At 39.0% G+C, this 144,179-nt stretch overlaps 8 protein-coding genes and 1 long non-coding RNA gene across 15 annotated transcripts; 2 read left to right on the top strand and 7 right to left on the bottom strand.

Moving 5' to 3' along the window:
• The first annotated feature begins 2,219 nt into the window (after positions 1 to 2,219).
• LOC100331609 (uncharacterized) lies at positions 2,220 to 28,432 on the top strand. Its single transcript, XM_073943721.1, has 6 exons — positions 2,220 to 2,308; positions 2,841 to 3,013; positions 3,175 to 3,234; positions 11,348 to 12,733; positions 26,864 to 27,103; positions 27,199 to 28,432. The coding sequence occupies exons 2-6, from the start codon at positions 2,992 to 2,994 to the stop codon at positions 27,915 to 27,917; spliced, it is 2,427 nt and encodes an 808-aa protein (XP_073799822.1). The 5' UTR covers positions 2,220 to 2,308; positions 2,841 to 2,991; the 3' UTR covers positions 27,918 to 28,432.
• LOC141381081 (uncharacterized) lies at positions 4,070 to 9,128 on the bottom strand. Of its 2 annotated transcripts, XR_012400688.1 has the most exons (3): positions 8,971 to 9,128; positions 4,483 to 6,387; positions 4,070 to 4,352 (listed from the first exon to the last, which is right to left on the bottom strand). It is a non-coding gene; the product is annotated as an uncharacterized lncRNA (long non-coding RNA). The 2 variants fall into 2 exon arrangements; XR_012400687.1 differs by lacking the exon at positions 8,971 to 9,128 and having other exon boundaries at positions 4,483 to 6,538.
• A 2,295-nt stretch (positions 28,433 to 30,727) lies between the features above and the next one.
• On the top strand, positions 30,728 to 45,786 carry LOC100151285 (uncharacterized). Its single transcript, XM_073943711.1, has 7 exons — positions 30,728 to 30,841; positions 33,369 to 33,521; positions 34,375 to 34,434; positions 35,253 to 36,479; positions 41,472 to 43,337; positions 43,983 to 44,558; positions 44,710 to 45,786. Exons 4-7 carry the CDS (start codon positions 35,948 to 35,950, stop codon positions 45,651 to 45,653), a joined length of 3,918 nt encoding a protein of 1,305 aa, XP_073799812.1. The 5' UTR covers positions 30,728 to 30,841; positions 33,369 to 33,521; positions 34,375 to 34,434; positions 35,253 to 35,947; the 3' UTR covers positions 45,654 to 45,786.
• A 5,569-nt stretch (positions 45,787 to 51,355) lies between these two features.
• On the bottom strand, positions 51,356 to 68,435 carry micall1b.2 (MICAL like 1b, duplicate 2). 2 transcript variants are annotated; one of them, XM_073943726.1, is made up of 14 exons: positions 67,764 to 68,435; positions 65,272 to 65,320; positions 64,923 to 65,017; positions 64,724 to 64,779; positions 63,015 to 63,136; positions 62,285 to 62,907; positions 61,518 to 61,669; positions 59,640 to 59,753; positions 58,275 to 58,401; positions 55,928 to 56,006; positions 55,552 to 55,625; positions 52,981 to 53,095; positions 52,852 to 52,898; positions 51,356 to 52,713 (listed from the first exon to the last, which is right to left on the bottom strand). In XM_073943726.1, the coding sequence occupies exons 2-14, from the start codon at positions 65,292 to 65,294 to the stop codon at positions 52,613 to 52,615; spliced, it is 1,728 nt and encodes a 575-aa protein (XP_073799827.1). In that variant the 5' UTR covers positions 65,295 to 65,320; positions 67,764 to 68,435; the 3' UTR covers positions 51,356 to 52,612. The 2 variants fall into 2 exon arrangements, with proteins under 2 accessions (XP_073799827.1, XP_002664919.4); XM_002664873.8 differs by having other exon boundaries at positions 64,879 to 65,017.
• A 522-nt stretch (positions 68,436 to 68,957) lies between these two features.
• On the bottom strand, positions 68,958 to 84,217 carry LOC100005864 (GTPase IMAP family member 8). 3 transcript variants are annotated; one of them, XR_012400666.1, is made up of 5 exons: positions 84,080 to 84,217; positions 82,949 to 82,998; positions 76,761 to 77,360; positions 72,917 to 74,246; positions 68,958 to 70,103 (listed from the first exon to the last, which is right to left on the bottom strand). XR_012400666.1 is itself a non-coding variant. In XM_073943730.1 (5 exons), exons 4-5 carry the CDS (start codon positions 77,128 to 77,130, stop codon positions 73,147 to 73,149), a joined length of 1,470 nt encoding a protein of 489 aa, XP_073799831.1. In that variant the 5' UTR covers positions 77,131 to 77,147; positions 77,238 to 77,360; positions 82,949 to 82,998; positions 84,080 to 84,217; the 3' UTR covers positions 72,532 to 73,146. The 3 variants fall into 3 exon arrangements, 2 of the variants coding, with proteins under 2 accessions (XP_073799831.1, XP_073799830.1); XM_073943730.1 differs by lacking the exon at positions 68,958 to 70,103 and having other exon boundaries at positions 72,532 to 74,246; positions 76,761 to 77,147; positions 77,238 to 77,360; XM_073943729.1 differs by lacking the exon at positions 68,958 to 70,103 and having other exon boundaries at positions 72,532 to 74,246.
• A 617-nt stretch (positions 84,218 to 84,834) lies between these two features.
• LOC100005907 (GTPase IMAP family member 7-like) lies at positions 84,835 to 86,869 on the bottom strand. 2 transcript variants are annotated; one of them, XM_073943764.1, is made up of 4 exons: positions 86,776 to 86,869; positions 86,226 to 86,261; positions 86,074 to 86,115; positions 84,835 to 85,997 (listed from the first exon to the last, which is right to left on the bottom strand). In XM_073943764.1, exon 4 carries the CDS (start codon positions 85,931 to 85,933, stop codon positions 85,178 to 85,180), a length of 756 nt encoding a protein of 251 aa, XP_073799865.1. In that variant the 5' UTR covers positions 85,934 to 85,997; positions 86,074 to 86,115; positions 86,226 to 86,261; positions 86,776 to 86,869; the 3' UTR covers positions 84,835 to 85,177. The 2 variants fall into 2 exon arrangements, with proteins under 2 accessions (XP_073799865.1, XP_073799864.1); XM_073943763.1 differs by having other exon boundaries at positions 84,835 to 86,115.
• Positions 86,870 to 90,703: 3,834 nt separating this feature from the next.
• Positions 90,704 to 109,338, bottom strand: LOC100007467 (uncharacterized). Its single transcript, XM_017354601.4, has 7 exons — positions 109,277 to 109,338; positions 104,535 to 104,699; positions 104,174 to 104,233; positions 103,456 to 104,031; positions 102,787 to 103,386; positions 94,910 to 97,831; positions 90,704 to 91,530 (listed from the first exon to the last, which is right to left on the bottom strand). Exons 2-7 carry the CDS (start codon positions 104,554 to 104,556, stop codon positions 90,788 to 90,790), a joined length of 4,923 nt encoding a protein of 1,640 aa, XP_017210090.2. The 5' UTR covers positions 104,557 to 104,699; positions 109,277 to 109,338; the 3' UTR covers positions 90,704 to 90,787.
• A 7,129-nt stretch (positions 109,339 to 116,467) lies between these two features.
• si:dkey-30g5.1 lies at positions 116,468 to 117,225 on the bottom strand. Its single transcript, XM_009292537.5, has one exon. It carries the CDS (start codon positions 117,215 to 117,217, stop codon positions 116,468 to 116,470), a length of 750 nt encoding a protein of 249 aa, XP_009290812.3. The 5' UTR covers positions 117,218 to 117,225.
• A 13,210-nt stretch (positions 117,226 to 130,435) lies between these two features.
• zgc:122993 lies at positions 130,436 to 136,926 on the bottom strand. 2 transcript variants are annotated; one of them, XM_073940791.1, is made up of 5 exons: positions 136,896 to 136,926; positions 135,000 to 135,357; positions 132,115 to 132,174; positions 131,962 to 132,007; positions 130,522 to 131,276 (listed from the first exon to the last, which is right to left on the bottom strand). In XM_073940791.1, exons 3-5 carry the CDS (start codon positions 132,115 to 132,117, stop codon positions 130,522 to 130,524), a joined length of 804 nt encoding a protein of 267 aa, XP_073796892.1. In that variant the 5' UTR covers positions 132,118 to 132,174; positions 135,000 to 135,357; positions 136,896 to 136,926. The 2 variants fall into 2 exon arrangements, with proteins under 2 accessions (NP_001032307.2, XP_073796892.1); NM_001037230.2 differs by lacking the exons at positions 135,000 to 135,357; positions 136,896 to 136,926 and having other exon boundaries at positions 130,436 to 131,276; positions 131,962 to 132,122.
• Positions 136,927 to 144,179: the final 7,253 nt, after the last annotated feature.

The following is a 144,179-nucleotide window of genomic DNA, read 5'->3' on the forward strand; positions in this document are numbered from 1 at the left end:
AACCAAAAAGCACAGCTTTTACAGTGTGTCTTCACCCTTACAGCTTTTCTCTCCCATGTGCAGTCAGTGCAGAAAGGGAAGAGATGGAGAGAGAGATAGAACAAAACTCCAAACAATATTAACAAAGTGACAAAGCATACCTGAGAATAATACCCTTACAGCTTTTCTGTTAAAAGTAAAGTGCAATGCATTTAGCATTCACATGCTTCAGTTAGGCTAAAGTCAATCAAAACCTCAATTTAAGTGATGACACAAAAATAGCTTAGCAGACACCCACCTCTCCCATGCGCAGTCAGTGCAGAAAGGGAAGAGGCAGGCGCAAAACAGGAAATTGAACAGCGTGAGCTCCCTTAGAAATTTAAAGGAGAAGACACACACTAACAAACACCTCAGGTACACTTACTAACACATTAGATAAAATACATATTTTGTGTGATTCTATACTTAAAGCGAATAATAATTTTCATACCTGTTACATAGGACTTTCCAGTATGTGTCACTATTGTTTCCATATTTTTAAAGATAGATGTTATTATGCTTTATAATATTTAAAGAACAAATATAAGTATGTATATTTACCATGTTAGTTTAAATGCAGGCACATTTATGTTGTATTTTCAAATTTGTCACAGTTCTGAAATTTGTATTACCGTTTTTAGCCAATAGGTTGTGACTGTGTATAAATTAAGACACTAGAGCAGGGGTCACCAAACTTGTTCCTGGAGGGCCGGTGTTCAGCAGATTTTAGCTTCAACCCTAATCAAACACACCTGAACAAGCTAATCAAGCTCTTACTAGGTGTACTTGAAACATCCAGGCAGGTGTGTTGAGGCAAGTTGGAGCTAAACCCTGCAGGGACACCGGCCCTCCAGGACTGAGGTTGGTGACGCCTGCACTAGAGTAAATTTTTCTTCTCTCTCAGTTAGTTATTGTTGAAGTTTGACAGACTAGTGTAATGTTAACGTCAGTACTCAGGCTACCTAGTTTGAGGATGAACATTGTGTATGTGTACGCAATAAAAGTTGAGGCGTGGCTCGAGTTGTATCCATCGTACTTGCCCTAAAAGCCTTCCAGTGGGGAGTTTGAGGTACAGTGAGTAACTTGATAAAAACTGAACAATGTGTGTATGAATTTACAATTTTCATTTATTTAAAGTTATTTTATTTATCTTTGTTTTTCTTTAAAACTTTGTTCGGGCATCATGGTGGCGCAGTGGGTAGCACAATCGCCTCACAGCAAGAAGGTCACTGGCTCAAGCCTTGGCTGGGTCAGTTGGCATTTCTTTGTGGAGTTTGCATGTTCTCCCTGTGTTCGCGTGGGTTTCCTCCAGGTGCTCCGTTTCCCCCCACAAGTCCAAACACATGTAGAACAGGTGAATTGGGTAGGCTAAATTGTCCATAGAGTATGAGTGTGAATGAATGTGTATAGATGTTTCCCAGAAATGGGTTGCAGCTGGAAGGGCATCTGCTGCGTAAAAACAAATGTTGGATAAGTTGGTGGATCATTCCGCTGTGGCGACCCTAAAGGGACTAAGCCGAAAATGAATGAATGAATGAACTTTGTTCAAAAGTACTACACTACTTGAGTAGAAAAATACTACACTTACATTTATTTGTAAAGTCAAACTCCAGCTGTCATTCTGTGACACCTATTTTCTTGCATTTTAAGACAGAAATTGGTCAACCTTTACACATTAAAAGAAACAAGAAATAATAAAACGGGCAAAAAACAACAACTGCACATTATTTTAAAGCATTAAACTGATTTTGAGTAAATGTTTCGATTTACACCTACATTTAACAATGGATTTGCCATATCTAACTACTCTTTCATTTTTTTATTTATTACTGTAGTCTACTCTTTTTCTTTTAGCTCTTGTATGTAATAATTATCGTTATACAAACTGCAAAAAACTAACAAAAAACAAAAAAACAAAAAAAAAAAAACTTCCCTGCGGCCTGCCTAACATACTGAGGCAAATTATTTCCAAGTTTAGGTGCCACCACTGCAAAGGCATGGTTCCTCCTGGTTTTTAACCTTGTGTGTGGAACAGCCAAAAGTAGCTGATCAGCACATCTAAGTGTCCTTGATGGAGTGTACATGCATTACGAAGGACCCTTGCAAGTAGCCAGTATTGAGCACTTTGGTTTGGAACAATACCTCAATAAGGCAGTCGCTGTTTCCCTCCAGAGGGCGATATATTCCATTTTAAACGCAACGAGGGTGACGTGTGACGTCACAAACTCCGCCCACACACACGTTTCTTCCTGGTGGTTTTACGAAGGAATAGAGAACCTTCAGCATGCAGGTATCACGTTTGCTTTAAATACAAGTTCATTGGCAAAACACACAAATATATGCGTAAATATTGTAATATATTTTCACAGAAAATTATTATGTGTGTTGTATTCAGTGTGTAGTTGTAGAAATTGTGGAAACGGTTTGGTTTCACTTTCATTTACGTCTGACAACCTAAAACAAAAATGGTTCGTTTTATATATTTAAATGTATAAAGCAGTGTTTGATTAAATCACTCAATAGGAGTTGTTTATAATAGCATAAATTCTGGGTAAATCAGTATCATTAGATGTTCAAATTCATCAACACTGAAACATCATTCATTCATTCATTCATTCTTTATTTCATGTTCCTTCGGCTTAGTCCACTATTTATCAGGGGTGAGGGGTCGCCACAGTGGAATGAACCGCCCACTGAAACATTTCTCTTCTTATTAAATACTGGAGGAAACCAACTTATATTTTAATAATCTTTTATTAAACATATTTTGAATACAACAGATCAGTATAATTAATAAAGTAAATCTGTGTGATCTCTGACAGGAGGATGAAGAGACACACATCAGGAGGAGGAGGAAGATGATGAACTGAAGAAAGAGAAGCAGATCAACATGAGCAGCATAATAACATGAAGATCAGCAACATCAGAAATGAACAGAGATGATGATCAGCTGATGAAGAGCAGAAGATCAACATGACCAGCAGAGAGAGCAGAGGTCAGAGTCCATCTGATAAAACATCTTTCCTAAAGTTAAAAACTAAATGAACAGCTGATGACCAGCCTTATGGGTGTTTTAATAAAGATGTCTGAATTATAAATTATTATCTTTACTAATATGATCTGCCCTGACATATGTTCAACTTGAATGTTTTATAGCCGTTGAACGCAGTCCTGCTCTCAAAAGAAGTCGAAGCAAAGAACTAGAGCCTCCTGACTGTAAGTATTTATAAAGATGATGAACACTGATTAACAGCAGGTCATGATGTTTTAGCTGCTTAAAACAAAGCTGTGTTTCTGCTGGTGAAGTTGATGCATTGAAACCTAGTAAACTGATACATTCAGGGCTTTACATTAACTTTTTTAATCACCGGCCACTGTGGCTACCCACATAGCAAAATTTCTCTGGCCCAGCTCTGGCCCACACAATCAGGTTTTGCTTGGCCCACATGCCGCAGTGAATTACGGTACATGACTGGACCAAATCTGGCTTCCAGACAAGGGCCAAACACGGATCATATCTGGGCCAATTCTCAGCCAAAGCAATAACTTATAACTGGGCCTGAACTGGGCCAGATAGGTTGGTGTGTCACGATTGCAATGAAATTGATAAACCCATGGAGTGATGCGCTTTAGGCACACTATGGGCACGCTTTTTCTCAAAGTGACCTGATTGGTAGAATTTTTTTTCTTCACTCAAAAATGATTTTAGTGTATTTTAAATGTGGGTCAAGACTGGCCAAACTCACATGGCCCACTTATCACATTTTTAAATCTGGGCCAAAAACTACTGTTTTTCATCTGGCCCAAATCTTGTGTGCCGCCCTAAAGACGGTGTCACCTCTGCCAAACCCGGGCCATGTTTGGCCCACATGCTGTATGCCAGTGCCGAATGAATGCCTGCTGTGCCAGGTTTATGCCAAATCTGGGCCAGAATTCTTTGCTACTAGGGTAGTAGTTTTCCAATGTTACTAGCCACTCTGCATTTTCACTAGCCACAATTTTGTTTGTTTGACGTTGACATTGTAAGAAAAATTGATGATGACGAAGAAAATCTCAATGAAGATGTTTATTCAGCATAGCAGTCTCAAAATACATGGCAGTACCTTGGGTTCACCGGAGTCAGAATGAACCCTGAACATTCCTAAACTCAAACCTTTATACTGTTTTTGATGTTGCCTTTAGATGTTAATGAAGTTGCTCCTTGGCTGTTGACCCAGCTGTTCTCCCTATCTCTCCATGTTAATGCAGTTTCAACACCATTGATGAGATGGTTCTTTGTGCACCACACCCATCCCCATTCTACAATTGTTACCATTTGGTCGAGATGTAGTCACCTCAAACAATGCAGAGACAAGACCTTGTTGACTTCTCTTTTCTCTCATAAGTCAGCCCTTTTGGGAAATGAGCATCAATTCACCATTTAGACATTCTACAATTGTTACCATTTGGTCGAGATGTAGTCACCTCAAACAATGCAGAGACAAGACCTTGTTGACTTCTCTTTTCTCTCATAAGTCAGCCCTTTTGGGAAATGAGCATCAATTCACCATTTAGAGTGGAAGTTGGGTCGAGGCAGACTCATTTCTTACAGTCCCCTCTCTGATGCTCTTTGGCCCAGAAAGAAGCATCACAACCACTCTTTCACACATTACACCTCCCTTCATGGGCAGGTGCCCAGTGGCGGTAAAGCCCTGGCTTAGGTTGTTCTTGGCTGGGCACCAAAGAATCTTACCCGTCTTGGGGTCATCACCTCATGCACACTGGTTATTGCTCCATCCAATTAGGCAAGTTGTCATAGTCTCTTCTTCAAATTTGGAACTATAAAATATAAATAATTTGTTGGGTTTAGGACAGGAGCACATGAGAACCATGACATCTAATGTTCTAATGTATCAGTCTAAAAAGTACTACAGCCAAAAGCCAAAGGAGCAAGAACATCAATCAATAGAGAAAATTGTGTGTGTGTGTGTGTGTGTGTGTGTGTGTGTGTGTGTGTGTGTGTGTGTGTGAGTGTGTGCATGCGTGCATGCTTGTATGCAAGCATCGTTTCTTCTTGTTAATTTTCTTAGCATGTACATTTTTTTCATATGTACAACCATTGCATAGTATTGTCCATTTTATGCAAGCATTGTTCTTTTTTTTTTTTTTTTTTTTTACTGTGTCTATTTTATCAGCGTACAAATCCTCATTAAAATCCAAGTGAAATCCACATTAAAAATCACACCATAAAAACATTAAACATTGCATTAACTACACCACATGAACATTTACTACACAACAAGTATTTGTGAGTACAAGCATTTCCCTTTTTTTTTTTTTTTATGTGTCGACAGTGTTAACATCCTCATTAAAATCCACATTAAAATCAAACATTAGAATCATTAAACATTCATATTAACTACACCACATTTGCATCCACTAGATAACAAATGTACACTCCCTACACAACAAACATTTGTTCGTGAAAAGTTTCCTTTGTTTTTTTTTTTTTTTTGTTTGTTTGTTTTTAAACACATTGTGTCCACTTTTTTCAGCATGGACATCTTATATCCAAGTGTGCATTCAAGGACAGTAATATATGCTCTACATTACTGTATGCAACCCTTTTTTTTTTTTTTTTTTTTTTTTTTTTTTTTCCAGTGTGGACATCCTGATGACATCCACACTTTTGCATTTGTTGTAAAGCAATATATAATCTATCTGTATGTATGTATGTATGTATGTATGTATGTATGTATGTATGCATGTATGTATTCGTTTCTTCATATGTCAGTCTGTGGCCTTAGGCTTTTAGGCCTTCAATGTGGGTCCGTATTTTTACCATTGTTTTCATTAACTTCCAAGTTTCTAAAAATGGTTTGATCTTCTCTTTCTCTTATCCACTGTTCAGTCTCTTCCATCTGGACAACAAGTCTCACTTGAAAAAGCAGTCACTGGTATTCCATTTGTGCTGTTCCAACTTTTCTGTGTCTCTGGGTTTCTAGAACTTCATCAGCATCCCAACATCTCTTGGTTCTTAATCTCATTGGCATCTCTTGGTTTCTTGGTCATCTTCACCATCTCTGAGTTTCTAGATGTAATCTGGGTCTTGACAATTCTAATTGATGCTGGACCTGGAGCTTTGGATCTCTGTTTGGTTTCTGTGATCAAGGTTTTTTTTTTTTTTTTTTTTTTTTTCTGGCTCTCATCCGGGCTTGAAAGTTCTAATCAATACTGGGCCTGGGGTTCTGGATCTCTCTGTTCTCTTGAAGAACCTTGTTTTTTGCATAATCTCCTCGTGGTCATACTGGCCTGTCTCACCCATGACTGGATCATCTTTCACCACACTTTTCAATCTGGAACGAGAATAAAAAGAAGAGGTTGCCCCCCCTTTCCCACACAAGTATCTTCTCACATTAAAGCATCACACAACAGTAATATTATTTTAAAAAAAGAATTACATTAAAACATGTATCATAAATTACATTTAAACAATCAATATAATTTAAAATAATTTCTTAGAAATTATACAGAATCACCCCCGTTTTGATAGTTAAAATATCTCTATAATATTGTACTATCATGAAACATTTTCTCCAATTCACATCAGCAGCTGCTTGAGACTGAGTTACAGTCATTTTCATGCAGGGATGTGTCTGAAAAGGTGTGAATGGGTCCTTCCTTCATTCCTTTTAACTCTTCCAGCTGGTTTTCTAGTCTGGCTATTTTCTTATGTAAATCTTTATAACTTGTCTTTCTTTTGACTGAAACATGACACTGTATTGCCTTGTGTCCCATAATTCCACATCTGAAACAAACAACTTCCTGGTCTTTCCTCATTTTCTCTAAACAATGTCTTGCTATGTGACCATTTTTTCCACATGCATGACAAGCAATGCTTTGAGATTTTGCACTCTTCTGGCAATGTCTCGCAATGTGACCAGCTTTTCCACATGCATAACAAAGAACAACACCCATTGAGTTCACACTTGTAAATTTCCTTGCTCTGTGATGGAAACCATTGGATGAGCTTGAATATTCTCTGCTTGCAAAGGCAGCAACAGGATATCTCGCATCTTTCATTTGCCTCTGTGAATTTGCATTATTGTTGTAAAACTGTGTCATTTTACCAATAATTTCATTATAATCAGAGAGTGGTGTCACAAGCATTGTCACAGCAGAATGGGTGTGTGGGTCACACTTGTTGATCAAGGCAGACTTGAAACTGACGTCATCATAAGTAATATCAGGATTGCCACTAAATGTTTTAAACATCTCCAACAATCGTTCAGAAAATACTCTTGGGTGTTCCCCTCTCTTCATGTGTGTCTCAGATATTTTATCCCAGTTAACAGACATCACACCCAAGACTTCAAGCAGTGCCTGTTTCCTCTCTGACTTGTTTGCCGTTTTGTCTTTTACTTTCTGACCTAAAGCTCCAGACAAAGTTTCAGGCAGGCACATTCTTAGCAACACACATGCATCACCATCTGTATATTTGTACACCTCTGCATATTCCTCTAACCTCTTTAGGAAATCTAAAGGATCTTGTTCAGTAGGATCAAATTTTCCAATATTTGCAATCACAGCTTCTAGTTCATTTGGGTTAAACCCTCTAACCGTGTTATGGGTCGTTGATTCAACCCCTGCTTCAGTAATATGCATGGTGGTATTAGAGTGAACTGGTGCCATAGGAAATCTAACTGTACACTCTGAGCATTGACTTCTGACTGACTGAGAATCTCTCTCCCATTCCTCATCATCTTCCTGAATGTCTGTCATTTCTGGAACTCTATTTGCGTTTAATGTCTCACTTGTGTTATTCTCTGTTAGGCCATTCTTTATGAAGAAGTTACAAGTAGCCCTTGCTTCTTCCAAATTAATGTAGAATGTTTCTACAGATGATGCCAACAAGTCTTTATGAGTTTTCAGACGTGTTATCTCATTCTGCATTCTGATCTTCTCTTCCTTCCATAATGCTTCACTAGCCTGGTAATATTTTGAAGCATTTATCTCAACACTTAGTCTTTCATTTTCAGCTTCTAACTCCACTACTCTCTTTCTAGTTACCTTGTATGATGCAAGAACAGCTTGAAGTGCATTGGCAATTTTTCCTTTATTGTTCTTTGGCATTTTGGAAAAATTTTCAAATTTAGAGATAGCCCATTCATATGGCTTATCTACGACTTTCTCTATACCATCAAAAATTCCAACTGTGCCATGCTTAGCAATGTATTTAACCATCATATCTTCCATTTTCACAATCTTATTAAGTTCACTTGAGTAATTCAATAGATTTTAGTTCTTTACTGACTAAACATTACCAAGTTATTTAATACTTGATACAATTATTCACTGCTCCTGTGCAAATGAATAATAACAAAAAAAAAAACAAAAAAAACAAGACCATTAAAATGTCTGTACTTCAGTGTCTATTGAACATAGACACTCTCCATCAGGCCTCAAATTCTACTCTCAAAACAATGTTTATCTGTATGTTATCAGATAAAACCAATCTGCATCAGTCCTTTGTGTTGTAATTTAAAAATCAAAACACTGCTACATTACATCAGGCAAAACCTCAAGAAAATGATCTTTAACAGTTCCAGACACCCTACCAAATATATTTTCTGTGACCACACTGCATCAAATCAATTCAGTTACTTTTGAATTTATAAAGAATTATGAAAACTTTATAAACCAGTTTCACTTATGCTAGAAACATATTTTTAGAAATCACTTTAGAAACAACATTTTAATACAATTCTGCTACCACACTACGTCGGGTTAATTCAGTTTAGTTAGAATCTTAAACAAAATTGGCAGAATAGTACAGAATAGACTTAAGAACTCCTTCTGCTAAAACTGAACAATACAAATTCTCTTCTGTCTTAAATTTTCTTTTCTAGATTTTTTTAAAACGAGGGGGATTCCTAACAACAAACATTTAATCAGAAAACCTGCTTTTCTTACCTTTCTCTCCTTTGTTGTTTTGGAAGTCCTCGCTGGATGACTCGCCAGTGTAAGAAAAATTGATGATGACGAAGAAAATCTCAATGAAGATGTTTATTCAGCATAGCAGTCTCAAAATACATGGCAGTACCTTGGGTTCACCGGAGTCAGAATGAACCCTGAACATTCCTAAACTCAAACCTTTATACTGTTTTTGATGTTGCCTTTAGATGTTAATGAAGTTGCTCCTTGGCTGTTGACCCAGCTGTTCTCCCTATCTCTCCATGTTAATGCAGTTTCAACACCATTGATGAGATGGTTCTTTGTGCACCACACCCATCCCCATTCTACAATTGTTACCATTTGGTCGAGATGTAGTCACCTCAAACAATGCAGAGACAAGACCTTGTTGACTTCTCTTTTCTCTCATAAGTCAGCCCTTTTGGGAAATGAGCATCAATTCACCATTTAGAGTGGAAGTTGGGTCGAGGCAGACTCATTTCTTACAACATGCTAAAATTACTTGGTTTAAATTTTGTGTTATCTCCACATGCGTCCTCATTCATTTCACTTTTTGTGTCGTGTATGAGCTTGCTCAATGAGCATGAGCAAATGGATCATGGTGTCATAGTGTTATTTTTTTAGAGCTTAAAATGAACGATTTACCAAATTTATTTCTATAACCACACTAAACAATAATAATTTCTTAGCCACAAATTTTTAATGTGTCAAAACAAGCAAAATATAGCTGTATACTATACTTTTTATTTAACAAAACATTTATTTAAAAAGAAAAAAAAAGCAATTGACTTTAAAAAAATAACTATTGTTAACATGTATCAAAAAATATGCTTGGTAATCTGTCGTGACTAAAGGTCTCTCGGATCAGCAGTTAACTGCACATAAATGGAGAGTTCATCTCCCATTAAAGCAATGTTGTAAAAATAATAATAATAATAATAATTAAACCATTTTAACAAAAATAAAAGCAAATAAAACAGTAAGCAAATGAAAGCAGGTGAAACATACCGTGTGTGATAATGAAAGGAAGAACACATGCTCACGGTTAACTATAGGCTATTTATTATTCTGTTCAAAGTGAAAGCAACCGCTGCTGCATACAAAAAGACACATGTTGAGCTCTTGAAAGCATCAGGACTGTGGAGGCATGTTCATCACTTTTTGTCTAGTCTATTTGAAGGAGAACTGATGACAGTTGCGTTTCCAGAACCTGTTCCAGACACGGTTGCTTCACGATTCGGGAGTGCGCACGCGTTTAAAGAAGTCGCGCGCATCACTTCAGCAGCGAGTGATCATCATCCTCTCATTCATTATTAATTTGCTTTATTCTGCTCACGTGATCACAGTAATTTTACTTCTCGATTTTAAGATCACATTTGCACGCATATTGGGCCATCCTTATATTGTCGAACCCTGCTTTTAGGAAAACTACAATTTAAAAATTATTTTCAACCAGCCAAAGTGGCGCATCTTCAGTGCGAGGATAAAGAACAAGCCTCCTCCATTCAGCCTCTTTACTTTTACTCCTTTACTTTGGTGGAGTGAGGAAACGGTGGAAACTCACTCCACTGAACACATCCATTAGCTCACATATTTAATTTAGTTTGTTTAGCACAAAGATAAGTGTAGTAATCTATTTCTAAACTCAGTTCTAATCTCCAGCAAAGGAATAAATTAACAATAATAATGAAGTGTGGACAAGTTATATCCAGACACACGTCCTGTTCTTATGCCCCATATGTTGATGCAGACGTCTCTGAAACAACACAGGTGGACAAATCTACACTGCTTTTTATTAAAACAAATATAATCTGCAGATAATAAATAATACTGCTAATAATAATAATATACAGATGCAGATTGTCATTAATAAACCAAAAAAAGCCCCCTGAGGTGGAGGCATGGAGGCAGTGGTGTTTATATTGATGTAGAAAAAAATATTTTTCGTAACCTTTTAATCCTTTAGGTCTCTTTGGATCTGCATAGGCGCATAACTAACACACTCTGTGTTGGACTTCAAAGCAGCTTTTAGTTGGTCAATGGTGTAGTTTATTTCAGTTCCTCAAAATAGCGACACCCCAACAATGTGTCTAAACACATTTAGACCAGCACACTGCTGAGTCCACAAAGCGGCGCAAATTGATTTGCTATTTAAACAACGTGGCACAAAGTATGAAAATTACTGTTGCATTGGTTTGAAAATAGCAACAAAATGCACCATACACACCTTGCACCGGGTTTACTTTTTTTTTTTACTAGTTTACTTTTTAAAGAAGCAACACATGATTGTAATGCATGAGTTTTTAAAAGTAACTTTCCTCAACACTGGAGATGTTTGAGTCACAATAAAACATTTAACACATGTTGTGTGTTTCAGTGAGCTCTACTTCTCCTCTGAGGATTCTTCTCCTGGGTAAAAGCGTGTCAGAAAACAGCCGTGTGGGAAACTTGATCTTGGGTCGATCAGCGTTTGACAGTGAAGCTCCTCCAGATGTTGTGGAGAGAGTCGGAGGAAGACTGAAGCACAGACACGTGACGCTCATCAACAGTCCTCAGCTGCTCCACACACACATCTCAGATGATCAGATCACACAGACGGTCAGAGAGTGCGTGAGTCTGTCTGATCCAGGACCTCATGTGGTGCTTCTGCTCCTCCAACATCAGCAGTGTTCAGCAGAAGATCAAGAGCGTGTGGAGAAGCTGCAGGACTCTTTCTCTGAGCGCCTTCTTCAACACACCCTGGTGCTCAGCACACAAGAGCCCACTGAACCCAATCAGATCCTGCAGAAGATCATCCAGAAGTGCTCCAACAGACACGTCAGTCTTCAGACAAGCAGCTCTGCTGATCATCTTCTGCAGGCCTTTGAGGACATCGAGCGGAGCAATGAGGGACGACACCTGATTACACCAGCTCCATCTGGAGAATCACTGAGAGAACAGTTTAATAAGAGACTGAGAGAAGAGAGGGAGAGGATGGAGAGAGAGAAAGAAGATCTTCAGTCTAAACATGAAGCGAAACAAAACAAGATGAAGATCCAGATAGAAGAACTGAACAGAGAAAAAGAAGAACTGATGAAGAAACTCACGCAAGAGAAAGAGAGAACAAAGAAGTTTTGGATGGAGACACAACAAAGCCAGGAGAAAGAAAGAATGAAGATGATGGAGGAACAACAGATTCAGGAGAAAGAGACCATGAAGCTGATTATGGAAGCACATCAGAATCAGCATAAAGGGAGAATAAAGATGATGGAGGAACAACACATTCAGGAGAAAGAGAGCATGAAGCTGATGATGGAAGCACATCAGAATCAGCTTAAAAGGAGAATGAAGATGATGATGGAGGAGGAGGAACGACAGAATCAGAAGAAAAAGAGAATGAAGATGATGGAGGAACAACACATTCAGGAGAAAGAGACCATGAAGATGATGATGGAAGCACAGAATCAGATTAAAGAGAGAATAAAGATGATGGAGGAGGAGGAACGACAGAATCAGAAGAAAAAGAGAATGAAGATGATGGAGGAACAACATATTCAGGAGAAAGAGACCATGAAGATGGAGAAACGACAGAATCCGGTGAAAGTGAGAATGAGAAGAGAAGAAGAGTTCATACAGAGAAAAGAGGGAAACGAAATGCTTGAAATAATGAAATTGGAGGGAATTAAGAAACCGAAACCAGAGGAAAGACTGAAAAGAAGAGAAGAAAAACAGTTATCTGAACTTTACAGGAGACACGAAAGTCCAGTTACTGGATTCACACCAGGTAAAACATGATTTTAGCAAGATAATTAGTCAATGTCATCTGCGTTTGGTTACAACCCCTTTTTATCTAGGGGAGTGGGGTTGCACATTTAACTGAGGAATTGGTTATATGAAAACTCCAAATTGTGTTACAAAGTAAGGATGGACAAGAATAAGTGAAAAAAATAAGTGATTTATTTACAAAAAGTGAGGGTGAATCAGTGAGTGAAATTTACAATATATACAAGGTTAAAGACAATTAACAACGAAATGTTAAAAAGACTGGCTACGGGTGGCGCTAAATAAGAGAACCAAACAAAACCGTCTTAATATTATTCACAACAAATCCCCTCTAATCTAATAAACAACAGATATGAAAAAGAAATCTTCAACATCGATGACGTCCTATCTTATCTACACTGACTAACAATTAAACCAAAATTACACGGGTTGGCACACACCCTCTTACCTGAGGCCTGTTTCAGTAAGGAGGTTCAAACAACTCAGAGTTTAAACTTGAACTTGAAGTTTTCGGTTTCAGAACAGTTGATCTGAGTTAGGTCAATCAACTTTGAGTAGACCAATTCAGAGTTAAGCGCGCGCACCGTGACTATAACAAGACATTATCAGTGGAACCCAGATATTACGAGTGACCATGGCAACATCTTAAAGAGATCACCATTTCTCTCTCCAGCTAATCTTGATATGATCATGCAAAGTTATAGAAAATATGAGTGTATATATTTAAAAAGAAGCAACCATCAGTGAAACAGAGACAGTTAGTGCGGGAAAACAGCTGCTCAAGTTAATGCGTAATTTTATATTTAATGTATTTAAATATTTAAATATAATAAAATAAGTAATGTAATGTGTGACTTTTATAATTTTTTTCTAAACTTTTTTTACACGTTTATCAGTTTTAATAGTTTTAAAGTGCACTTGTGTGTCTGCATTTTTTATTGATCAAGTGATAGAGGTTGATATAGCGGGTAAGCAGTAATAAAATAATTTTTAGAAAGAATAATAATCCCATTAATCTATAACAGTACATGTCGAAGGTCAATGAATTTAAGCTAATTATTTATAAAAAAGGAAAAGCTATTCTCGTATGTGACTTTGTTCTGTGTGTGACTAAAATGTAGGCTATAGCTATGTTTCCATTCAAATTTATTACATAAATGTATGTGCAAAACTGGAATAACGCAATCAAAGATGCGAATAAAGCCGTGTTTCCATCCAACAAGTCAAAGAGAACAAAATCGTCACTTCCTGATTAACTGGCGCCAAATATCAACAGTAAAAACAGAAAACAGAATTTTCTCTGGTAGAAGATGCTGCGTCAATTATTTTTTATTTAATAAATGTACTTGCGCCACAGAACAGAAGACAATTCTGACACACAATGAACACGTGGGGGCGTTTGAAGCCATGAGACGCGGAGACTCTTGACATGCTCCAGACGCTCGGAGGTAGTAATATACACTAATACTGAAACAGTTAAGGCATTTTAGAATGACTAAAACAACATTTAACATGTGTTATAGTGTGCAGGGCCTGCTGGTTTGTTCATCCACACACATTGTCATCATTATATAATCTCTTATAACAAACCTTTTTTATGTACACACAGTAATTTGTTCAATAAAAGTGCTTCCATCGTATGCACTTACAACACTCCGTAGTTTATGCACATTTTCTATCGAATAAAAGTTTATCCTACTTAGTTATGCGTGTTTTTATGCACATTTTAAAAGTTATGTGAATCATTTTTATGCACATCTCCAAAATGAGCATTAAAATAGGTGGTTGGAAACGTAAGGCTAAGGCGAGAAATACCGCTTCATCTTTAATAAAGGGGAGGAGACCGACAGAAACTCTAAGTTTAGAGAATAAACCTGCTCCTGACCAGGTTATATTCACAGAGTAAGTTACCACAGTAACTGACTCTGAGTTAAAGTTTCCTCAATTTTCAGAAACAGGCTTGACTTACCCTGCCTTCTCGAGTTTAACAAACCTGCCATTCTGAAACGAAAAACCCAGAGTTTCTCTCATTTCAGGGTTAAAATACTCTGAGTTTTCACTTAACCTCCTTTCTGAAACAGGCCATGTGTATCAATCAGAGAGTCTGCTCCTGAACCAATAGACTGAAGACCTTTTAAAGGCCAGGTGGCATGCAGGGATTGTTCCGTTCTATCAGCTGAACAGATACAGTGGAAGTAAAGGACTGACGAAGACTGTAAAGCCTTATTTAACCCAATGCTTGAAGTTGTGGACTTGGAGCTGCTGCAAATAAAAGCATCAGATTTGTATCTAATGTATACAACTATATATATTAAGGGTGGAGCCGAATCCGAATACGGTATTCGGAAAGGCACGAATAGCGTGTTTTTACGAATACTTATTTCGAACAAATACTTGAAAAATTATTTGTATTCGGGAGCGAGAAAAACACTATATCAAAAAGCAGCGTTTCCTCATGAGACCACAGTGCATGACCGCGTGAGTGAGTGAGTGAGTGAGTGAGTGAGTGAGTGAGTGAGAGAGAGAGAGAGAGAGAGAGAGAGAAAGAGAGACACGCTCAGTCGGAGGGCGGGGCGGAGGTAAAAGCTGTCTCGCACAAGCTTCTCCACAGCAGCAGACAGAGAAGGCTCGGCTGAGCGAAAAAAATACTACACTGCATTACTATTTTTGTTAAATAGATTTTTGTACCTTAATTGGGTTCCAGATACAGTTTATAAACTTGTAGCGGAGTTTGTTCGGGATTTTACATTACGCTGCATTTTTGAAGTTTGCAATCGGGTGCTCTCTGTTTACGCAACGTTAGCTCTGTTAGCGCGGTAATTTAGACAATAGACTGTTGACAGAGTAACATTAACGTTCGTTTATAAAGGTTAAAACTATGCTTGTGCTGTTGTGTCGAATAGTATGCACTTATGGGAGTTATATGGTACGTCTACATTACTGTCTTTTGCAGACAGCAAGATATATGCTATAGGCTAGTTAACCTTAGCATAGCTTCCCGTCACTTTTTATTAACTTGAAACTCCTCAAATACATTTGGGCACCCGAATAGAAAAAGAGTGAGACTGCTGCTGAGCCATTTCTTGGTCCTCCACCAGTCAAAAAAAAAAAAAAAACATGTTCTTTGTGGAAGAATTTTACAGTCAGTGGTGCTGCAGATAAAACAAACTGATACTGTATAATGTTTACAAAAGTGAAATCAGCATAGGCAGAGATATTAAACATCTGTCAACATCTCCTATGCATAATCATTCATTTCTTTTCAGCTAAGTCCCTTTATCAATGTGGCGTTGCCACAGTGGAATGAACCACCAATTTATCCAGCATATGATTTACGCAGTGGCTGCCTTTCCAGCTGCTACCCAGCACTGGGAAACATCCATACACTCTCTTTCACACACACACAATAGGGACAATTTAGCTTACCCAATTCACCTGTATTGCATTTGTTTGGACTGTGGGGGAAACCGGAGCACCCGGAGGAAACCCACGCCAACATGGGGAGAACCCAGTCAGGGCTCGAACCAGCAACCTTCTTGCTGTGAGGCGACAGTGCTACTCACTGTGCCACCGCGCAACCTTCTATGTAATGTATTATCACATGCACTAAAAGCATCCTCTCCTGATACTGTCTGTGAACCCCCCACAAGCATCAATCCCCTCAATCAGCACAGCTATGTTCTGCTAAATCCTCCACAAGCACCAAACCATCAACACAGCCACCTTCTGCCCCAGCAAGTCAGTTTCAAACATAAAAAAGTAAAAAAAAAAAACTTTGTGTCTGTTTTGTGGCAGGCAGATGACAATAGCAGGGCTGTATCTTTTAGTATTATATAGAATACTTTTGTTCTGTCAGATCTCCCAGGCAGGGTTTTATTTAGATTTATTTAGTTAATTTTAGTTTTTGGAATTCTGTGCATTGGAAAAAAGTTCTTTCAGAAGAAGAACAGTTTTTTGAAGTATTATTTGTTTTTATTCTGTCTATTCAGTGTCCTTCAACAAGAACGGTGGTGGTGGGTTCATAATATTCACAATGGTATTTTATTAGTTGTTGGTTTAACCATGGATGAGATAATGGCTTCTATGTTATTTTCTTTTCAATGACATTTCTTGTCACATGTTCGAAAACAACAACCAATATTGCATGTCTATAATTTATATAATGGGTATTATAAAACTGCTAGAAGGCAGTTTTTGTGACATGGGATATATGATTTTCAACAGTTAGATTGCTGTCTAATATGACACCCAGATCTTTTATAGTAGAGCTAAAGCTAACTTTGTATCTCTCTAATTGTAGATTGAGAACATCTCTAATACACTCAGTTCCCCTTCGGGGGGAACTTCAGCACTATAAGTGGATTTGATGTTCTAAATCCACGTATGGGAGATTTGGTTCAGAAGCCGCTCGTCTGAAAGAGTATTGAACGGGCCAATGAAAGCAATGAATTGGCAGCGCAAGCTTGCGCAGGTGTGCTGCATAGCCAATTAACTCAGCATATAAGCACACCTGGCGCCAGCAAACGCTATCCTTTTCGCTTCAGAGACTTTTCTGATCGAGTTCATGAGGGTTCCTCCTGCTGATCTACATCCACCTCGAGCGAATGAGTGTCTCCCGGTCCAGAGCGAGTCCACACAGCGGCAGGTGGTCGAGCTGGGTTTCTCCCTTGCCTGGCGTCCCTTTGGGTCCGGTCCTCCAGAGCGGTGCGTATTGTTGCAAAGCATCCTAAAAGAGCAACACAGTCGTGCAGCACGTCCTTTTCAGGACGGCGCTCCGACTGTGCGTTTCTGGTTGCGGGGGTTTCCTGGCTCCGGATGATGGGCACGATCACTGCATTACATGTTTGGGGGTCCAGCATGTTAATGTGGTGCTCGGGGGCGGTTCATGTCGTCACTGCGATGCTATGACCGTCGCGCAGTTGAGATCGCGGTTAACTTTCGTGAGAGAGCGAGCCACCCCAGTCAGCTCCTGCTCTGCAGCGGGCGCTCGGGCAGATCTGAGGGTTCCAGCGAAAGATAATCCGCCGCCTAAGGGCTCGCGGACCTCTCGCTCCTCCAAGCGCTCCATCCAAGCTTCGGGTGCTGGGAGTGATCCGTCTAATTAGATGGTAGCTCTCACGCTCGCTGACACCGGAGATCAGATGTCCTCCGCGGCATCGGAGGGTGGGCTTTCATTGTCCGACGATGATCCGGACCCGCTCGCCCCCTTCGGGCAGGTGAGCGCCGTCAAAACGGATACTAAAACGGACGTGTTAGCCGTGCTTTCCCGGGCTGCTTCGGCCGTGGGTTGGAGATGGTTTATCCCCCAGCTCCGCGGCCGGACCGACTAGAGGGGCGTTCCCTTCTTCCTGGCGACGCACAGTAGGCTCACGCGGTCTTAAAGAGCACCTTTTTTCTGCTCGTGCTGCGTGTCCCTCCACCCTCACCACTCTTGGTGGTGGAGCGGCCAGGGGGTATGTGGCGATTCCTCAGGTTGAGTGTGCGATGGTGGTTAATCCGCGAGGCGCCTCTTCTTGGCGGGGTCTGCCTCATCTCCCATCCAAAGCCTATTAGTTTTCGGCTCCCTCGGAGCTAGAGCTTACAAAGCTATGGACCAGGCTGCATCCGCCTTGCATGCGATAGCCACCTACCAGCGTTACCAAGCGCAGGCGCTGGCCGAGCTGCACGAGGGTGGGTCCAACCCAGGCTTATGAGCTTCGCACCGCAGCCGACTAAGCTCTTCGGACTACTAAGTCCGCTGCGTGTGCTTTGGGGAGGACGATGTCCACACTAGTGGTCCAGGAGCCCCACCTCTAACTAGAACTTGGTTGATATGCGCGAAGTTGACAAAGTCCGCTTTCTTGACTCACCCATATCCCAAGCCGGTCGGCGACACAGTCTGCGAATTCACCCAGGAATTCGAGGCAGTGAGAGAGCAGTCTGATGGGTTATGTCCAATTGGCGGCCCCGTAAGCCCGCTCAGCCCGCCGTGCCATCCATACCTGCTCCTCGCCGAAGGCGCCCGCCTATGAGAGCTGCACCGCCCCCGCACTCGCCTCTGACAAAGCGAGCGCGTCGAGCACCTCGGAAGCAGGCAACTTCCCCTGCCCAGAACGCCGCTAAGTCCGGCAACGGATCGCGAAGCGTCCCTGGGACAGGTCATCTGGAGAGGAGGGAACTTGCTCTTTCCCCGCTGGAGGGCGGGGCGCCATTTCCAACGGCACCTTTTACTGCCATGAAATGAAAGGGCACTTTTCCACTTCCCCGGAGGTGACAGCCCGAAATCTGCCAGTTTGAGCTCAGCTCTCTAGCTCGTAGGTTCGGTGCACTCCGCCAGTGGCTCACGAGCACTGCAGGCCCTGCCAGTCTGGGACACGCCGTCTCTCAGCTCGCAGGGTCTGCATGCTCCGCCAGCGGCTCACAGGAGCTGGGGGGACGGTCTCCCTTCTCCCAGCCCCCAAGCCCCCCCTCCGGAGTCAGGGTGCGGAGCCAGAGCGAATCGCTCTCCTCCAGCTCTTCTGTGGGACCCTCGCCTCGACGTCATTAGCGACGTCATTCGCTGCCTTCACAAGCTGTTGTTCAGAATGCTTACGCAGAAGCGCATCCTCCGATGCGTCCGCCCTCAGGATTGGTTTGCAGCCATAGACCTGAAGGACGCGTATTTTCATGTCTCCATTCTTTCACGCCACCGTCAGTTTCTGCGGTTTGCGTTCGAAGGTCGAGCGTGGCAGTACAAGGTCCTCCCCTTCGGGCTCTCTCTGTCTCCGCGGGTCTTCACCAAACTCGCGGAGGGTGCCCTAGCGCCCCTTCGGCTCACGGGCATCCGCGTACTCAATTAACTTGACGATTGGTTGATTTTAGCCCACTCTCGGGAGTAATTGACTGAGCACAGAGACGAGGTGCTCCGGCATCTTCGCCGATTGGGGTTGCTGGTCAACTGGGAAAAGAGCAAACTCGCCCCGGTGCAGAGGATCTCTTTTCTCGGGATGGAGCTGGACTCGGTCACCATGGTAGCGCGCCTCTCCGGAGAGCGCACTCGCCTGCTGCTGAACTGTCTGAGGGAGCTCGAGAGCAATATAGTGGTCCCCCTGAAATATTTTCAGAGGCTCCTGGGGCATATGGCTTCTGCTGCGGCTGTCACGCCGCTCGGATTGCTCCATATGAGACCACTTCAGCACTGGCTTCAAGATCGAGTTCCAAGACGCGCATGGCATGCGGGCACACACCGAGTCTCTGTTACTGCGCTGTGTCGCCGCACCCTCAGCCCCTGGAACGACCCCTCGATCCTGCAGGCCGGTGTGCCTCTGGGACAGGCGTCCAGTCATGTTGTTGTCTCAACAGATGCTTCCAGCACAGGCTGGGGAGCCGTGTGTCGCGGGCATGCAGCTGCGGTAGGTGCCCAGCTGCATTGGCATATCAATCGCTTAGAGCTGTTGGCAGTGTTCCTTGCTCTCCGCCATTTTTTCTCCGGTGCTGGAGCAGCAACATGTGCTGGTCAGGACGGACAGTATGGCGGCGGCAGAGTATATCAACCGCATGGGGGGTATGCGCTCTCGCCGCATGTCTCAGCTCGCCTGCCGTCTGCTCCTCAGGAGTCGCCCGCGGCTGAAGTCGCTGCGCGTCATTCACATCCCAGGTATGCTCAACCGTGCAGAATGGAGACTCCACCCCGAGTCTATCCAGCTGATATGGGTGCGATTCGGGGAGGCCCAGATTGATCTGTTCGCTTACCCTGAGAACGCTCATTGCCAGTTGTTTTATTCCCTGACAGAGGGCTCGCTCGGCATGGATGCACTGGCCCACAGCTGGCCTCGGGGCATACGCAAGTATGCGTTTCCCCCAGTGAGCCTGATCGCGCAGTTACTGTGCAAGGTCAGGGAGGACGAGGAGCAGGTTCTGTTAGTTGCGCCCCTCTGCCCCAACCGGACCTGGATATCAGAGCTCTCCCTCCTCGGCCCTCCCACGGCAGATCCCTTTGAGAGAGGCCTACTTTCTCAGGGACAAGGCACCATCTGGCACCCTCGCCTCGATCTCTGGAACCTCCACGTGTGGTCCATAGACGCGAGGAAGACTTAGGTAACCTGCCACCCCCGGCGGTTGATACCATCACTCAGACTAGAGCCCCCTCCACGAGGCGCGCCTACGCCCTGAAGTGGAGTCTATTCACTGAATGGTGTGTCTCTCGCAGAGAAGACCCCCCGATCTTGCCAGATCAGTGTTGTGCTCTCTTTCCTTCAGAGAAGCTGGATAGCAGGCTGTCGCCTTCCACTCTCAAGGTTTACGTTGCTGCCATCTCCGCTCACCATGACGCGGTGGCTGGCGGCACTGTGGGAAAGCATAACCTCATCATCCGGTTCCTCAGAGGCGCTAGGCAAATTAATCCAACTCGCCCCCCTCGCCCTCGTTCTCACGAGCTTGCGATTTGATCCCTTCGAGCCGCTCGATTCAGTATCCTTAAGATTTTTGTCCCTGAAGACAGCTCTGCTGGTCGCATTGGCCTCCATTAAGAGGGTCGGGGACCTGGAGGCATTTTCGGTCAGTGACTCGTGCCTGGAATTCGGGCCGGATTTTCTCACATTATCCTGAGACCCCACCCGGGTTATGTGCCCAAAGTTCCTACCACTCCCTTTAGAGATCAGGTAGTAACCCTGCAAGCGCTGCCCCTGGAGGAGGCAGACTCAGCCCTTTCTTTACTTGTCCAGTCGCGCCTTGCGCGTTCATGTGGACCGTACTCAGTACTTAGATCTTCTGAGCAGCTCTTTGTCTGTTATGGCGGACGGCAGTAGGGAAGTGCCGTGTCTAAACAACGTTTATGGATTGTGGACGCCATTTCATGTGCTTATTTGAGCAGAGGTCAGCCGCGCCCCCCGGGAGTGAGTGCACTCTACTCGGAGCGTTGCATCCTCTTGGGCGTGTGCGTGTGGCGCTTCTTTAACAGACATTTGTAGAGCTGCGGGCTGGGCGACACCCAACACATTTGCAAGGTTTTACAATCTGCGAGTGGAGCCGGTTTCTTCAAGGGTGTAGGGACCTTTGGTGATTGAGGAAACAACTCGGTGGGTGTTATAGCACGCATGCAGTGCCTTTTTTCCCTAACATGGAGAGATGTGCACCCTCCTCTCTGTCAGTATAGTTCCCCATTCAGTAAGCCCTGCAGATTCCTCCGAGGCCCCCAGCACTGACCCAGCGGAGGAGTCACTCGCAGGCCCACTACGTTAGGTCTGCCTGCTGGTCAGCCCGCGTTTTTGGGTACAGGTGCCTGCTATGGCCGATCCCCGCTGGTGATCCCCATATGCTTTTCCGCCACGGTCAAGTCCCCCCCAACTGGGTGGACCCGTGCTTTCCCTATCCGCTAACCACCTTCTTATGCGCACTCCCCCTTCTCAGGGTTAGTCCATATGTAATTCCATTTGTCTCTCTATTGGGTGCTGATGGTCTCCGCAGCGTCCTCCCTACTGGGATGGCACGCTTCCCAACGTACTGTCGTATATTCCTAGAATTATCTAGACGCTAGCGACTCCCAAAAAAATATACCTATTCCTTAAAGCTTCTTTAGAAGTGGGGATAAGTTAGGGCCAAGGGCACGTTGGAGGACCGCGCCTCCCATATTTGGGTGCGTCACGCTTGCCTGACTGCCCTCTCATGGTGGGTGTTGGTAAGGTGCAGTCATTATGGCGCTTTCAATGGGCTCCCATACGTGGATTTAGAACATCAACTCCACTTATAGTGCTGAAGTTCCCCCCGAAGGGGAATGTTCGAGGTTACTAAAGTAACCCTTCGTTCCCCAAGGAGGGGAACGGAAGCACTATACTCCGTCGCCATATTGACTGTCCCTTAGCTGTTAAAAGTCTCTTCAGCTTAAAAAGGATAGCGTTTGTTAGCGCCAGGTGTGCTTATATGCTCAGTTAATTGGTGATGCAGCACACCTGCGCAAGCTTGCGCTGCCAATTCATTGCTTTCATTGGCCCCTTCAATACTCTTTCAGACGAGTAGCTTCTGAACCGAATCCTCCCATACGTGGATTTAGAACATCAAATCCACTTATAGTGCTGAAGTTCCCCTCCTCGGGGAACGAAGGGTTACTTTATTAACCTCGAATGTTAGTTTAGACAGTTCAGACGTCTCGTCAGGTTTAGTTGAAATATATAATTGAGTATCATCTGCATAGCAGTGAAAGCTGATCCCATGTCTTCTAATAATGTCTCCCAGAGGTAGCATGTAAATTGAAAACAGTAAAGGGCCTAAAACTGATCCTTGAGGCACCCCATACTTTACTGGGCTGACTTGTGAATCATGAGGGGGGTCTCTCCACAGCACCACCAGTGTGCAGTTCCAATTAGATGATGCAACGGCAGCCACAGGACAACGGTGCCTGTGCTTCACCACACACCAGCTATTGGTGGAGTGGAGAGACAGTGATAGAGCCAATTCAGTGGATGGGGATGATTGGGAGGCCATGATGGATAAGGGCCGATAGGGAATAAGGCCAGGACACCAAACTGTAGGGTCCTATGGCTGGAATTGCTAAGTATTTGTAGTATTTGCATTTGTAGCTCCGCCCTTTTCTGGAAAGAGCACAGTCTCATTCAAATTTAAATCGACAGTCACTAAAACAACACAATAAGGATCAAAGTCTAAAAGGATCAGTTTCCGGGGAACCCGGGGGAAAGCCACGTGAGCACGGGGAGAACGTGTAAACTCCACACAGAAACGTCAGATGGCTTGGTAAGGACTAGAACTATGGCTTTACATTAACACCCGCCAACCCGCCAAATGCGGCTAGACTTCGGCGGTGGCGGGTAAGATAGACACTCCCACTAGCCATTTTGGCTGATTAAAAATCATTTTCCCAGATAATAATTCTTAAAAGCAGGGCTCGACAAAAAGGATGGTCCAATATGCATGCACAGGCAATCGAGAAGCAACTCGACTGACAAAAATAATTGAGTTCACAACTTCATGCGAGCAAAGCAGGTGAATACCGAATGAGAGGATAATCCCAACAGCTGAGGTGATGCGCGCAACTGTTTATAATGCGTGCGCACTCGCGTTTCCTTTTGTGAAGCAACTGTATCTAGAAACACAACGTTCGAGGTTACAGAAGTACCCCTTCGTTCCCCGAGGAGGGGAACGGAAGTGCCATAGAGTGGATTGATTGAAATCCACGAATGGGAGGATTCGGTTCAGAAGCCGCTTGTCTGAAAGAGTATTGAACGGGCCAATGAATGCAATGAATTGGCAGCGTAAACTTGCACAGGTGTTCTTCATTGCCAATTATCCCAGCATATAAGCACACCTGGAGCGAGCAAACGCCATCCTTTTAAGCTGAAGAGACTTTCAAACAGCTAGGGGACAGTCATTATGGCGACAAAGTATGGCACTTCCGTTCCCCTCCTCGGGGAACGAAGGGTTACTTCTGTAACCTCGAACGTTCCCCTTCGGTTGGGGAACTTCAGTGCCATAGAGTGGATTGATTGAAATCCACGAATGGGAGAAGTATGGAAAGCGCCATAATGACTGCACCTTACCAACGCCCCGGATGAGGGGATAGTCAAGAAAGCGTGACGCACCCACATCATGGGAGGCGCGGTCCTCCAACGTGTCCCTGGCCCTAATTTATCCTACTTAACCGTGGCGGAATAAGCATATGGGATCGCCTAGTGGGGATCACACATAGCAGGCACCTTTACCCAAAACGCGGGCTGACCAGCGGGCAGACCTACAACGTAGTGGGCCAGCAAGTTACTCCTCCGCTGAGTCAGTGCTGGGGGCCACGGAGGAATCTGCAGGGCTCACCTGACAGGGAACTTTACTGACAGATAAAAAGGCGCACGTACCTCCGTGTTTGGGAGAATAGCGCAGCAAGCGTGTTTCAACACCCTACCGAATTGTTTCCTCAATCACCAAGGGTTACCTAATACCCTTGAGGAAACCGGCTCCACTCGCAGATTGAAAAACCTTGCAAATGTGTTGGGTTTCACCCAGCCCGCAGCTCTACAGATGTCTGTTAGAGAGGCGCCGCGTGCACGCGCTCGAGAAGATGCGGAGCTCCGAGTGGAGTGCGCACGCACTCTCGGGGGACGCGGCTCACCTCGGCTCTGATAGCGAAAGAGAGGCATCCACAATCTAGTGGGAACTTATTTCGGTACGGCACTTCCCTGCTGCCGACCGCTATAACAGACGAAGAGCTGCTCAGATGATCTAAACTCTGAGTGCGGTCCGGATAATACGCAAAACGCGAACTGGACAATAAAGAAGGGCTGGGTCTGCCTCCTCCGAGGGCAGCGCTTGCAGGCTCACTACCTCGTATTAAATTGGAGTGGTAGGAACCTTGGGCACATATCGCGGGCGGGGTCTCAGGACGTGAGAGAAAGCCAGCCCAATTACAGGCACGAGTCACTGACCGAAAAATGCCTCCGGGTCCCCGACCCTCTAATCGATATCAACGCGACCAGCAGAGCTGTCTTCAGGAACAGAAAGATACTGAGTCGAGGACCGAAGGGATCTGACGCGGCTTGTGTAGCGAGGGCGAGATCCTAAGAGGGCATGAGAGGGGGCGAGGTGGATTAATTCGCTTAGCGCTTCCCAACGTACTGTCGTATTTTCCTAGAATTATCTAGATGCTCACGACTTCCCAAAAAATATATCTAAATCCGTAAGACTTCTGTCGATGTAGGATAAATTAGGGCCAGGGACACGTTGGAGGACCGCGCCTCCCATGATGTGGGTGCGTCACGCTTTCTTGACTATCCCCTCATCGGGGGCGTTGGTAAGGTGCAGTCATTATGGTGCTTTCCATACTTCTCCCATTCGTGGATTTCAATCAATCCACTCTATGGCACTGAAGTTCCCCAACCGAAGGGGAACGTTCGAGGTTACAGAAGTAACCCTTCGTGCCATACTCCGTCGCCATAATGACTGTCCCTTAGCTGTTTAAAAGTCTCTTCAGCTTAAAAGGATGGCATTTGCTCGCTCCAGGTGTGCTTATATGCTGGGATAATTGGCAATGAAGCACACCTGTGCAAGTTTACGCTGCCAATTTATTGCATTCATTGGCCCGTTCAATACTCTTCAGACAAGCGGCTTCTGAACCGAATCCTCCCATTCGTGGATTTCAATCAATCCACTCTATGGCACTTCCATTCCCCTCCTCGGGGAACGAAGGGGTACTTCTGTAACCTCGAACGTATTCTGCTATATTTTGCATGTTTTCACACATTTAAAATTTGTGGCTAAGAAATAATGAACTGTTTATTTATGTTGTGGTCAGAGATAAATTGGGTAAATCCTTCATTTTGGGCTCTGAAAATTATGAAAACTAATTGTAATATGTGAAACCCTGACCCATCTGCTCATGATTATTGAGCAAGCTCATACACAACACACAAAAAGTGAAATGAATGAGGAGGCATGTAGAGATAACGCAAACTCTAAACCAAGTAATTTTAGCATGTCAAAGTCATATTTATGTGTATAAAATATATTTTCCTAACAATAAAATTGTGGCTAGTGAAAATGGCGAGTGGCTAGTAATGTTGGAAAACTACTAGCCACAATGGCTGGTGGTCAAAAAAAGTTAATGTTAAGCCCTGACTAGAACCAGTGACGTTCTTGCTGGAAGGGGGGATTCTTCAAAACGAAGATGGCTGTGATATTTATAGTGGCTTAGCAATCGTCTGATTGGTGAATCATAAATTAAATAATGCTGGGACGGCTACAAGCAATCATAAACATGTGATCCTCTCAACATTAGTTTATAAATAAACCTCACATGGTGTAAAAAGTGGCATAATAGATCACCTTTAAAACAAAAATTTTAATTCATAACTGTATTATATTTCATAACTGCTTGCAACAACAAACCCTAAATTTCTTTAATCAAGCGTACCTCACTATGTGCACCAAAGACATGCAAATCACATGTATTAATCATTTTGTTCAAATGCATCAAATCATGTGTGTCAAATTCAATTCAAAGCACAACTCATACAATTCCTGTTTCCTTCTCTCCTCTTCCTTTAAAAAACAATACCATTACAGCATTTTAAAGAGCCCCTTACGTATTATTGTACTGTAATGAAAAATGTTTACAATAGTGAATTGCTCTAAGCATAGCATTAACCTGCTATTTGCATATTTTATTTTTTTCTAGTTTGTATGTTCTCCTTGCTGGGAGAAAGAGGTGCTGGGAAAAGTTCATCTGAAAAAACATTCTTGGGTGGACCAGCATTTGCCTCAAAGAAAAGCTCTACATTCTCACAAGATGCCGCTGTGGAGCCTGGAGATTGGTTTCCAGTCCCTGTTTTTAACACACCAGGATTATCTGGTTCATATATGACAGGAGGGGGTCAGCAGATGAGGAATGAAAGCTTTTCACGTCTTCAAACAATGGGTGAGCTTTTTGTACACACTTTTTTTGTGTATACATGTATTTAGTTTTTTTGTATCACATCAAATGCAATTTATAATTTGTTTTTATCTTTACAGCAAGTAAAGCAGAGCGTCAAAAGCCAGAACACACTCTAGTGTCCAGTCTCTCCTCCACACGGATTGTTCTTGTGGGTAAATCTGGTGTTGGTAAAAGTACAGCTGGAAACACAATCCTGGGACAGAAAGAGTTCTCATGTCAGATAAGGAGCCATTCAGTAACGCGTGTTTGTTCAGCAGCTCAGGCCACAGTTTCAGGCAGATCTGTGTCTGTAGTCGACACTCCGGGATTCTTTCACACGCATATGAACAACAATGAGTTAATGATGGAGATCGCCAGATGTGTGTATATCTCCAGTCCTGGACCTCACGCTTTCCTCATTGTGCTGCGTGCAAATGACAGATTCACTGAACTGGAGCAACAGACTCTTCAGAAGATTGAGCTGATGTTTGGTAAGGATGTGTTGAATTACTGCATCATTCTCTTCACTCATGGGGATCAGCTAAGAGTTAAGAAGCTGATAGAGGAGAACAGTATATTAAGATCTGTAGTCCAGCAGTGTGGAGGCAGATATCATGTGTTCAACAACAGAGATGTCAATAACAGACGGCAGGTGGAGAATCTACTGCAGAAGATTGACTCAATGATACAGCAGAATGGAGGAGGACACTACACTAACCAGATGTTAGAAGACATTCAGAGATTCAGACAAGAGCAGGAAGAGAAAAAGCTAGAGAGCAACTTGAAAGATTGGCAAAGGATTGAGTGGACAAAATGAAAAAAAAAAAAAAAAAAAACGAACAAAAACAACAACAGATATAAACAGTTTTCACACATTTCTTAATCTCTCAGATGAGTACCTGGAAATGTTGCTCAGTTCTCACGCTGTTCATGGCACTCCCATCCTGTTGTATTCATATAAAAATGACTATCTTCACAATTTTTAAATCCATCTTGCATAAATGTACGTACATGTATGACAGTTCTTACATCATTGAAATCTAAACATGAACTTGTATTTTAAACTTGTGATCTGCTTATATTGCTGTATCTGAGATGCATGTGGGATCAGGATCAGCTGCTGCTTTCACTTTTTGGCTCGACGAGGCTGACTCTAGCTCTTTAAATATCAGCTTCATATTTGATGAACTATCCGTTCCACATTAAAATGTTATTTGATTGTAACTCCTCACTGCTCAGTTTTATTGGCTGTATTTCTTAAAGGAACCACTGGACTAATTCCTACAGCTTGTGTCATAACTGTTTTATTTCTTAATAAACAAGGTCAGTCAGTTGGCGTTTCTGTGTGGAGTTTGCATGTTCTCCCTACGTTCGCGTCAGGCACGTGCACACATAGGGCTCAACCTGTGCAGTGCACATGCCCTTTTTAGTCTTGGATAGAAAGTGCCCTTCCAAAATGATCAAAAGTGCCCCCGCGACATTCCATTTTTTACAACACAACAATTCCCAAAGTGCTGAACACAATCAATACTAAATAAAGTAAAACCTACATCACATAAATAACAATTAAAACATAAGGCAAACCCCTCAACATTAAAAAGGCTCAAATGCTAAAGAACAGAGATGCAGTTTCAGAAGCTTTTTAAAAAACTGGATTTGCTTGTTTGTTAAATTTCAGACCACTATCGAAATGAAACCCAAGGCTTCTAACAACAGGTTTTTGATAAGTGGATAGCTCACCAAAACCCAATAAATGCTGAGGGTTAGGATCAACCACACCAGCTCAGTTTTTTCTTCATTGAAATTTTAAAATATTTGACGAGAGCCAGGTCTAAACCTCAACTAGACATCTCATAAAAGAGTTTGTGTTTACAGTAATGATTGGCATGTCAGTGATTTTGCCAGGCCGACTGCTTAATACCAAAAAAAGTCATACTTAAGGTACCATTACTTGACAAAAAATAAGTTTAGTTTGAGTAAGAGTGTCTGTTCTGAACACTACTCAAAATATGAGTAAAAGTAGCCTAAAATTACCAGTAGCAGCTGGGAGGGCATCTGCTGCATAAAAAAATATGCTGAAATAATTGGTGGTTCATTCCACTGTGGTGACCTCTAATAAATAAGAGACTAAGCTGAAGGAAAATTATTGAATGAGCTCCTCTAAACGTCAATATAAAAACAGTTATGCTTATACTCAGGCTACGACCTTTGACCCCTGACTAACAAACTGTAAACGTCCAAAAGGTGGCGCCACAAACCAATCTCCTGCAGCACTGAGAGAACACATGCAGTTTATGTGTGTGCGTAATATACATAACATTGTGTAGTCTAGATCTGATTGGACAGGAATCAGGTACTGATTATTCTCTTTAGCCAATTACCAAGAAAAAAATGAGCAAAGTAGTGACTGCAGGTTCAAGGAGAATAGTGCAGTAAAAGCAGAGATACAGCACTGAAAATGTAGTCAAGTAAAATAACACTGCTTGAAACTGCTTAGGAAAGTACAATACCTGAGAAACGCTACTCAATTACAGTGATCTGAGTATCTGTAATTGTTTATTTTACACCACTGATCATTTCTGTGTTGGTCTTGTTTCCAAACATTTCAACTTGTGGACAGTTCGCCAGTGAGCTTACTGCACATTTATAATGAGCTCTTGCGAGTGAGCCATTCTCTCAATATTTAAAGTGTGTATTTACAGCGGGGAAAATAAGTATTGAACACGTCATGTTTTTTCTTGGAAATTACATCTCTAAAGGAGCTGCTGACATGCAATTGAAGCAGATTTTGCTAAAAGTCCAAACATCAAAACAAAACAAATCTGAAAAAAATGAGTTGTGTGTAATAAGAATGTACTGACAGAATGATAACGACTGAACTGTTTTTAATACTGTATATAATTGTTTAAGAAGCCTCTCATATGGAGAATGAAGTCACGTGCATCGCTCAGGTGTGACTTTCTAACAGTTTTCAACAGAGTGTGTAAATCTTGATGGTTCTGTGGGTCTCGTCTATCAGATCTGAGCTTTATTCTGTATTCTCCATTGGATTGGGGTCAGGTGATTGACTGGGCCATTCTACAGCTTGATTATCTTTCTCTAAAAGCATCTGAGAGTCTCCTCGGCTGTGTTTTGCATCATTGTCTAGCTGAAATGGTTTGATCTTTATCCTCCTGCTAATGTAGATGTTAGACTGAAGCAGCTGAAGAAGGGCAGAGGATTGCTGAAGAACTACAGTGAGGTTTCAGCTGCTGTCTGAGCTTTGCATGTCTTTCTACACCTCCCTTTCTTCATATGTCCAACACTTTCTCCCTGCATTTCATGTCACTACACGTAACTTTATCTGTAATTGAATTAGTTTAGTTTTCTTAGCATATTTAGATTTCTTAGGTTTTTACCAACATCAGGGTAAAATTTCAAGTCAACGGTGAAGTCAAATTTCAAGTCATATGGTGACCTGTTCATTACTTATTTCCCCTGCTGAATGAACAAACAGCGTTCACTGTTTTATCATGTTTGTTGATTAAAGTCTTTTTGAAAGTCTTTATGATCAGCTGCGGTTGTATTTGTCATTAATTCACATTTATTGCCATTCTGTACCTGAACTTTAACCTGCATCTGATATTCAGATAACAGAAGTGACCTTTGATTCATGGCAGACTCCACCTGAACATACAGACTTCATCCTGCTCTGTTAGCGAAAGAAAACACTTACAAGGATATCTAATCATCCACATACAGGTATTACATTTCCTTCAGATGTATATGTTTGTTTGTTTTATGGATGTAGCTTATTCACGATGGCCCCGTCTTTAATTTATGTTCATACTCAGTGAACTGTACTTTGGTGTAACGGCATGCTATTGACTTAAATAGTCTTAAAATAGTACAAAAACAACATTAAAAGTTGTGCGCTTTGATAAAGGTGTTCTCTAGTAGCTTCATGATTTAAATGTATTTCTTAGGACAGCGTTGTTTTCATCTGTGTAAAATACAACATGGCGCCTACACTTAGTTCTGCCTTCATAAATGCGAGCTCATACACAACACTGAATCTTAGTTTGTTTATGAATGTTTTTTCTTTGCCAAGAAATAATATCAGTATCAAATCAGTGTGTAAAAGCCTTTAAGAAACAACATATATATGATGATGTAGTTTAAAGTACAGTATTACCAAGACATGCAGAGAGTATGGTTCAGAATTACTAACGAAATCTCACAGCAACTCACTGTCAACTTTTTGATATAGTTGTTAAATTCATATTAATTTCTGCAATCTCGTTCCTTCATTTTAGTATAATGTGCTCTTCTCCTGATAATGGTTGGGTTTAGGTTAAAACAATCATGTTTATGTGAGTATATTTGCATGAATTAGACACTTTACTGACTATTTAAAAACTATTTCCTCTCGAGATCAGACTGGAATTGCATGCTTTTATTTAAGAGATAAGCTAATGAACTGGTTATTTAGTGAAGTTTCTGATTTACATTAGATATCAGTTCAGATAATCAGGTTTGATTGAATCTGATTAGATTCTTGATCCAATTGATTGAGTATATCAGTGCTGTTGTACTCGTGGTTTTTCTAAAGATGATCAGGGAACTCTTTATTTCAGGTGCATGGATACTTTAAAACAGAAACCATATTTCAGATTGATGGAATAAGTAGTCGTAATATTAAATACAGAAGGGTTTTAAAGTCAATTATTATTATTATAGTCTGTCCCAGTTATTTTATACATTGAAATACACACATTAAATCTCTGCTGACTGACACACACTTAGAAAACTCCTGTAGATTATAGAAAAAAATCAATGCAGACTTTTAACGATTGATATCAAATGAACCGCTATTTGAAATATGATTAAATCAAAAATATATTTTGCACAAACCTGCTATGTAATGGTTTGTGAAGACAGTGGCATAATACAGTGACATCACATTACAAAGTAATATCTAGATTAATGAAATCATTATTTTTAGTTCTAAATTATGATGCTGAGTGACCCAGGATACAACCCGCATGACATATATATTAGATATATTAGATGTCGCCTGGACTATGTGTCAATAAAGCCGCCATCCTGGTACAGGGTAGCCCTCCTTTGAAATGGATGTGGGACCAAGGTTCATTGAAGGACTGGCCATCTGGAGCTATAGATATGTGAACATTTATACATATATCTATGATTGGGAGTTTTCCTGGTGGCCAGTACTCAAACCGGTGGATAAATGACCGCACGGGCATTCCTGACAAAGAGTGTGTGTTTGTGTGCATGGAACTGTATTGACACCCCCTCTCTCCTGCTTTCACTCTCAATCTAATGGAGGGAGTGATTCGTTATGAATGAATCTGAGTTATGAACGACTTGTGAACCATTGATATCCCTGCGCCTCAATGTGCACATCCACTTTTCTGATCTAAATGGTATATAACATCTGTAATCTTCAATAGTTCAGGGTGGACAGTGTGCACATTGAGGACAGGCACTGTTATGTAATCAGGCACCTTTATAAGTTTCTTCCAAACTAGCCGTTACTTCACTTAGCCGACAATAATGCCAGTTTCTGGCATCAGTGTCTTGTTGTCATGTTGAATTTACATTGTTTTCTAGCATATGCTGAGTATTTAGTGCTAGTTGGTGCTGCTTTGCCATATGGTGAATGCAGTGAGTGACTGTATTATCATCAATAACATGACTTGTTGAGATCAAAAGTTCATAACATACAAAAAACAAATGAAATCTAACATATGAATGTTCTGCCTTTGTGCTTTGTTTTCTTTGTTTGCTCGTTACTACACCCGTAGACATCGCTAAAGTCCAGAATCTTCACGTTGGCTTTAGTCTTGACTAGTGTAGTTGAATGACATTTGGCCTGGGAGCCCTGTGTAAATATGGCGGCGCTATTGACGCATGCTCAGGGTCCGTATGCGATATCTAGTGTATATATCTATGCACAAAGGATATCAACCAACCTAAAACTGATTCTCCCAATTCTCAATGGGTAAACTAGGTGCCTAACAGAAATTGAAAAGCTGAAACAATAACCAGCATGAAAATGAAAGCATTATATACACACATTCTGTAGGTAAAATTTATCCCAGTGTTCTTTTTTAGCAGTATGTGACTGTAAATAACACAATGTTAGTAAAGGTCAGTGACTGGGACTATTTTATTGTACATCTGTTAAATGTTTAACCCATGTGGCGGTTTCATTTTTAACATCACAGCACAACTGAACTATAACTGATATGACATATTTCAGAGGAGAAACATATCACCCAGAGTGTCCTGAAGAACACAAACAGCCTGGAGAAATGAAGAGAAACATGTGAGGAGTCGACAGGATGATCAATTCATGACTAAAGAAAATGATAGAGGAGAGAACACAACGTCATGTCTACCACCAACAGCACAGGTAACAACACATGCAAATTATTCATTACAAATGATTGAGTCCATATACAGAAGTCAACCATATATGACAATAACATGCACAAGTCAATCATAATAGTGACCAAACAAGAGCACATGGAGATGTTATGATCATCACAGCTTTTTTATTTATGTTCTCAATTTTCTCAAGAAAAACGTGTTCATGATAAAGGTGCTGATTTTGAGAAATTTGAGCACCATAGCCACAGCCATATCGCCCTGCAGCCCAGGACCGGTTACTCACTGAAGCTAAGCAGGCCTGAGCCTGGTCAGTACCTGGATGGGAGACCACTAGGGAACACTGGGTTGCTGTTGGAAGTGGTGTTAGTGAGGCCAGCAGGGGGCGCTCAACCTGTGGTGTGTGTGAGTCTTAATGCCCCAGTAAAAGTGAAGGGGACACTACACTGTCAGTGGGTGCCGTCTTTCGGATGAGACGTTAAAGCGAGGTCCTGACTCTCTGTGCTCATTAAAAATCCCATGGCACTTCTCGTGAAAGAGCAGGGGTGTAACCCCGGTGTCCTGGCCAAACTCCCTCTATCGGCCCATACGATCATGGCCTCCCAATCATCCCCTTCCACTGAATTGGCTTTATCACTGTCTCTCCACTCCACCAATAGCTGGTGTGTGGTGAAGCACTGGTGCCGTTGTCCTGTGGCTTGATTGTGATTGTGAAGCACTTTGGGTGTATGGCTATACACAATAAATGCTCTATATAAATACACATTACATTACATTACATTACACATTTTCAATATGTTTTTATTGGTGCATCTTGTTATAATTAAAGTAACTCCTATAATAACAGTACAGTAATGTAAGACTTTTGTTTCATGCAGACACTGCTGCCCACAATCCTGCTCCCAAAAGAAAATCCAGCAAATCTGAACCTCCTTATAGTAAGTCTTTATATACAGCAGATGAACAAATATTGATGAAGACTGTGGAAAACTATGAACAGCTTGTTTAAAGCAAAAGACATCAATTCAGAATTCAGAAACATTTATAAACTTCAATCTGTAACACAATATTATAATTAAGATCATGACATGCTATTATAGACAAGAAACACATATGAACACAGTTCAAAAAGAAGATATTCTGAAAAATGTTGATAATCACACAGTTAAAGCAACAGTTAACCTACAAATGCAAAATGAGTCGTTTCCTCATCCTCTACTTGTTTAAAACCTGTTTGAGTTTCTTTATTCTGTTAAACAATGGTAATTTTGTTCTTACTACAGATATCAATGGCATTTTTTCAGCATTGTTCAGTATATCTTGTTTTGTGTTCAACAGAGGAAAGAAACCGCTTGATGTCATTTTAATTTTTGGGTGAATTGTCCCTTTATCTGAGACCATAGATGTGTGTGTAAGGGTCACTTGTTCTTAGTCAAACAACATCAAAAAAGCTAATCGATTTGATGTCAAAACTTAAAGTCTATTTGACATCCACACATTGATGCTTTTTTTATATTATAAAATGAGATAAATTATCATTTTATTCAATTAACAATTACCTATTTACACTGGATTTTGTAAGCCTAAAAATAATCAGAAATCTATTGAAGGGCTAATCTATTTGCATTTTTTTTTCTGCTGAACAGAAGAGAAAATATTATAAAAAACGTTTGAACCCAAACAGTTTATATTTAACTTAGTGGACACAAAATGACACCAAAAACTATTTTAAAGCATTTTATTCCACTCTTTGCAGTGAGGATTCTTCTTCTGGGTAAAAGCGTGTCTGAAAACAGCCGTGTGGGAAACTTGATCTTGGGTCGATCAGCGTTTGACAGTGAAGCTCCTCCAGATGTTGTGGAGAGAGTCGGAGGAAGACTGAAGCACAGACACGTGACGCTCATCAACAGTCCTCAGCTGCTCCACACACACATCTCAGATGATCAGATCACACAGACGGTCAGAGAGTGCGTGAGTCTGTCTGATCCAGGACCTCATGTGGTGCTTCTGCTCCTCCAACATCAGCAGTGTTCAGCAGAAGATCAAGAGCGTGTGGAGAAGCTGCAGGACTCTTTCTCTGAGCGCCTTCTTCAACACACCCTGGTGCTCAGCACACAAGAGCCCACTGAACCCAATCAGATCCTGCAGAAGATCATCCAGAAGTGCTCCAACAGACACGTCAGTCTTCAGACAAGCAGCTCTGCTGATCATCTTCTGCAGGCCTTTGAGGACATCGAGCGGAGCAATGAGGGACGACACCTGATTTCTGGAGACTCACAGTGTTCCACAGTGGAGAAACGGGACACACAGACACGTGAGTGAGAGCATATCTGATGTGTCTGCTGCTGGATGAAGGGTGTTTAATCTTCTTCTTCTCTTTCGGACTCTGAGAAGCTGAATGTGTTGGTGTGCGGGAGCGACGGCTCACTGAAATCCTCCATCTCAGAGCTGATGCTGCAACACACACACAGAAGATCAGAGAGTGTGAGGACAGACGTGATCAATGTGCTGGAGCTTCCAGCTCTGTTCAACACTGGGCTCTCAGAGGAGGAAGTGATGCGTCAGACTCTCCGCTGTGTGTCTCTCTGTCATCCTGGAGTTCATGCTTTCCTCCTCATGATTCCTGACGCTCCACTCAATAATGAAGACAGAGGTGAAATGGAGGAGATCCAGAAGATCTTCAGCTCCAGAATCAACAAACACATCATGATCCTCATCATGCAGAACTCAGAGCATCAGACAGCAGAACTCAATGAAGAAACACAGGCTGTCATTCAGAGTTTTGGAGGAAGACATCATCACTTCAGTCCTGAAACACAAGTGTCCACATTGATGGAGAACATTGAGCAGATGCTGGAGGAAAACAGAGGAGGTGTTTACTCCACAGAGACATTCCTGGAGGCGCAGATGGAAAATCGGATAAAATATGAAGAGATGAAAAATAAGAAAAGTAATTTACTGGAGACACCACTGCTGACACAAGGTGAGGAGAATAAAGCCAGCTTCAGTCACAAACTTAAAACTAGAAAATTATAGATTTAAACTATTGTTGTGTTTTATAAATTTTTTAAATAACAGAACTTGGCTATAGATGTTATCCATTTTCTCTCAAAGTGTAAATCTGCATATGAAGCCATTTATATGTTTATATACAGCTGTTTATATGTATGTGTAAGTGGCACATGTGCAATCACTCATGACACCATCACTAAGGAGTAGGCTCATGGCCAGAATTCAACTGGTAGTTTGGTGTTAAGATCCTAGAGATATATTATCACTCTTCCTTATTCTGAGGGTTACATTTGTAACTGAGACATCTCCTCTCAGTTGGTCTCTCTGCATAAATTTGGTGGCCAACAAGATGGGGATCCCTATGGATAGTGACATAGTGCCAACTAATAATACTGTAAGTTTGGAGTGTTGTAGCTTAGCAAGTATTATGAGCACAAAAACACTTATCAATGGCATTCAGATCTTGGTCACACATAAGCTTCCAAATGCTTCCCAGATTTACCAAATGGGAAATAAATAAGAGCAGGTAGACCTAATGAGTTAGGACCTACTCACACTATGCCATCCGTACCGTGCCCAGGCCCGTTTCCCGGAGTGTTTGAGAAGTGTGAGTGCGCTGAATCTGGCTCAAGCACGGTTCACTTGGCCGACCCTGGCCCAGTTGGAAGAGGTGTGCCTGAGCGTGGTTCACTTGGGCTTTGAAAATGCGCCAAAGCCCGAAACTGAAAGCGAGACGTGACTTTAAAGGGTTGTTTCATATGGATTTATTAATCATTCTTTACTGTTCAGTGAACGCAAACTGCTATAGTTTATTGAAGACGCAAACCCCTCACTGCAGGACAGCTGCGCGGCTTCAGCAGACCTCTTCACTCCTGCAGCACGAGGGCTTTATGATTGTTTATGAGCGTCAAAAGTGGCGGATCTGTTCAGTGAAATATCTGACTGATTGTCACCGCATCCCTAAGGACGGTTTAGTGAAATATTTGACTGCATGTCACTGCATATCAAACAACTAAAATGATGTAGCTAGAGAAATCTCCACTGTGCTGAGTGAGCGCTTCTCACTGAACAGCGCAGCAGCGATGACGTAAGCGTGGCAAGGCCCGATTGTGGTGTGAGTGCAGGCCGTCGGGGGAGACAGGAGGGGGGGTGGGGGTGGGGGGGGGGGGGGGGGTGGGGGTGGGGGGGGGGGGGGGGGGGGGGGGGGTTGGGGGGGGGGGGTGGGGGGTTGGGGGTTGGGGGCAAGCGTGCTTTGGCCCAGTACGAGGCAACAGTACATAGTGTGAGTATGTGAGTATGTACATAGTGGGAGCCTTAGAAACCTTTAATTAGTATGTCAGTAGGTTGGTAAAGTGCTTCAGTCCAAAAGGAGATAGATGAAGAGACCACAATCTTGAAAGATGCTTGTGGCAATAAAACAAATGTTCAGATCCCTAAAATGCTACATATGGACTAAAACATTCTGGAGATAGAAACACTTATAGAATTGCCTGAACTGGGAATTTCATATACAGGCACAAATATAAATATAAGGATTGACAAGAGGACATACAAACAGCCTTTGTTTATCCTCTGCCTGCCTAGAATAATCGTTTACCAACCTGACCGTTCCCGCTAAATTTAAATCTGGTTTCCAAAATCTTCAAATTGATTTAAATTGGGCACTACTAAAAGAAAAAGATAACCGATAAAAGTGTAGGTTGTGCAAGGATTGTAGGCTAATGTTAGTTTTGTTTGCCCATTTGTGATGAGACATGAGTGCAGCCTTAAACCTGAGGTTCCAGTCTTGTGACTGCTAAAGGGTAAAACTTTGGGGTATAATCGCATCACACAGAGTCATTTTTTCCCATAAAAACTCCTGTACATCAGACTTAGCTGATGTGAGTTACGTACCAGTAAACAGACTGTTTCCTAATGCAAGCTGAAGCACAGCACATGTTCGCTTTGCTCTCCCATGTTGGTGAAGCTCGCTCTTCGGACCTTTATACAGATGCAAATTTATTCACACAGACTCTCAGCACTGGTCATGCATTCATCATGTGTAACAGTCATGAGCACTGTCTGTATTGATGCTCAATAAGAATGAGGAAATCACAGATGTGCTGTTCTGAAATAATACTGGGACTAAAGAATGCTATGTTGTTAGCCCACCTGCTCCTGTTTAAATGCAACGAGGACAAAGAGCTGGGTCTACTTTCTCTTGGGGAAATGCTTGCAGGTTCACCATCTGGTCCCGAATCAGAGTTGTGATTAAACTGGGCACACAGCTAGGTGGGGGTCTCAGGATATAGTGAGATCTACTAGGTCCAAACTATAGGCTCAGATTTCCTTCCGTCTTGAACAAAGCCAATGCAACCAGGAGTTCTGTCTTTAAAGACAGGAATGTATGGCCCTTTCCACTGAGGGAATGGTTTAGTACAGTACAGAATGGTATGCAACTGAGGCCCCGTTTACACTAGTGCGTTTTAGTTTGAAAACGCATAAGTTTTGCTACGGTTACGCCATCCGTCCACACTACGCCGGAGTTCTCGAGCGCCGAAAACGGAGCTTTTTGAAAACGCTGGAGAGGCCGTTTTCATTCTAAAACGCAGCTGCTCCGTCTCAGTGTGGATTGAGAAAGACGGAGACATCTGAAAACGGAGGCGGGGCTGCTGACGTTCGCCTATCTGATTGGGGCTTTTCCTCAATATTAAGTAGCCCACACACAGTTCAGTCTCGCATCCTCTTCTTGTAAGTTAAGACTTCGCAAGTTTGATCAAGGCTGCAGTCTCCCCCTTCTCAGTTTGATATGGAAAACATACCGAGGACACGGGTAAATCTTCAAAGGGAACAGTGTACTTTATAACTTCATTCACATCACCCTGGCTACGTTGTTTCACTTTCTCAACAATAAAATGTAAACATGATTTAAGGAACTGCCTATTTTCATTTTAATATTAGCAACTAACAGACAGCAGAAATGTTGAGGCGTCGTGCTGCATATATGAGCGTGGATATTTATAACAAAACGGAGCCAATAACAACTGCCTCCTTTTAATTTAAGTGAAAATACGAAACGCACCCTCTCTTTTGCTGAATATCAGTTTTAATAATCGACAATTATAAAAGTATAGCATACAATAAGTTTATACATTGTAGGAAATAAAGGCAAGCGATCAGTCAATGTACCTGGATTAATCATTAACTTATCTTTGCACTTAACCAAAACATGTTACCCGTGAACAAGTAACTTAATAGATTCCAATGACCAAAGTCAGGGAATTGGCCTATGTCGTTAGATAAAGACAACAACATGAATGAAATATCACGTTTAGCAAATATAGTGAGATTAGATACAGCGGGAGATGCTTGATGAGCAGTCCGACAAGCAGAGCTCTCATCTGGGTAGAATGCTGGAGCGCTTGCCCGAGAGTGTGTGTGTGGTCACGTGATGTGCGTTTTCAGCGTTTTGGTGCGGACGGAGAGCAGTTCAGAAACGCCGGGTAAAACGCGAGTGTGGACGCGGATCGTTTTCATTCTACAACGCCGTTTTCAAACTAAAACGCACTAGTGTAAACGGGGCCTAAGTCCATTTTCACCGCCAATGGAATCAATAAAGTAGGGCTGTAACAGTACACCAATGCCACGGTTTGGCTCAGTTTATGGTATTTGGCCCACAGTAAGCTTTGATTCAAATCCATTGAGTTTGCTGTTGTAAATGGCGTCCTAAATTGAGCTATGGAGTGGAGACATTGGTTCGCTATGAGAGTATTGCGGTTTATACCATAGGGGGAATACCATGTTTTTTTCAGTTCAGTTTGAATATTGTTCACCCGTACGAAATAGCAAACCATACCATATCATTTTCTTCCACTTTTCCCTGTGGAGACCTAGCATTACAGTATGGTACCAAAACCATCCTTTCAATTCAATTCAATTTCAGCTGGAGAGACAAATTCAATTGCATCCTTCACCAGGAAGGCAGAAATCTTCTTGCAAGACAGGGATGGGGTGACTGGGGCCACCAAGACTTAATATACACTTCTGCACATGGTGGCTATTTTTTGCGAACTGAATTGCAGAGCCATGTCAGATTGTTACAATGTGCAAATGAAATGGGCTGGAAAGCGGTAGCAATGCTAATGCATCCTGAAGAAGTTGGAGTGAGAGTGGTGACGCTCTTGCTTGACAATCATGTTCCCACAGAGAAGCTAGCAAAATCTGACTGTGGGTTTGCAGCTGAAGAAGTAATGTGTTGGTCAGTGGCTGCATCTGCAGTGTTAAATGAAGAGGTTGGGTAAACTGCTATTTTATTGATGGTGTGGCAGTTACTGGTGCTGATCAGGAAAAGGCAATGAAGGGCATTGACTTAAGGTACCTATATAAGTTGACGTAAAGCCTATGGTCGGCATGATGTGGCCAGTATTGAGGGGTCTCAGCTAATGTAGGTGGAGCAGGGACTGAAGCCACAGGGAAATGCCTTCAGCCGTAGATGTTTTGGCAGGCTTCTGAGTCCACAGATGAGGTGGACCATGGCACCAGATTGCTCCTTCACTGCTGAGAAATCCTGGGTAAAGTCCCCAACTATGCCACCTTATACACTAGCCTGGTATATAGGCATGCTTTATTATTCCAAGTGATGGCACTCTTGGGCCTTTATTTTGGCCATCATCCTACCCAGGGCCCTGTGGCTACCCAGCTGTTTGGTGATCTTTCATCAACCCTTGGGAAGAGCCACCTTTATACATCTTAGGGCCTCTGCCTGGTAGAGTTGGTAAGTGGCTATAGCCTGCAGGGTGTAGGTGCCCTTGGACACAGCAGTGTAAGATCTAGCATTGAGAGATGAAAAACAAAAACCTACACACCTTGGATGGATTCCCATCATGGGGAGATGATTATTAGAACATTCCAATTCATTATGAAATGTCAAACCATTTCTTACTCTATATTACTACTAATGCTTTTTTATATTTTAATATTCCAGAATTTAGAGTAAACACAGATGATGAAGTGAGGATTGTTCTTCTGGGGAAAACTGGAGTTGGTAAAAGTACAACAGGAAACACAATCTTAGGAAGAAAAGCTTTTACAGCAGAAACATCTCACCAACCAGTGACTAAAGAGAGTCAGAGAGAAACATGTGAAATCAATGGCAGACAGGTCACTGTGGTCGACACTCCAGGAGTGTTTGATACTGAACTCACTGAAGAGGAGATCCAGAGAGAAATCAGACACTGCATCTCCATGATTCTGCCTGGACCACACGTGTTTCTCCTGCTGGTTCCACTGGGACGATTCACTAAAGAGGAGGAAACATCAGTGAAGATCATCCAGGAGACGTTTGGGGAAAACTCTCTAATGTTCACCATGGTGCTTTTCACCAGAGGAGACTTCCTGGGAAACAAATCCATTGAAGAGTTTCTGGGTAAACCTGGATCTCCTCTGATGAACCTGATTGAAGCTTGTGGACACAGATATCATGTGTTCAACAATACCCAGTCTGAAGAGCGAACACAAGTGTCTGATCTACTGGAGAAGATAGACAACATGGTGAAGGCAAACGGAGGAAGCTTCTACTCATGTAAGATGTTCAGAGAGATGGAGAGAGAAAAACAAGAACAACAGATGAAGATCCTGATGGACAGAGTCAGAGAAACTGAAGAAGAGATGAAGAAACTGGAGGAAGAGAAAGACAGAATGAAGATGATGATGGAGGAAGAGCGACAGAAGCAGGAGACAGAGAGAAAGAGGAGAGAAGAAGAACTGAAGAGAGAAATAAGAGAAGGAGAGGAACATCAGAGAGAGATGAAAGAGGAGATGAAGAGAGAACGAGAGACATTTAGACACGAAATAGAGGAAATCAGGAGAGAAAAAGAGAAAATGCAGATCAAACATGAGACAGAAACAGACAGACTGATGAAGAGAATAGAGGAGGAGAAGAAGAAAAGAGAAGAGGAGAATACAGAAAGAGAAGAGAAATATACAAGACAGATCAGGGAGAAAGAGGAGAAAGAGAGAGAGATGAAAGAGGAGATGAAGAGAGAACGAGAGGAAATGATGAAGGAAATAGAGAAACTTCAGCTCAAACATCAGACAGAAACAGAAAGACTGATGAAGAGAATAGAGGATGAACGAGAGAATCACGAAACGGAGAGAAAGAGAAGAGAAGAAGAGTTTAATGAGAGAGAAGAACGATATAAAAGAGAAATGAAAGAGAGAAAAGAGAGAGAGAAAAAAATATGTGAGGAGATGACGAAAGAACAGGAGGAATGGGAGAAACATAGACGAGAAGAAAAGAAAAGAAGAGAAGAAGAGGAGAAAAGAAGGGAGAAAGAGCAGAGAGAATTTAATGAGAAACTGAAAGAAGAGAGAGACAGAATGAAGAGAGAGAAAGAATATCTTCAGTCTAAACATGAAGAAGAAGAAAAGAAGATGAAGATCCAGATAGAGGAACTGAACAGAGAAAGAGAAGAACTGATGAAGAGACATGAGGAAGAAAAGGAGAGAATGAAGATGATGATGGAGGAAGAAAAGAAGAGGAGAGAAGAACTGATGAAGAGTCATGAAGAAGAGAAAGAGAGAATAAAGAAGATGATGATGATGATGATGGAGGAAGAACAACAGAAACAGGAGAAAGAGAGAAAGAGAAGAGAAGAGGAGTTCAGAGAGAGAGAAGAGCGATATAAAAGACTGATTAAAGAGAGAGAGCAGAAGGAGAATGAACTGATAGAACAGATAAAACTGGAGCAAATGCGGAAGCAGGAACTAGAGGAACGACTGAGGAGAGAAAGAGAGAAACAGAAATCTGAACACACGAGACTCCAAAGGCCAGTTAGTGATCAGACAGCAGGTAAGACATGATTTAATAATAATTGTTTGCTCTTCTTCATTTTAGTTGATCTCAGTGTGTGAACATCATCTGTGAACAAATGATGAAAGTAAAGCTTTGCTTATTTTAAACAGATGTTTAAACATGTTCAACATGAGAAACTTCACATCAGATTCCTCCACTTGTGATATAAAAAGCTATGTTAGTTTCTCTGCCCTGTTTTATAAGAAATTGATTGCTGTTTCTCCCAAATTAAACACACGTGACCGAACTGATCTGAGGACTCAAGACCAGACTCTGTTTTAATAGAAACATGTTAATAATGTAATACTGGAGGCTTTCGAACCAGGCCTGAGAAACACAGCATTACATCACAGTGATGAAGAATGAAGAACACAAACTAAACCATTTCTTTACCAAACTATATCTGCAACCATTATTTACAGGATTTTACTCTAAATACACACGGAATAACTGATGATCTGATGATGAACCACTGAATTTCCAGAGAATAATGTGCATTAATCTGCTTATACTCTGGCTCCTGCTGCTGCCTCTGTTCAGATGTTGTATTTCAGATGTTTGTCGGGGGTTATCATGGTGAACTGATCTTTATCTATTATTTGTCTTTATTTAAACATTGGTAATGTTTACATTTATTTCTAGGTCTGAATGTGATCCTGCTGGGAAAAAGAGGAGCAGGGAAAAGTTCATCAGGAAACACAATCCTGGGTCGACAAGCTTTCATCGCAAAGAAAATTCCTAAATCAGTCACACGAGACGTCAATGTGGAGTCTGGAACATTCTGTGAACTACCAGTTACTGTTTACGACACTCCGGGATTGTTTGACACAAAGCTGAGTGATGAAGAGATTCAGCAGATGATCAATGAGAAGGTCCTCCAGAAATGTTCATCAGGTCTGTGTGTGTTTCTGCTGGTCATCAAAGCTGACAGATTCACTGAAGAAGACAGAAAGACTGTGGAGAAGATTGAGAAGATCCTGGGAGAAGAACAACTGAAAAACACCTGGATTCTGTTCACTGGAGGAGACGAACTGGAGGAAGAAAACACGACAATACAGGAGTTCATAGAGAAGACTGAAGAACTGAAGACACTCGTGCAGAAATATGAGCACAGATACCATGTGTTCAACAACAAGAAGAAGATGAAGAAAGATGAGGAGGGACCGGGTGAACAAGTGAAAATACTATTAACAAAAATACTGAAGCCTTACACAATGGGTGAGTACTTTTGTTCAATTCAATACAGATCTTTAGTTCTTTAGTTCTGTTTACTTTCTTTAAACTTTTTAATAAACATTTGTTGCAATAACTGAAGCTTAAAATGGTATTCAGTTTCTGTTTTTTTTTTTTTTCGGTTTCTGTCTCTCAGGTGAAGAGATAAATCCTCTGAAGAGAAAAATACCTGAAAATATTGAACCAGTCTCTCGTGTCTCCAGTCCTCCCTCCAGACGGATTGTGATTGTGGGTAAATCTGGTGTTGGTAAAAGTGCAGCTGGAAACACAATCCTGGGCCAGAGAGACTTTGTATCTGTGATGAGTGTGAATTCAGTAACTCATGAATGTTCAGCAGCTCAGGCCACAGTTTCAGGCAGATCTGTGTCTGTAGTTGACACTCCTCCATTATTCGACACTCAGATCAAGCCTGAAGAGTTAATGATGGAAATCGCCAAAAGTGTGTATATCTCCAGTCCTGGACCTCACGCTTTCCTCATTGTGTTTCCTGTCAACATGAGATTCACTGAACAGGAGCTGCAGATTCTTCAGATGATTGAGCTGATGTTTGGTGAAGAAGTGTTGAAATACTCCATCATTCTCTTCACTCATGGAGATAAGCTGGATGGAGAGTCTGTAGAGAAGCTGATAGAGGAGAACTATAGATTAAGATATCTAGTCCAGCAGTGTGAAGGCAGATATCATGTGTTCAACAACAAAGATGTGAATAACAGAGAGCAGGTGGAGGATCTACTGCAGAAGATTGACTCAATGATACAGCAGAATGGAGGAGGACACTACAGTAATGAGATGTTTGAAGATGCTCAGAGAGCCAGACAAGAGGAAGAAGAGGAGAGAAAACAACAAGAGGAGAAACAAAAGCAAGAGGAGATGGAGAGAGAGATAAAGGAGATTGAGGAGAGAGTCAGAGCAGAAATGAAAGCTGAAAATCTTAAAGTGGAGGGGCCCAGTGAAGAAGAACAGAGAAGACGAGAGAAACAAAAACAAGAGGTGATTGAGAGAGAGATAAAGAAGATTAAGGAGAGAATCAGGAGTGAAGATCAAGGGAGAAAACAAAGTGAAAACTGTGTGTGTAGTTGATCGTCTTTTGATTGTTTGACACAGTGATGGAGTGAATAACAGAGAGCAGGTGACTGAGGAGGACTCGAGGCCTCAGTTTCATCTAACATCAATTAAAACACAACACACATTAATAAATTGAACTCAAACACTGCTCTGTCCTATCACAGTATATTTGTTGTTTTCATATGCACCAGACACTCTCTTATCAATACTTCATCTTTCTGTAAAACAGTGAGATTAACACAAGTGAGTGGACTTGATAAACCACCTGTAGAAGACACACACACTCGCTCCTCTGAGTGTTTATGTATGCATGTGAATAATACAAACTAAACTAATCCTGCTGCTCTCTGCTGATGTGAAGCGCTGCTTTATCTTCATTTGTAAATGGCTTTGAAGAAAGCTTCTGCTAAATGAACAGATGTAAAAATGTAGAATAACTGTTTCTCACTCAAATTATAATCTCTGATATAATAAGGTGAGTTTTACTCAAGTCAGTATTTTGAGCATTTGTTTATTGTGAGGTAAAAAGAGTAAAATAAATGCATCATGTAATGTTGTCCAAGTTTATTCAGTTTATTCAGATTATCAGTCTTTCATTCCCTTTTAAACCTGTTGAAACACTTTATTAATCTGCTTTTAGTCATGTTTATTCTTTATTTTTATCTTGAACTTGTATTTTGTTTCTTTTTTAATCTTGTTTTTGTAAATCACTTTGCATCATCACCGTGTATGAAATGTGCTGAATAAATAAACTTGCCTCTCCTTCCTCATTAAAGGTTAAAGGGTCACGAAACACCAAAACACATGTGTTGAGCTGTTGACAGTGGTATATGTGTCCCACACTGCTAAAAACACTATTAGGACACCTATATTTCACTAAAAAGTGTAAATTGGTTGTTTTTGCGTTATTTCAAGCAAATTCGTACTTCCTGTTTGAAACAAATTTTTGAAGCTGCGTCACGGTCATGACATAATAGCGTGTATTCCAGCGTGCAGACTGGACGTCTGTGCCAGAGTGTGTCTTATTACGTCTTACAGTGTGCTGCATTAATGCATGAGTAAGACTTGGTTCAAACCAATCAGCGCGCTCTATTGTGCAACTTCATTAATATTCATTACTGTCACAGTGTTTAGACAACAGAGACGCCACGTTGTGTTGGCAAAACAAGCGTGAAGTGTTGCTTTTATAGTTTGCTGCAGTGAAGTTTCGTTTCATTTTCTCTCTATGAGAGTGCAGCTGGAGTCACGTGTGGATTAACAGTGTACGCGACGCTCGACAACAATAACTTACGTGTCTAAGGAGGATTATTGTTTACCTGAGAGCTGTTCTTATCTGCAAATGCTGAGATCCGGATTCGCCTGTAGTCTCCTCTTAATAAAGACGCGGCTCTAGTTGCTGGTGATTGTCCTGTTTCTACAGATTTGGTAAGAGAGCGACCAGTGCTCTTTGTTTATTCAGTTCGTATTTTATTTGTATCAAACAAACTATTGCACCGAGTGTAAACAAGTTAGCACTAACAGTTACAACCAAACTATAACCTTGTGTTGGATTCAGTGACCGGCTTTCTGACTCTACCTGCCGTGTGCATCAAAGTTTCCAGGAAATGCAGAGTTTTTTTTCTCTCATTCGCCGTGCGGTATCAAACATTGTATGAAAAATACACGCTTAGAGCAGTTCCCCGAATCAAATATCACGTTTGTCGTGAGGGGCATGAATGAATTCCCTGAATGAAAGAGCCAAACTGCAGTTAAAGTCCACCATTTATTAATTTGGCAAATAATTCCACTACAGATGTCCATGTAAACACAGTCACATTATCCGCTGTGGTTGTGTGTTTTGACTCTGAAATTCAGCGCGCCCAAATAGACACTCCCACACCATGCCTCTTTTCTTCCGACACTCCCCCCTAAACAGTGCTGGACACGCCCACTTTTCTGACTTTTTCCAAAGTAGAGGTGTGAAAACACACTGCTGAAACGAGGGGCTTTCATGGCCATTTAATCATAATAAATCTCAGCGTTTTGTGTAATTGTGGATTATTCTCTGCAGTTCACCAGTAGAGGAGCTCAACACTGCATTAATAACCTAAACAACAGGCACACACACACACACACACACACACACACACACACACACACACATGCATTGGTTTTACTGTATTTAATCTTTTAATGTGTTATTTTTGCATTCCCAGCTGCAGTTTTATGAATGTAATCAGACATGGACGGCCGCAGTGGTTGAGGGTGAGATATTTACTCAAAAATAAATAACATTTAAAATAAAGTATATTTCAGAACACACATTGCAGACGTGTATATTATGGTTTGTTAATATGCCATCTAAATGAGCCAGATTTGCATTTATCTGCTGATATATTTGCTTTACAAAAGAAACAGAGAAACAGAAGGAAATATTATTGGCCAAAGTTCATGTTTTAAAGCTACAACCATAACATAATAACCTCATTTATTTATTTTCAATAATGCAAGGTAGGTTTATTTAGTTAGGATGACTATACATCATAGTCCCGGTTTTTGAGACTTGCAGAGAAACGCAGTCTCAGACTCATGCACTCAAGGGAGCCAGAGACATCACTGTGCAGAAATATATATATAGAGAGAGGTTTCTTGGAAATCACGAGTACATAATTCATCCTTTCCTCCTGCTGTATTTCTGTTATTGATTTTTTCTTCCTTTTTTCCTATTTTATATAATGTCATTTAACCTGCTCTGTTAAGTTACTGTCATTGCTACTGTCACTTTTTGTGTAGGTTCAAATTTGTGTTTTTGATACATCAAGTAAAAATGCTGTTTATTTTTCTGTGTGATATAAGTTATTATTATTATATTTATATTATTATTATTTATATATTTGAAATATATAGAGATTTGACACGGGAAAATATGGTCTTTACAGTAAAAACTTTTTCTCACCAAGGTCAAAAGATTATCTTTTAAATAATAAACAAATCTGATCCTATAAAAGACGTCATGAAAACTTTTAAATCTAATTTGGATGTAAAATTGTTTTGTCCATTTCACACAGAAACTGTCTTTCATTTATTTTGGAAACATTTCGGCTCATTTATTAACAATAATATCCAACAATATGAATCTGTCACTCTTTAAATAATAGTTTTGATTATTATGAATCCTTTTCCACTAAAGAAATGCTTGTTTTGTTATAAATTTATATGATTCGTTCATTTTCTTTTTGGCTTAGTCCCTTTATTAATCTGGGGTTGCCACAGAGGAATGAACCGCCAACTTATCTAGCACATGTTTTTCACAGCGGATGCTCTTCCAGCTGCAACCCATCACTGGGAAACATCCACACACACTCATTTACACACATAAACTATGGGATATTTACCTTACCCAATTCACCTGTACCACGTGATGTGTTTGGACTTTGGGGGAAACTGGAGCACCCAGAGGAAACCCACATCAACACTGGGAGAACATGCAAACTCCACACAAAAACGCCTACTGACCCAGCAACCATCTTGCTGTGAGACGACTGCACTACCTACTGCACCACCACGTAGCCGTAATTTGTTATTCAGTGTAAATTCTATATCCACAAAGATAAATTTACCAATAACAAACCATACTATAATGTTTTTTTAATGATAGCAGTCATTATTTAAATACACTTTCAATATCTAATCAAGTAGCAAGTAGAACTATATCATTGTTTATTGACTTTTATTAATACACTGTAATTATTACTGGGCTTCAGATCATGTGCTTTATTTTTTCTGACTCTTTGTACTTTTTTCATTGACAATTAATGTAATTGCTATGCTGTATATTGCATACAAATATTGTTTACATGTCAACTCTGTATTGCATTTGCATTAATGATTATTTCCACCAGCAGAGGAAGCTGTGAGAGACTCTGAGCCATAGACTGTAAAAGCACTGTCCAGATGCTGATTTTACAACTGTAAACAATCCGAGCATCACCAACCTGTTCCTGGAAGAACATGTCGATCCTGAAACAACAATCCAATCAGCCGGACAGAAGTAAGGGGTACGTTTACCATTTATGTGAAGTTTTAGGCTTATTGTCAGGTACATGCACTCCTAGGATTGTTATCCAGCTATTATTCTCCTCTAATTGGGAATAGTTTACAGTTCTGGTTGGGTTTAGGGGTAGGGAATAGGTATGGATTATATTTTCCAACAGCAATGATGTGCAGAATCAACACAGATGTTAATCCAGGATCACATCATACTTGGCAAAATCAAACAAAATCTAATCAAACCCCTTATATATTTACAGCATCATCATCAGCAGCATGTGTACTATGATGAGGGAAAAGCTCAGGTGCTGCTCCAGACACTGTAAAATACAACAGCATACTCCAATCATGATGCGCATCAAGATATCATCAACATACAGTGATCATCAAACACCAGAAGAGGCAAAGTTCTGGGATAACCACTCCTGTTAAACTAAAGAGATTCTGTGTACAGTGTAGAACAGGACTGAAACTGAGAGAGGGATTGGTCTGCATGAAGATGTAAACATTCTCATTAAAGGGACAGTTCACACTAACATGAACATTTAATCAGTGTTTCAAACCTTTGATTTTTTGTCTTCTGTTGATCACAAAAGAAAATATTTTGAAATCAGATTGACTTCTATAGTAGGAAAACACAGGCTATGAGAGTCAATGATTACAGATATCCAGCATTTCTCAAAGTATCTTCTCTTATATTCAACAGAAAGAAACTCAAACAGGTTCGTAAAGTAAAGCACAACAAACAGTAAAGCAAGAGCAAATGATGAGAGAGTTTTCAGTTTTGGGTAAACTAAGGCTGCGCTCACACTAGACTATCTGAACCATACCTGGGCACATTTCCCACTGACTTTGACAGGTGTGAGTGCTCTGAATTGAGCTCAGGTGTGGTTCAGTTGGCTGACCCTGGCCCAGTTGGAAGAGGTGTGCCAGAGCGCGGTTCACTTGGACTTTAGTGCGGTACACTTGTAGTGTGAGTGCAGAGCCTGAAACTGAAGCAGAGACGTGCTTTTAAGAGACTGTTTGATATGGATTTACTAATCATTCTCACTGTTCAATGAACAAAAACTGTCGTAGATTATTAAAGACACAAACGTGAAACCCTTTTGGCAAGATCTTATTAAAATAATTGACCAAATTTTATTAAAGAAATTCCCGTTGGATCCTAAGATTTTTATCCTGGGTATATTTCCTGTCAGCCCTCTCTTACAAAGCAAAGAGGTCAGATTCATAAACATGTGTATTTTACAAGCTAAACGTATTATTGCTCTTAATTGGAAAAATATAAATGAACCTAGAATAGGAAAGTGGATTAAAGAAATGGCATCTCAAATGTCAATGGAAAAGATCACGTATATTATCAAAAAGAAACAAAATGTGTTTGAAGATACCTGGAGACCTTTTAATAACTTTCTAAAGTACAATGTAAATGTGGAAAGTCTACTACAACTAGAACAGGCTTAGGAATATGGGAAGTATCATGGTCTAAACAGACTACCTGATTTAAACATATCCCCCCCTTTTTTTCTTCTTTTTTTTTCTCTTCCCCCTACTTATTATATTTATTTAATTGTTTATTTATTTTTATTTTACTTATTTACTTATTATTATTTATTTTATTTATTTATTTTTAAGGGAATGGGTTGTTGGGAGGGAGAATGGAGGGTAAAAAGTTTGCTGTGCCTTCATGATTATTGTTCTGTAATTGTGTAATCTGTTGTGATATGCAAATTGAAAAAAGTAATAAATATATTGTACATTAAAGACACAAACCCCTCACTGCATCACAACAAACCTCCTCATTCCTGCAGCACCAGGACTTCATCAACATTCATGATCAACAGTGCTGGATCTGTTCAGCTGTATATATGTGTCACTGCATATCAAACCAATAAACTAATACAAAACAACATGACTAAAGTGATGTCCACTGTGCTGAGCGAGAACACTTCACTACTGTTAAACTGAACAGAGCATCATCGATGAGGAAGAGTGCTCCAGCCCAGAAGGAGAAATACAGAGAGTGCAGGCCGAGGAGGAGAGCGGAGGGAGGACAAACGTGCCTAGTGTGATCATCACAAACACAGTGCAGAAGCTCACACACGTTTATAAACAGTGATGGAGATGATTAGCAGAATGAGAAAGTCCAGTAATGAAGAAGTGTTGTGTCTCTGCTTAATCTTCATCCACAGATAATAACAGTGAAGTCTCAGTGAAGTTTTCAGCCTCATGTGAACCACCGTTTCCTCTGCTGCTGCTCTTCATCATCTGCTGCTCTTCATCTGCTGCTGTCCTTCATCATCTGCTGCTCTTCATCTGTATCTGTCCTTCATCATCTGCTGCTCTTCCCCACATAGCAAAATTTCTCTGGCCCAGCTCTGGCCCACACAATCAGGTTTTGCTTGGCCCACATGCGGCAGTGAATTACGGTACATGACTGGACCAAATCTGGCTTCTAGACAAGGGCCAAACACGGACCATATCTGGGCCAAGTCTCAGCCAAGTTAATAACTCATAACTGGGCCTGAACTGGGCCAGATAGGTTGGTGTGTCACGATTGCAATGAAATTGATAAACCCATGGAGTGCTGCGCTTTAGGCACACTATGGGCACGCTTTTTCTCAAAGTGACCTGATTGGTAGAATTTTTTTTCTTTACTCAAAAATGATTTTAGTGTATTTTAAATGTGGGTCAAGACTGGCCAAACTCACATGGCCCACTTATCAAATGTTTAAATCTGGGCCAAATACTACGTTTTTCATCTGGCCCAAATCTTGTGTGACTAAAAACGAAGTTTAGTTTAGTTTAGAAACTAAAGACGATGCCACCTCTGCCAAACCCGGGCCATGTTTGGCCCACATGCTGTATGCCAGTGCCGGATGAATGCCTGCTGTGCCAGCTTTATGCCAAATCTGGGCCAGAATTCTTTGCTACTAGGGTCTTCATCATCTGCTGCTCTTCTTTCTGCTGGACGTCTGGAAGATCTGCAGCTGTTTGAACCTCCGTCTGCCTTTATGCAGTTGACTGTGTGTGTCTGTCAGCAGCTCTAGACACATATACACACACACAGACACAGAGAGACAGACAGACAGACAGTATTATAGGAAATGATCTGAGAACAGTGAGGATCTGTGTGTGTGTGTGTGTGTGTGTGTGTGTGTGTGTGTGTGTGTGTGTTTCTCACCTCTCCTCTGAATGACGGTGCTCAGCATCTCGTCCTCCTCCTGCTCTCTGATAAAGGAAACAAACACACACACACACCTGTCAGAATCACAGCACACGATCATGTGACCTCCCACCGCTGACCTCTGACCTCTGCCTGTCCAGCTCCAGGCTGCTGATGATGTCACTCCTCTGCTGGATGATTGACAGCAGGCGTGACATCAGCTGCTGCTCCTGACCTCGGTCCTCTTCAGTCCAGTCCAGCTCTACACACATGAGAAGTAGATTCATGAGCAAAACTGCAATATCTGCAGAAAACATGTGCATGTGGTGGCTTCTGAAGATGTGAGACGGGAGCACAGACAGATGCTCAAGAAAATTCTGGAGGGAATAATAATAATACTGAAGCACTGTGATGACGGAGGACTGAGGCCTTTTACACTCAGCACAACAACATCTCACATCTGACACAATGGAGAGCTGCAAACCAACATTAATGCATCCCATCACATTCAGGCCTGTCACAATGTTCAATATCGGCACTGATCACACAACACATGGACATGAGCTCAATCATGCAGTATATATCACCCATAGATAAACACCAAATCTAGCAACATTTGATCTGACTGACACCTCCAATAGAGATAGAGATGTTGCACAGTGTCAGTATGGTTAAAACACTATAGTATATCTGTACTGTAATTTTGGATTGTTGTGCACATGTGTGTCCAGTAGAGGACGCTCTTGGTTAAGTGTTCACAGAATATAGAGTTACTTCAGTTTTCTTCAGGACACAGATTTGAAATGTTATTTACAACATTTACCCCCTGGGTCCCGAGCGGACAGCCCATTTTATCTTTTAAGTGGCTGTTTAAAATACTTGTTTTATTTTTTAAAAAGAATGTTTTATATTTTGTTACAGACATACAGTGTCATCCTGCAACTGTTTTACAGTATATGAAATTTCCCAAACACTATTTTTTACTCTGCAAAATGGGGGGAAATGTTTGATAGTCAAAGCAAGTTTAAAAAGATGTATATGTTAAATATGCATTAAAAACAGTCAGGAAAAAGTGTTTTATGTAAATTGGGACCACGAGTCCACAAATATGGACACCATTTTCCTCTAAAATAACATCAAAACATCAAAAGATGATACTTGGGTTTTATTCTAATAAGGTTCCAATAAGCCCAAATAGCAAAGAGAAATAAAGAATGCATGTAAAACAGATTGGGCCTTAAGAGGTTAATAAAACATAGAAATGGGTTATTATTGCATTTTATGGCAGAATTGTAACTGTTTAACTAGTAATTGCAACTTTTAATCTCAAATTTTGGCTTTGTTATTGTTTCTAACACAGAATTCTGACTTTATTTCTTTAAAAAGTCCACATTGTGATATAAACTCACTTCTGAAAGTGAAGTCAGGATTCAGAGATGTAAAGTTCACAGTTTTCTGACTGTACACTATTCAAGTGATTGAAAGGTGGACTGATGTGCTTATTGACTGTTTGTTTGGATTTTTGCCATATTTATTCATCATTTTAAGGTCTAACAGGGGCAATTAAGAGAAGCAGCAGTAACGTTATTCATTCAATCTGCAGATACAAACAAGACAAGGGGGCAATGACATTTAGATTATTCATATGAAATCCTGGGCCTCACAGCAAGAAGGTTGGTCCCAGCTGGGTCAGTTGTCATTTCTGTGTGGAGTTTGCATGTTCTCCGTGGGTTTCCTCCGGGTGCTCCGGTTTCCCGCACAGTCCAAACACATGCGCTATTGGGGAACTGAACTAAATTGGCTGTAGTGTATGAGTGTGAATGAGTGTGTATGGGTGATTCCCAGTATTGGGTTGCAGCTGGAAGAGTGTCCGCTGCATAAAAAAAAAGGCTGGAATAGTTGGTGGTTCATTCCGCTGTGGTGACAGCTGATAAATAAGGGACTAAAAATAAGGACAATTAGAAAATGTTTAGAAACTGCTTCTTGATTTGAGAGTTTTCAGATATTTGGATTAGAAACAAGACAAACAAATTAAGTAAAGCATTTATTTGCACTGTGGAAACACACAGCTGTAGAGGAAATTGTTTATGTTTCCTAATACATAGTGACATAGTCATCCATATAACAAGGTGTGTTTACTAAGAAACCAGAATGGCATCATTAAACAAGTCTTATTCAATGAGAAACTGATCAGACTGAAGTGACACTGGAGATAAACTTGAAACTAAAGAGAGTTTAAGGATGATTTTAGTCTTTATATTGTATTGTTGTGCACATGTGTGTCCAGTAGAGGACGCTCTTGGCTAATTATTCACAGAATGTAGAGTTCAGTTTTCTTCAGGTCACAGATATGAAAGGTTATTTCCATCACTGAATAAAACATTAAATTATTGCATATTATGGCAGAAGTCTAAATTTTAACTAGTAATTGCAACTTTTAATCTCAGAATTCTGATTTATTTATTGTTTATAACACAGAATTGTGTCTTTATTTTTTAAGAAATGTCAGCAATGTGATATTAGCTTGGTCAGTATCAGACTTGGACACAGAAAAAGTTTTATCAGTTGAGAATGTCAAACTTTAAGGAGTATTTCTATATGACTAACATTCATATTCACACTTCACAGTGCTCATGTTGATGAGTGGAGATGTTTATATGCGCCCTGATTAATCTGAGTGTATGTATGAGATTACTGAAACACACACAGAACACACACCTGGTTTGTTGAAGAGGCGTCTGATCTCCAGCTCCACATCAGCCTGATCATCCTCCAGACGCTGCTGCTTTAGCCTTAACACACACACACATAGACATATTACTCACAGTACACACAAACACACACACACACACACACGCACACGCACATACAAATGCACAATCAATACAAACAATATACAAGTTCTGAATCTTGCGATCCATTGTTGGATCTGTTGTGTGTTTCTCTTCCTTTGTTAGTTGCTTTGGGGGGAAAGCATCAGCTAATGGCTAAATGTGAATGAACGCACACAAACACCATGAACATTTTGGTGCTTTTATGCCCGTAAATGTACAAAAATAAAGTATAAAGGAATTGATCAGTGTGTGTTACTCACATGTACATCAGCTCGCCGTCTCTGCGCACCAACATGCTCTTCTGATGAACCAGAAAGAACCAGTCCACGAGAAGACTCTCTGAAACACACACACACACACACACACACACACACACACACACACACACACACACACACGCACACACACACACGCACACACACACACAATCAAACACAAACTCTTTGCAGCACACTATTAGACTGAATGTCCATCAGAGATGACTGGGTCGTGTGTGTATGATATTATAGCTCAGAAATAAATGAGATGAGGTAGCGAACATGCATTACTATGAGTGTTTTTGCAAGTTGGTTGATCCCCATACACTTATTTCACGTAGCCGCCATTTTAAAACACGCAAGAGAGACTGCGGTGGGAAGAAACCCGGAAGTATAGGATCAGCACTGCAAACATTGCAGCAACATGCCGCCGACTACACACCTCCAGCTGTTGCTGAGATTTCAAGATGCAGAAATGATGTACACATTACCATAACATCAGTCAGTTCTGTTTATTTCAACAATTAACAGCAGATTTGGCATCAAACAACATCACAATCTCTGTAAGAGTGATATGCTCAAGTGTCCTCCTAGGCTTCAGTCCATGGCAGCAGGTAAACACCGTGGGGACGCTTCACTGCTTCAGCCTGTGTAACCCAGTGAGTGATTAAACACTGCAGTCCTCGGTAGCGCACCCTTGTGTTGTCTGTAATAGTGTTGTCCCGGTACTGAAATTTTAAATCCTTCCATTTCCTGCTAATTTCAAGAGCCGCTGAGCACATTCTTAAACACCGCTGATTTGCCATCGTGTTCACCAGTGCTCAACAGAAATGACTGTGATTGGCTGTGGAGGTCATCAGTTAACTACTCTTCACTGAGTGGAAACACAGATACACAGACACTGGAGCGTTTTAAAGCCATGAAGATCAGTCGATTCATCAGCGGATCGCTCTTCTACATCTATGTTTGCACTCGGTAAACATCTTGAAGTGCGCTGGGTGAACTGATGACCTTCATGGGCAATCACAGTCATTTCTGTTGAGCACTGATGGCAAATCAGCACTGTTAAAAAACACACTCAACAGCGCTCAAATGATAGCAGGAAATTTTTTTTTTTTAAGATTCAGTTACACAAGTCAGTATCGTGACAGGTCTAAGGCCCTGTTTACAATTCCGATGTTTTGCTCATATGTGACACAGTTCGCATCTGTTCTATGGCCATGTAAACACGAAAAAAACGCATGCATTGGGATATTCAGAGATGGGTTTCAGGCCTCCTTCATATGTGGAAATAAATCAGATATAGATCAGATATGTGACAATGTGCCTGTCATCTAAACAGGAAGATCAGATTTATTGAGGTGTTCCGTTCTGTGCATCATTAAACTTGCGACAATGTGCTGCTTCTCCACAGTTTAATGACGTAGAAGGAAGAGCGTGTGTGGAGATGCAGACGTGGTGAACAACAACAACTTTGCTGAAGTTAGTGTGTTTGTTAACAGTAGTGTTGAGGTTTAGGTGGAGTTGCTGTACTTGTATGTTTGTCCGTTAGTGTGCTAGCATTAGCGTGTGTGTTGAGATTAAGGTGTATTTGTATTTTTTGTTTTTTTTATTGATCAAACAGGGGTGTAAAGAGTTATAAATAAAACAGTATACAATGGCATTCACAACAAAAATTGTGTTAGCATTAGCGTGTGTGTTGAGGTTTAGGTGGAGTTGATGTAATTGTATGTTTGTCCGTTAGTGTGTTTGTTAGCTTTAGGCGTCATTCACACAGAACCTGTTTCTCCATTCATGTGCACTGCTCCTCCATTGTTTTCTTTCTTCACACAGGCCTTATGGAAATGTGTGGCTGTTATGTTTGCATCTTTTGCAGTTGTTCACATTTTTAAGACATCATGTCAGGTTTGAAGACTTTTTAAATCCCTGAAGCTGGGCATGAGCTGCATTGCAAGCTTCAGTTTACAGTATCCAGTGAGCATGACGACTGTTTAATTTGACTTTAACATTGTTTAACGCATTCCTCAGAGCTGCTTTTAGACACAAAGATGAGTTGTGTGACTGAGCCCTGAGGACTTTATCTCCATCTAGCTTTGACACAACTGCCTGGATGTTTCTAGTACACTAGTAGGAGCTTGATTAGCTGGTTCAGGTGTGTCTAGCAGGGGTTGGAGCTGAACTCTGCAGGACACCGGCCCTCCGGGACTGAGTTTAGGCACTCCTGCTGTAGTGTGTTTGTTAAGCTTCAGGTGTTTCTCTAGAGTAGCTGATACTGTGGCTGTTGTTTAGGTGTGTATGTTTGTGTTTAGGTGTGTGTGTGTGTGTGTGTGTGTGTGTGTGTGATATTTACGGTCTGAGCGTGTCCTCATGTCTCTCTCCAGCTGAACTCCTCTCCTCTCCAGATCCTGCAGACGCTCCTCCAGCTTCTGCTGCTCCACACACACCTGCTGCTCCGATACACGAGTGTCTAAATTAATCTACACACACACACACACACACACACACACACACACACACACACACACACACACACACACACACACACACACACACACAGTCAAACTTATAAGCAATATATTATAGTATATACACTTTTTTTTTGCAGCATAGCATTTCATTACAGTAAGAGCACTGCAAAACACAACAGCAACACAACGGTAAAATAATTCAATATACAGCATTATTGGTAAATAGAGTTAATAAATAAAACATTCGCTAAAGGTTTTATTGAGATGTGTTGTTGTTGTTGTTGTTGGTGATTGGATGGGTTTTGGCCAGATTGAGCATCTTCACATGGACAAAGAGAAATGAAGACCTGTTTAAAATCATTTTAAACCTACAACACAATATTATAGTGCATTTCAGACTTTTTAAAGACTAAAATGTACATTTCTGACACTACAAAGACATTCCGCTGACATAAAATATGCCCAAAAACACAATAAAACCCATTAAACACCAATAAAATCCAATGCAAACCATCATATTTTACCCAATAAACTAATAATAATAATAATTCCTTACATTTATAAAGCGCTTTACTGAACACTCAAAGCACTTTACACATTGGGAGGGATTTCCTCATCCACCACCAGTGTGCAGCATATTGCGCCAGACCGCACACCAGTGAATGATAAAGCTAATTATGATATGGGGAGGGTTAGGAGGCCATGATGGACAGAGGCCAGTGGGCAGATTTGGCCAGGATGCCGGTTAAACCCCTGATCTTTTACGAAGGACATCCTGGGATATTTAATGAGCACAGAGAGTCGGGACCTCGGTTTAACGTCTCATCTGAAAGAAGACGCTCACTGATGCGACACAGAGTCCCTGTCACTATACTGGGGCATTAGGACCCACACAGACCGCAGATTGGGCGCCCCCTGCTGGCCTCACTAACACCACTTCCGGCAGCAACCTAGCTTTCCCATGTGGTCTCCCATCCAGGTACTGACCAGGCGCAGCCCTGCTTAGCTTCACTGGGCGACCATGTGAGAGTTGCAGAGAGCTAGCTGCCGACTAGCTAGTTAAACTAGTACATATTTTAGTGGAAACCATTAAAACTGTAATGGTTACTATTTGTGTGTGTGTGTGTGTGTGTACAATAATTCCACGTTTGAATCTTTTAATTTAATTCTGCAAACTGAAGAGAGATACCATCAACATCATCAGCATCATAATCATCAGCAGAATGAAGCCAGTTTTTGTGTCTCACCTTCCTCTTGATGAGCGGGAAACCGTGAACAGCGGTGGCCTGATGCATGCTGGGAGCTGAACATGAAGTTTGGGGTTTGTGTGAGACTGAGGTTTCACAACTGACAGAGTTTCGCTTAACAAAGACAGAAAACAGGATATAGTTAGTGTGTGTGTTCATTTCACACCGCTTGTGTGAAACTGCAAACACAAAAACAACAGTCAGTATTACTGCAGACACTGACTGATACAGGAGCAGCTGATAATAATGCTGACTCTCATCTCATTTCACTGACAGAACACTGATAAACAACAGACGCTCTCAGATATTCAGGGTGTTCCTCAAGGGTCAGTGTTGGGTCCTCTTTTATTTAGCATTTATATTTGACATCTAAGTCGTATAAAAAGAAGATACACAAACTTATATATCTACAAAACCTACATTCTCTCACTCCCCTTCTGACCTTACTAAACGTCTACAGCAGGGGTTCCCAAACCTTTCACCTCGAGACCCTTAAAATGACAATTCCAGTGATTCGTGAACCCCACTATCCCCGGAGGTGGTTATAAACATACAAACATTTCACACAACAGTGCACACACACCAATAGGAACTATATAAATGAGCTTATTGACAACACTAAAAGTGCAACAGTCTTATAACTATATATATATATATATATATATATATATATATATATATATTTCATAATTATTATTTATTTGTTTAATTTAATATAAACCTGACTTAATGAGAATGGTGAGCGCAGTGTTTACACCACAAGACTGGTCTTGGTTTAATTATGGAGACCACCACTTGGTGATGGTCCTCGATGTTCAGTCGTGGCCTTTATTTTTAATGTATGTGAGTGCCGTAAAGGTGTCAAAGTGTAACATTGTGCTGTAAAATCAATCTGCTGCAACTAACACCATTGCTTTGTCAATAATCTAGTGTAATAACTCCAGGGGTTGCAATCCGATGAGAAAAGAGTTAGAAGTCTGACGGCTTTTTGCATCTTGTTTTTCATGTAACTATTAAATACTATTGATATCTTCTGTAGGATATGGAGAAAAAACGGTAATTCTAATAGTTTAATATCACCCCCCTCATTGTCTCTCGACCCCTGGGACAGGCGTCACCAATCCCGGTCCTGGAGGGCCAGTGTCCCTCCAGGGTTTAGCTCCAACTTGCCTCAACACACCTGCCTGGCTGTTTCAAGTATACATAGTAAGAGTTTGATCAGCTTGTTCAGGTGTGTTTGATTAGGGTTAAAGCTAAAATCTCATGGACACCGGCCCTTTAAGAAAAAGTTTGGTGACCCCTGCCCCAGGGGGTCCCGACCCCCACTTTGGGAACCAGTAGTCTACAGGACATTAATATATGAATGATTAATAAACTCTTAAAGTTAAATGTCAGTAAATATGAAGGTCTTCTGGTTGGCTCTAGGTCAGTTTTATCCAAAGCTTAATCCTTTACCCTGTTCATTGATAACTCCCCAGACAATTTATCAACCCATGTCCAAAGTCTAGGGGTTATACTGGATGCTATGCTCTCGTTGGCTCTCGTATTAGTAATATCTCACGTTCTGCCTTTTTTTCTATTTGCGTAACATTGCAAGACTTCACTCTTCATGTTTCCCGCTACTGCAGCTGGAAGGGCATCCACTGCATAAAGCATATGCTGGAATAGTTCATTCCACTGTGGCTACCTCTGCAATAAAGACTAAGCTGAAGGCAAATGAATGAATGAATTTCCAGCAGCTGTGTGATCTTGAATATACTGCAGTATTGTCTTTTACAGAACTGAGTCTCCAGGTTAATGAGGATCTGAAACGTCTCATGATGTCTGTTCCTGATTTGACAGTGTTATGAAGAGCTGACTCTGTGCTGCTTTCAGTACCTGTTTATCCTCCTCCTCCACCTCCTGGAAGGGGTTAAAGGTCGGGGGTCGGTGGCGGGAATAAACTGGAACTGGAGGAAGATGATACCAGGGGCCCGGATTAACCAGCTTTAACCAGGGATGATCCTTTGGCACGGCTCTCTGAGGCAGAACTGACACCAGAAACACACAGCAGAAATAAAACATGCATTATCACCAGAGCCAGAGGGAATATGAGGACAGTTTCTGCTATTATTGTGCAGAATTTAGTTGATTTAGAAATGATAGAAACTAAAAACTTATAATGTTTAATAAATTATATATATATATATATATATATATATATATATATATATATATATAATGACGCTAAGAACACTTCTGAAACTTAAATAACACTGTTATTCAATGGCCCAGCCAGATCCTGATTCAAACCCAATTGAGCATCTATGGAGAGACCTAAAAATGGCTGTGCACCAATGTTTACATCCAACCTGACAGAACTGGAGAGGATCTGCAAGGAGGAATGGCAGAGGATCCCCAAATCCAGCTGTGGAAAACTTGTTGCATCTTTCCTGAAAAGACTCACGGCTGTATCAGATCAAAAGGAGGCTTCTGCTAAACACTGAGCAAAGGCTCTGAATACTGAGATAAGCTTAAACATGAGCTTAAATGATTTCAGAAAATAGCAGCAATATAACAAAGAGTGAAGGATGTAAGGGGGTCTGAAGACTTTTCGTGCCCACTGTATACGCCACATGAAGTCAAACAAGCCTGAAGTTACTAACCGTTTTCAGGGGGATGGTCATGTGATCTGGGGGCAAGGCAGGGATGGTCCTGAGGCTCCGCCCTTTTTCTTGGAGCAGGTCTGGGAGGTGTTTGTACATCAGACTCTGATGAGGAGGAGGAGAGACGGCCATCACTCACATCTTCATCTGTCTCTCCACCATTTTGATCTGTCTCTCCTCTGTTTCTGTCAGTCTCTCCTCTGTCTTCTGTCTCTCCACAAATTCTGTCTGCCTCCTCTCTATTTCTGTCTGTCTCTCCACCATTTATGTCTGTCTCTACTCTCTTGCTGTCTGTCTCTCCACCGTTTCTGTCCGCCTCTCCTCTGTCTCCTTCTGTCTCTCCATCGTTTCTGTCAGTCTCTCCACTGCTTCTGTCTGTCTGATGTTGTGATTGTTGATCGTGGAGTAAAACAGCTTGTTGGTCAGTTCCGGGTGAATCTGAGAGACATACTTCACTCATCTTTTCTACAATCTCTCCATCCGCCTCTCCTCTTTCTCTCTCCGTCTCCGTGTGTGAGTGTTGATCTGTGTGTTCACCAGCAGGTTTACTACACCTCAGTGACCCCGTCTCACTGTGTTCTGTGAAAGATATCGGCAGCAGAGAGCGGCGGCAGACACTGCATCTGAAACACACACACACACACACACACAATCAGGACAGTCAGGAGCTTGTGTTTGAGAGAAAGAGAGAGTGTGTGCAGGCAAATTTAGCCGTGTGTGTGTGTTTTACCTGAAGCAGGAGCGGTGATACAGGCGTCCCTTCACCAAAATTCTCTGAATGAGATGAACGTGTGTGTGACACACTCTACACACACTTCTGTCTGAAGACCTGATCACATCTGAAGAGAACAACTGACAGACAGAAGAGAAGGAAGAATTAGACAGAGGGAGAGATGGAGGGAGGGACACATGAAAAGACAGACAGACAGAGAGACAGAGAGAATGATGGACATACAGAGTGGCAGATGGATAGACAGATAGAAAGACAGACAAAGAAATGGATGACAGATGGATGGACAGACAGAGATATAGGCAAAAAAACTGATATAAAAACAAATTAATGGATAGACAGATTTAAGGAGGTATGGAAAGATAGATGGCGGAGAGAGACAGATGGAGGGACAGACACAGGCACAGCAGACAGATGGACAAACAGAGAGACAGACAGCAGATGTATAGACAGACAAATGGATGGAAAGAAAGACAAATAGATGGCCAGACACAAAGGAATGAACAACAGACAGTAAACTACCAGACAGACAGACAGACAGACAAACAACAGACAGAGCGACTGACAGATAGATGGACAGCAGACAGACAGATGGACAGGCAATTGGAAAGACAGAATGAGAGACAAATAGACAGACAGACTGAGATAAACTGACAGAAAGATGGAGGGACAGACAGACAGACAGCAGAGAGATGGACAACAGACTGATAGGTAGATGGAGACAGACAGACAGGCAGACGGACAAACAAATGGACAGCACACTGAGAGACAGACAGGCAGATAGACAGCAGACAGACGGATGGGGAGAGACAGAAGGAAAGACAAATGAACAGACGATTGGACGGACAGACAGACAGATGGACAAACTGACAGAAAGATGGAGGGACAGACAGACAAGCAAACAGATGGACAGACAGACAGACGGAGAGAGACAGATGGACAGCAAACGAAGAGACAGAAAAAACAGACGAAAATACTGATGGATAGACAGACAGGCAGATAGACAGACAGATGGACAGCAGAATAACACACAGACAGGCAGATAGAAACACAGAAGGAAGGACAAATGGACAGACAGATGGACAGACAGACAGGCAAATGGACAGACAAACTGACAAAAGGATGGAGAGACAGACAGACAGACGAACAGGCAAACAGATGAACAGACAGACAGCAGACAGATGGACAACAGAAGAACAGGCAGACAGACAGACAAACAAATGAACAGACTGCCAAATGGTTAGCAGCAATGGAAGACAGACAGACAGACGGATAGACAGCAGACAGACAGATGAAGAGAGACAGACAGACAGCAAACAAAGAGACAGAAAGACAGATGGAAATACAGATGGATAGACAGACAGGCAGATGGACAGAGCGACAGACAGATAGACAGACAGATGGACAGCAGACTAACAGACAGACAGACAGAATGAAAGACAAATGGACAGACAGATGGACAGCAGAAAGACAGGTAGATGGAGAGACAGACAGCAGATGAACAGAGAGACAGGCAGACACAGACCCCAGACAGACATACGGATGGACAGCAGATGTACAGCAGACAGACAGGCAGACACAGAGAGCAATTGAATAGACAGCAGACAGGCAGATGGAGAGAGACAGATGGACAGACAGACAGACAGGCAGACAAACAGCAGACAGATGGACAGACAGACAGACAGACAGACAGACAGACAGACAGATACCCAGGTGTTTGCTCTGGTTCTGTGAGGTTCATCCTCCATGTGGTTCTTCTGAGTGTCTGATCAGATCAGAGATTGTCAATCAGTTACAGTCAGACATTTGAGTCATGAAGAACATGTGAGATCTTCACTGTATAAGTGTCTCTCGTCATCTTTACCATCAGATCTTCCACTGAACACACAGTAGAGCTGAGAGACGTACGTGATGATGGACAGCAGATCCGGCTCCTCACACAGCAGCTCATCCGGATCCAGAAGAGCAGGAACACCCAGCTCACGCTCCGCAACACTGAACGCCTGAGAAACACACACACACACACACACACACACACACACACACACACACACACACACACACACACACACACACACAAACCAGACAGACCAGAGCTTCCATCACAGGTGCAGACATGACCCATACACAATGAAGATGACTCTCTGGAGCAAACGTCTGAGGCGTGTTTACTGTTAGAATAAAACTAAGCTCTTCTGAGTCTTTTCTGAACAGAGTCTTCCAGTTCACATCAACATCTTCACCAACAGAAACTCACCAGTCGCATGTTCTCACCGGCATTGTGTTTGGACAGAGAGTGGAAATCTCTGCAGAGAGAAACAGATGCTTCAGATACACATTTAGATATGAACAATTCTGAAGCAGAAAACATGAGATGGTAAAAACAGACCAGAAACCCCTGCTAGCACCTTATATTTGCAATTATTTAGACTTCACAAAGTCCTCATCCATCCTCAATTTAAAGTAGGGCTGCACGATATTGAAAAAACTGACATTGCAATATTTGATTACTATTGAAACCAGAAGTTTAAACACACTCAAAAAACAGGAACATAACCTTTTTTTTAAAAATGTCTGATGGTAAATCACACTAAACGTTTACTACTTTAGGTCTGTTAGGATTACCCAAATCATTTACATTTGCGAAATGCCTGAATAATTATTGAGTTATGACTGTTATGATTATTATGATTTATTTATTTATTTCTAGACAGTCAAAAGTTTTCACACATTTCCTTGGTTTTTTTTAGCTTTGCTTTTAAACTGTTGAACTTTGGTCTAATGTTTTGGGTCTCCTTCCACAAGCTTCTCACAATAGTTTGCAGGAATTTTGGTCCATTCCTCCTGACAGAATTGCTGTAACTGAGTCAGATTTGTAGGCTGTCTTGCTCGCACAAGCTTTTTCAACTCTGCCCACACATTCTCTATAGGATTGAGATCAGGGCTTTGTGATGGCCACTCCAAAACATTCACTCTGCTGTCCTTAAAGCACATTTGAACTAATTTGACAGTGTGCTTAAGATCATGGTCTGTCTGGAAGAGCCATTTGTGGACAAGTTTTAATGTCCTGGCAGATGTCTTGAGATGTTGCTTCAGTATTTCTCCATAATGCCATCTATGCTGTGAAGTGGACCAATCCCTCCTGCAGCAGAACAGCCCCACAACATGATGCTGCCGCCCCCTTACTTCACAGTTGGGATGCTGTTCCTAGGCTTGTAAGCTTTCCCCTTTGTCCTCCAAATGTAACACTGCTCATTACGGCCAAACAGTTCAATCTTAGCTCCGTCAGAGCACAGGACATGTCTCCAAACAATAGTCTATTCCCAGTGTCATTATCTAATTGATCTCTGGCTTTGTTGTTGATTCTGGCTTGTTGATTTTCTCATGTTGTCACACAAGGAAGCAGTGTGTTTGAGCTTTTCCTTCAATACTATTCTACAGTTGTACCTCCAGTTAACTCAAATGTTGTCAGATAAACTTCTAAAGCCTTGACATCATCATCTGAGCTTTTCCAGAGGCAGAATAATCTTATTGTATGTAAACTTGACTTTCAAAAAAAGTTATAACATTTTCTCAAAACAATCTCTCTCTCATTATTCTGCTATTAAGCAGAACAGAAACACATGTGATCATCCTAACTTACCTAACAGAGAAGCAGTTTAGTCACGTTAACATCTGACTTTTTTAATGGTTATGAGCCTTTTTATCCAGTGTGTGTAAACTTCTGCTTTCAACTGCATATTGTGATACTGAACAGATCATTTCAGCAGATTAAATGAATACGTCTATTTGGAAAGAATTCATAATTTTTGATACATTGAGATGATTTTGTAAGGGAGTGCATGTACAAACACTATAATAAACAAACCACATAGAGTGAGAAATATAGTACAGCAACAACACTGAGCAAACTAAATATACAGTGCTATATGGTTTTCTGGAAGTCTAGCAATATTTAGATGCACAAATTTAATAATCCAATGTAAAATAATACCATACAGTTTACATTTACATAAATGCAATTAATTTTAATTATTTATTAATTAGTTAAAAGTGTAATTTATTTGCCTGAAAATGTTTCAGCTGAATTAAATAATATAAACACACATAAATAATAAATGTTTTGGTAACTTCACGGTTAATTGCTGCAAAAACTCTACAAACCATGAGTGTTTTCCAAAATCTGCTCAATAATAATGCAGATTCAACATTGCTGATCCTGTGATGTGACAATATCAATGCTGAAGCAATATATTGTGCAGCCCTACCATAAAATATATAATCATATTGATGAGGCTGTGAAATGTTTAATGTTTAAGATATTTATTGATTATATGATTTAGAGTTGGCCAATATCAACCAATTTGTCATTGTACAATGTCTAATGTAAACAGGATTATAAAACATGGTTATAAAACATGGACAAGGTGAATTTAATGCACTTTAATTTAACTGTTTCAAAAAGTTATAACATTGCCAAATAAGGGTGTAATATATATATATATATATATATATATATATATATATATATATATATATATATATATATATATATATATATATACTGCTGTTGTTGTTCCTAGCAGCTATTATCTTTAAAATGGTATCCTGATGATATCTCTTTAGTGTACTTTATGGTAAACACAAACTACTGTTGAAGTTCATAAAACCCCTGATAGCCCAAATGGTGTACTGGTTCTATCTCTGTATAAATAATCTGTAGTGGACTGAGTGCTGTTTAATTCTTACAGTAGGTCCGGTCTGTGTTTGTGGATGATCGCACAGAAGGCCAGTCCATCAGTGAACGAGGAGCTCATGTCTGTGATCTGGACATCACTGTAACCTTCACAAACACCTCGACACCAGTCCTGAAGAGAAAACACTGAACACATGACCGCTTTGGTACAGGCAGGCTCTGCTTTTGAGCTCCAGTAACACGAGAAGGCACTTCAAGCCGCTGTAAGACCGTAAGTTATAACGGGACACCGATCCACCGGGTCGTCCATCGGGTTCTGGTGGGTTTCCAGTATCGCTGTTTACACACTTGCAAAGACGTTTTCTGTCATTAATACACCATCTGCTCCATCAGAACTCACATTTTAAAATAAAATGTCAGATGTTCATCGCTGGGTGTCAAATATCTCCGTTTGAAAAGTGAACTTTCCTAATGAGATTAAACCGATCGCGTTCACGAGTCGCGACCAAAGTAAACAAAAACAATCGAGGCAAAAATCCAAACACTTGGGCTGTAAATCCAACAGATGAACTCATGTCCTCATACCTATGAAGAAATCATTCATCAGAACACCCCTAAAAATGATCTACAAACACATGCTGCAACACCAGCATAACATTAAGGTGGATTTCCTTCTGCGAGATTTGAGTACAGTAAACGACTTAACACAGTAGCTGTAGTTGTGCGCATGCGCGACAAACAAACACACACACACACACACACACACACACACACACACACACACACACACACACACACACACACACACACACACACACACAGGTTTCATTCAGGATTCAGGAACTCAAGCCACGTTATCTAACCCATTTCTTCTAATAACAATAAAAGCTAAATGTCAAGAGGTGAATGCTTTAAACAACAACAACACTGTTGTTTTAAAATGTCTAATATTAATAATTTCATGGTTAAAATTAACACTTGGCGTTCTCCTAATGATTTTAATCTGTCTCTGGGTCTGTCTCAAAGTTCCGCTGTTTGCTGGTGTTTTAATGACGTCACAGCGCCTCCTTCTGGCGAACAACAGCAAGAGCGTTTACTTTAAAAGTGAAAGTGAAAGTAAATATAGATCATTATGATATAGAGGATCCCCTTAAGAGCAGTGTGGATATTTGTTTTGAATCTCTGCAGGGAAAAAAAGATAATTTGGGAACACAGCTGGATCAAAAAATGAAGCAGAAGACACACTATTACACTTTATTGCAGTTTATTTCTCATTTCAGATGGTAACTAAACCTTAAACTTGTTTAAATCAAATCAATCAATAAATAAATCAAACTTTATTTATAAAGCACTTTAGAAACGACATAAAATAAAATAAATAAGCAAACAGGTGTCAAAGATTAAAAACAATAGATGGGTTTTAAGAGATGGTTTAAAACAGACAATGAAAGGTTTAATACACAGAGGTAAAGCATTTCACAGTGAAGGAGCTGCTGCAGGTTTACATTTTGTTTTTGGCACATTTAAGAACAGCTCATCGGCTAACCTGAGAGCATGAGGGTATGTGTACGGGTGTATCAGTAAAGTGGAAAAAGACCACTTTAGGGATTTAATAACAAATAAAAGAATTTTAAATTGGATCCTAAAATGTGGAGGCAGCCAGTCAAGTGAAGCAAGAAATATGCTCATATTTACGTGTACCAAGGCAAGGCAAGTGTATTTCTATAGCACATTTCATAAACAGTGGCAATTCAATGTGCTTTACATAAACAGAAATAAAAGAAACCTATATTAAAGAAAAATATAAAAGCATGAACAAGTTTCTCTAAGTCTTCACTGGAAACAAAGCATCTAATTCTTGCAAAATTGAGATGATAGATAGAGTCACACCAAGATCCTTGACCTTATTTTTTGTTGTTTCACCTTTAGTACCAAAATACCCATTTACCTTGAGAAGCTTATCTCTGTTCCCAAACGCAATGACTTCAGTTTTCTCTTCGTTTAACTGTAGTCATGTCAAAGACCAGAAACAGCATCTTGCCCCATTTGCAGATGAGCAAGAGAAGACTCCCAAATCTTTTAATTAGTGTTTAGGATTACAGTAATCTAGCCAAGTGGTAAGAAAGACATGGATTACTGCCTCAAAAACTTAATGCACTAACAACTGCACTAATTTGCTTATCAAGCTTCAGGCCAATTTTCACCCCTAAGTTTGTGATGGTTGACTTGATGTGCAGTGCCAATGTACCCAAATCAAAGCCAGTGGAGCCATCAAAGACCCTGACTTTTTTCATTTAAACTTAAATGAAGTGCCATCCAGTCCTCCATATCTTTAAGACAGTCAAGTCCAGATGGAAGAACCTTTTTGATTGGCAGATAAATCTGGTTATCATCTGCATAAAAAGAAAAGAAAAGCCATGCTACCTGATTATTAAACAAAGGGGAGTAAATGTAGAGGAACAAAGAAGAGGACTTAAGACTGAGCCCTGTGGTACTTCACAAAAACAAAAAACAAACAAACAAAAAGGCAGGGCAGAATAAGACATGTCCTGCATCCCAATTCGCATACCTATACTACGTCCTTAACGTATGTACTTTATTGTGAAGGAAAAATATATAATTTTGAGTGTGCAACAGACGAATATGCAAACTTTGGGACAAACTACTTCATTATAAACCACATTGTGTTTCTTAGTTATGAGCCCAGTCAATCACATCATCCACATTTCTGTCATATTTAATGTCCTACAATATTGGATAAGCACCTGCAGGTTAATCTCCCATTTGTGAGTCTGTCATGCAGAGAAATCTCCTCAGGTCTTTGGGTAATTCTGCATTCAGATGTTAATGTCCAAACATGCCTTTGTACAAGGTCAGTATTGATGTTGCAGATGAAATATAACAGACAATGTGATTTAATTTTCCAGTGGACTAGATCTAATGAACAGTCATACAAACATCTTTACCGAAACCTCTCTACTTGACTGTTGGTCTTCTGTGTCCATCATGTTTGTGGTTTATTTACACTATTCACCCGCGTTTGTAGTTCTAATCGCATTCTTATTCAACACAAAATGCACTGTGGGCAATATTAGCGGTTAGAGCAGGGATCACCAAACTTGTTCCTGGAGGGCCGGTGTCCTGCAGATTTTAGCTCCAACCCTAATCAAACACACCTGAACAAGCTATTTAAGGTGTTACTTGGTATACTTGAAACACCCAGGCAGGTGTGTTGAGGCAAGATGGAGCTAAACCCTACAGGGACACCGGCCCTCCAGGAACGAGATTGGTGACCCCTGGGTTAGAGTATGGATGCTTCTACACTTAACATTTTGACCGAAAATAGCAAATCATCCGGGAACCTTTGGCATACCCTTTTTAACATACTACTGTTGAAAAGACTAACTAATACTATTTAGGATGGATGGTATGCGAATTAGGACGCAGCAATGGAATCGCCATAACCTACACAAAATATGACCATCCAGGTAAAACCTGAACTAGGGCTGGATGAGATGGCAAAAGTTTATATCACGATATATTTCTTAATTTCGGTCGATACGATATAATTCAGATATCCATATGGACAAATTTAAAAAGCCAGTAAAAAACTGCCAAAAACGCACACGAAGGGTGTCTGTACCTACAGATGTCTGCAAACTGAATATGCAAAGTCTTTAATACCTCCACACCCTTATAAATTTTTGTTTTTTTAAGTAAAAAAAAAAAAATAATAATGTTCACTTTTTATTTGTATTTAGCTTTTAAAAACAGATGAGTATATTCATAGTTCTGGTTGCTTTTCATCTTGAACATCTATTAAGGGTCCTATCTGTCTATTTATATTTGTGTATGCAATTAATTACCTAATTAAATTAAACGGTAGTTCTTATTTTATATAGACTGTTTATAAAGACTATTATTTTATACAACACATTTTCATTATTTAACAGATTTAATACCTCTATTAATCTCATTCTTTCCATTTCATTAGCAATAACCAGACTCCTGATAAATATGTTTGTGAATTTTATTGAGAAAAGTTTGCTCGAGTGCTATGCCAGCATGCAGCCAGTTTATGTTTATGCGAGGATCAAGTATTTGCAAGGATCGAGTTTTTAATGTGCACGTGTGTGTGGGTGTATGTATGAATCAAGTTTATATGTATATGCTCAAGTTTCATACATGTTTTGAACATGGTTTATATGCACGTGCTGATAAGCAAAGTTTGATTTAAATCTTACATGTCGCCTCATAGACATCTGTGTTAGCTTCATTGCCTTCTCTTCTGACACTGCTGGTTTGGTGAGGCAACAGGTTGGTTTAAACTTTTATGATGCCTCATCTTCTGTCATTGCTTCTGACTCTCAGTATTTTCTATTGGGTGAAACAGATTTTATGTGTTCCCACTGCTAGTCGGCACTACTCTCCCGCACAATTTGCAGAGCACCAAAACTATACGTTTATTGAAACTTAAACAGCCGAACCACTTCCACACCACTGCATTAGTCTTTCATCTCTCATCAACTAATTCAATTAAACTCATTTTGTAGCTAAAACTTTCTGCGACAGCTTATTTAACCAACTGCTGAGCGCTGGCAAGTGACATCATGCTCTTTCTCACGGCTGAGCACTGAAAGTCATTCAGTGGCAAATGATACAATGTATATGATCTTAAATAGAATTATATATATATATATATATATATATATATATATATATATATATATATATATATATATATATATATATATATATATATATATGCATAATTTATATTTGAATACCGTAAATGAGTTATAAAATCATATCACCGTTATTGAAAAAAAAATCTATCGCGATATATATTGATATTGAATTATTGTCCAGCCCTAACATGAACTATTCAAGGGCTGTACCCTAAATGCCCTCTCAAGAAAGAAAGTTCATGATCCAAAGTATCAAACACTGCAGTCATATCAAGAACAACACAATCATCAGAATCAGTAGCTATAAAAAATATTAAAACCCTATAAAAGTGCAAATTCTGTGCTACGTAGAAATGTAAAACCAGACTGATACATTTTTAAATTATTCTTATCTTTAAATAAGACATCAGCTGACTACACGCAACCTTTTTAAGTATTTGTGAAAAAAATTAAATATGTGCAACAGTCTGGTAATCAGTCTGGTAATCAGAGATAGCACTGGACTCACCAACACTTACCATCACACACAGAAAGTCTAAGTCCCTTATGTCACAGGACATAAAAAATCTTTCAAAATAAAAGTCCTATTTGATATCGACAGACAAAGAGGCAGGAGTAATCTACGATAGGTTGTGGGACTGTAACATCTCATCCGGGCGGACAACAGGTACCATTCTCTTTAATGTACATCAAAACCCTTCCTCCGTTGCCTTTATGTCCATCTCATCTGTATATCCTGGTGCACTAACTAAAGATAATGGTGTTGTAGAAGTAAGCTAAGTTCCTCTTCAGTGTCATCATATCTTTTGGAAAAAAAAGCCCCAACAGCTGCACCAGTAGCAGCACCTACAGCTCCTGCTATAGCAGCAGCAGCACCACCAGCAGCAGCAGCAGTACCAGCAGGTGCAGTAACAGCAGCTACAACTGCAGCAAGAGGTGCAGCAATAAAAACTCCAGCTACAGCTCCAGCTCCACCTGCAACCAAAACTCCACGTCGCTGGTGAAAGGTCCTCATAAATCCACTGGAGGTTTTTCTTTTTTGTCTGACTCTTGCATTTTCTTTCAGTGGGCTATACTCTTCACTGACTCTCTCCTCCATCTCCTCTTGTCTTTGTTTCTCCTCTTGTTGTTTTCTCTGCTCTTCTTCTCTCCCTCTCCTCTCTTCTTTTATCCGTTTTAGTCTTTGAGCGTCTTCAAACATCTGGTTAGTGTAGTGTCCTCCTCCATTCTGCTGTATCATTGAGTCAATCTTCTGCAGTAGATCCTCCACCTGCTCTCTGTTATTCACATCTCTGTTGTTGAACACATGATATCTGCCTCCACACTGATCTACTAGACATCTTAATCCACCATTATTCTCTATCAGCTCCTCTACAGACTCTCTATATAGCAGATCTCCATGAGTGAAGAGAAGAATGCTGTATTTGAACAACTCCTGACCAAAGTTGGTCTCCATCATTTGAGGAATCTGCTGCTCATGTTCAGTGAACCTCATGATCACAGGAAACACAATGAGGAAAGCGTGAGCTCCAGGACTGGATAAACACACACATCTCCCGATCTCCGTCATTAACTCTTCAGGTCTCATCTGAGTGTGTAAGAATCCAGGAGTGTCGACTACAGACACAGATCTGCCTGAAACTGTGGAGTGCATCACTGAACATTCACTGGTCACTGAACTCGTACTTGTCACTGATACAAAGTCTTTCTGTCCCAGGATTGTGTTTCCAGATGCACTTTTACCAACACCAGTTTGACCCAGAAGAACAATCTTGATGGAAGAGAGCCTTTCAGCAAGTGTTGCTGTTGAATTTAGTCTCTTCAACATAGCTTGCTTTGGTTTTGTTACTGAAAAACAAAACAAGATTATAACACAGTTTCAAGATGTTCTCCTCATTATTTTTGGACAGCCTTTCTAAAGTATTAGTCTTACATACAGTAAGAAGAGGCAGACATTATTTTAAAATTAAAGTCAAACCCTGATGTGTTATCTTGGATTTACATGTGTTTTTTTTTTTAGTGTGTAACAAGTTTAAAGCATTAATTCAAAAGAAACAACAGCATTTTAAACTTTAAGAAACATTGTTTTACATTTGACTATTCAATAATCCCAGGAAGCTTTCCCGAAAAGATATAAACCACTATTTAAGTTTCTTTTTATTGTTGTAGTTGCTAGCTGATTCTGTTTTGCAGATGTACAAAAAAACTATAAAATCACAGCATTTCTTCACAAATATAACATTTCTTCAAGTCATCTGATGTAATATAGTAATTCAGTATTATATGCTACAGCATTTCCCATTGCAATGTCATATTTTTCCAATGTCTTACATTTGGCCCCACTGATCATTGTCTGTAATTGTGTTGTTGGTAAATGTTCTGCACTAATACTTCCCACATCATTACAGAAATAAAATGCAAATAAATCAACTGGAAACTTGAACCAATATCAATCGTATACTTGCAGTATAACCGTGCTTTCACACCTAGATTTTTGTTTCGGAGCCTGTCTCGTTTGCCCAGTTAGCACAGTTCATTTGGCATATGTGAATCCAGCAATCGCTCGGATCCACCCCAAAACAATCGCTCCGAGATCACTTGAATGAGGTGGACTTGACTGAATTAAAACAAACTCTGGAGCAGATCGATTGTAGTAAGAAAGCGATACAATCTGAGCTCGGCTATATCACAGTGTATCATGGATATGTCATAGGCATGTACTGTATACGGCTATATGAAGAGAATTATGAGTAGGGCGAAAGTACGAAATTGAAAGCATGCTGAACTATTAAGAAAAGCTGTTTATCCGTTAGGAAACTTGACCGAACTGCAGTCTCTAGGCTATGTTCACACTGTGAGGCTTAGTGCTCAAATCTGTTTTTTTCTCAGATCTGATGTTTGTGCAGGGCTGTTCACACTGCTCTTTTAAATGTGGCCAATATCAGATTTGCAGTGTGAACAGATCATGGTCCTAAACGGACCCGCATGCACAAAAGTACAAATACGAAGAACTCAAAATGTCTAATTATGCACACGTGATACTGTATGAAGTAAGCATGTTGTCAGATCATGCTAATGATTATAACCCTTTTCACAGACAACCGTGGTGTATTTCATGAACTGTAATGATTGTTTTGCTACTGCTAATGTGTATTTTGGCATTTGAAATGTAAAATAAGTCACATGTGATTGAAAACACTGATCATTTGTGATTTATGACAACCATGGCACTCTGATCACTGGTGTAGTGAAAGGGTTAATGAGCAGCCGCAGACTGAACTGTGAAGGTGGAGTACATTTATCTTCATTTGCAGAGTTATTTCATTTTACTTCGCTACAAACAACCGACACTTGCCGAAGGGGAGTTTTAGGTGCACGAACACCTGCCCATTCTTCTCTCGGAGAGAAAATTCTTCTCGACTGCACACGGATCCCCTATCCGCAACATCAACGACGCTCTTTAGCTTTATGATCAACCCGTGCCTCAATCTTTCACAAGCACCAGTTTTGCCTCCAAAATCTTTTTCAACATGTACAACCAACTTTCTGTGGTACTGTAATCGCCCTGTGTGTCATTCTACTGTGCTACTGAGGAGTAGAGGATGTTTGCAGCACAGAATGATGACGCATGTCGCTCAAGGATTAGGTAAAAGTCACATGAAATCCGACATGACCGTTCACACTGCGGTGGCATTGCAGAACATCAGATCCGTGTCTGATTTAAGACCACATATAAAAGTGGCACAGATCTGACCTGAAAAGATCAGATTCCATGTGGTTTGGGCTGTTCACACAGTCATTGCCTGAGTCACATGAGGGGGAAAAAATCAGATTCAGGCCACATTTAACTGCAGTGTGTACGTAGCCTTAGTTTAGCTGTTATTTCTCTCTATAATGTGAAGCATATAATGCATAAGCCAACTGCTATGTATGAGAAAGTCTTACCGCTGCTCTATATTTAGTGACGGCGTCTGTGTCTGTGGGTGTCACCATTCAAATTAAAGCACAGCATTTTGCTTATAATGTCTTATTGCTCATTGTCATAAGTTAAAATAAGGACGCATGACAGTTGAGCGGGACAATCAATGTCACGAGAGTTTACTCACACGTGACTTGTTTTAGCTCCTTTGGTTCGTTTAGAAACTTTGCCATGTAAAAGTGAACCACACCAAGAGCACAGAGCAAAACTGTAACAATTTTAATCCCCGTTTCGGAACAACTGAATCGATTCACAGGTGTAAAAGCACCCTAAGTTAAATTGTCAATGAGTGGAGAGAACGCCTTTACTGAGAAATCAATTCTGTAAAAGAATGGACAGAAAATAACTAATAAATATATACAATAATAAATAATAAAACTCACCCATTGTGTCATGATGCATGTCAAGTATTTTTTTAAGCAACATTTTCCCTTGTGCAGTATGCCGCTCCATGTTGTTGAACACGTGGTATCTGTGCTCATATTTCTGGATGAGTAGGCTCAGTGTTTCAGACTGATTAATGAACCTCTGTATTGTCGTGTTTTCTCCCTCTAGTTCGTCCCCTTTGGTGAACAGAATCCAGGTTTTCTGCAGCAGTTTTTCTCCTAGCATCTTCTCAATGTTCTCCACAGTTGTTTTCACTCTAGGAGTGAATCTGTCAGCTCTGATGACCAGCAGAAACACCCACAGACCTGATGAACATTTCTGGAGGACCTTCTCATTGATCATCTGCTCAATCTCATCTCCACTCATCTCTGTGTTGAAGAATCCTGGAGTGTCATAAACGGTGACAGTAAACCCATCCACATCTCCAGACTCCACACTGACGTCTTTTGTGACAGATTTAGAGCTTTTCTTACAGATGAAAGCTGATCTTTCCAGGATTGTGTTTCCTGATGAACTTTTCCCAGCTCCTGTACTTCCCAGCAGGACTAAATCCAGACCTTTAGGATTTTCTGCCATTTTAAAGACATGGCTCTACACTAAAAAAAAGTAGAAAGATAAAAATAAGCAAAAATACATCAAACACCTTATAAATTGCAAATTAAATGGGTCACACTTTATTTTGATGGTCTGTTTGTTGATTTTAAGTTACATTGGAACAACATGCCAACTAATTCTCATTAGATTAAGTAGACTGTTAGGTTGGGGTTAGGGTTAGTGTAAAGCCACCTTTCCACTGCACACGACATTTGGACATGACTGTCGGAATACGCTCACTAGTGGCAGCCGCACAGAATTTTCAGTTCTGATGTGTACCATGAGAGAGAAGCTGTTCTGGCAGTGTCCGAAATAAAGGAGTATGAATGAATACTAGAAACTCATAGACCGCTAAAATTTTAAAGGGAATGTGGAGACAACATAAAATATATATTTTTATTACTTTATTACTTACATTTATGAACAGAAATTTCGTTTTTATATATAGACTTTTTCTGATAAAATAAATAAATAAAAAGTAACCAAATAAACTCCTATTTCTCAACTCACACTCACAGACCTGCTTGGACAACACTGGAATGCATCACATCCAGTCGGCAGGTCGCATATGGTCTAGTCAAAGAAGCTCAAATATTTCAGCGGATCCGCAGCTCAATTCGGCTCCGAATTTTCTGCATACGGAGATGATCAGAACTACTCTCCATTGGAAATGAATGACTTCCGGTCTGTCGCTTGTCGTGTGCAGTGGAAAGGAGGCTTAAGTTGACATGTACTTGCTAAGTTTTTTTAATAGTCAGTTAAACCTCTGTTTAAAGAGCAGTATCAGCAGATATTAAGCAGACAGTCTACTAATGCTCAACTGGACCATCAAAATAAAGGGTTACCTTTAAATGGTTTTAAACCTTACACTTCAAACTCTACAAGTGCATAAAAAATTTTTTTTTTTTGGGGTTTTTTTGTAAGGACCACCAGCAGCATGCTTAAGCTTTTACAGATTCTGTTTAATCAGAGATGCAAGTTCCAAAATGTGACAATGTGAGGCCAGAAAATGTATGCACAGTCAATAAAAAGTGTTAGTGTACCCAAAAAAGAAAATGTTGTTAGTAATTTCTCAACCTCACGTCACCCCAAACCATCTTCTGGACACAATTGGAGATATATACGAGAGCTCTCTGATCCTCATAGACAGTAAGGGTACAGAAATGCTCCAAGTCCAGAAAAGGACCCAAAAACAAGGGTTTCTTTGGTGCACCTCGATGCAGGTGTGGACAATTTGGGAGAGGTGGGAGTAAGTCACACATGTGCAAGTCACAAGCAAGTCAAGTCAAGTCAATTTTTGTCAAGACTCAAGTGAAGTCAAGTTAAGTCAAGTCAAGTCACTGCTTATCTTAAGTCATGTCAAGTCATAGCTTGGTCTAGCAAGTCACTTTTAAGTCAATCTAATTATATATATATATATATATATATATATATATATATATATATATATATATATATATATATATATATATATATATATATATACACATATTTATTCAATTTTATTTTTACAATAATTTCATTTATTTTGACAATGTTATAAAAAAATAAATAAATAAAAAAAGACATCCACTTTCTCTTACCTATACAGGAGCCATGTGCACCGCTGACAGGTCAAATCTGCTTCTCTCTCTCTCATTCAAGTTTAAAGCAAACTTGAATGCCACAACATTTTATACATAGCCTATGTATTAGCCTAATGACATCGTCAAACTAATAAGATATACAGCAAATGAAAAATAAATGACAGAAAAAGGACTGAAAAAAGAATCCCTCTACAAATATTCATAAATAATCATATTTAAATGTGTAGATTATTTAAAGGAAAATAAGTTGATTATTAATGGTGTAGGTATATTTTACAGCCAGTTTAGACCCGTCATTTCGTCCTCTCCGAGTATACAGTAAAGTTTTTCTGAGTCGTTTAGATTCAAGATTGAATTATTGAATGTTTCTCTCGCGACTCTGCGAGCAGACAGCTGCAAAGCCAAGAGAAAGTAGGTTTATATAAAAAAATGCAAAAACACATACAATTAACGAATGACAGCTTCAGAAAGCAAAAGTCAAGTTCTGGACAGTTTAGGACATTTAGAAACCTGGCCGGACTATTTTTTTTAAGTCCTAAAAAGGCACGTCTTTGTGGGTCTGCAGAGCTGGGGTACACGAAACAGCATGAAACAAACGAGAGAAGATTTTCCACAACATCAATCACGGGTTGAATTAGGTGGATACAAAATAACTGTAAAAACGTGTCACTAAATACACACAAGCACTGAGTCAGACTAAATAGCATAAACTTTGATTAGCCGTCTTGTTTGTAATCTTTAAACCTGTAAAATAGGCTATTTGGCAGAGTGCCTTCCATTTTTCATCACCGCATTATCTGATGGCCGTATAGTAAATGAACTGTTCAAATGAAGGGTTCAAATGAATCTAATCAATCATTTAAGATGGTTCTTCTTAATGAACCAAATGATCCAGTCCATGAAATTCAACTGATTCTTTTGGACCGATCTGAGAACTGATGAGCTGTTAATACTGCACATGCGTGACTTTCGGTTTTGTTTTGTTTTTAAATGCATAATATAAAACAAACGGTCGTGTATTTAACAAAAACAAGTTATTTCGAGACGTTTTCCTCGACTTCAAGTCAAGTCTCAAAACATGAAAGTCAAGTCCAAGTCAAGTCGAGTCTTGTTTGAATATTTGTCAAGAAAGTCTCAAGTCCTAAATTTTGTGACTTAAGTCTGACTCGAGTCAAGCCATGCGACTCAAGTCCCCCATCTCTCCAATTCGGTATATTTGTTCTGTAAAAGTTCCTAACCGTCTATTTCATACCGACGTCATTTATCTCATATGCGCTGTATCACTGTAGAATACTATGGCGAGGGAGGTGAGGGCAAGTAATTAAAATGCAGAAACTGCACAATTTCACTGCGCAAGTGTTTGCTGGACAGTCTTTCACTGACACTGACAGCAGAAGCCCCTATTTCACTGTGATTGAGAAAATGAAAGTAAACTCTATTTCTCTCTATCTTTCCCTGTTATAGCGATACTTGTGGATCCAGACATGAGCGTGTCTGTAGAGTGAGTTTTCTCCACCGTGTCTCTCACAGATCAGCTGGGATCACAGCATTCATTTATCAGCCCTTTTTGTTAAGTGCTTGACCAATCATAGACATTTAACTTGCTTGACAGTCCTCAAACAGCAAGCGGGACAATATTTACATTAGTTTATTTGCTGTAAATGCTCATGTTAATCTGTGCATGGCTTGCAGTGTTTTCTTTGAGCTGGTCGAATTAAAGCTACAGTTCATATATCTGACTGCTGTATTAAAGGACAAAATTGTATTACAAATGCATATAAAATGTATTTATAAATTAGACATTTGAATACAAGAACTCTTGTGCTGTGAAGTAAAATTGAGTATAGAAAGCATCGTGATGCACAGAGATATCGAACTGAACCAAATCAATAATAATCAGATAATCATCACCGAACTGAACCATGAACCAAATGTAGGTTCACAGCTCTACCAAAAACATTCTCAGAACTGACCATATACTATCAGTGGTTCAATCAGAATATTATCAAGCTCTGAGAATGCTTTAATTTGCATGTAAAGCAAATATAACGACTTCATTAGGTTTTATATTGCACACTTTCAGGAGAGGGCTGTGCTCTTGTCAGAAATGTTAACCATTTAACTGAGTACATTATTTTTTATTTTAAATGTTTTAAAGAGACCTTACTTGAACCCTCAGTCATTCTTGAGCCTGACTGATGTATCGTTTTTCCAACTTTATCGGCCGTTGAGAGCCTCTCGCCAATGTATTGATATCAGTGAATTTTCTGCTGAATTTATTATGTATTATAATTATTATGTTTTTATTGTTTCTGGCAATCAGCCAACATGTTCAGTCAGTAAAGGAGAGCTCTAAGCAATGGCATTTTATGCAGTCCTCACAGTAAGTTGCTAACTGTTTTGTTACTGTAAAAGTTAAACAATGACCCCATCAGTTTCAGGGTTTTCAATACATTAATTTAAGTCTGTCACAATATCCACAAACTGCCACCTGCCTCAACTCTGCATGTGTTTATGCATAGAGACTTTTCATTTTAATACAGCCAGAACTTGCCATGTTTAAGATCTGCTGTAGATCTATGACCTACTGTACTGTACACTGCCTGATTGAGACACAATACAAAGGTCTTACATTTTCAGCTGTTGAATGTCTTTTCGTCTCGTTTCACACTTGAACAATTAAACAAAGGCTTAGGTCTACAGTATATAACGGACTATATTTTGTTATAATAATAACATATTATAATATTATATTATAATATTGTATATTATCAGCACTGATGATGTTAAAGGTAGTTTTTGACTGGCTAGAAAACACTTGGTGCATAAGGTCTATTTAACACATTTTCTGGATTTTTTTTCCCCTTTAAAAGCATTATTCCTTCAAACATACAGTAAAAACTGACAAACCCAGCAAATTCTTTGTTTAAACCTTTGCGGTCATTCAACTGGAATGTTCTGCTTTCACTGTTCTGTCGTAGACTCGAGCGGTGGAGCACCAGCTCCTTCAGTCGGCAACAGATTCATCAGTAAATAAATAAAAATACACAACAGTGCTGTGTACAGGTCACACTGACACTATTTGCATATACAATTATTACCATAGCATGACTATAGTTTGTCTGTCAGGTGCATAGTTCACTCAGACGTTGCATAAAGCAAAAAGTAATAGCCAAAACCACCGCATATAGTCCCTCTTAGTGTAGATATATTGATTTTATCTGACTAAACAATCATAAATCATGGTTTAAAAATCAAAGTGAGTGACGCCAGGTTAACACAGTTTTATTAGTTTGTGTTCAGTGACTGTATATTCACACTTTATTATTATTATTTTATTTAGTATGCTGTTAAACTCTATAAGATTCAGGATTTCATGTAATTACCATTGTGATTACTAAAGTATTTAGAATACAGAAAAAACAAAACCTGCCAAATCAGTTTAGTTTTCTTTATTATTAATTCATTTCAGATATTTATATTTGGAAAAGCTGTGTTTCCCGCATAAATTATAATAAATTAAATTATTATGTTTTTGTACATATTGCATTTTTTTTACAGTACTAGTCAAAAATTTGGACACAAGAATGGGTAAGTGTCCTTTTGACTAGTACTGTACTATAATAAGTAGAATAAGTTATATATAATAAGTATAAAGTATATATAAATAAGTATAAAGTATAAATAGTAGAATAAGTATAAAAAGTAGTATAAAGAATATTGGCCGATATATTGATATTTTTATTCACCATATTAGTATTGCCCCCCCCAAAAAAACAACATTTCGGTCACGCTCTATTCCTGACCTCGTTACCTAAATTAGAAACAGAACAAACACAATACTTGCAGATGACCTTTTTGGGCTGATTAAACATTCAAACTAGAACAAATAGATTTCTGGTTAAGTTTTATAGTAAGTTTAGGCCTAGTATGAGACAAACTTGTGAACAGGCAAGCATGTTTGATCAATTCAGAGTAATTGAAAATAATTCATGTGAACATACCCACTGATGTCTCCTCCTGGCCACCTCAGATGTTTGTTCTTCTCAGTGATCTAGAATGCAAATGTTTATTTTCGTGATCAGAACAGGATAGTGACCCAATTACCAAATAGGAATTCAAAAAATAGGGCTAGCAAAAGGGAAACCTTATATATATATATATATATATATATATATATATATATATATATATATATATATATATATATATATCCACAAATGCTTACATTACAAAAAGATACAATGGAAAAAGGATTTTAGCATAAATTCACAGCATTTGTGGTCTGAAAAAAAAAGTCAAATAATGTTTTTTATTCAAATGTCTATTGCAGACCAAATATTCATGCACAACCTAGTAATATTCATGGTGCAGCAACATTATTATTATTTATCAGTAATTCTGGCAGCTTTACACAGAATCTTAATTTTACAAAATTAAAATAAAACGACTCACTTAAAGGAACAGTTCACTCAGTCTGTACTGAAATTTCTCCCATAACTGTAACATTAACTTTTTGTGCTAATCTTGAAGGGTTACGCCATTCAAAAAAATACGTTTCTTTAAAGTCTGTTGTTGAAAACAGTCACTTAATCGAATCGTTTTATGGTTTAAACAAGTCAGTATTAACAATACTTTGTTTTTCACTTGTTTTCAAAACTTCAGATCAAGCAGTACTATTGGTCGTAACATAATTTTCAAACTAACAGGTTGTAAATGACAAAAAGGACATTTAAACCAATGTTTTACAATTTAGGTTATGTTACAAAACAGATGGTTGAATTAGACAAACGTGAACAAAATTAGCTTAATCACCACCTTGTCCTTGCAAAAAAACTTATTTGTGCATTACCGAGCTGCTTTTTCGTGAATGTCTGATGTGTTTGAACACGTCGAAAAATCCCACATCGCATCTTAAACACGGTACATCCGGTTCCATATTTATATAATGCTTAATGCACAGTGCTTAATATAGCTTTAACATTTTTATTAATTGCGTTAAATACTGATTACTAATAGAAACAATTTGCGTTTATCATACCTGCCAACTAGAGAGCTGAACTGTTTCACATACGCAAACTCTACTATGCGTATGTAAAAGTTAATAAATTGAACATTTAAGAAGTTAATCTCACCTTCATGGAAAAATGGATGTTCTGGGCCACTTATGAACAGATAATTTGAGTCCTCCCCGTTTCTTTTAAAGTAAAATGTATAGAGAACCTAGCTCGCACTACTAGCAAAACAAAACTTAGGAAGTCCTCTTCTTCTTTGGTTCATTCACGTTTGACAAACGGCTTTTTGCACATTACCGCCACCTATACTGATATGGAGCGCGGATCATAATATCGTCTAATACGCGAATAAAACCATAAGACAGACTTCAAACACTATGTCAACGCTAAAATATTTAGGCACTTTCTTTATTGTATTCTTAATGTATTTACAAATCAAACCAAACTATAGGCCAATCTTTTCTCATTTTTGTACGACATTACTTTCACTTTCGTATATCTAACACTTCCTGTTCTCCGAATATCATATATATTTGTCATATAAATGACAAATATATATATACATATATGATTTAATATTATTGTAAATGATATTGATATTGTAAATGATTAAATTTTCTTAATTTTTTATAAATTATTATTATTTAATTTTACAATGTTAAGTTTTTTTATACATTCATTTTCCTTAATGTTAAACAATAACTGAAGGTATTTTTGTTCTGTTGAGGGTGATGCGGAATCTGCAGTTCTCACATAGTTCAAATTAATATTAGTTTAGTTGCATTTGTGAGTCAATAAAAATGTAAAGGGTTGTGTGTAGTCACACTAGCTTAATATCAATAAATGAATAAAAAATACACAAAACACAATCAAAACTGTATCACAGAATTTTTAAGTAACAACGTTGCATTCCTAAATCCCATTTTAAATACTACAAACCTCCCATTGACAATTCAAGCACATAAGATTTTCCTCCAGTGTTTCACACATCAGAAACAGTGAGATTTTTAAATACAAGCATAATCCATACAAGATAACACTGACTGATGAACAATTATTGATTGAAGTGCGTAATCTTGCAGTTACTGATTTGTAATTCCTAATTAATTTAAAAAAGCTAACAGTATAGTAAATAACAGTAAAATAATTTATTAAAATATAAAGTAGAAACGTTTAATGGCTATTTACAAGTAATACCGATTTCATGTAATGCACTCACTACTTTATACACATCACATTTAGGAACTTCGTTAATATATTTTTACTAATATCAGTTCTTATTAATATCTGTTCTGCCTCTAGTCTGGCCTCTCTGAGTTTTTCCATGTAATATCGCCTACACTCAGTCATTTTATTTTTGTATGTCTGATTCAGCCGTCGCAGCTCTTGGATCTTCTCCTCTTTCTCCTGCTCTGAGGCTGTCAGTGTCTGTATTTTCTCCTCCAGGATCCTCTTCTCCTCAGTGAATCTGGCCTCCAGTTCTCTCTGTTTTTCTTGCAGCTTCTGCTCATAATTTCGTCTGAGCTCTTCTTCTTTAGTTTTCAGCATGAGCTCCACATTCTGATAGGAGTCATTGGTGAAAAATCCTCCTCCATTAGCAGTGATTAGGTCCTCTACTTTCTCCAAGAAATCCACAACCTGATTTCGATCCTCCATGTCTTTATTGTTGAAGACGTGATATCTTCCCCCGCAGCGTCTGATGATTTCTTTCAGGTCCTCTCCAGCTTCACTGATGTATTCATCAATAGTGCTGTCAGTGAGTTCATCTCCGTGTGTGAAGAGGATGATGGTGTGTTTATCTGCTGCTTCTCCAAACACGGCTCTGATTTTCTCCACCGAGAGTTTCTCTTCTTCAGTGAACGTGTCCAGTTTAATGACCAGGATGATGGCGTGGGGTCCAGGAGCCGTCATGTTAATGCATTTACTGATCTCCTGCTTTAGCAGATCCTCCTCTCGGCTGTCAGTGTCAAACATGCCTGGAGTGTCTACCAGATGGATTTCTCTTCCAGCCACTTCTCCGCTCTCCTTCCCGCACTCTCTGGTCACAGATGAAGGGCTTTTAGCAGCGATAAAACAGTTTCTGCCCAAGATTGTGTTTCCAGAAGAGCTTTTACCTGCTCCTGTCATTCCAACCAAAACCATCCTCCTCAAGGACACTACACATACAAAGAGAGAAAGACGACAGTCTATTAGCTAAACTGGGCTGAATGTTTATAAAATCAAAAACACAGCAAACAAGCAGGCATTTGTGAATATTTATACTCACTGTTTGGAATATTATACGAAAAGCTGTCCCTTCTACCTACAAAAAGAAAACCCATGTTGTTTATTATGCTTATTAATCAAAACAAGGGCTGTGATTCTTCATTTCCCGCCCAGCATATTAGTTATTTACATAAGTAGATAGAAGGACAGACAGAGAGATGAAATACAGACAAATAGGAAACACGTTTTAACCAGTCATTTGATTCAGACAATTCCTGCATACTTTTAACTCAAACTGAAATAATCGCATGGATACTCTGTTTTACTTCTACGGGGGAGGGATTACACGCGGGTACACGAACAAACCGAGCTTATTCGGCTTTAAGCTTATTAATTAATCTTTTCTATAAGTTCAGCTATCATTAAATCTAAACTCCTAAAATCTTATCCCTGTGGTTGTTTTCCAGGGTCACTTTTGGGGAAAAGGTTTTACTAAGTAAACAGCACTGTTTAATCGAAAGTAGCTCACGGACACTGTGCGTCTGTGCTAATTAAGTTCAACGCGCATTTATATTAACGTATATTTAAAAGTTTCCTAAATCAAGCTGTACCTTTTGCTTCTGTTGTGCAGCTTGATGAGGCCATAATCCTTATTTAGCCTAAAGCATATCGCCGCCACGGGCGCAGACAACGGCGATGTTCTCCAGCTGCAAACACCAGGAAACAGGAAATTAAAACGCAAACATTTGATCCCAATAACAGCACACCTGCAGGACGGAGAAGTCTAGAAGGGATACAGCTGCGGATACTCACTTCAACACAGTATAATGTTTTGGCACTGTAGGCTACAACAATGTAAAAATTTTATACATCACGGTGAGAGTTTGGGTGGGGTACGTTAATAAAAACATAAAGGGTAATTAAATAAGGAATATAAATAATACTTGTCTTGGGCTAATTACTGTTTTTACATTACTGTGTGAGTTGGGGTTATGGTTGTTGTAGGGGTAGACGTTAATAAAATACAATTAATAGATTTATTGTTAATTTCCGGCCGTAACTGTAGTTCTTCTGGCAACAACCCTGCTGGACAGAGTAGAACACACGTTTCCGTGTTTCTCAGCACTAGATGTCACTCAAACTACCTGGTAATTTTGATCAAATAAGGACAAATCACATGGTTAATGTATAACCAATATAAATATATAAATTAGTATACTTTACATCCTTGTCCAGTAGTTCAAACTCGTCTGTGGTCATAAAATTGGTTCACTTGAAGAGGAGCGATGCGCTTTAGATTCAGCGAATTAAACAAAATTGAAAGTATGTCTTAAATTATGCAATATTGATATGCAGTAGAAGGGCGGATTAAAAGCTATACGCCTTATGAGGTGGATTCCAATCTGAAGGGCTCATCCCTTTGTAGGGTCCCTCTGAAGGGTTAAGAGCACAGGGATGAGCCCATCTGAATTGAGTACAGTGTGCAACAGCAAACAGCTCCCTCGCTCAAAGGATAGCCTACTTTCCAAAAGTGTCCATCAGTTGTAATTTGATGACTCCAATCCAAAGAGCCCTTTAAAATGTATTAACTGATCTTTTATGATGTGGAAAAAACTGCAGTTAGTTAAAAATAAATAAAATATCAATAAAGAAAGCTCAAACTTGTCATTTTTATGGTAAAGATGAAAAATAGAAATATATAACCCCTAGTGAGTGATGAAAAATCTATTAAGAACAAGTAATGAATCAAACATTATTATAAAAGTACAAGTTCTGTATGCTACAATAATAATATAGAATAAAATAATTTATTAGAGCTGAAAGAATTAATAATAGCAACTCTAAATAATATGAGTGTACCTTTGTATAGGATTACAGTTAGAATGAATAATTTTATAGACATTATAACTTTATAGCAGCATATAGACATATTAAGTGTATTATTAACTACACTATTTTAATAACAGGGCTGCACGGTGGCGCTGTGGGTAGCATGATTTCCTCACAGCAAGAAGGTCACTGGTTTGAGCCTCGGCAGGGTCGGCTGGCGATTCTGTGTGGAGTTTGCATATTCTCCCGTGTTGGCGTGGGTTTCCTCCGGGTGCTCCAGTTTCCCCCCCACAAGTCCAAACACATGCGCTATGGGGGAATTAGGTAAGCTAAATAGTCCGTAGTGTATATGACTGAGAGTGTATGGATGTTTCCCATTAGTTGGCGGTTCATTCAGCTGTGGCGAACTCAGATTAATAAAGAAACTAAGCTGAAAAGAAAATGAATGAATGAATGAATGAATGAATATAATACCCTTTATCATATGGTCCAAAAACACAAATTTACTAGTCATGATACAATAAAACAGGAGTCACCAAACTTGTTCCTGGAGGGCCGGTGTCCAACAGATTTTAGCTCCAACCCTAATCAAACACACCCGAACAAGCTAATCAAGCTCTTACTATACTAGAAACATCCAGACAGGTGTGTTGAAGCTTATTGGAGCTAAACTCTAAGGACATCGGTCCTCCAGGACCGAGATTGGTGACCCCTGCAATAGAATTTAATCGTGTCTCTGAGAGAGTCACAACGCCTCCTCCTAGACATAAACAGCAGCAGGTGGATTAAAAGTGAAAGTGAAAGTGCGATTCTGATATTTTAAGGTCAACTGACTAAATGAACGATTTTAAGCCATATGTATAATTTGAGCTTCTTTTCAAACAGGCACTACAGATAAGGATTATCTAAAACTTTATTTGCAAACACTTAAAAAAATCAATTATTTCAATTAAATTGTCCTAAGTAAATTAAATTAATCTGACTGGTCAACGAATGTGGGTAAAAATAAACCTTAAACCAACATATTAACAGTGAAAAAATCTGTCAGAGTTTTGTATCAAAACTGAACTATATTTCATTGTTACTGCCCTGGTAGTAATTCATGATAATTATACCACAAAAATAAACATTCATGATCATTTCCCATGAAACATGAATCAAACTTGTAAAGAGAGGAAGGAAAGAGGAACAGGCTGAATAGGTACAAATCAAAATCAAAGAAATCAAAAACAAATGTTAAATTCTCAAATTGATAAACCTGCTGTAAATTGAAAATGTCTTTAAAGGGGGGTAAAACATATTAATAACTACACAATACAATAACAAATGAGAAATGCAATATCATTAATGTCATAACTAGGAACACCGATAAATGAAACAATATGTTTGCATTAATATATATGCAAGTATTGCTAATTATTAATATACTGTATTTTAGATATTGAGAACGTTTCATAAGAGTAAACAATTAACGCAGAATGAATAACACTACATTAACAGTTCCACTTCAAATTTAAACAAACAGATTGTTGGTTACCTTAAGAAGTTTTGGGTTACCTTTTCATTGATAACTACTTCAATCATGGTAACATATTATTTTCTGAAGTGTTACTACATCCTTAATTGATGATAAATTATTAAGATTAAATATGGTGACCCACTAGTATTACTCAAATTATGAATTCATTACTAATTAAACTAGCCACAAATACACAGAATGAAAATATTACAATAACACTCACACAATAATGTTTCATGTGTGTTAATTCATAAACATAGTGTGATGTGGCACTTCAGCTGTTGGTTGATCCATGCTTGTCTAGTCAAGATGAAAAAAAAATCACGTGCAATTTTAAGCTTTTGAGGTTTTCCATCTGTATTCTGCGTGCATATGATACCCAAATATTTCCAGTGACCTCTCCTTTAACATTAAATACACCCCTACCCCACACTACTACTCCAACTTTTAATATGCATGCAAAAATAATTAAATTAAATTCTGTGCACACTGAGTTAGATCGAAGCACAAACGTTTATAGATATGCAGCAGTAGGAAATAAGGCTGCTGTTAGGTTATTTATTGATCATGTAAACAGTCTTCTGCATTTGTTTACAACATCAGATCAAATGTTAAAATGGCGCTGGTCATTTGTCTTGAACTGTTTGTTTACTTTTGTATTAATCATGAAACGTTCTCATTAGTTATCTGGGAAGAATAAAAAATACAGTTATTGATTATATAATGTCGAACTATCGGCCATCTGTGTGCTATTACCTACTAAAAAGTAGTTACTAGATTGTTAAAATTGCTTTGCTCAGTTGTTCCTGTGTAGTTCTTAATTAATGATGGACCAGCATTCTGAAGTGTTACCCAGAGTGCTATAAATACAGTAGATTAAATGATCAAATAACTACAACAGATGCATAAGACATACGAAAAACAACAAAATAGAGTACAAATAAGAATAAAAACAAACATTCATAATGTTGATCATCTGAACAGCAGTAAGTGAATGAAATTTGCAGCAAAATGGACTGTATGGCATAACAAAAAGAGTTTTCTTTGTACCAAAAGGTTTTATTTATATTATTGTGTAAACAGATTCACATGTGGTTTATGTAAATGATGTTATACTTTGTATTGATCATTAAATTATTCAAATGATCAAGCAGCCTTATGTTTTTATGTAATTATTTATAGCCCTGAAAGTCAGAATATAGCAAAAATGTGGATTGTATTTCTTTATACATATTTATCTTTTTTTTATTTTAGAAAAATATTTATAATTTAAATTATTCATTTTCTGTAAAATAATATAATTCTTCACGTCTCTTGATTGCACCATGAAACAATTCTGCACTATAATTGTTAAATGCAAAGAACATATCTTTTTGTATTTTCCAGAAGCGTTCAAATGTGTTCGTGTGTGCTCTTTCATACATCTCATTAGTGTAGTACCCTTGATTAAACTCTACCATTGAGTCAATCTTCAGCAGTAGATCCATGACCTGCTGTCTGTCATTCAGATCTCTGTTATTGAAGACATGATAATCCCTACATCTCTGTATGACTCTCCTGACTACTTCATTCCCATCTATCACTGACTGAAAATTCTTTCTGTCAAATTCATCCCCGTATGTGAAAAGGAGAATAACATGCTTCAGCACATCTTTACCAAAAGCTTTTTGCATTTGTTTCAGTATGTCCTCCTCCTGCTCTGTAAACCTGCCGTACGGCACAACAAATAAGAAAGCATGAACTCCTGAAGCAGAGAGATAAACACTCCTCGCTAACTCCTTCGACAGCTGCTCTTTAGGAAGATTAGTACAGAAAAATGCAGGAGTGTCGATGACGGACACAGATCTGCCATTAATGACTGATTTCTCAATGCTGGATGTATCTGTGACAGCAGACAGGCTTCTTCCACTTCTGAATCTGTTTTCTCCCAGTATGGTGTTTCCTGATGAGCTTTTCCCAACTCCGGTTTTCCCCAGGAGGACGATATTAATGTTACCATTGTCCTGCAGTCGTGTGCCTTGAGAAAGAGAAACAAATCAGCCATTATATTCTGCCTGATTGTGACGTGTGGGTCTGTGTATGATTTAAATAATGATTATTAATCATAATAGTTGTAAGTACTAAAGTACTTTGAAAATCAAGTCATTTTTTACAACCAGCTTATGTGTAAAAACAGCACTACAATTCAGTCTATCTATCTATCTATCTATCTATCTATCTATCTATCTATCTATCTATCTATCTATCTATCTATCTATCTATCATTTATCTATCTATCTATCTATCTATCTATCTATCTATCTATCTATCTATCTATCTATCTATCATTTATCTATCTATCTATCTATCTATCTATCTATCTATCTATCTATCTATCTATCTATCTATCTATCTATCTATCTATCTATCTATCTACTGTGTTAATCTATCTATCTATCTATCTATCTATCTATCTATCTATCTATCTATCTATCTATCTATCTATCTATCTATCTATCTATCTATCTATCTATCTATCTATCTATCTATCTATCTACTGTGTTAATCTATCTTTCTATCTATCTATCTATCTATCTATCTATCTATCTATCTATCTATCTATCTATCTATCTATCTATCTATCTATCTACCTATCTATCTATCATTTATCTATCTATCTATCTATCTATCTATCTATCTATCTATCTATCTATCTATCTATCTATCTATCTATCTATCATCTATCTATCTATCTATCTATCTATCTATCTATCTATCTATCTATCTATCTATCTATCTATCTATCTATCTACTGTGTTAATCTATCTTTCTATCTATCTATCTATCTATCTATCTATCTATCTATCTATCTATCTATCTATCTATCTATCTATCTATCTATCTATCTACTGTGTTAATCTATCTATCTACTGTGTTAATCTATCTTTCTATCTATCTATCTATCTATCTATCTATCTATCTATCTATCTATCTATCTATCTATCTATCTATCTATCTATCTATCTATCTATCTATCTATCTACTGTGTTAATCTATCTTTCTATCTATCTATCTATCTATCTATCTATCTATCTATCTATCTATCTATCTATCTATCTATCTATCTATCTATCTATCTACTGTGTTAATCTATCTATCTACTGTGTTAATCTATCTATCTATCTATCTATCTATCTATCTATCTATCTATCTATCTATCTATCTATCTATCTATCTATCTATCTATCTATCTATCTATCTTGTAAGAATTGAAATATTACAAATATTTTTGATGTCTTTGACAATTCAAAACATGAGCTGAAGACAGGGCCGATGGACTCCACAACCCACCAGGGGGAATGCGGGAAAAACCAGTTCCTGCTGCATTTGCATCCCAGTATGCTGAAACTCAGCTTCATCCCCCCAACTCACGCATATGGTCATTTCAATGTTTGAATGTTCTAGATTAACCAAACTGACCTTAACTATCATGTTTGATATCATTTGAAATGTCTCAGTGCGATTGGTACAATGGTCTCATTCTCTCAGAAACATGCCTTTTGTTATTCACACCCCCTTCCTTGAGGGAATTCTTGGATTATTTAAGGTAAGGTCTGAGAAAGACTCAGCGCGATTCTGCCTAACCAGATCAGCCCATAACATGGAGCCTAGGCTCAACGTTATGTAAAATTTACACGTTATGTAAAAAGTCAGGAATGCATCTTTTAATCTTGGATTTATCTTTGATAATTTGATGTTTTGTATTGATCGTTTATGAATTGACTGATTGAATTTGGCATAATACATTTACTTGACTAATAAATTATGTTTTGAATTATTCAAACCTCGTGTTATTATCACTGATAAATGTTGTTGTCCATAGCACTACAAGCCACTGTACAGGTTAGTAACGGACTAAAACATTTTAGACGGAGCAGCGTGGCACGCTATTCAATGTTGTTAGAGATCTGACTAACAAATTGGCATTATTTCAAGTATACTTGGACTGCAAAAGGCCAACTATTTAGAACAACAAAATATTGTTGAAACTACTTTAAATGTGGATATTTAGGCCTTCATCTACAAACTTATAATCCTGTGCGATTATTATTAAAATACTTTGTCTTGATGAAGTAGATAACAGATCTATGGGGACCACATAAAAATCTCCTAAATTGAGTAAGTAGGGTTCTGCCTGTTTAGGAGAGTGGTTAATCGCCTCTGTTTAATGACCAAGACTGACAAGCTTGTATTAAGAGATTGTATACCCGGCCGGTGCAAGACTCGGGATGCTATCGGAATCTGAGTAAATGAGAATAAGGTATAATAACAAATCAAAAGAATATTCAATCATAATCTAAAATAATGTGAAAGGAAACAAAATAATCTTATCAATGTTTTATAATTGGAGTCAGATAAAACGAGGATAAATATATTAATATTCTAAACCACCTCATACTAAAATTTGGAGTCAGATATGAGTTAAGTTTAATATAAATCAACATTGTGCACTGGAAAGACCGAACATGCAGTGAACCTTCATCCACCATTGGATACCGTCATTGGACCAACTGGCTGGACCTTACAATCAATCAATCAATCAATCAATCAATCAATCAATCAATCAATCAATCAATCTATCTATCTATCTATCTATCTATCTATCTATCTATCTATCTATCTATCTATCTATCTATCTATCTATCTATCTATCTATCTATCTATCTATCTATCTATCTACTGTGTTAATCTATCCATCTATCTATCTATCTATCTATCTATCTATCTATCTATCTATCTATCTATCTATCTATCTATCTACTGTGTTAATCTATCTATCTACTGTGTTAATCTATCCATCTATCTATCTATCTATCTATCTATCTATCTATCTATCTATCTATCTATCTATCTATCTATCTATCTATCTATCTATCTATCTATCTATCTATCTACTGTGTTAATCTATCTATCTATCTATCTATCTATCTATCTATCTATCTATCTATCTATCTATCTATCTATCTATCTATCTATCTATCTATAACCTTCTAATTCAAAGACATTCAGCTAAAATCTAGAGGTCCAATAAAGAAGATTTCTAGAATGAAACGTGCAGAAGATCATGACGTTTAACTAGTCACTGTGATTTTAAAGTATTTGTATCAAGAAATGCATGTAATTAGCATTTGTTAAATCTAATGAATTTGGGACAGTTCAAACACTTTTCATGTAACTGCACTGAAAATATATGTATGGCAGTAGATATGCATACTCTCATTATCTCAGTATCACAAATAAAAGCAGGGCTGCATTTTTAAAATGAGAGTAAACACATGAACTGTATACGGTCTGATCAAATAAAGCGAGACGCTTTGCTATGAATAATTTACACAATATTTGTTTTTTTGACTTACAGCTTGTAAGACTTTGCACATTTGGTTCCTCCCATTTCTCTTGTTGTCTCCTTTTCTCTTCTTTTAGCAAATTCTCCTCTTTTATTAAGTTAAATTGCATTTCTGTTTCTTTTCTCTCCCCTCTTCTTTCTCTCTTTCTCTCTTGTCGCTCCTCCATCATCATCTTCATTCTCTCTATCTCTTCCTCATGTCTCTTCATCAGTTCTTCTTTTTCTCTGTTCATTTGCTCAATATGGATCTTCATTTTTTTTTCATCTTCTTCATGTTTAAGATCTTTCTCTCTCTCCATTCTGTCTTTCTCTTTTTTCAGTTTCTCATTAAATTCTCTCTGTTCTTTCTCTATTTTCTCATCCTCTTCTCTTCTCTTCTTTTCCTCTCGTTCTCTCTTCATCTGCTCAAGCATCTTCTCTTCCTTCTTGTTTATTTCTCTCTTATATTGTTCTTCTCTCTCATTAAACTCTTCTTCTCTTCTCTTTCTCTCTGTTTCGTGATTCTGTCGTTCATCCTCTATTCTCTTCATCAGTCTGTCTGTTTCTGTCTCATGTTTGATCTGCATTTTCTCTTTTTCTCTCCTGATTTCCTCTATTTCGTGTCTAAATGTCTCTCGTTCTCTCTTCATCTCCTCTTTCATCTCTCTCTGATGTTCCTCTCCTTCTCTTATTTCTCTCTTCAGTTCTTCTCTCTTCTTTCTCTCTGTCTCCTGCTTCTGTTGTTCCTCCTCTATCATCATCTTCATCCTCTCTTTGTCTTCTTCATGACTCTTTATCAGTTCTTCTCTATTCTTCTTTTCTTCCTCCATCAACATTTTGATTCTCTCTTTCTCTTTGTTGTGACTCTTCATCAGTTCTTCTTCTCTCCTCTTCTTCTCTCTCTCCTGAACGTGTCGTTCTTCCTCCATCATCATCTTCATTCTCTCTTTCTCTTCTTCATATTGCTTCATCAGTTCCTCTCTTCTCTTCTTTTCTTCCTCCTGATTCTGTCGTTCCTCCTTCATCATCATCTTCATTCTCTCCTTTTCTTCATCATGTGTCTTCATCAGTTCTTCTCTTTCTCTGTTCAGTTCCTCTATCTGGATCTTCATCTTCTTTTCTTCTTTTTCATGTTTAGATTGAAGATCTTCTTTCTCTCTCTCCATTCTGTCTTTCTCTTTTTTCAGTTTCTCATTAAACACATCCCAATCTCTCTGTTCTTTCTCCCTTCTTTTCTCATCCTCTTCATCTCTTCTCTTCTTTTTTTCTTCTTTCAGTTTCTCCCATTCCTCTCGTTCTCTCTTCATCTCTTCTTTCATCTCTCTCTCTTTCTCCTCTTTCTCCCTGATCTGTCTTGTAAATTTCTCTTCTCTTTCTGTATTCTCCTCTTCTCTTTTCTTCTTCTCATCCTCTATTCTCTTCATCAGTCTGTCTGTTTCTGTCTCATGTTTGATCTGCATTTTCTCTTTTTCTCTCCTGATTTCCTCTATTTCGTGTCTAAATGTCTCTCGTTCTTTCTTCATCTCCTCTTTCATCTCTCTCTGATGTTCCTCTCCTTCTCTTATTTCTCTCTTCAGTTCTTCTTCTCTCATCTTCTTCTTTTTCTCCTGATTCTGTCGCTCTTCCTCCATCATCATCTTCATTCTCTCTTTCTCTTCTTCGTGTTTCTTCATCAGTTCTTCTCTTTCTCTGTTCAGTTCCTCTATCTGGATCTTCTTCTTCTTTTCTTCTTCTTCATGTTTAGATTGAAGATCTTCTTTCTCTCTCTCCATTCTGTCTTTCTCTGCTTTCAGTTTCTCATTAAACTCACTCCATTCTTTCTGTTCTTTCTCTCTTCTTTTCTCATCATCTTCATCTCTTCTTCTTGTTTGTTTCTCCCATTCCTCTCGTTCTCTGCTCATCTGCTCCAGCATCTTTTCTTCACTCTGTTTCCTCTTGTTTATTTCTCTTTCATATCGTTCTTCTCTCTCATTAAACTCTTCTTCTCTTCTCTTTCTCTCTGTTTCATGATTCTGTCGTTCATCCTCTATTCTCTTCATCAGTCTGTCTGTTTCTGTCTCATGTTTGATCTGCAGTTTCTCTTTTTCTCTCCTGATTTCCTCTATTTCGTGTCTAAATGTCTCTCGTTCTCTCTTCATCTCCTCTTTCATCTCTCTCTGATGTTTCTCTCCTTCTCTTATTTCTCTCTTCAGTTCTTCTTCTCTCCTCTTTCTCTCCTTCTCCTGCTTCTGTCGCTCTTCCTCCATCATCATCTTCATTCTCTCTTTCTCTTCTTCAGTTTCTCTGACTCTGTCCATCAGGATCTTCATCTGTTGTTCTTGTTTTTCTCTCTCCATCTCTCTGAACATCTTACATGAGTAGAAGCTTCCTCCGTTTGCCTTCACCATGTTGTCTATCTTCTCCAGTAGATCAGACACTTGTGTTCGCTCTTCAGGCTGATTATTGTTGAACACATGATATCTGTGTCCACAAGCTTCAATCAGGTTCATCAGAGGAGATCCAGGTTTACCCAGAAACTCTTCAATGGATTTATTCATGAGAGAGTCTCCTCTGGTGAAGAGCACTATGGTGAACATCAGAGAGTTTTCCCCAAACGTCTCCTGGATGATCTTCACTGATGTTTCCTCCTCTTTAGTGAATCTCTGTCCTAAACTGAGCACGATGATGAACACGTGTGGTCCAGGCAGAATCATGGAGATGCAGTGTCTGATTTCTCTCTGGATCTCCTCTTCAGTGAGTTCAGTATCAAACAGTCCTGGAGTGTCGACCACAGTGACCTGTCTGCCATTGATTTCACATGATTCTCTCTGACTCTCTTTAGTCACTGATTGGTGAGATGTTTCTGCTGTAAAAGCCTTTCTTCCTAAGATTGTGTTTCCCGTTGTACTTTTCCCAACTCCAGTTTTGCCCAGAAGAACAATCCTCACTTCATCCTCTGTGTTTACTCTTGAACCTGAAATTTTAAAAGTAAAAAAAAACTGTATAACATATGAACATATATACAAATGATACATTTTAACAAAGCAATAATGGTTCATGCACCTAAAAAGATCAGAGGAAAGTAACAAATAAAAACTACTTGCATGGCATAATTAAGTAGCTTTTTCCAGGATTATTTGAGAATGTATTTAAGGCAGATCAATTTGTACTTAAGTAAAAATGTACAAAGTATTGTACATCACTACTTTTAAAGCACAGCCCTTTACTGAGTAAATCAACACAAATGACTAATAAAAGCCCTAATATTTATCCTCTCTCCTGTCCAACAGCCAATTTGACATGCCTCCTGTCACTCAGTCCTAATGTCAGTGCAGGTTGCAGGATTGCATGGTGTTAAGCAATAATTTAACACAAGAGTGCTTAATAACATGAGAGCACAGTCATGTAATCTTAAAAAGGATTTTGATCTATTGTACAACCACAAATCAGAAAAAAAGTTTATTGTAAATGGGCCTGTGTGGAAAAAACAAAAGCAAATAAAAAAGTAGTTTTGCAAATGACTTATGTTTAATTGCAGACAATACAGCAAACACGGGGTCTTCATTGTTACATTTTCTGCTTCAAAATGCTCCACACATTCTCTATTAGAGCCAGGTTGGGACTGCAGGCAGGCCAGTCCAGTACCTGTGTCCTCTTCCTCCGCAGCAGGACTCTGTAATGTGTGCAGTATGTGGTTTTGCATTGTCTTGATGAAATATTCATGGGCGTCTCTGGAAAAGAAGGCAGCATATTGTGCTCCAAAATCTCTCTGTGCTTTCCAGCATTAATGCTGCATCACAGAAGTGCAGTTACCTTTGCCAAGGGCACTGACACAACCCCATACCATGACAGACTATGGCTTTTGGACTTGTTGCTGGAAACAGTCTGGATGATCATTTTCTTCTTTGGTCCAGAGCACTCGAAAAAAAAAAAAAAAGAATAAATAAAGTAAAAAAATACCAGAAATACTGATTCATCTGAGCACAGTACACGTTTCCACTGTGTGATGGTCCATCCCAGATGTCTACGATCCTAGAGAAGTCAATGGCGCTTTTGGACACTGTTAACATAGGGCTTCCTTTTGTCACTGTCCAGTTTTAACTGGCATTTGTGGATGTAGCTATATATTGTGGTACAAAAGTTGTCCTGGGGCCTGTTTCAGTAAGGAGGTTCAAACAACTCGGAGTTTAAACTTGAACTCTGAGTTGATTTATCGAGAGATTAAAAACTCAGAGTTTTCGGTTTCAGAACAGCTGATCTGAGTTAAGTCAATCAACTTTGAGTAGACCAACTCAGAGTTAAGCGCGCACACCGTGACTATAAAAAGGCATCATCAATGGAGCGCAGATATTATGAGTGACTATGGCAACATCTTAAAAAAAGAGATCACCATTTTTTTCCCCAGCTGAACTTGATCTGCTCATGCAAAGTTTTAGCAAATATGAGTGTATATATTTAAAAAGAAGCAACCATCAGTGAAACAGAGACAGTTAGCCTGGGAAAAGAGCTGCTCAAGTTAATGCGTATTTTTTTATTTAAATTATTTAAACATTTAAGTATAATAAAATAAGTAATATAATGTGTGATGTTTATACTTTTTTCTAAACTTTTATACACTTTTATCAGTTTTAATAGATTTAACAGTGCACTTGTGTGTTTGCCTTTTTATTGATCAAGTGATAGAGGTTGATATAACATTAAGAACGTAAGCAGTGCTAAAAATAATTTTTAGACAGAATAATAATCCCATTAATCTAGTAACAGTGCATGTCGAAGGTTAAGCTAAATATTTATGGAAAAAAGGACAAGCCATTCTCGTACGTGACTTTGTTCTGTGTGTGACAAAAATGTAGGCAATAGCTGTTTCCATCAAAATACAGGCTATTACATAAATTTGTGCAAAACTGGAATAACTCCTAAAAGATGCGAATAAAGCAGCGTTTTTATCGAGTCAAAGAGAACACAATCGTCACTTCCTGATTAACTTGCGCCAAATATCAACAGTAAAAACAGAATTTACTGCGGTAGAACAAGCTGCGTTATTGATTTTTTTTTTTAATACTTGCGCCTCAGAAGACACAATGAACACGTGGGGGCGTTTGAAGCCAGACGCGGCCGATCTTGACACGCTCCAGACGCTCGGAGGTAATTAATAATATACACTAATACTGAAACAGTTCAGGCATTTTAAAATGACTAAAACAACATTTAAGATGTTCTACTGTGTGCTCAGCCTGCTGGTTTGTCCATTCACACACATTTTCATCATCATATCTAACAAACTTTTTTTTAATGTACATACTGTAATTTGTTAAGTGCACTTCGTAGTTTATGTGCATCTTTTCTTATCAAATAAAAGTTTAACCTACTCAGTTATGCACATGTTTTATTATGCATATTTTCAAAAGTTATGTGAGTCATGACGTTTCCATCAATCGTTTTTATGAGTATCTCAAAAATGAGCTCTAAAATAGGTGTGTGGAGACGTAAGACTAATGCGAGAAATACGCTTCATCTTTAAAAAAGGGGAGGAGACCGACAGAAACTCAGAGTTTAGAGAATAAAACCTGCTCCTGACCAGGTTAGATTCACAGAGTAAGTTACCACAGTAACTGACTCTGAGTTAAAGTTACCTCTCTTTCAGAAACAGGCTTGACTTACACTGCTTTCTTGAGTTTAACAAACCTGCCATTTTGAAACCGAAAACCCAGAGTTTCTCTCATTTCAGGGTTAAGATACTCTGAGTTTTCACTTAACCTCCTTTCTGAAACAGGCCCCTGAGCCCATGTGGTGATATTGCTGATAAATTATTGAGGATTCTTGATGCAGCGCCACTTGAGGGATCGGAGATCACGATTGTTCAGCTTAGGCTTGCGCTCTTGTCCTTTACGCACTAAAATTCCTCCAGATTCCTTGAATCTTTTAATGATGTTCTGCACTGCTTAAGGTGAAATATACCAATGTCTTCCTCTCTTTCTCTGAGGAACATTTTGTTTTTAAACATTCCAATTAATTTATCAAAGAAATAAATAATAATATAAAACGATAAAAATCAGGAGGAACACATTAAATCATGTTTGTTGTATTTTCTGCAATGAAACAAGACAAAGTACATTTAGAAAACTCTACTTTTTTTATTTGCATTTTCCATACTGTCCAATTTTTTCGTATTTAGGGTTTTAAATATAATGCATAAATTTGATTCACCTCCAGGGGGCAAGTGAAGGCACATTTTATGTATGATTGTGCCTTATTAATCTTCTTTTGGACTACCCCTTGCCATTGCAAAGCTTGAAAAAGCCAGGAGATTTTCAAATTACTCAGATTTAGCCCAGTCAAATCATGGGCTGATTTTCATTGTTGTGGTCAAAGTTAAAATATGTACCTTTTGAAATGATACCTCCCCCAGTGACAGATTTGGAGTTTATGCAGAGTTTATGCACATAATTCTGATTGTACATATTGCACTTAAAATATACCACTTGTGTGGAAAAGGTATCTTTATTGCTGTTTTGTGCCTGATAGTGTAAAATTACCAGTTCAGGCAATTCTATGAGTGTTTCTATCTACAGAATGTTTTAGTTCATATGTAGCATTTCTGAACATTTGTTTTTTGCCAAAAGCATCTTTCAAGATTGTGGTTTCTTCATGTTTCTCCTTTTGGTCTGAAGCACTTTACCAACCTACTGACGTACTAATTAAAGGTTTCTAAGGCCGTACTCACACTATGTACAGTTGCCTCGAACCGGGCCAAAGCACGCTTGTCCCCCCTCCCGTCTCCCCCGACGGCCCGCACTCACGCTACAATTGGGCCTGGGCACACTTCCATCATCGATGCTGCTGTGTTCAGTAAGCGCTCTCACTCAGCACAGTGGAGATTTCTCTGGTTATATCGTTTCAGTCGTTTGTTATGCAGTCACACGCAGTCAAATATTTCACTGAACAGATCCGCCACTTTTAGCGCTCATAAACAGTCATAAAGCCCGTGTGCTGCAGGAATGAGGAGGTCTGCTGAAGGTGCAGCTGTCGTGCTGTGAGGAGTTCTCGTCTTTAATAAACTACGGCAGTTTGCGTTCACTGAACAGTAAGAATGATTAATAAATACATATGCAACAGTCCCTTAAAAGTCACGTCTCACTATCAGTTTCGGGCTTTGGCGCGTTTTGCACTCACACACAAGCGTACCGCGCCAAAGCCCAAGTGAACCAGGCTCAGGCCCACCTCATTCTAGCCGGGCCAGGGCCGGCCAAGTGAACCGTGCTTGAGCCCGATTCAGCGCACTCACACTTCTCAAATGATCCAGGAAACGGGCCTGGGCGTGGTACGGATGGCATAGTGTGAGTAAGCCCTAACTCATTAGGTCTACCTGCTCTTATTCATTTCCCATTTGGTAAATCTGGGACTCAGGGAAGCATTTGGAAGCTTATGTGTAACCAAGATCTGAATGCAATTGATAAGTGTTTTTGTGCTCATAATACTTGCTACGCTACAACACTCCAAACTTACAGTATTATTAGTTGGCACTATGGCACTATCCATAGGGATCCCCATCTTGTTGGCCACCAAATTTTTCCAGAGAGACCAACTGAGAGGAAATGTCTCAGTTACAAATGTAACCCTCAGAATAAGGAGGAGTGATAATACATCTCTAGGATCTTAACACCGAACTAGCAGTTGAATTCTGGCCAGGAGCCTACTACTTAGTGATGGTGTCATGAGTGATTGCACATGTGCCACTTACACATACATATAAACAGCTGTATATAAACATATAAATGGCTTCATATGCAGATTTACTCTTTGAGAAAAAATGGATAACATCTATAGCCAAGTTCTGTTATTTAAAAAATTTATAAAACACAACCATAGTTTAAATCTATAATTTTCTAGTTTTAAGTTTGTGACTGAAGCTGACTTTATTCTCCTCACCTTGTGTCAGCAGTGGTGTCTCCAGTAAATTACTTTTCTTAATTTTCATCTCTTCATATTTCACCAGTTTTTCCATCTGCGCCTCCAGGAATGTCTCTGTGGAGTAAACACCTCCTCTGTTTTCCTCCAGCATCTGCTCAATGTTCTCCATCAATGTGGACACTTGTGTTTCAGGACTGAAGTGATGATGTCTTCCTCCAAATCTCTGAATGACAGCTTCTGTTTCTTCATTGAGTTCTGCTGTCTGATGCTCTGAGTTCTGCATGATGAGGATCATGATGTGTTTGTTGATTCTGGAGCTGAAGATCTTCTGGATCTCCTCCATTTCTGCTCTGTCTTCATTATTGAGTGGAGCGTCAGGAATAATGAGGAGGAAAGCATGAACTCCAGGATGACAGCGAGACACACAGCGGAGAGTCTGACGCATCACTTCCTCCTCTGAGAGCTCAGTGTTGAACAGAGCTGGAAGCTCCAGCACATTGATCACGTCTGTCCTCACACTCTCTGATCTTCTGTGTGTGTGTTGCAGGATCAGCTCTGAGATGGAGGATTTCAGTGAGCCGTCGCTCCCGCACACCAACACATTCAGCTTCTCAGAGTCTGAAAGAGAAGAAGAAGATTAAACACCCTTCATACAGCAGCAGACACATCAGATATGCTCTCACTCACGTGTCTGTGTGTCCCGTTTCTCCACTGTGGAACACTGCGAGTCTCCAGAAATCAGGTGTCGTCCCTCATTGCTCCGCTCGATGTCCTCAAAGGCCTGCAGAAGATGATCAGCAGAGCTGCTTGTCTGAAGACTGAAGTGTCTGTTGGAGCACTTCTGGATGATCTTCTGCAGGATCTGATTGGGTTCAGTGGGCTCTTGTGTGCTGAGCACCAGGGTGTGTTGAAGAAGGCGCTCAGAGAAAGAGTCCTGCAGCTTCTCCACACGCTCCTGATCTTCTGCTGAACACTGCTGATGTTGGAGGAGCAGAAGCACCACATGAGGTCCTGGATCAGACAGACTCACGCACTCTCTGACCGTCTGTGTGATCTGATCATCTGAGATGTGTGTGTGGAGCAGCTGAGGACTGTTGATGAGCGTCACGTGTCTGTGCTTCAGTCTTCCTCCGACTCTCTCCACAACATCTGGAGGAGCTTCACTGTCAAACGCTGATCGACCCAAGATCAAGTTTCCCACACGGCTGTTCTCAGACACACTTTTACCCAGGAGAAGAATCCTCAGAGGAGAATCAGTGCTCACTGAAACACACAACATGTGTCAAATGCACTGTTTGATGCAGCAAAAAAAAAAAAAAAAAAAAAACGAGAAGCAGGTTTTCAAGTTAACAAAGGGAAAAAAAAAATCAGTTGTCAGTCAATATTTATCTTTATAAAGACTTACTTAAGGGAGGGTCTCTCTCTTTGCTCTGACTTCTTTTGCGAGCAGAACTGCGAACAATAGCTAAAAAAAACATTAAGAAAATGTCAATAAAGATCTTTATTAGAGACTTAATAGAGTTAAAAGAGTACAGTACATTAATATTTCTACCTTTAGCAGATGCTTTTATCACAGTGAAAACACAATAAACAGAGTGAACATTGTAACAGGTATTCAAACTGAGTAAGAATGTAATAGTGAGCAAATAAAACACTTAATTACTAGTTTTAATCATTAAGTATAGTGTTTATTTGGTTTACATGTGTTTTGGATGTTAATTTTTAACTTTAGGAAACAAGTTATAGCAGCTTTAATAAACTCTGACCTCTACTTTCTCTGCTGGACATGCTGATCTTTTCTTTCTTCAGTCATCAGCTGATCATCTTCTTCATTCATATCTAAACTGATTTTAGTAATGTTATCGTAGTATTATACTTCAGCCTTCAGTTCATCACCATCTTCTCCTCCTGATGTTTATCTCGTCATCGCCCTGTAAGAGATTTTACCTCATTAAGTCATCTTTACTTATATAGTGCTATTATAGTTGTACCAAAGCAGCTTAACAAAATGAAAAAAATAAATAAAATAAAACAGTAATAAATAAATAAATAAATAAATAAATAAATAGGATGTCACGGTGGTGCCGTGGGTAGCATGTTTGCATCATAGCAAGAAGGTCGCTGGTTCGAATATTGGCTGGGTCAGTTAGCATTTCTCTGTGGAGTTTGCATGTTCTCCCCTTGTTGGTGTGGGTTTCCTCCAGGTGCTCTGGTTTACCCAACAGTCCAAACACATGCGCTACAGGGGAATTGAATAAGATAAGATTGGCTGTTGTACATGTGTGTGAATGCAAGAGTTTATGGGTGTTTCCCATTGTTGGGTTTCAACTGGATGAGCATCTGTGGTGTAAAACATATGCCTGATAAGTTAGCGGTTCCTTCCACTGTGGCAACCCCAGGTTAATAAAGGGACTAAGCTGAAAAGAAAATGAAAGAATGAATAAATAAATAAGTAAATAAAAACAGAGACAAAAAGTCACAATAGGGTATATGCTGAAGTATGCAAAAGGACTTTTAATTTGTCTGCAACCTGGGTTAAGCGCTTCCGGTGAACTGTATAACATTACAAAATCTGCATGTTTAAGTTTTCTTTAAAAATCAGCAATCTCCACTGGCTGAGTGATCGAGTGTGTCTCAGATTGTAAAAGAAGCACTGCATTACATTACCTTCCCCCCATGTCTTTGAAATGTGGACAAATTTTTGTTTTCAGTTCGTACACACTGAAATACAACATTTTACAAACATTTCTTCTTCACAACAATAACCTTGTCGCATTTACAAATTATACAAAATATGAGGATATATATATATATATATATATATATATATATATATATATATATATATATWTTWTATAAAAAAAAAAAAAACAATAAATAAAATAAAATAAAACGGCTCCTCTTTTTGTCGTTATTGGTAATCTATTCAAACATGACAATTATAATCATACTGAGTACTAGGTACAGCAAATACATATTGAAGAATGTATGAATTATTCATCAACTTCTTCCTCTGTTAATTCCACTTTGATATAACTAATGAAAGGACTTCATATGTTTTCAAATACACGCTGTTTAGCTTTTAGTATATAAATTATTTTTTCGTAATGGCAGGCTTGACAACATTTGTCTTATCCATTGAGTAGCGTTTGGTCTTTGCATCTTTGTCCAAAGCAAAGCTACGGTTGAAGTCAGAATTATCAGCCCCCTGGAATTATTCGTCCCAATGTTTACATTTTTCACAATTTCTGTTTAATGGAGAGCAGATTTGTTCAGCCCATTTCTAATCATAATAGTGTTAATAACTCATCTCTAATAACTGATTTATTTGCTCTTTGCCATGATGACAGTAAATAATATTAAACTAGATATTCTTCAAGACACTTCTATACAGCTTAAAGTGACATTTAAAGGCTTCACTAGGGTAATTAGAGTAACTAGGCAGGTTAGGATAATTAGGCAAGTTATTGTATAATGATGGTTTGTTTTGTGGAATATCAGGAAAAAGATTAACTTAAAAGGGCTATTAATATTTAACATAAAATTGTGTTTATAAAATTAAAAACTGCTTTTATTATACCTGAAATAAAACAAATAAGACTTTCTCCAGAAGAAAAAAAAAATATTATCAGACATACTCTGAACATTTCCCAGCTCTGTTAAACATCATTTGGAAAATATTTTAAAAAGAAAAGAAAATTCAACGGGGGGTGAATAATTATGACTTCAACTGTGCACATCTTATGGCTAAAGCAAGCTGAGGTCGATAAATACTTGATTGCTTCTACAATAATTTGAGGTATAAGCCTCTGGGTATAAGCCTAGCAAAAAAAGCTTTGGGTCTAGGAGGATTTGTTTTTAAATTATCTTTTCACTCATGACTCTTACCTCTTCCCAAAATAATTTAATCTTTGTGCACTGCCAAATACAGTAAAACAGGTTTCCTCTAGCTTCCAAACATTTTGTACAAATATCTGGTAAGTTTTTATTATATCTATTTAATTCTACTGGTGTTACATATGACCGCATGACCCATTTATATTGTATAAGTTTAAGACGTGAATTTATAGACATATGGTGAGCTTTAGTGCAGACTACTTCCCAATCTTCATCTGAAACTGCAGAATGTAAATCTTTCTTCCATGCATTCATTTATTCATTCATTTTCTATTCGGTTTAGCCCCTTATTAATCCGGGGTCGCCACAGCGGAATGAACCCCCAACTTATCAGCAAGTTTTTACGAAGCGGATGCCCTTCCGGCCATAACCCATCTTTCCACACACACTGGTGGAAACCTACGCAAAGCAGGGAGGACATGCAAACTCCACACAGAAACGTCAACTGACCCAGCCGAGGCTCGAACCAGCAACCTTCTTGCTGTGATCCGACAGCACCACCTACTGCACCACTGTGCACCCTTCCTTTCATGCATTCAACTTAAAATATACATTTTTTAATTAGTTCATCGTCAGCAAACCATAAAACTAAAACGTTTATCATCATGTTTTCTAAAAATCAATATGTAATATAAAGACCATTAACTTGATTTGTTTTAACAAAACTTCTTGATTGAAGATATTTAAATATTTTTTTCTATTATGTTTAAATTTAAGCCTCAACTCTTCAAAGGACATCATTCTATCTGAATCTGTCTGATCTTGAATCATTTTAAGTCCTTTCGACTTCCACAGTTTGAATGTTGCATCTGATTGCCCCATATTGGGCTAAATTGAGACAGTGAATGTGAGTTTTTTAGATATCTTTGTACATCAAACCATATCTTTAACATCTGTTTACAATTGGGTTTTTTGTTTGTTTGTGTAGTTTTTTGCCGTGTCTAACTTTATGTATGAGGGAAGAGGTGAGGTTAAATTATAAGATTCAATTTCTGTTCAATGTGGAGATTCACTTATTGAGAAGTAGAGCATAATAGATGTGCCACCCAGTAGTACCACAGTAAGTGTGGACATTTTAAACCTCTGTCTAATGGCAGATATAACAAAGACAAACCCAATCTTGCCCTCCTATTGTTTCATATAAATCTAACAAACATGGTTTTCATTTTTGCAAACAGTTCTGAAGGTGGAGGTAATGGGATTTTTTTTTAAAATAGAGTAGTTTGGGTAGTATGTTCATTTTTAAAATATTAATTCCTCCAATTATAGAAACTGGTAATGACATCCATTTGATACCAATTGATTTATTAATTTTAACTGTTCAACAACTCCAAATTGGGATGCCTCTATATTTGGATTCTTTCTTTCAATTGAATTTAAGATTAATATGGAGGATTTTGTTTTATTGATCCTATATACTGATGTAACGGAGGCCAGCTAGTAAGTGCTGTGCAGGTAAACGTCACTCCTCTGACCTCTAAAGGTGTTCTAGCGACTGATGCTAGAGGCCTGGGTCTTTAGCCTCCTTGATAGAGCAACCGACTCCCATGTGGAAGATTGCTGGTTCGAAACCAGCTCGGGGCGGGATTGGTGATGAGGACCAGTGGGGTTACACTGAGATATTGCCACATGTTGTAATTAGCTGTATCACAGCTGGAATCAATTTTACTTAATTTAAAAAAATAAAACAAAATGACATTGTCAGCATACAAGACTATTATTTTTTCTGTTGGTCCCAGCGTTATTCCAGAGTATTGCTGATGTGAGTGTACTGCAGCTGCGAAGGGTTCAATTGCTAGTGTGAACAACAAAGCAGAGAGTGGGCAAATTTGTTGGCATCCTTTATCAATTTTTGTACATTTATTTTACCCCAATATATTTAATGGAGCTCCTGCGCTAGCCTGCTGATTCTGACGAGCTTTTTGTCAAGTTTTACGCTTGAGCAACTAAATGAATGCCGAAGTCTATTTAACACTGTATTTTAATTACATCACAGCATCACTGATATACAAGGAACCCAATAAAATGGAAAAAAGTCACAATAACCGGTCACTGAAAGTATATCAGCATGGGAAGACTAGCTGTGCGAAAAACCCTATGCTGCAAATTGGTGAATCTTCCAGCACTACAGGCAGACAGGAGTAGTGTAAAATGCTGGTGTACATCTAGACAAATGAAAACTGCTTCAGGTCAGTTTACTGTCACTGTTGACGTTCAGTTGAGTTCAGTGTAATGTAAAAGCACTGATCCAATAAAGAGCAACTCCATTCATCAGAACAATGACATTACTTATAGTCATGTGTCACTTTTAATATAAATGTGCTGAAGCTAACTTGTACGACAACTCTTTATGTGAGTGTGTGATTAAATCAAATACAGACTTATGTTCAGCAACATGAACAAATTTAATCAAAAAGGCCACAACAAACCTTATATTCAAAATAATCTTACGTTGTGTTTTTCTCAATTGCCAACAAGAAAGTGAAACCAACCGTTTCTGCAACTTACACAGTACAACAACACACCGAAAATAACACATATATGTATTCTTCCAATACTCTGACACATGTAATGTTCAAAACACTAAATATATGTTAAAAAAACGCGATACCTGCATGATGATGTTTGTCTTTCACGAAACCAGGAAGCAGCTTGAATGTGGGCGGAGTTTGTGACGTCACGCTTCACCTACAGCCTTTTTCCTATGTTTGTGTTTTTACATCAAAATGTAAGTTTACCATTAATTTATCTACGTGAGACATAATTTCTTACTTTTCTTTCGACAAACCTAACAGGCTATTTAGGCAATTTATTTATTATGGTAAATATATTCACAAATGTAAAGTTTCTTCATCATTACATAAGTTGCAGAATTTTGTTTGTGACTTAATTTATTGAATTACTACATTACTAAAAGTTTACATTACTAAATTAAACTGAACCTAAAATAACTTTATACATATTTATTTAATTTTGCCTCTGTACTTTGCTTTTATATTTTTTATTATAATTTTTTTCTTGTAATTTAATCGTCATTGTTTTCCTGTTTTACAATTGTACTTGATGTAATCCAGTGTCATGGGTATTAATATGGCTGTATTGTTAAATCATAATAAAAAAGTGTGTGTGTGTGTGTGTGTGTGTGTGTGTGTGTGTGTGTGTGTGTGTGTGCGCGTGTGTGTGTATGTGTGTGTGTGTGTGTGTGTGTGTGTGTGTGTGTGTGTGTGGTTATGTGTGTAAAAACGTGACATTACAATTCCGATAGGGGATCTTACATGAATCTCACAAGCCTTTATGTTATTCTGTAATGTAAACCTCATGTAAAAACACACGGTTTAAAGCAGCTAAACAAGTAAATAAATAGATGATCAAACAAATAAAAGACAATGGTATTAAAGGCAGTTATTACTTTGTAAGCAGTAAGAATGGCTGTAGTTGTGGTAAATCATAAATGTTTAATGTTGACATGATAATGCCCTCTGCTGGAGAACAACTGTAACTTCAGGCTGTACATAAATTACTGTAAATAAAGAGCTCAGATGCAAAAAAATATATAATAATAATAATAATAATAATAATAATAATAATAAAAATAAAACGGTTGAAGGCCATGTCACCATACCAGGGAAAAATGGTTTAAAAAGTCGAATTTAAAATATTCTTAAGCTATAATTATTAATCCTTAAATAATCTTAGTAATAATTAACTGCAAACAGGCCTACACCCTCTTCTATTTCAGCGAAATCTGACATGGTTTCAAGAGGGTGAATATTTTAAAGACTAAAATGGAACTAAACTAAAAGTCTGCAAAATAACCAGTCAATCAAACGCAAGTTCTTTGTCATGGGTCTGTCACGGGACGTTGCGGTTTTCGTTGGTGTTTCTGATGATGACGTCACAGCGCCCCCTCCTGGAAACAAATAGCGCAAACGTTTTCTTTAAAAGTGAAAGTGAAAGTAAAGCTGCAGAAGATGCACTATTGAGAGACTCAAGTTGAAAGAATTGAAATGTGATTAGTTAATTTTTCTATTGTCTGTGTGCTGTGATTATAGGGATTTACAATAATAACAATAATATTACGTTTTATTTAAAGGCGCTTTTCTGGTAACTCAAGGACACTGTACAATAAAACAAAAACAATGAAACGAGAAAAAATTAAAAATATGCACAGCAATAAAATTGTAATGTAGAATTTAATTTGAGTAATTATCGAGTAACTAAATGTTATTAGTAATTTGTAATTAATCACTGTTTTTAAAAGTAAATTACAGTACCTACCATGGTTTGATTAATATCAAATGTGAAAAGTTTACATCCTGTAGTCATTACCCAATGAGCACAGACGTACACTGACTTTAACGTAATCATAAATTGTGTAATTTGGACACAAGAGGTCAATATAGGTATTTTAATTTGCAGTTACTTTATTCTCTTCATAAAGACGCGGCTCTAGTTGCTGGTGATTGTCCTGTCTCTACAGATTTGGTAAGTGAGCGACCAGTGCTCTTTGTTTATTCAGTTTGTTCGTATCGAATTAAGTTAACTATTGCACTGCAAACAGTGCAAACATGTTAGCACCATATTTAGTGACCGGAATAACACACGCGGCTTTCTGACGCTACCTGCCGTGTGCATCTAAGTTTCCGGAAAATGCTGAGTTTTTTTTTCTCTCATTCGCCGTGCGGTATCAAACATTGCATGAAAAATACACGCTTAGAGCAGTTCCTCGAATCAAATATCTCGTTTGTCGGGAGGGGCATGAATGAATTCCCTGAATGAAAGAGCCAAACTGCAGTTAAAGTCCAACATTTAATAATTTGGCAAATAATTCAACTACAGATGTCCATGTAGGTTAAACACCATCACTTTCTCCTGTGTGTATTTTGACTGAAACTCACGTGTGCCCAAATAGACACTCCCACACCCTCCCACTTTAGTTTCTCCGACACTCCCCCCTAAACAGAGCTGGACACGCCCACTTTTCTGACTTTTTCCAAAGTAGAGGTGTGAAAACACCCTGCTGAAACGAGGGGGTTTCATGGCCCTTTAAACAGTTCATGCAATGTATGTTTATGACTGTCATAAGTGAGATCACATGTGTTGAACAGGACAGTGGATGTTTTGTATGAAAATTAAAAATTTGTTAAAATGTGTGTTTAAAATGTAGCTTTTAGGTTCTGATGATAGTGATAATTATAGTAGGGATGAGTAAAAATGATCTGTGTCACACGTTAGTTCAATCTGAGCTGTAATAAAGTTTCTGTAACATTTTTACATTTTTGCCATTATTGAAAAATTTGTGCAGCAGACCAGCATTTCATGTCATTTTAGCCAACTTTGACCAAATTTTATTTTATTCTTAACTTTGTGTGTTACCTAAGTGTAAAGTTATGGTGGGATGTAAAAAATACTTAATTTCATGATCTTCATTTAAAATTGAGTAGATTAATGCACCAGTACTTGTCTCATATATGTATATAATATCTACCTGTATTAAAGTGGATTTGACACATATTGTGTGTTGCTAAAATGCATATTAATAAAGTTACAGGCCAAACTAGCAGGATAAGATTTTCGTCTTTTGTAAATTCCTAATTATACACATTAATGCATATTGACAAAAAAATTTTTTATTGAGAACTTTTAATACAACATCCATAAGGGTGCTGTCTATCCAGAAATGCATTAAAAAAGTAGTGCCCAGAAGTGGGAACGAAAATCATTCTCTAGCCATTTTTTCTAGGTTGACCTTATGGCCTACAATGACTGTCAAAGTGTTCAAGTCATAAATAGTGCTGTTTTGAAGTCATACTTGCATGTGATTTCAGACCGAATATTCAAAGTACCATGAACAACCAATAAAGGGAGCATGTCACTGAACAAATGTGTGAATATCAAACCAACCTTACCTCAATAACCTTACCTTATATAATTGATACTTTTCATCAACAAGATCAGCACACAAATAAATGCTTGTTCGCTTCAGTGACAGTCGTTTACATTCTGTTCTCTGATAGACAAAATGCATGCAACTTCCGGCCTGGGTGATTTAAAGCGGAGGTAAACAGTATTATGTCAATGTCGTCAATATTTACTCACTGTTTGCGGGAATTACAGTCAACAATGTGCAAATGATTGTCTGGATGAGCACTACAACACCGCAGAGCAAACTTGACAAAAGTTTCAAGTTTTATGCATCTTCGTACCTGTAGGCTAGGGTTAATACTCTTACAATCCGTCCATCTGCAGCTTTATCACGTTAGTAAAAATAATCATATGTGTACGTAATTCTGTCTCAAAGTGTCAGGTAAAAACAGGGCAGGAATAAGATCTCAGTGAGAGCTCATTACTACCGATCCATCTATGAAGAAGTCTCCTCACAAGCTGAGAGTAGGACAGCATACATGTGAAGTTCTGTCCCAAACATATTTGTACTGTTCTAAAGTGACCACCACTGCACTGTTTGAATAGTAAAAGAAACACAGATGCTATCTTAGCATGATTATTGAGTAATAATATATTAAGAATAAAATAATACAATGCAGATCTATCCACAACAGACAATTAACACTGTGTCAATGCTGAAACAGTGGAGATGACAGATGCAGTGTTACAGTGTAGATGACATGCTTTCTATTTAAGATACAACATTGCAATTAAATGGGAGGGTGACCCAAAACAATAAGGTGTCATTAGTTAATTTCACATAAACAATTTGTCTATTGCAATATTTGTTAGTTTTTTATTTTTATTCATTAGTAAATTAGTTTAACTATGATTAAGTATTGTTTATTATTAGTTTATTAGTATTATTATTATTAGTACATGTGAGCAAATACATTAACTAATGAAACCTTATTTTTAAGTGTGACTAATGGGAGTTGCTTTTAAATGATTTAAAGTAATGTTTTACAGTGTAGTTTAACTTGATGATATTGCTGCAGATGCAGAACGCCTTTCAAAAGAAGATATTTTGAAGAAAGCTAAAAACCTGTAACCATTAACTCCCATAGTAGGAAAAAGAACTTAATATGAGTGGTTGCAAGTTTCCAGCTTTCTTCAAAATACCTTCTTTTGTGTTAAACAGCAGAATGAAACTCAAACAGGTTTGGAACAAGTAAAGAAAGAGCAAATAGAATTTTCAGTTTTTGGTGAACAGCCTTAAATGACTCTCTTTAAAAACCTATTAATATTCTTGCTTCTGTTTTCTAGATAACGTATTATTCCATCCTGGAGTAGTTACATTTTTTGACAATTTAATTTCAAATGATATACAGTGAGGGTGAGGCAGTGGCGCAGTAGGTAGTGCTGTTACCTCACAGCAAGAAGGTCAATGGGTCGCTGGTTCGAGCCTCGACTCAGTTGTTATTTCTGTGTGGAGTTTGCATGTTATCCCTGCGTTCGCGTGGGTTTCCTCCGGGTACTCCGGTTTCCCCCACAGTCCAAACACATGCGGTTCAGGTGAATTAGGTAGGCTAAATTGTCCATAGTGTGTATGTGTGTGTGTGTGTGTGGATGTTTCCCAGAGATGGGTATGCGGCTGGAAGGGCATCCGCTGCGTAAAGATGTGCTGTGTAAGTTGGCGGTTCATTCTGCTGTGGCAACTCCAAATTAATAAAGGGACAAAGCCGACAAGAAAATGAATGAATAAAGAAAACGGATGAGTTATAAAAAAAAATTCACCCCCTCACAGTTGTCATGAAGGGTAATATTAGCTTTATGAACCAAAATCTTTTTTTGTAAACACCTTTTTTTCTGCTGTAAAGTTGGCCATTCTAACAGTGAGCTCAATTGAAATTTGCTCTATTATGGAGCCAGGAGCGGCCAGGACTAGCGGAATTTCGATGAATTGCAGTTTCAGTTACTTCCGTATTGGCTTCCTGTGGGAGAGCGGGAGGTTGCCGCTTGCACCAAACAGACAACACGCCAAAACAAAAGCTGATCTCACTTCTTTTTTTTTCTTCTTCAATTCAATGGCGGTTGACAAACAACAAAATGGTGTATTTCCGCCACCAACTGGTCTGGAGTGTGGATCATTGTGATTTAACCCTCACCTACTGCTTTCTTTTATTAAATCCTCTCCCATAAATCAGAATTTTTAAGATATTGCAATAAAAAGTTAAAACATTTATCTCCTGAGTTATTTTGTAGGATGTCATCTAATTTGAATTGAACTCTTATCTCTTCTAAATTCTTACTAAGTTCTCCCCTTAATCTTCATACTTCATGCAGTCTAATATTACATGTTCTACCGTCTCTTCTTAACCACAAAACTCACATTGTCCTGTACCATGTTTTCCCATTTTAAAAAGTGCACTATTTAATTTTGTGTGTCCAAATCTCTTCCTACATATTATTATCTCATCTCTCCTGTTTTTCCTACACTTCTCATTTCTCCTACTTTCTTTTGAATTTTAAAAAATTACCGGCCATTTTTTTCATTATCCCATTGTTTTTGCCGCCTTTCATTCATTGTTTACTTAATAATACTCTTGACTTCATTCTTACTTATACTTACATTTAAACTGATGTCATTATTTTTAACAGCTTGTTTTGCTTCCTTATCTGCAATTTAATTTCCTTGAACATCCATATCCGCAGGTACCCATAAAAATATTACTGATATACCCATCATTTGAATTCTATACAAGGTTTGTATTATTTCTAATAAAATGTCTGATCTACTTTCTGGTTTACTATATTGTAAACTTGCCAGTGAAGAACCAATTGTAGTGATAATAAAAGTGCAATCATTTCTCCTGTATACACAGAGACTTCATCACTAATCCTTTTCCCTACCGATATTTGAAATTCTGGAACAGCAAAGGCCACACCTACTCTATTTAAACTCTTAGATGCATCTGTATATATTTTAACATAACTGTAAAATTCATATTGTAAAATATATTTTTGTACATAAAACAAATTACATTCCTCATCCTTTTCTCTCTTTTCTAATAGTGTAAAATCTACTTATGCGTTTGGTAGTAACCATGCTTTAACTACTGGTAAAGGTACAGTAGAACTAATATTTAACTGACATATTTCTGTTGCTTTTTTTAACACTGTCCACCCAAAACTTTAATTTTCCCTCCTCTCTTTTTCAGCTGATCTCTCCCTGTTGCCGCTTCCGATTTAAAGGCTTCTGCAACGAGCGTGATTGGCAGAGAGAGAAGTTGTCATCACACAGTTGATTAGGATTGGCAGTCCTGTCAGCCAAAAGTGACGTAACGTAAAAATAACCAATTTTCACTTGTTAGCTCAATATATATATATACACATGTCCTAATTGTGTTTATAGCAGCAAGGGAAACATATATGACTGTCAACAGCTCAAAACAAGTTTTCTGGTGTTTCGTGACTTTTTAAATTAGGTCCAGAGCTGAAAAAAGGAAGATGATAAAGAAAAAAGCAAGAAACTCAAGCTGAAGTTGTTAATGATGTAGTGATTCATCAAATGCTTTCTGCATTAAGGCTCAGTATTTCTCAGTTGTCATTTAAGAGTTTTTATTGCACAAAATATAAAAGAAGAAGTACATCACAAGCTTTTCTAGAGTTTAGCATTCTTTTTTAACCCCACAGTGCATGTATATTGGTTTTATGATTAGCAAAAGCCTCCATTCATTTTTACAACAAAGCTTAAACAATGTTCACCTCACATAAGGAAACATTTATTTATCAGAGAATTTGGGTTTCCTGTAATGTTTTCACAGTATTTAGATTTACAATATTTAGCCAAGCCAGAAGTTATAAAACAATTTAATAAGACAAAATAAAATATTTACAAAATAACAACACACGGTTATTTACTTTTTTCTTTTAGCTGGTGGCATTGCTTGTGCACAAATTCTTGGAGGGACATTTTAAGTTTTTTGTCAAATCCACACAAAAACTCAATGAGAGCAAAGAAAAATGCCTTGAGTTTTTCCCAAAACTGCTCAAATGTGTTCCTCTGTGCATATTCATACATCTCATTTGTGTAGAACTCTTTCTCTTGTACCAATAAGTCGATTTTCAGCAGTAGATCATTGACCTGCTGTTTGTCATCCAGACCTCTGTTATTGAAGACATGATAATCATGACATCTCTTTACGACTCTCGTGACTTCTTTATTCTCATCTATCTCTTTCTGAATTTCCTTTTTTTCACATTCATCCCCGTATGTGAAGAGGATTATCACATGCTTCAGCACATCTTTACCAAAAACCTTTCGCACTCGCTTCAGTATGTCCTCCTCCTGCTTTGTGAACCTGCCGTACGGCACAACAAATAAGAAAGCATGAACTCCTGAAGCAGAGAGATACACACTCCTCGCTAACTCCTTTGCCAGCTGCTCTTTAGGAAGATTAGTAGAAAAGAACCCAGGAGTGTCGATGACGGACACAGATCTGCCATTAGTGACTGATTTCTCAATGCTGGATGTATCTGTGACAGCAGACAGGCTTCTTCCACTTCTGAATCTGTTTTCTCCCAGTATGGTGTTTCCTGATGAGCTTTTTCCAACTCCGGTTTTCCCCAGGAGGACGATATTAATGTGGCCATTGTCCTGCATCTGGGCTCCTATATGCATTTCAGCAGGAGGAAGAAGAAGTCAGAACAAAATCTTTAATCACTGAGCTGTTGATCATTTAAGTTTTTGTTTAGTCTATTCGGCTCTCTAACGGTCTCGTTTATAAAAGTGGCGTATACAAAAGCAGAGGTGTAAACATGCAAATGCACCTTCCCAGGTAAAAGTCACATCTTATATATCATAAAACGGCTCATGTGACTCTTCATCATAGATGAATAAACTCAAAGGTATTCTGGTGCATGTTCACTTTTAAGAGTTTTTTACACACATTTTCTAAATCAAACTCCAGGGCAAAATAGAAAAGAAAATGCCAAAATGAAACACTTTCCAATAAATGTTATTCGCTGCTGATGTAAAGCTGAATTTTCAGCATCTCCAGTGTTCAGTCTCACGTGATGCCTCATATAATAACTGATCATATCAGAGCAGCAAATCTCTATATTATGATGATTTCTGAAGGATCATGTGACAGTACAGCACTATATTCTGCATCATATGTCCTGCATCTGAGCTCCTACATGCATTTCAGCAGGAGGAAGAAGAAGTCAGAACAAAATCTTTAATCACTGAGCTGTTGATCATTTAAGTTTTTGTTTAGTCTATTCGGCTCTCTAACGGTCTCGTTTATAAAAGTGGCGTTCACAAAAGCAGAGGTGTAAACATGCAAATGCACCTTCCCAGGTAAAAGTCACATCTTATATATTTACATTACATTTACATTTAGTCATTTAGCAGACGCTTTTATCCAAAGCGACTTACAAATGAGGACAAGGAAGCAATTTACACAACTTACAGCAACAATGAATAAGTGCTATAGGCAAGTTTCAGGTCTGTAAAGTCTAAGAAGGGAAGTATTAGTAGTATTAGTGTTTTTTTTTTTGGGTACAGTTAGTGTGATATTCAGTGAGGCAATTGCAGATTAGGAAGTGAAGTGGAGACTAAATAGTTGAGTTTTTAGTCGTTTCTTGAAAATAGTGAGTGACTCTGCCATTCTGATGCAGTTAGGGAGTTCATTCCACCAACTGGGCAGATTGAGCGTTCGCAAAAGTGATTTTTTCCCTCTTTGGGATGGAACCACGAGGCGACGTTCATTCACAGAACGCAAGTTTCTGGAGGGCACATAGATCTGCAGAAGTGAGAGCAGATAAGAAGGGGCAAGGCCAGAGGTCACTTTGTAGGCAAACATCAGAGCTTTGAATTTGATGCGAGCAGCAACTGGCAGCCAGTGCAAACGGATGAGCAGTCGGAGTGACAAGTGCTCTTATAGGTTCATTAAAGACCACTCGTGCTGCTGCGTTCTGGAGCAGTTGAAGAGGCTTGATAGAGTTAGCTGGAAGCCTGGCTAGTAGAGATTTGCAGTAATCCAGTTTGGAGAGAACAAGAGCTTGAACAAGGAGTTGAGCTGCATGTTCAGATAAGAAGGGTCTAATAAATTATGGGTCTCATAAATTATCTCATAAAACGGCTCATGTGACTCTTCATCATAGATGAATAAACTCAAAGGTATTCTGGTGCATGTTCACTTTTAAGAGTTTTTTACACACATTTTCTGAATCAAACTCCAGGGCAAAATAGAAAAGAAAATGCCAAAATGAAACACTTTCCAATAAATGTTATTCGCTGCTGATGTAAAGCTGAATTTTCAGCATCTCCAGTGTTCAGTCTCACGTGATGCCTCATATAATAACTGATCATATCAGAGCAGCAAATCTCTATATTATGATGATTTCTGAAGGATCATGTGACAGTACAGCACTATATTCTGCTCTTAATCAAACTAATAAATGACATAACTGAATTGTTATGTTAATAATATTTCACAACGTTACTGCGTTTGTAGGTGTTGATCTAATAAATGCAGCCTTGATCAGCAAACAGTACTACTACTACTACTACTGTCTTTCGAGCGCTGTTGTTAATCTTGTGTTCATTTTGTGTGGGATTCTGGATTTACCTGCATTATGTGAAGACTGAGGTCTTCTGTGACGTATATAGTTTGCCTGTGTGCAAGATTATCAGAGACATTCATCAGTTTAATAACCTTTTGTCCAGCAATGGCTTTATACGTAAATGAGTGGGCATTGATATTTGTAATGATTCACAGTACCATTGATCTGGCTCGATGATTTTAGCAGAGCTGAGCAGCAAAACCTGTAAAACAGCAAATCTGCAGTTAGTTAGTTTATATTGCACATTTTTACAACACATTGTTGCCCAAAGTGCTGAACACAATCAATATTAAATAAAATAAAACCTACATCACATACATAACAATTAAAACATAAGGCAAACCCCTCAACATTAAAAAGGCTCAAATGGTAAAGAACAAAGATGCAGTTTCAGAACCTTTTTAAAAACAGATAGAGCTGGAGCGTGTAAATTTCAGATCACTATCGAAATGAAACCCAAGGGTTCTAACAACAGGTTTTTGATAAGTTGTTAGCAATCCAAAACCTAATAAATGCTGAGGGGTAGGATCACCAAACCAGACCAGCTCAATTTTTGCTTCATTGAAATGTAAAAAGTATGACGACAGTCAGGTCTTAACCTCAACTAGACATCTCATAAAAGAGTCAAGCCCATTTTTATCATTACTTTTAAAAGGGATATAAATCTGAGTGTCGTCAGCATAAAAATTAAGAGCCACCCCATATTTATGAAAAACAGATCCTAAAGTTAACATATATAAAGAAAATAAAGTAGGTCCAAGTATAAACTCTTACTCCACATGTCAGGGGTCTGGAGGATGAAAAGGTCTGACCAACGTTAACAGCAGAGCCCTGAATGCCCACCAAATTCTCAAGACGGGAAATAAGGATCTCATGGTCTATAGTGTCAAAAGCTGCAGTAAGTTCAATAAGCATAAGGATCACAGAGTGCCCCGAGTGCCTAAATAACAGAATGTCATTCAACACACGTAGCAGTGCAGACTCAGTACTGTGATATGCCTCAAAACCAGATTGAAAAACTTCATGAATTCTGTTAAGCTCCAGAAAGCTCTTCAATTGTGTTAAAACTGTTTTCTCCAAAATCTTAGATAAAAAGGGTAGCTTAGAAATAAGTCTAAAATTGGACAGCACAGATTGATCCAAATTTGGCTTTTTCAAAAAAGGTTGCACTGCAGCATGTTTCAATTGAGAAGGCACCACACAAAGAAACAAGACTCCTATTTATAATGGATAAAATACTAAGGTCAATAACCTCAATGGCTTGCTTAAAAAACTTTGATGGAAAAATATCCAATGTATAGCTGCTAAGTTTTATCTGGCCTACTGTATCAGTCAGAGATACAAGAGAGACAGGTATGAAACTAACAAGTGCAGCAGGGGACACATCCGGTTCCGGAAAAACAATATCATGGCTAGCAATTCCAGACCTAATTGAAGAAATCTTCTCAGTGAATAAATTTAAAAAGCTTCACATTTATCACATGACTCCTCCATAACAACATTAGACCCAGGGTTATTCACAGAACTTATGCAGGAGAATAAAACATCAGGCTTATTTTGATGATTACTGATTAATTCAGAAAAATATTTCCTCTTAGCCTCCTTCATAGAAACCTGATAATTGGAGAGAGATTCCTTAAAGATCTCATATGACACCCGCAGTTTATCTCTCTTCCACTTGCGTTCAGCCTTTCTGCAGGCGTGTCTAGATTCCCGAGTAGTCTCATTCAGCAAAGGCTTAGATCTAGGCTTTACAGTTCTTGTTTTTTCAGGGCCAACAAATTCTAAGATGGAAGAAAAAGAGCAATTGAACAACTCCAGCAACTGGTCCACATCCATATAAGATTGAGGGTTCTCTATCATAGTTGTATGTTGTTCATTAATGTACAAATCTTTAAACAGATCAATAGAAGAATCATTAAATCTACGAAACCGCCTGAAAACAATAGGAGAGTTGCTTATTTCATGGGTAAAAGTGATCTCAAAAGGTTTATGCTTTATGGTCTGTAAATGCCATATCGTCTAATGCAACATTGCAGATTGATAAACCGTATGTCATAATATAATCTAATGTGTGCCCCTGGTTGTGAGTAGGCCTTACACATGCTGTGTCAAATTCAAAGAGTGAATGAGATTTAAGAAATCCTTTGTTAAATTGTCTTTTGGGCAGCAAACATGAATATTAAAATCACCCAAAATTAAAATATTATCATATCTAGGTAAAATACTGCTCAACAGGTCTGCTCAACATAGAAAATGATGAAAACTCAATTTCTATGAACAAAACGCATGCATTTTTGTTTTGTTTCATTTGTATGTTATTTATATCTGTCGATTTTATGTCAACAGCTCTATTAGAATTATTTTTACAAAAAAAGAAATCATGACCTGTTCAACACTTATTTTAGCCTCTGAAGCTCTTCTAATATTCGATTATCTTCGATTATATGATCCTACATAATGTAAAAAGTGAGACTGAAGATGTGCAAACACTCACCACACCGCTGAGCTTCAGATGGTTTCACTACTGTTCACACACAGGTTTATAAACTCTTTACTCGTCATGATCTCAGAAGAGCTCAATTATTATTTACTGGACTAAAATGAGTGGTTCAGGTGTGAGTGGAGCTTTCATTCTTCAAATAAGTCATTAAATCTCATTAAGGCGAGTCTCCATTATTCCTATTATTCAGGTCTTTATCAGTGATTCAGTTATAGTAAGTCATATCAAGTGTCTACCTTTGTCTTCTTCTTGGGTTGGTCAGAAGGGATTATGTTAAGCAATTAAAGTGCTAGTTCACCCAAATAGGAAAAATCGCTCAGTATTTACTCATCCTCAAGGGGTTTCAAACCTTTACAAGTGTCTTTCCTCTGTTAACCATTAAAGATGATATTCTGAGAAAACTGAAAACTGGTAATTATTGCACTGTCCCTTACACTCATAGAATGAGGTTACTGTTTCTAACCTTACGAGTGTGTAAGATTTGTCGACAATGTCAATGAACATAGTGGAATTTCTCAGTTCTACTTGAAAGCTAGTTTGCAGTCATGAAATTGCAATTCAACATGCAGAGAAAGATCCTCATGAGAAGGTTCATCAGAGAGAAATTGACATTTGTGTAATAAAGCAAAACTCTCTGAATGTTGAGAATCCAGCGTTTACATTGAGACTAATTACATTGAGAGACTTTAATGTATTCTGCTAATCCTGTGAATGTCCTCTGACTAAGAGACAAAGGAAGAAATTATTCATGGTAACACATGAAACAACGATGACACATGACAAACTCTACTGTAGAAAACTGATGAGAACAAAAATAAACACAAGTGATGTGTCACACCCTGAATCTGAGAACTTAGCGTTACTCACCATAGTAAGGAAACTTACTGTTAACCAGGTGACTTATTTTTACAGTTTTGTCTGTTAAAAGCTCCTACAATTTACTCTTACAGTAAAAGACAAAGCAGTCTTGCTCAGCCTGACGAACCAGACTCAGAAGATGATAAAGATTATTAACACAATACAATTAGTAATAGTATAAAACAGTTCTGGTTGGGTTTAGGGCAGGGGTCGGCAACCCGCGGCTCTAGAGCCGCATGCGGCTCTTTAGCGCTGCCCTAGTGGCTCCCTTGAACTTTTTCAAAAAATGTTTGAAAATGGAAAACGATGAGGGAGGTAAATATATTTTTTGTTTTAATATGGTTTCTATAGGAGGACAAACAATCTTAACGTTTTCCAATGCTGTAAAAGTGTGTAGAATATTTAATTTCAACATTTCTGTCAACGAAGATTTGCGTCATAGCCTGCGACACACGTTTCTATCAGCAGGGCGGGATGCCAGGCAGGTAGCTGTTGTAAACTATCCGGCGGCTGTGTGATGCGCCATGGAGCGCAAGCTGTCTTTGCCAAAGATGTACAGCGGGGCACGCTTTCTCATTTTCCCTCCCTGAGAGAATTCTAAGAAGCCCATCCCGATCACTCACTCAACGGTGATTATTTACAAGGTGCGATCGTTGATATGCAAACTGCATTTGAGAGCAGATTTTGCGAGTTGCGAAAGGAAAAAACGAGACTGTCTTTCCTTGACACACACCCCTGGAGATTAACCCTTCCTTGTTGAGCACATTCCCAGGAATGACTCGAGCTGATCTTGAAATGGAAATGGCAGGCTGCGTTTTAGTGAAGTTTAGTTTTAAACTAATTTCGAGAGGAGCATGTGCTCATGATTTACCCAGCTGGTCCACATTAACTGATTATGATCCTCCAATCGAAGGATCCCAAATCACTATATATATCCTCATTTCCTTTCTACAACTATCTTCGTCTGGAAGAAACCCCCCTCCTCCCCTTCTTCCTCCTTTATCCAGAATGGGCGGCACGGTGGCCCAGTGACTAGCACTGTTGCCTCACAGCAAGAATACCAATGGTGTTGGGTCCTCGCTGAGCCATCTGGTATTTCTGTGTGGAGTTTGCATGTTCTCCCCGTGTCCGCGTGGGTTTCCCCCGGGTTCCCCGGTTTCCTCCCACCATCCAAATGTGCTCTATATTATAGATAAAACAAGCCTAAACCTTTTTTATAATGTCTTACTCTCAGGAAGTTCGCCTTGGCCTCAGCAGCGGGGGAGTTTGAGATAGACCTGAGCTCAATCTCCACTCGCCCTGCAAAAGGGGGGGAGCCCTGGGCTCGAGGATCCCTTGAGCTCAGGGCTCTCTCCCGGGACAGCATGCCAAACAAGCTATGTATAAATCATGAGCTAAGTGTGAACTCTTGAATTGCACTGTTGCCCAGATAAGGGGCACGTTGTGCACGTTCATTTTAATGTTGTTTTTTGGAATCCTCAAAATAAAATAAAAAGTCATTTAAAAAAAAATCTGATTTCTTTATTGTATTTCTTTAATTTCATCAAAGCAAAACATAATGCAATAATATTGTAATGAAGTTAAACTTGATCATTAAACATAATTCATTAATATTGTAATGAAGTTAAACTTGATCATTAAACATAATGCATTAACATTGTAATGAAGTTAAACTTGATCATTAAACAATTCATTAATATTGTAATGAAGTTAAACTTGAACATTAAACATAATTCATTAATATACTGTAATTAAGTTAAACTTGAGACGGCATCGTACAACAGAGTAGTCACGTGGCGCGTCATTCTCTACAGAATGCACTGCAGGGAAATGAACATTTAATCATGAAGGCTCAGTATGTATTTGTAGCCAACGAAGTCATTTTTATAGTAGGCTAATATAGCTAATATAAATACATACAGCATGTGTTGCCATCATTATAAGGCTTATATAAGGCTTTTAATTTTTTGCGGCTCCAGACATATTTGTTTTTGTTTTTTTTTGGTCCAATATGGCTCTTTCAACATTTTGGGTTGCCGACCCCTGGTTTAGGGGTAGGGAATAGGTGGATTACGACAAAAAGTAACATTCCAGGATCATCGTATTTGGCAAAATTGCACCCACCAAGGAAGGGGAAGATTGGGCAGTGAAGAGCGGGGGGTGCACTTTTATTTTGAAGGGGCACTTTTTCTCCAAGAGACAAAATGGGCAGGTGCTCAAGCACCCAAGCTCTCTCTACGGACCAAGATTAAAGCAAAATTTATGTTAATGTTAAAAGGATCTTAATGTGAGGAGGATAATTTTGAATTTAATGCTGTATACAATTGGAAGCCAATAGAAGTAATACAAGATTGGGGTTATATGAGCAGAATGTTTAATATGAGTGAGTATTCTAGCTGCAGAGTTTTACATATACTTTAATGTGGAGATGAGGCTGGCAGGCAGACCAATGAAAAGAGCATTACAGTAGTAAGTGAGTGATGAGAAAAATGCATTGATGACAGTCTCAACATCCTTGCTACTGATAAAGGGACGCAGTTGGGCAACACAACGTAAATGAAAGAATGCAGATTAAATAGCAGATATAATGTGAGATTGAAAGGAACGTGGGGAGTCAAAAATTACACCTAAATTTTTGACAGAAGTAGATGTTTTCATGTGCGAGTCAACAATCTCACAGGAGAAACTGGTGGAAATATTGCTGGTAAGTGCTGAGGTGCCAATAAAAATGATCCCAGTTTTGTTTATGCTGGGTTTCAGAGAATTTAAGGAAAGCCAATCATTAATATCCTTCACACAAGCAGAGATATTATAAATTTTGCCAGATGGAGTAGGTTTACAGATAGAATAAAGTTGAATATCTTCTGCATAAAAGTGATAAACCATGATGTTTTAAAATCAGACCAACCGGGATTAGGTAAATTGTGAACAGAAGTGGGCCTAGAACAGATCTCTGGGGAACACCTCACTTCAGAGGGATATCGAAAATACGTAACAGAGATGAAGGGTTGTCTATCTGAGAGTTATGAAGAAAACCATGAGAGAGTAGTACCAGAAATCCCCAGATCAGAGAGATGTGAGATAAGTAAATTATCGAGAGCCTGTATCAAAGGCAGAGCTGAGGTCGAGTAGCAGTACTATAGACAAAGCCAGAATCACCAGAAAGCAATAGATCATTCACTACCTTTACAAGTGCCGTTTCGGTACTATGGAGGGGCGAAAACCAGATTGAAAAGGGTCAAAGAGATTATTATCAACTAGAAAACACTGGTGTTGGGCAGCAACAGTACTGTCCAGTAATTTAGATAGATTTGAAATGTAGATTAGAAGGTAGATTAGAAATTGGACGATAATTAGAACTGAGGGGTGGAGGTTGGGTTCCTAAGCACAGGTGTGGTGGCAGCAGTTTTTAGTGGCAGAGGAAATGAAGTGTAGTTAAGAAATGTATTGATAAAGTGTGAGATAGATGTAGAGATGACAGAGTGGGAAAGTTTCAAGAGAGAAGTAGGAGCAGGATCAAGGTGACATGACGATGAGCTGGATTTCAAGACTAGCTTAAAGACAGAATCAGGGGTCGTCAGGGAAAAGCAAGACAAAGACTGACTGGAAAGATTTGATGGCTGAGCTCGGTAACAGTAGGGTTCAGGTGTGTTTGATATGGGTAGCAAATGAAATCTGCAGGAAGGTGGCTCTCCAGGAACAGGATTGGCCACCCCTGTATTAGATCAAGGGTATGAGCATGAGAATAGGTAGGAACGCGAAGATGTTGAGTCACATTAAAACATTCAAAAACAGACAGTAACTGGGTGGTGCTAGAGCAAACTGTATCAACATGAATATGATGTGAATAAGCAGCAAATTAGAGCTATAGAAGATTTAAATCCAACCACTGAGTCTTGTATGTGGATCATCCAACATGTGACAGCAAAATTCTTCTAAACGTGACTAAAGTTTTGCTCAGAAATGGAAAAAAGTCTTTGGAGGCCTATGCAATTATCTTACATGATGCATTTCGGAAGTTGTGTGTGAAGGGACAGCCAGAGGATATGGTTCTACGCACAGTTAGGAAAGACACACAGACCATTCATGGGACTGCCATGAGTTTTACAGTGTCTTCAGAGGCTAACCCAATGAAGGCTTACAAGATGTGGACCGCCTTCACAGCCTGCAGTCTGGGCTTAGCCAAACACACACAGACAGTAAATGTACTCCAGAAAAGGTACAAGCAGGCCTGCCACTACAGCGCATTTATAAAGTGAAACCAGTGGTTTCCATTGGCTCTGACTGCCCTCACCAAATTACACCCATAGAACCAGTCAGACTAGTACCGCTGGTGGCCCTGCTGCTGTGAGAACATGTTTAGGGTGGACTCTACAGGGCTCAGCACAAGAACTTACCAGCCAACTTTCCTCACAGCAATGTCTTTTCACCAATTTGCAGCCAAAGACTGACATCTATGCAAATGTAGAAAAGTATTCTTTCAGAATAAGAAAGAACTGGCAAGGTCATGGCAAGACCAATAATTTATAAATCTTTTCCAAGAAAAAAACAGTGAGAGTGGTTGTTAATGGAATCTAGCGCTATGCTACCCCTCTTCTAAGTAGGTATTCCAAGGTATACTTTGCCTTCATGCACCTAAAGAAGCTGTCCTGCCTCAATTGAAGGGTATAGATAATTGCTTGCAATGAAACCCTAACCAAGCAGCTGCCTATCAAGCGGAGATAGTCAGGCTGTAGCCAACAATAATAATAAAAAACCTCACGCCCGAACACATGAACAGTTCCTAAGAGACTTGGTATATTCCACATCATCGATTTAGAGAGCATTCCATTGCCATCAGCCGTGACATTCGTAGGATGTTTCATCAGGTGTGCCTGCTGCCTAAAGACCATTACTAAGAATTATGTGAGTGGAATTAACTAGATGTGTATGATTGACAAGTGCTTTTGTTTGGGACAACATGCAGTCCATGTTGTGCCACATTTCCCCTACAAATTCAATTCAATTCAGCTTTATTTGTATAGCGCTTTTACAATGTAGATTGTGTCAAAGCAGCTTCACATAAATGGTCAAAAAAAACAAAAAATACCCTGGATCACAGGGAGTCAGAATACACACAATTATTATTGGAGAAATCCTTCTATGTCAGAGCTTTGATTCAAGTGAGATAGCAAAAGCGCTGATAGACAAACTCCTATTTTCAGGAGGATTTGACCTAAGACAATGGGCGCATAACGATTCAGCAGTCAACAGTCACCTGCCAACTGATGCTTGATCTCAGAGCAGCATTCAGGGCATCAAAATGCACAGGGAGGGGTTGTGGTGGGGGATGCGGGGGCTTTTTTTCGCTTTTATCTTTAAAATTGCCCCTTCAAAATGTAAGTGCCCATGCTCAGTATACCACACTACAATGAAGATTACTAATTAGTATATACACATATTTGGTTGTTATCTCAGCCAGTACATTTTAGTTATTATACTGTATTAATGCACATTTACTTCGTGAGTCAGCTCAACCAGCAGGAGTGTTCACATGTAAAGTTCATGGTGGCACACACAAAGACAATGTATCTACTGGCATTGACACAAATTGCTCCTCAGTTCAACACATTGCATTCATACTGTATGTTTATACATATGCTCATTATGTAAACTTTATTATTCTGGTATTATACTTCTACCTGTTTATTTATTTATTAAAAAATGGCTGATCTTTTAGCAAAAAGAGTCAATCTATCCCCTCCATTTCCGTACACTGGGATGAATTGTTTTGGTTTATTTTCTGTTAAATCTGGGCAAACTATGCACAAAAGGTATGGTCTCCTGTTAACTTGTCTTTGCTCCTGTGCTGTACACATTACTACATAATGACTTGACAACTGATTCCTTTATAAATGCTCTATGTTGTTTCATCACAGTTCAGCAGCTGAGATCTGGTTGGTTCTCGAGGAACCAACTTTGTAGGAACAATAAATGAATTGCTCTCAAGGAAAAGGATGCAAAGAGAGTAAATGCTTTTGTGCTTGAAAATTAGTGCGAGTTTATCATGAATTCACTTCATGTGAGTCATGCTGGTGGCATATGGGAAAGTCATATAAAAACTATAAGATCTGCTGAATTGTAAATAGTTAACAGGCTGCTTGAACAATCCACAAAGCCTAAGACCCATTACTCTAAACCATCTGCTTACTCTGAAGTCAGGGACTGCTTTGCCTTTACCAGGTAAATGTGTAGTATGTGAAGACATTACAGTGCCATACAGTGCGGCATTGACTTCAAAATTGTTACGACAAATAAAGTATATTTGGCAGATATAGTGACTCATGAGACGGGGAATACATAAATACACAAATCTTCAAGTTAATCTCAATGGTCAAGGAAGAAAACTTGCCTAGAAATGAAAGGAAGCTACAGTAGGTAGGAAACTAGAAGTAGTGGTGATGGGTTTGATGCAAATGGCAAGCGTGCTAATAAGCAATCCGTAGTTGAATGACCAATGCAAAAACTTTTGTTGTTAATGGAAGGAAATTAATGTTTGTTATTTCACTTAGAAATCATGTAAGGATCATGAGTGGTTTTTATTCATATTCTTTATATTTTGGGTGTGATATTCGCACTCAAAATTTAGTGAGAGTGTTAATGATTTGATTATGCTGCTTGTGTTAGTTTGGTAATTTTCTAAAATATTAAGATTCATTCATTCATTAATTTTCTTTTTGGCCTAATCCCTTTAATAATCTGGGGTCGCCACAATGGAGTGAACCGCCAACTTATCCAGCATGTTTTTATGCAGCGGATGCTCTTCCAGCTGCAACTCATCTCTGGGCAACACACATACACACACATACACTAATTTAGCTTATCCAATTCACCTGTACCACATGTGTTTGGACTGTGGGGGAAACCGGAGCACCAGGAGGAAACCCACACGAACGCAGGGAGAACATGCAAACTCCACACAGAAATGCCAACTGACCCAGCTTGGGCTCAAACCAGTGACCCTCTTGCTGTGAGGCGACAGCACTACTTACTGTGCCACTGCGTCGCCCATATTTAGTTTATTATTGATTTTAATATTTGTCTTTTTTCTTCTTTGTTAAATGCATATATGTTGATACATTTACGGTATATTAGTTACTTTACAAACTAAACCCTTCTGTGATAAAAATAAGTCTTTTATTTTGAAATTGTAATGAGTCAAACGGATATAACTATAACTGCACATGATTAAAGCATCTAAGCAATATGGTCAGCAAAGGTCTGAAAGTTTAGCTCCTGGTTTAATTGGAGAACAACTTCTTGTGGGTTGATTAGCAAAGAGCTGCGTGAATATGTTGTACTTCAATAAATTGTGGGAATCATCAATGGAAAAGTCAATCATTTATTAAGCCAGGTAGCTACAATAATCATATCAACATATTGGCCTGGCTGATTTGAGTTTGGGATCATCTTGCATCTTTATCATTAGTTTTGGTTGCTATTTTTTATTTTCTGGTTGGCTATTTAATCTGTGTAATCCACATTAATGACACTTTTAAATAAATTGGCATTCAAACATGACTTAAAGAAGGAAGAGATGAAGAAGAAAATAAGTAAAAAAAAAATCAAGCTGATGTTGATAATGATTTAGTGATGCATCAAAGCTGTCAGTAGTGTTTCTCAGTTACTCTGTCAGTTAAAAGTATTTTATTTCATGAAATTTGAAAGAAGCACATCATATGCCTTTCTAAAGTTTAGCATCCTTTTAGATCCCACAATGCACCCACATTGATTTTATAATTAGCATAAACCATCAATTGTTTTTTTTTTTTTATTTTTTTTTTTTACAATATATATTATACAATGACTTTCACATGTTGAAACCTTTAATTTTTTTAAGTTTGGGTTACCTGAAATGCAGAATCTACAGTATTTAGCCAAGTCAGAAGTTGCAAACCAAATGACTAGACAGAAAATTAACAAATTATACAACACAATTATACACAAGAAAATTGAAACGTAAACAGTGGCTGATCCACAAATTGTGCCATGGATATTATAAGTTTTGTTAATCCCAAGAGTATATTGATGAGAACAATGAAAAATACCTTGGATTTTTCCCAAAACCATTCAAATGTGCAGGTTTGTGCATATTCATACATCTCATTTGTGTAGAACTCTTTCTCCTGTACCAATAAGTCAATTTTCAGCAGTAGATCATTGACCTGCTGTTTGTCATCCAGACCTCTGTTATTGAAGACATGATAATCATGACATCTCTGTACGACTCTCGTGACTTCTTTATTCTCATCTATCTCTTTCTGAATTTCCTTTTTTTCACATTCATCCCCGTATGTGAAGAGGATTATCACATGCTTCAGCACATCTTTACCAAAAACCTTTCGCACTCGCTTCAGTATGTCCTCCTCCTGCTTTGTGAACCTGCCGTACGGCACAACAAATAAGAAAGCATGAACTCCTGAAGCAGAGAGATGAACACTCCTCGCTAACTCCTTTGCCAGCTGCTCTTTAGGAAGATTAGTAGAAAAGAACCCAGGAGTGTCGATGACGGACACAGATCTGCCATTAGTGACTGATTTCTCAATGCTGGATGTATCTGTGACAGCAGACAGGCTTCTTCCACTTCTGAATCTGTTTTCTCCCAGTATGGTGTTTCCTGATGAGCTTTTTCCAACTCCGGTTTTCCCCAGGAGGACGATATTAATGTGGCCATTGTCCTGCATCTGGGCTCCTATATGCATTTCAGCAGGAGGAAGAAGAAGTCAGAACAAAATCTTTAATCACTGAGCTGTTGATCATTTAAGTTTTTGTTTAGTCTATTCGGCTCTCTAACGGTCTCGTTTATAAAAGTGGCGTATACAAAAGCAGAGGTGTAAACATGCAAATGCACCTTCCCAGGTAAAAGTCACATCTTATATATCATAAAACGGCTCATGTGACTCTTCATCATAGATGAATAAACTCAAAGGTATTCTGGTGCATGTTCACTTTTAAGAGTTTTTTACACGCATTTTCTGAATCAAACTCCAGGGCAAAATAGAAAAGAAAATGCCAAAATGAAACACTTTCCAATAAATGTTATTCGCTGCTGATGTAAAGCTGAATTTTCAGCATCTCCAGTGTTCAGTCTCACGTGATGCCTCATATAATAACTGATCATATCAGAGCAGCAAATCTCTATATTATGATGATTTCTGAAGGATCATGTGACAGTACAGCACTATATTCTGCTCTTAATCAAACTAATAAATGACATTACTGAATTGTTATGTTAATAATATTTCACAACGTTACTGCGTTTGTAGGTGTTGATCTAATAAATGCAGCCTTGATCAGCAAACAGTACTACTACTACTACTGTCTTTCGAGCGCTGTTGTTAATCTTGTGTTCATTTTGTGTGGGATTCTGGATTTACCTGCATTATGTGAAGACTGAGGTCTTCTGTGACGCATATAGTTTGCCTGTGTGCAAGATTATCAGAGACATTCATCAGTTTAATAACCTTTTGTCCAGCAATGGCTTTATACGTAAATGAGTGGGCATTGATATTTGTAATGATTCACAGTACCATTGATCTGGTTCGATGATTTTAGCAGAGCTGAGCAGCAAAACCTGTAAAACAGCAAATCTGCAAACAGAAAATAATGAAAACTCAATTTCTATGAAAAGCTATTGTCTGTTTCTCTTTCATATTTCATTATATGCAAAAATATACAAAATTCAACAGTAATGATGTAAACTACAATACAATCACTCATATGGGCCGTTGACTGAATCCATTTTGTTGGATCTCCAGATTGGGTTCATCTGAATTGTAAAATCTGACACTATTTTTCCACATTATCCTGCACTTCGTTTCATGCCTGAGTTTGTCTTTGAAGAGTCCGATGTCTCTGATCCAGTTTCAGACTAAAACATGAAATCCTGCTCTTTCATCATTAATAAAACTAGTCCAAACCACATAAAAAATAGTTAAAACTATAAACTATAGTGCTATACATGTAATAAAAAAAAAAAACAGTTGAGTTTGTCCAACTTTAACCAAAGTGGGTGGAAATAATCTAACATTAGACTTTGTTTTTGACTAGAAACATATACAGCCGGTAAAGTAATTAAACACGTCACCATTTATTTCAGAAATCGTATTTCTAAAGTTGCGGTTTACGTGAAATTTTCACCTGATGTCAATAACAACCAAAAAAATCCATACATATAAAGAAAACAATAGTTATTAGTTGAAGTTGTGTAAAAAACTGAAATCAAAAACTGAAGAAAGGGAAGTGTAAGAGGGCAGCTTAGGATTATTCATTAATTGATTATAGTGTCTCTCGTCAGTGTAAAAGAATGTTATCTGCTTCAGTTTAGACATTACCAAATGATGAAGATGAAACCAAACTAGACATTTCAGCGAGGCAATGATTCCAAACACAGTCAAGAAAACTCTCAACTGCTTTCAGAAAAGAAAATTAAGCTGCTATAAGGACCAGCTAAGCTCAATTTATTTCAGTAGTTCAGTACTTTCTCCTTTTGTCATTCCATTGTTATTGCACAAAACTTATTTTACAGACATCTTTGTTTTGGTTTGTTTGTGTGTTTGCGTTTTAAGCTAAATCTGTGTCGATTTCATGTCAACAACACTTTTAGAAATATATTTACCAGAAAAAAATCAAGACCTGTTCAACACTTATTTAGCTGTATTTAAAGCTCTTCTCATATTTGATTATATGATCCTACATAATGTAAAAAGTGAGACTGAAGATGTGCAAACACTCACCACACCGCTGAGCTTCAGATGGTTTCACTACTGTTCACACACAGGTTTATAAACTCTTTACTCGTCATGATCTCAGAAGAGCTCAATTATTATTTACTGGACTAAAATGAGTGGTTCAGGTGTGAGTGGAGCTTTCATTCTTCAAATAAGTCATTAAATCTCATTAAGGCGAGTCTCCATTATTCCTATTATTCAGTTCTTTATCAGTGATTCAGTTATAGTAAGTCATATCAAGTGTCTACCTTTGTCTTTTTCTTGGGTTGGTCAGAAGGGATTATGTTAAGCAATTAAAGTGCTAGTTCACCCAAATAGGAAAAATCGCTCAGTATTTACTCATCCTCAAGGGGTTTCAAACCTTTACAAGTGTCTTTCCTCTGTTAACCATTAAAGATGATATTCTGAGAAAACTGAAAACTGGTAATTATTGCACTGTCCCTTACACTCATAGAATGAGGTTACTGTTTCTAACCTTACGAGTGTGTAAGATTTGTCGACAATGTCAATGAACATAGTGGAATTTCTCAGTTCTACTTGAAAGCTAGTTTGCAGTCATGAAATTGCAATTCAACATGCAGAGAAAGATCCTCATGAGAAGGTTCATCAGAGAGAAATTGACATTTGTGTAATAAAGCAAAACTCTCTGAATGTTGAGAATCCAGCGTTTACATTGAGACTAATTACATTGAGAGACTTTAATGTATTCTGCTAATCCTGTGAATGTCCTCTGACTAAGAGACAAAGGAAGAAATTATTCATGGTAACACATGAAACAACGATGACACATGACAAACTCTACTGTAGAAAACTGATGAGAACAAAAATAAACACAAGTGATGTGTCACACCCTGAATCTGAGAACTTAGCGTTACTCACCATAGTAAGGAAACTTACTGTTAACCAGGTGACTTATTTTTACAGTTTTGTCTGTTAAAAGCTCCTACAATTTACTCTTACAGTAAAAGACAAAGCAGTCTTGCTCAGCCTGACGAACCAGACTCAGAAGATGATGAAGATTATTAACATTATTAACACAATCCTAATATTGAGACAACAGAAAGGATGGTGTATACCCCATGACTCAATCCAGATTCTTGCTCTCTCTCTTTCACACACACACACACACACACACACACACACACACACACACACACACACACACACACACACACACACACAAACACACATATATATATACATATATACATATATATATATGTGGGTAATGGAGATGAAAAGTTGTATGGGACTCTGGAGAGAGAAGGAACAAGGCATCAATACCAAAACTTGAGAATACACATACAATTAAAAAGGCACCATTCACTCAGTAAACTTGTCCTCGCAACAGTTAGATGGACAGCAGTCAGTTCTATTGTAACACAACAAAACCATTAACTCCCACAATATCATAGAAACCAGCGAGCAGTTTACATGTAAATACACACTTTCCCACCCCTTCACTCGCTCCCCCTACAGTACAAGCGTGGGAAGCAGCAATAAAGGTATACCTTACATACACTGAACCATAATGTCAGCTGGATCTCATTAAACAGGATCAAAATGGAAGAGTCACAAAAGAATATACACCAAAGAAAATATAGAACACAGCAACCAGACAAATTAACAAGAAATGACATGAAGCCAGAACACTGTCCCAAAGCTTCAACTAAAGAGCCACTCACTTCTCATTGGCCCGCCCCCGATCATGTAGCGGATGGATGTGTCGCAAAATAAACAAATCGTCTGGCAGTCCGTCGGCACCACATCTCCTCCAAGAGTATCAATTAAGCAGCAAGAGTTGAGCATATGTGCTGGTCAAGGCATCAAATAAACACTCACGTGCAAGCAGTTATGCGTCAGCATGTGCACAATGGCATCCCGTCTTAAGAGATGAAGGCATCCGCTCCACCCGAAGCGTCACTCCGCCACGCGAACGCAGCGCGACAGAAGGATCGCCCGTGCCCGGATATAAACAGTCAAAAGCGGCCCCCTTCAAACAACCTGCTGCACATTGGAGGTGCTCCCAGCAAAGCTGCAATGCTGTTAAAGAAACAATAAAGGTTGGTTTTAGAGCTTACATTATACTTGCACTATGCTAACATGAGAGGGAACGTACCTTTACGGATACTACAAGCTTTACGCAATTACTCACTCCCTTGGTTACATGCACAATCTCTCCAGTCTCCTGGTCCACACTGGGAACACAGAGAGCCTCAACAAATGCAGCCCAACCATTAACAATAATGCACACCCGTAGCAACTCCTACCTGTCTTCCTACCACACGATACGCTGGAACAACGTCCCCCGAGGTTCCCCCAGATGCATGGTTTGAAGCTCTGAGCAAAGCCTTTTTATATGCTTCAAAAGTAATTAAAAGGGGTATGCCCCCCTAATCTCACAACAGGTGTGTCTTTTACATGCACACATAATGGGTAGCAGTCCCCTCTCTTTTTTTGTGTATCTTGTTTCTGCAGCAAATAGGGCTCTGGATGCATAGGCCACTGGCTGCCATACATTGTTATACTGCTGGGGTAACACAGCACCCACGCCACACTGTAATGCAGGGGTCACCAATCTCGGTCCTGGAGGGCTGGTGTCCCTGCAGGGTTTAGCTTCAACTTGCCTCAACACACCTGCCTGGATGTTTCAAGTATACCTAGTAAGACCTTGATTAGCTTGTTCAGGTGTGTTTGATTAGGGTTGGAGCTAAAATCTGCAGGACACCGACCCTCCAGGAACAAGTTTGGTGACAACTGCTGTAATGCATCGGTTGAAATTTTATGTTCCCCCAGTAGGAATCCCGAGCCCTCAAAAACGTCTCTGTATTTGTCGAGGAGTGTATCACTGTCTGCGTCATTTTTGCACATTAGCCACAAAGACTTTCTTTACAAAGTCTAGTTGCTCACATGTTTTTAAGCCCAAAATTGGCTGCACATCTTTGTCTACAATCAGCATCTGTATTTTCTGGTGCTTACCCTTGTATAGGACATCTAATGTGTAACAGCCTTTCACCAGCATCTCCTCTCCGGTATAAAAAAATGAATGAATGACTGCACCATTGACTGTTAATGGTGTAATTCCTTCTTTTTTAGTAGTGCTGCTGACATTTAATGCATCTAAAAAATGTCTTTGTGTGTTTTTCCACAGTGAACTTTTTTTCTAGTTCTGTTTGTTTTGTTCACACTTATTGCACATTTTCCCAAACGCTGGAACCTTTCTGGATTCGTGGCTGCTGCCGCACTTTCTTAATTTGTAATGATTTGCTTCTGTTCTGTTTGCTTCACTTTGTAGAGGCTTTCAATTTTTAGGGTGTGTACAATTTTATCTTGTTTAATTTCTTTGTCTGTGCATGAGTACTCTCTGTGTCACGTTAAGCGTGATAAAAACAGAACAAAAACAGGAACAAAAAGAGTGTGGATCCAAATGCAGATTTAATATTAAATAGTGCGGTAACAGTGAACAAAATCCAAAGTGCAAAGTAACAAAATAACATACAAACAACAAAACAAGAAACTAAACAGATTAAACACGAACTAGACTTAAGCAAGATACAAGAGCGAGATCAAGAACAACATACCAGAGCTGACAAGATAGACAAACGACGCAGTGACAAACAGAGGTGAAATGGTTGTATAAATAGTCCAGGAAATTAACAGGAAACAGGAACAGCTGTGAGCCAATCAGTGTACGTGGACCGGGTGTAATGCGTGTGGTATGTATGAACTTGTATTCTTTTTAGTGCCCTCCGGTGGTCACTGACCATTATGACACTCTGCTGCTCTGCATAGGTTCACTGCTTTTTCCAAGCAAAAATCTTGCTCTCTCAGCAGTCTCTCTCTTACAGCATTGTCCGGAAAGCCACACACAACTTTATCCCTTATTAGAGATTCATGCAGATTGCCTAAGTCACAGGTTTTACTTAAAGTATGAAGCTCCGCTAAACATTGACCAAAGCTTTCTCCCTTTCTTATTGCCATTCGAGGAAGGGTCGAAGGGGTCTGTTCTGATGTGCTGAATCCCATTCCTTTTCATGAATGAAGCAAAATCTTCACTTGTAAAACAAGGTCCACTGTCTGATACTAACATCCGAGGCAGTCTGAATACACTAAAACTCTGTAATAGTTTCTCTATAGTATTCTGGGAGGTGGCTGTAGTGGTCGGGTAAACATCCATCCACTTTGAATGAGAGTCCACAACAATCAGAAACATCTTTTCCTGAAATGAACCAGCATAGTCAAGATGGATTCTGGACCAGGGAGTTGTGGGCCAGTCCCATGAATGTAAAGGGGCCATGGCAGGTGCCTTCCTGCACTGTTGACATGCTTCACATAGCTGAGCCTCTCTGTCTACATCTTTGTCCAAATTGGGTCACCAGAAAAAATATCTGGCTAATCTTTTCATTTTAGCCGACGCAGTGGCGCAGTGGGTAGCACGTTCGCCTCACAGCAAGAAGGTCGCTGGTTCGAGCCTAGGCTCAGTTGGCGTTTTTGTGTGGAGTTTGCATGCTCTCCCTGCGTTCGCATGGGTTTCCTCCGGGTGCTCCGGTTTCCCCCCACAGTCCAAAGACATGCGGTACAGGTGAATTGGGTAGGCTAAATTGTCCGTAGTGTGTATGTGTGTGTGTGCGGCTGGAAGGGCATCCGCTGCGTAAAAACTTGCTGGATAGGTTGGCGGTTCATTCCGCTGTGGTGACCACAGATTAATAAAGGGACTAAGCCGACAAAGAAATTAATGAATAAATGAATACTTTCATTTTTAAAATGCCTGTGTGAGACTGGTGGAGTAGTTTTTACAATATTTCTCGTCCCTGTGTGGGAACAACAATTCAATTCAATTCAATTCAGCTTTATTTGTATCGCGCTTTTACAATGTAGATTGTGTCAAAGCAGCTTCACATAAATGGTCATAGTAACTGGAACAGTGTGGTTCAGTAACTGGAACAGTGTGGTTCAGGTTTTAGTGTTTAAGTTCAGTTCAGTTTAGTTCAGTTCAGTGTGATTTAATCATTACTGAGAGTTCAAACACTGAAGAGCAAATTCATCGATGCGTAGCTCTACCAATCCTGAACCATGCGAGGCAGTGGCGACAGCTGAGAGGGAAAAAACCTTCACCTGATGGGAGTGAAGAAAAAAAAACCTTGAGAACCAGACTCAGTTGGGCACGACCATTTTAATTTCTCCACTGGCCAAAAGTCTTGTGCAGAGCTTCAGTCACCGCGGTGGAGGCTGGAAGATGGCCTCAGTGAAGACTTGTCTGTCCCTGGAGCGTCGCTGGAATCAGACTCATGTTCTCTACTCCCCAACTCTCGCTCCACATACTACACAGCCATTCCTGACACTTATCTCCATTTTCCTCTGATGGAAAGGTTGTAACTCAGGATCTAGCACTTTTGGCCATCCACTCAGGATGTATTCACAAACTCAGTACATCATGACATCCCAAAGGTCCAGTGTCTAATTTGAGGTGCATCGACTGGTGCCTCCCCAATATATCCAGCATGAGTACCTGTTCCGAATTCTTCTCGTCATCCTTGATGGGAAGCCTGCTTAACGCATCATCACAAACATTCATTTTGCCAGGCTTGAAAACTATGGTGTAATCATAGGCACTCAGAAGCACGGCCAACCTATGTACTCATGGCGAGCCCATCTGAGGAATGGGCTTCTTCTAATTAAAGAATGAAATCAGTGGTTTGTGATCAGTGCAGATGGTAAAGGACCTCCCATATAGATATTTGTGGGATTTCCGTATTCCAAAAACTACTGCAAGCCCCTCTTTATCCAGCTGTGAGTATCTTGTTTCAGCCCCTTACAGTCTGCGTGAAATGAAATTTATCGGTCGTTCACTTCCATCTGGTAATCTGTGTGATAACACAGCCCCTAGTCCATATGGGGACGCATCACAGGCAAATACCTGTTCTTTATCTGCTGAATAATACACTAGAATGCTTGCAGATTGTAGCAGCTTATTAGAATGCTTAAAAGCCTCTTCCTGTTCTGCTGTTCAAATTGTATATGGCTGTGCTTAAGCTAGATGTTCACATTCTTTATGTATTCATTGATGCAACCCAGTGTGAATGTGTCCACAGAATCATCTCTGTCACTTTAAGCTACTTTAGATGCACGATGCCTTTGAACAGAGCTAGTTTTATCTCTACTTCCTCTCTATCTACTGGCCGTATTTTTCTTTACTTCTACAAGACCGCAAAACGTGGCCAATTTTTCCGCATTAGTGACATGTTTATGTTTTAAATTTACAAACAAGGGCAGTGTGACTTGTTCCCTTGCATCTGAAACAAAACTTGATTGCTGCACTGGCTTGCATTTTCTCATTACAGCTTGCTCTGTCTGCTTTACTACACATTTTATGACACTCCGCAGCTGTGTTGTTACTTTGCAGGTCCTGTGCATTTTTGTCCGCTGCCTCCATCGAGAGTGCTATTTTCAGTGCAGTATCAAAGGTCAGATTTTGTTCTGCTAACACTCTTCTTTGGATTCGTTCATCATTTACTCTGCATACCAGCCTGTCTCTCAGCATCTGTTGCAGTGTTTCCACATAATTACAATCATGAGCCAGTTTCCGCAGCTCAGCCACAAAGTCAGTAATTGTTTCATCTGCCCTCGTTGATCGTGAGTCAAATTTGAAATTGTAGGAGTCCATCTATTAGCCCAATGACAAAACTAACAGCCTCTAGTGCTTCTGAAAAGAATTTTATTATTTATTAGAATTTATTTATATTCGTTTTTAAGCTCTGAACTTAATCTGACTCCAATTTCAATGATCCTAAAATTTAGATTGTATTTCTAATTGTAAGAACGGATCACATTTATCATTTATTATTTAATTTAGAGTTTTGATATTTTCTGAGGTCCGATATTCTAAATTGTACGTTCATTAGGGACCAACATCGCTCAGAGTTCCACGCCCCGGGTTTGCGCTTCTTCTCACGGACAATATGACAGCACTCTGAAAATAGTCAGAGGATGCAGGATTAACTAATATTTAGATAGGTTGGTTGCATAAACGCTCCCCCCCGACCCATATCACATCTTACCTTATATACTCAAGTCAAAACAAACAACCATAAATTCAAGACAATAGAAGTTTCACAGAAACCCTGGCCTGGTGAATTTGAGGACTTAACCATCTCTGAGGAGGGAGAGCATCTTATCAAGATCTTATCAAAGTTAAAAACCAAATCAACATATACCAGTGAAATATTACTGTAAAATTAAGACCACTTTACCAATCACACAGAGACATTTAAAATGATACCAAACATGAATATAGTGCTGCAAGATACACCATATTAAAACTTGGACATTTTATGTGAAATGTGCTTTGATCGGAAGGTAACATAAGGGTCAAGAAGGGCTTGAGGTGGAAGGAGAAGCATTACCCCCTGCTGTAGAGTAGCTCTGTTTCTCCAGCCTGTGTTTGCATTGTCAACAGTGATTTGAATAGAACAGTTGAACAGCTGCTTTCTTCATCACTTCTTAGATTAGAAAGTGCATTGAAGTATTGCATCTTGTCTCATGAAATTCCATAACAGTTCTCAGGGTCTGATATTTTGGATCCTTATAAAATGCTGAACTATCTCACTCGGCTTTGGGTTGTAATGGTTCTTTAACAAGTTCACCGACTGAGCATAGGATTTAGATTTAGGTTTGTCAGGGCTGAGCAAATTACCAATTAAACTTGGCACCCACCACACTCAGGAAAATAGCTCTTTGCTTCTCAGCATTTTCAATGCTATTTGCTTCAAAGAAATTGTTCAGAATCTCACAGTATTCTTTCCATGACTGTGTTTTCTCATCAAATGCCGCTACAGTCCAAATAGTTGTCATTTTTCTTTTCTCTATCACTCTCTCATGTAAAACAGCCTCTCACGCGATTACCAGTTTATCCTCATCGCCAAAATCTAGTACCTTGGCATGAATAATCACACTGAAGACTGGACTGCATGATCGCTTTTACTCACAACTGTGAGTCAGACATGAAGATGAACACTTTCTCTTGCATAACAGTACACACACCTTCCTTCCGCCCAACAGGTGGTTTCTTACAGTTTTTCTCGATTGCTTGGATGCAGTTGTCAACTGAAACTCCACATTTTCAGAACAGTTAACACACAGGCCTAAACTGCGGCACTCATGGTCAAAATGACACATTTTGCTGGCAAAAGGCACATACCGTGTCAAAACATTTAAAATATGCAACAAAAGCTAGTTTTACCTTCAAACTACACAACTTGCAAACAGGTATATGAGCTCTTTCAATTAATCATTACACAATTTACAACAAAATACAGAACTCAGTGCACCACCATTGCTTGTCATTGTAGCCTATTGCCAATGCCATTTGTTGTCTCTATTTGGGCTGTCAAATTTGCCTTTTTGCAAAGAATTGAATCCAGAATAAGAAATGCTTTGATTACATTTATATTGAATTCATGACAATTTTCAAACAGTGGCTGAAAACTGAAATACTGTAAAAACAGACAAAAGTAATAAAATACTGTAAATATTAGAGAAAACACATGTAAACCAATTTACAGTCAAATCTATTGGGAGTATAAGACATAGCCACTATTGACCTCCTCCATCCATGCTGTCACAGAACAACACAGACCTTCCACCGTTTTATAAGGTTTGCAGAATGATTGCTTATTAAAGATTTGTGTGAAGTAGTATCAAACCGGTGCTTCACTGAATTCATATTGATGTTGGTAGTTTCTAATAGTTAGGAATAGATGGTTTCTGTTTGGTTACCATAACAAAAACAATGGAGTTTGGACTGCTTGAATGACATCCGTGTTAACTGTTTTGAAAAATGGTGGGGAAAATGTGTCAACCCAATGAGAAAGAGTTTACACATTTGCAAGACCGGTCTTTTGCTCTGCTGGGATAGTGAAAATGAAAATGAAGTGGAACCTAGTTTCTTTAACCAGGTCAAAGCAAACAAGAAAAACTGTAAAACAACTGCGACCTCTAGCGGTCAAAAACAGGAACTGCTATAACTGTACTTAGTTTACTACATTGGTCAGGCAGCTTTATGAGCTAGCCGAAAACTCGCATAGAAATTGGAATCACATAGAAAGTCGCAAAGTAATTGGAATTAGAGATAAGCAAGTGTCACAGAAACTGCAGGTGAATAGTGATCTGACATTGCCTACATATTTTGAAATGTTCAGACACTGTGAATTAATAGTTTCAGAACACAGAACATGTGGATGATGTGAAATCAGTTAAAAATAAAGATTATAAGAGAACTGACAACCCGGCAAAAAAGCATAAGAAGAAGAAAAAAGGAACATGTACAATATGTTGGTGTAAACATGACGACAGTGATCGATGTCCTGCACAAGGGAAAAAAAATATGAAATGCAATAAAGTGGGACACTTTTGAAGCCGTTTGTCACTCAAGAGCAGCAGTGCAGGAGATAACTGAAGCGGATGAGGATGAATGTTTGTTTCTTGGATCTTTGGTGCAGGAAAAAAAGGAGTGCATTGTTAGCAGAGGATGAGGTACCATGGCACACCACTCTCACTGTGGCACAGTTGTCAGCATTTGCTAATCAGGCTAATGAAATTTAATCTTATCATTGAATATGTTCTAGGAAAACATCTATTAGTCGTGGATGCTCTGTCTAGACACCCCATGGTGGACATTTCATCATGTGGTCTTGAAGCTTAGGTTAAAGCATACATGGATTTAGTGGAGGAAGAGCTGAGGATAAGAAAACGAGTTTTTGAGCTGATTAGAGACAAGACTGGAATGGATGGTGAATTGCACAGCATCCGAATACATCCGAAATGGTTGGCCAGAATATTTGAAAAGCGTCCCATGAAATGTGAGTGCTTACTTCAAAGAGCGTGGTTCGCTCAGTAAAACAAATGTACTGATGCTAAGAGGCAGACAGATCGTCATTCCTGAGAGCATGAGAGAAGATATGCTCAAGAGGATTCATCAGGGCCACCAAGGCCTTACTAAGTGTAGAGAGCGCTATAAAGGTGCTGTGTGGTGGCCTGGCATTGCAAGTGATGTGAAAAGGCTGCTGTCATCATGTAATCACTGTAATATTCACAAGCCAAGCCAAAACAAAGAACACCTAATCTTTACACCTTTACCTGAGCTGCTGTGGCAGAAGCTTGCTGCTGACCTGTACAAGCTTAAAACTCGTCTTTATTTACTTGTGATCAACATTTTTTCAAGATGCCTTGAAATTTTGGAACTGTCAAAAACAAACTCTGATACAGTCATACAAAAGCTAAAAGGTATCTTCACACACTTTGGAATATCTGAACAGTTAATTACCTATAATGGACCTCAGTTCTCAGCTGAGCAGTTTAGACATTTTGCAGAGGAGCATGATTTTCATCGTGTCACCTCAAGTCCCCATTTTCCACAGTCCAACGGCATGGCTGAACGAGCAGTGAGGACTGCAAAATGGATTTTGAAACAGGATAACCCTCACCAGGCGTTGTTGAGTTACCAGTCAAGCCCTACTAAACCAACAAAGGAAATTCCAGCTTGACTACTGATGGATCGGAAGATACGTACAACACCCCCAATCCTAAAAGAGAGCCTATAGCCAATGTTGCCGAGCCTGAAAAACATCAGAACAAATTATGTTAAAGCAAAGCATTGCTATAAAAAGTACTATAACCATAGATATTCAACTAAACCTCTCCCACCACTCCATATTGGTGACAGAGTATGGCTGAAGATAGACGGTGAAAAGACGTAGGCAACCACTGCAACGGTGCAGCACCAGGAAGAATTGTTCTTTTACAGTAGAGACGGAGTGAGGCGATACACTCAGAAGAAACCGGTGTCATATCCAACTAGTGAACCAAGA

Source organism: Danio rerio, chromosome 3 (genome assembly GCF_049306965.1).
Source record: "Danio rerio strain Tuebingen ecotype United States chromosome 3, GRCz12tu, whole genome shotgun sequence".
NCBI classification, from domain to species: domain Eukaryota; kingdom Metazoa; phylum Chordata; class Actinopteri; order Cypriniformes; family Danionidae; genus Danio; species Danio rerio.

Excerpts from the sequence above, each read along its gene's own strand:
- micall1b.2 (XM_002664873.8), bottom strand. The coding sequence starts at position 67,906 with ATGTGTTCAGTGTTTTCTCTTCAGGACTGGTGTCGAGGTGTTTGTGAA. Across the intron at positions 64,780-64,878 it reads GTTCAGTGGAAGATCTGATG|ACACTCAGAAGAACCACATG; the intron begins GTAAAGATGACG and ends TGATCTGATCAG. Across the intron at positions 61,670-62,284 it reads TGACCATCCCCCTGAAAACG|TTCTGCCTCAGAGAGCCGTG; the intron begins GTTAGTAACTTC and ends TTCTGGTGTCAG.
- LOC100005907 (XM_073943763.1), bottom strand. The coding sequence starts at position 86,809 with ATGGCCTCATCAAGCTGCACAACAGAAGCAAAAG. Across the intron at positions 86,262-86,775 it reads CTGCACAACAGAAGCAAAAG|GTAGAAGGGACAGCTTTTCG; the intron begins GTACAGCTTGAT and ends TTCTTTTTGTAG. Across the intron at positions 86,116-86,225 it reads TTCGTATAATATTCCAAACA|TGTCCTTGAGGAGGATGGTT; the intron begins GTGAGTATAAAT and ends TTGTATGTGTAG.
- LOC100007467 (XM_017354601.4), bottom strand. The coding sequence starts at position 104,556 with ATGTCCAGCAGAGAAAGTAGAG. Across the intron at positions 104,234-104,534 it reads GTCCAGCAGAGAAAGTAGAG|CTATTGTTCGCAGTTCTGCT; the intron begins GTCAGAGTTTAT and ends TGTTTTTTTTAG. Across the intron at positions 104,032-104,173 it reads AGAGAGAGACCCTCCCTTAA|TGAGCACTGATTCTCCTCTG; the intron begins GTAAGTCTTTAT and ends TGTGTGTTTCAG.
- LOC100005864 (XM_073943729.1), bottom strand. The coding sequence starts at position 77,340 with ATGGCAGAAAATCCTAAAGGTCTGGATTTAGTCCTGCTGGGAAGTACA. Across the intron at positions 74,247-76,760 it reads CATGCATCATGACACAATGG|TAACAAAACCAAAGCAAGCT; the intron begins GTGAGTTTTATT and ends TTTGTTTTTCAG.
- si:dkey-30g5.1 (XM_009292537.5), bottom strand. The coding sequence starts at position 117,217 with ATGCAGGACAATGGCCACATTAATATCGTCCTCCTGGGGAAAACCGGA.
- LOC100151285 (XM_073943711.1), top strand. The coding sequence starts at position 35,948 with ATGCTGCAACACACACACAGAAGATCAGAGAGTGTGAGGACAGACGTG. Across the intron at positions 43,338-43,982 it reads AGTTAGTGATCAGACAGCAG|GTCTGAATGTGATCCTGCTG; the intron begins GTAAGACATGAT and ends ATTTATTTCTAG. Across the intron at positions 44,559-44,709 it reads ACTGAAGCCTTACACAATGG|GTGAAGAGATAAATCCTCTG; the intron begins GTGAGTACTTTT and ends TCTGTCTCTCAG.
- LOC100331609 (XM_073943721.1), top strand. The coding sequence starts at position 2,992 with ATGACCAGCAGAGAGAGCAGAG. Across the intron at positions 3,014-3,174 it reads GACCAGCAGAGAGAGCAGAG|CCGTTGAACGCAGTCCTGCT; the intron begins GTCAGAGTCCAT and ends AATGTTTTATAG. Across the intron at positions 3,235-11,347 it reads AGAACTAGAGCCTCCTGACT|TGAGCTCTACTTCTCCTCTG; the intron begins GTAAGTATTTAT and ends TGTGTGTTTCAG.
- zgc:122993 (XM_073940791.1), bottom strand. Across the intron at positions 131,277-131,961 it reads TCAGTCTTCACATAATGCAG|GAGCCCAGATGCAGGACAAT; the intron begins GTAAATCCAGAA and ends AAATGCATATAG.